Here is a 144,179-nt window from a genome sequence, read left to right as displayed (position 1 = left end):
AAATTAAGTTCTGCCACTTTAGCTAACACAAAATTAGATGGCGTTATAGCGTCTCACTTTGCAGGTCATTACCACCTATTTTACTATATCAGTCGAAACATCATTTTCAAGTTTTGATTCAATTAGAAATAGTCGATTAAACCTTTGTAATTTCAACGCTTGTATTTTTTTGGGGTGTTTAATAACTCAACGATAGTCGAAAGCGCTTAGGCTAATTCAAAACTAGTTATGCACTTTTCGTTGTCAGATATTTTTCATTTATCTTAACCACTCGCTGATACACGCTATCCCTTGTTGGATCAAGTTATATTGACACCAAAGTGGGAAAACGGCACTGTGTTTCGACCTAAAGCAAGGCGAGCATCAGAATACAAAAAGGAACACACACTGACCGTCAGTAAGAGGTGTGGACAGTAAGGGAATACACTCTCACAATCAATGACAAGTGTGGACACGTACTCACAATCAATGATAAGTGTAAAACTATGAGGGGAAAAATGAGAAAATAGCAACTGAAATTTAAATATCCCAAGTCGACCTAAGTAAGGCAAGCAACAGAATAAATAAAGTAACTACGCTCAGAATCAATGACAAATATGGACGATAAAGGAATACACACTCACATCAATGACTTGGGGACACTAAAGGAATACACGCTCACAAACAAGGTCAAAGTGAGGACAAAAAAGAACACACTTACAATGACAAGTGTATAACTATGAGGGACAAAACGTTTGTCCAATGAGAAAGTAGCAATTCAAATTTAAATATATCTAGAATTCCAACTGCACATGTTGAATCATATTGCTGATCTTCAAAGTTCTATTTGTTGAATTTTATATGTTGAATTAAACAGCAGTGGTTGAATGTTCCATTTTTTATATTGAACTTTTAAATTGAATCTATAAATTACAAAGCGGTGGTTGAAAGTCTAATATTGTGTATGGGGAGTTCTAGTTTCACATTTTGACTGTTTGCGTTGAACCTTCCATTCCATATGTCACGTTCTGTTGAATAACACAGCTGTGGTTGAACAATCCATTTTCTATGTCTAGGTTTTAAATTGTAACTTTTCAATTACACAGCGGTGGTTGGAATTTCATTGCTGTATATCGAAAATTAAAAATGTACATGTTGAATCAAATTATCTGTGCATAAAGTTTCATTTAATATGTCGAGATTTTTTTAAAAATCGTATATGTTGAATTACCCGCGGGAGTTGAATGTTCTGTCTTCTGTGTGGAGAATTCCATTTTCGCCTGACGAATCAAACTACGTGAGTTGATACTGTATGTCATCCGCACATATCTCGTTTAAAGACGTTTTATTTTTGTTTGTTTGTTCATAAATGGGTATTCTCGCGGGTCCGTGGTTCTTTCCGGGGTTTTCCCGGGTTCTTCCTCCACCATTAATACTGGCCGCCATGTAAAGCCTATCGTGTACTGAAAAATGGCGTTAAACCCCACATCAACAACAACAACAACATAAATGGGTATGTTATGAACACATGTAAATATTACAAGATGTCAGCTCACCTAATTACTACGAACTTCCTCAAATGTTTAAGCAAAGATAAGTTCTTTCATTTGATTACATAATATTTACATTTTGAACCTGCCGTTGTTTTAAAGTTTCTCCTTTTCTGCCATTGCAGAGTTAATTCTCATAACCAAAATATCAAAGAACCATGAAAAATGTTTCCGTAATGATAACGAGAGTGTCTTTAAGATTTTTACACCAGGATAACGAGAATGTCTCTAAGACATTTATACCAGAATAACAAAAGTGTATCTAAGTTATTTCAACCAGGATATAATTTTTTAGAATGTTAATAATCTTCTTTAAAAAGGCATTTTAAACACGTATATCACAATCAAAATAAACACTTTAAACAAATGACACTTCAAACGCGTATTTTACAATAAAAAAGGCACTTTAAACGCGTATCTCACAATAAAAAGGGCATTTGAAACGCGTATCTCACGGTTAAAAAGGACACTTTAAAAGAGTATCTTACAATCAAAAGGGCACTTTAAACGCGTATCTCACAATCCAGCAGGGCACATTATACGTGTATCTCACGATCAGAAAGGGGCACCATAAACGCGTATCTCACAATTAAAAAGGGCACTTTAAATGCGTATCTCACAATCAAAAATGGCACTTTAAATACGTATTTCGCAATGAGAAATGCACCTCATTGTATCACGAATTGCAGTCGCAGATCAGCTTGTAGTAGGTTCTGCGTTTAAAGCGTTTCCAGGGCATTATTTCAACCATCTCCCCATCCACCTTTAGTTGGTGATGTTCTTGCTTATTATTATTATTTTATATTATTACTATTATTATTATTATTATTATTATTATTATTGAATAAGATATTCTCCAAAGAATAGTCCAGTTGTAAAATTTAAAACATCCAATATATTGTACGGCGTTTATCTATTGCAAAGAATATTCACGTTAATGAGAAATGTAAGGCATTTGAAACTGAAAATAAATTATTTTGTTGGAAAAACTCCTGGCGTAATAAACAAAAAGGGTCTGCTGTAGGAAAAGTGTAAAGTAAAGTATGCCGCATCGCCATTTTAAAATGACTGTATTGTGGGGGAGGGGGAGCGTTACTCGAGTAAGACAGAAACATCCCATTCATTGCACACTTGTGTGTACACTTGTTTTGCACAACTCTAGTGCACTGATTTGTTTGTTACATCTTTGCTACTGCCGTGCATTAGAATGTTTATTTTTGATAATAGTGTTCTGTATTCACCAATAGTATGTTGTACTCACCAAGATCATATCTCATGTAACAAGAATATTTGGCCATTGTGTGTTGTACGCACCAAGACATATTTGTACGCACCAAGACATATTTGTACGCACCAAGACATATTTGTACGCACCAAGACATATTTGTACGCACCAAGACATATTTCATGTAACAAGTAGGACTTCCACAATAAGGCCAAACCCTAGCATGTGCGGGGACCAAGGCAGCATGTGGGGCCCAAGGCAGCAAGCGATGAGCGGGGCCCCAAGCAACAAAATGGCATAACGGTATTAATTTCCTGAAAGCGCGGGGCCGATGGTGGTTGCCTCGTACGCCTTGCCCTAGAGCCAGGCCTGCCCATAATCCCCGACAAACGGAAGTCCAGAGCCTGCAAGTTGTGACTACAACCATCGCAATGATGTAAAACGCATGACCCTGACCGAATCCCTAAAGGCGGACCGAGCTTGTTGGTGTATTAATAGTCCTACCTTTATAATAATTCATCCAATGTACCAACAAAATCGATGAACCTGATTAGGAAATTTAAGCTAATAAAAACAAAACAAGAACAAAGCATAATTTTACGAAGACATTATTGCCCATTTTCTATATGACTGTGACCCGAAAATCTAAGGGGCGCAATTTCGTGTCATGGAGCGTTCTTAACTTTATAATGATTCACCCAAATATGAAGCAAATTCATCCAGTGATCATGGAAGTATAAGCAAATGAAGAAAATAAAATAATGTTACAAAAAAAATTTTTAAAAAAATTAACGTAAATTTTCAATGATCGTGACCATGACCCTAAAGTCAAAGAACAAGTGTCAACGTCAATGAATAAATTGTATCAGCTTATCAATCGTTTCCAATATGAAAAAATTCATCAAAGAGTTTATGAAACTTAAGGAAATAAAAAAAAGTTAGCCAAAACCGTAAATTCATAAGACTGTGACGTTCAGAAATAAGTTGTTTTAGATTTCTGATGATGAATGCCAAATTTTATTAGAATATTTATCTAGGAGTTTTAGGAAATATTAGTAAATAAAAACACTAATGAAAACCTTTTATGTGACCTTGACCAAAGCTGAAAGTAGTTAACGAGCATGTTACTGAATTAATATTATTTGAGTCATAATAATTCATGTCAATGTGTTTAGTGAATGTATGCAAATTAAACATTGTAACAAGAAACCTTCGTTAACTTGACTGACATGTCTCGCTTCGCACTAACATGGGCTAGAAAATAAAAACTGAGTGAAGTATTGAAGTGTGTTATAACTATATGGCCGTAAACAAAGTAACAGGTAAGAGCAAGAACCAAAAAGTCCGAAAGTATTCCAAATGAATTCCAGTGGTATTCTGAATGAATTTCAATCTTGACTGTGCTGATGTACCAATAGCTTCGAATATTGTTGATGTGCTAACAGTTTTAGTGCATCCCAATGATAAAACCTAAGACACAATATGAACATTCTAAGTTATAAACAGGATGAGATCATATACTTAAATTTGAGTAAAGAACATGACCAATAGCAGGTACACCAGAATACCTAAGGAGAAGTCGATTTTCTGGACTTAGAACCAAATAAATATGTTGTCAGGGATTGGGATGAATTCCGTACTTGTTATTTGGTTTGGTTATCGTTATATTGGATAGATCGACCACGGTGTTATTGCACTGATCGAGTAAACAATGAAATAAAATATACAGCTAATGGATGGAATAACATAGATCTGAGCAGAGATATGGAATAGAACAAGACGAGCTCCCATTCGTAATAAATAGCATTTTAATCAATTACATAAACAAATTGATATTGAAGATGTCACTTGAATGATTTGCTTTCTCTTAGAAATAGAGTTACAAAATGTATGTGCAATTCGGACAGAAGTTGTTATACCGATACAACAAATTTCATCATATAATCGAGTGACTGATCGAACAGAGGTTGTCAGCATGTTATCATCACCTGGTTGCTTCAGGTCTCTTTCAAATCACTATTGGTGATAGGTCGGCATTGCCTTCTCTTTTTCTCTCTATCTCTGTTTCTGTCTGTATCTCTCTCTCTCTCTCTCTAGCCTTGTCGTTATATCTACTGTCTTGGTTGTAGACTTTGCTTTTCCCTACTGTTCCATACAGGTGTGAAGCTTTTTGTTCCATCAAAAATAAAAACAAAATGCATAACCTAAATACGTGTCAGGTTTTTCTTCTGCTGTTATAAAAATATTCCCACTATTTTACGACAAATTTCGCCTATCGTAATTCAACAGAACTAAGCTATGGTCAGTTTGCCAGTCGATAAACAATCTATTAACATGAATTAAATGTCTTTTCTAGCTGTTACTCGCTTCTTACTAGACTCATGACATAATTAAAACTATTTCATTACCATTGCGGCACCCCTATGCGCTGTAAATCATTTGGTGAACTATACCTATTGATACACATTCCTAATGCTAACACATCCGATTCTCGGCTGAAAGAATTCACAACTCAGTTACACAAATGAATTAACGGACTTCACTCCATGTCCTAACTACGTTACTTTGCTAATTAACGATCAATTGGCGTACATTTCCATACATAGAAAAATCAATTTTCAGCATAATGATGCAAATCATTGAAGACAAATAAATTAATTCTCACAATTTAAAACATGAAATTGATAGGATACGTGATTTAAATTACATACAAAAGATTTTAATTCCGAACTCATTCGTATAATGCATGAGTCATATAACATTTAAGACAAAATGCGTGCAAGGAATTACTTTTGAATTCAACGAAAATTTGATGTAAGAATTTAAAATGAATAAATTCATCAAATAATAACAAACTTGCATCATTGAACATATTGCAAGCAATTGAGACTAACCTTGTGCCTATTCGAGACCTTTCTGTGAAGTCGAATCCCTCTCCTTTTGTGTTTCTCACTTTCCGACACATGCCCCTTGGAAAATTTGCAAGAAACGTAACTTTTACTAATTCTCAAAGCTAGGTTATGGCATGAATTAGAAATTTCGACTTTTTTTGAAAGCCTGAATTCCGTCTGGGAACACACCCTCGTTTACCTTTACCAATCAGGATTACTTTCTTTAACCGCAAAAATATTGTGTCACTCCCATTGAAGTCAGAATAATCCCCTTATTAGTAACTGTTCTGTAAATTGTCATGTTATGACACATGTTTCAAATAGCATAAGGTTTCCTAAAAAAAATTCAGGTTTATCTCAAACTCTTGTCATTCAACTATTGACCTTGCCCTGACATAAATGTCAGAACGTCATCAAACGAACTCCATAATTAAAATTCAATTCATGCCCCAGTCAGAACAGATCGGATCCCTCACAGTCAACAATTTATTGCAAGCCTTGCACATACGTCAAACTTAAAGGTTAGTTGACACGCTGACTACGACAGAATGTACTGTTAAATTTTCTGAACACATTTTGCACTATTATACATGTTTACGTAAATAATAATCTAAAATTATAATCTTCAGTCATAGAAAATATTTTAATAAGTTGTTTATACAAGAGACATAAATCAGGTGGGCCAAAACTCCTACTCTCAATTACATAAAACGGTCGATCACAAAATACAAACTAAATGTGCATAACAAGAGTAGAAAAAAGATCACAGCGACCTGCTTTAGTTGATATTTGTGGTACTCAACTGGATGCATTTGCATACATATTTATATTAATCTGAGATTAATAATGCGATAAAAACTGTACCTCCCCCGAAAAAATCTAATTTGAAACCAGACAGTTATTTGAAGAATTTCAATCATAAATTGAAAAACAAAAACAATAAATATAATACAAGCCAGGTATTATAGAAAGGAGATGGCATTCATTTTACCTGATCATTGACAAAATTAAAAAATACATTTGATGTAATCAACATCACACAGAATTAAAAAGGTGCAAGAGTAAATACAGGAGTGAACATAAAACAATGCCTTCCATACTTGGGGGGGGGGGTCGATACATACAACGGAACTTTTATCACAAATAATTAAATTCAACGTTTGAAACATGAATGTCTGACAAATATTATTTAAATTCCATACCCCGCCATGTGATTCAAAAAATACAATTTGAAACCACAGCATATGAAATTGAACTTTCAAATCTATCAATTGGACTGAACATGTGTGATTGTTATTCTTGATATAAAACAATGAAAATTTCAACAACCGCTGTGTAATTCAAATGATAAAATCTAAAAGCTCTACACATGAAATGGAACTTTAACCAATGATGTTATTATTCAGCAAAAAAAAATGTTGCAAAACTCGAAATATGAAATGGAACTTTCAGCACCGACAATTTGATTGAAATTTCAACTCCAACATTCTATTTGTACTACGTCGACAGGTCACCTAGTATAAAACTATAAATATCTACATCATGATATACGATTATTGGACTTTATACTAAAACAAAATAATAAAAAATACATGGGTAAAAATAGCATCCAATATTGAAGTACTATAGCACTTACTGGCACATCCTGGATATCTACGTCTACTGTAGCAATAAACACACACCATCAATGCACACAAAGGTATTATATATATATATATATATATATATATATATATATATATATATATATATATATATATATATATATATATATATATATATATATATATATATATATATATATATATATATATATATATATATATGTGTGTGTGTGTGTGTGTGTGTGTGTGTGTGTGTGTAGAGATATTAAATAATCGTAGCAATATGATGTACAGTACCAGAGACAGATAATGAACTGTTTACACTAGCTTTCATTCACATAGCAAAAAGAATTTTCATTTTATAGTAAATCAGATATCAGCGATGTTCGTGCAGTGCAGAAGTTCGTGAACAGTTTACTTTAATTTTAATAGCTAAATCATTTATTTAATGTTGGAAACATACTTAGGCTGAATAGCTAAATCAGTTATTTAATGTTGGATACGTACTTAGGCTGAATAGCTAAATCAGTTATTTAATGTTGGATACGTACTTAGGCTGAATAGCTAAATCAGTTATTTAATGTTGGATACGTACTTAGGCTGAATAGCTAAATCAGTTATTTAATGTTGGATACGTACTTAGGCTGAATAGCTAAATCAGTTATTTAATGATGGATACGTACTTAGGCTGAATAGCTAAATCAGTTATTTAATGTTGGATACGTACTTAGGCTGAATAGCTAAATCAGTTATTTAATGGTGGATTTGTATGTCAGATTTTGCTTTCAAATGCAGGTATGAGATTTTATTCTGTAAAAATTAAAAAGCTGTGATTTTAAAATGTAGTGTCCTGACCAACAGTATTGTTATCTGTCTGCGTCCATATTAACTCAAATGGGGTGGAGGTTGTAAAATAGGTGGCCTCACTTTCAATATTACAAAAACATTTTAGAACCTAATATACTTCTAAGACCATCATTTCTATTTTCAGTTGTTTTATATAAGTCTTTTCTCAGTCTAAATACATGGCATAGTTTTTATGCGATGCTTTCTCGTTTAAGCTTGCTTCTACGAAGTATCGGAGAGATATTATCCTACACTGGCGCTATACACATTTCAACCATTCTTTCTTTATTTGAAATGGTATATGAGAATTATGGCACCGTCTCCGTATTGGCGTCATGGGCACAGAATTGCTGTACTTCAACCATTGTTTCTTCAAATGAAATGGTATAAGATAATTATGGTGTTCGAGTTAACGGTGTCACATATAAAATCAGCCTCATTGCATCTTAACCATTCTTTCTCAGTACTAGGCAACTATTTAGTGTGGGTTCCATAGCACCTACTTCCTGGCAAGGGATGATAATGTTTTACATGTACATTATTTGCATGTCACCGTTAAGATTTTTCGTTCGCTCAGGTCTTCGTACAAAATACACGTTCATTTATACTTAGAATCGTACAATGTACACGTACAGTTCTACCTTGAAATCGTACAATGCACACGTATTCTTGGTATCATGAAACTTGATTAGTATTATATTATTCCACAAAGTAGGTTACTTTTATCTATATTACACACTTTTGTTAAATTGTGTCGAAATATAATTTCTCAAGCTCTGTTATTGCTAGAATCATTAAGCTAAATATTAGTTTGCATCTCTATTAGTACCACACCCGTACCACAAAAGAGGCTACCGTAACCTACATTTTACAGTTTACTTGTTTTGACTAACATTTGGTTATGACCACATCATCGTATGCTATATACCAGTTATCTTATGTAAATTCGTGTAACTTGGTGAGGGAATTCATCTCGATGAACTATGTGCTCCCATGGTAAAAGTAGTTTCATTACGGCCATAATTTACGCTTAACCGTCTTGCGTTCATTTTTGTTTGATGTTTATTTCTCACGCAGTCTGTGTATCAAGATTGTGTCACTGACACACACACACACACACACACACACACACACACACACACACACACACACATTTTATGACGTGATATAATAACTTTCAACAGGTTTGCATGTGAATGAGAATGTACTAGAAGAGTGGACTGCATTCATTTTATGGAAGGCCACATATGCAGTGGCTAATCAATGTAATTACTGATGGATAAGCAGGTAGGCAGTCTGTCACCCCAAGATCACTCAAGGCTTGTGACTGCCACTCAGTTAATATGGATTCTAGGCGTGAACAATGACAAAAGTGTTTGAAGCAGATTTTATGAATGGTTATTTTTTACAGAACAGAGATACATTCATTGAACACTGATGCTTCACACTACGGTGTCTGAAATTACAGGAAGGCGAACATTAACCAGTGTGTGACGGAGGGACGGAGGGATAAAGAATACCACTGTACATACTTACTCTGTCCATGTTTGGTAATTTTTTAAAAAGAAACAAAATAATATATTGCTTTTATCAACGCATTATAGTACCTATATTGCAGTATCATACAGAAGAATTTTCTATTTTGTATTTTGTTGTTGGAAATCATTCATCGTCACAATAAACTAACAACAAACAGTGCGAAACTGGTATCTAGCTAGCGTGAGCGATATCGACTCTTTAATGAGAATTTGTCAAGGGCGAATACAAAACATAGACAAAATAAACAAATAAAACAGGAAAACGGTTATGTTTGCGAACCTTTACATGCCATTTTCTACAGGAATTCAACCTTTTAACTTAGTTATGTATCAACTAGATTATTTCAGCTTGTTGCTGATACTGGAAAATATTTGTATTGACCTAGAAATTGATGAGCCATAACGACATCTGTTCTTTTATGTAAATTTATGTAAGCGCAGATTATATCCCGGATATTCCATTGTTATAGTAGTCATAGGCTATTAAGCAAATTTAGAGAATTATTTAAAAGAAAATGTGTCGGCTGCAAAAGATAATTTTATTGTGCATGGTTGTCTTTTTCTAGTCTTCTTGGTTTAAACCGATTGGTTTCAATGTTCTAAGGCGGCGTATCCAATAAGATTCCTTTTCTTTCCTGGTTTGGGAAATCTAGTTCGGGTTGTGAGCAATTGCATTAAGTGTTATACATGTATAACTAAAAGTGTGGCCGGGTTAGGAGAAGTGTTCTGCTACCGGTCTTCTGTACAGTTTCTTTTTCATTCAATCAGATTTATGAAGGTTGATCCTTTTGTGTAGTTTTTTAGTTTCTCCGACATACTGGAGGCTACAGATATTGCATGTGATGAGATACATTACAGTCTCTGTCTTGCACGATTTGTTTGGAACATGTATGTTTACTTTTTCTTTCGTCACTGTGCTAGAAAATGTCTTGGTCTCTATCATATGTTGACAGGTTTTGCACCTTTTATCGCCACAGGGACCAGATTGACAGGGGTGGTCTTGATTACTGATTGGCGTTGGCGAAGTTATTAACTAGAGAAACATTGACTATACTACTATAACAATGAAATAACAATGTCAGTTTATTTCATTTATCTTAATCAATTCCTGACACATGTGATCCCTTGCTGGATCCAGTGCACTTGAAAGGATTGTTATTCGCCATATGATTTGTATTCTTTATATGTATAATCGTTGATGAAATTCTCATTAATGACTAATTCAATTACAGTGATCCGTATATTTTGAACCTCAAAAGCACATTAGTGACGTGTACATCTTATAAATCTCAAACAAATGTAAACCGAATGCAAATTTTACGAGAGCCGCAATGTTCATCTTACACCGGACCCTTTACAACAATAATTAATGCGTTTTGGGAAATCAAAGCTATTTTACCAGCTGTATGGAGAGTAACGCACCTCAAATTAGAAAACATCATTCGAAAAGCTTTGAAACAGATTTTGTTCTTATTGATTTTTTGGGGTATTAGTTTTAAGCATCCTGCCATCTGGTGCATGGAGGATTTCCTTCCGAAACAGATTGGAGGAAAACAGCAGTCATATTGAAGCCGCAAATGTATAGAGCATCGGGTTATATTAGGTTTAAGAAATCCAACTTAAATTCCAAATTCTTGCTATCATGTTCCGTTGATTTACTATCAACAACTAATCTCCGGAATGACAAATTGAAACAGATATTTGCTGTTTAATGTTATAACTGCCACAAGATTATTGACATCCCGAAACAGATTTATCTTCAAATGTGGAAAATGACCGATTTTTCTATAAATTTCGAATATGTCATACAAAAGTTTTTTGTATCAGCTGTATTAACAAGATTTATTGGTTTATAATAATCATTTTTATCAAAATATGAATCAATATACTGGCATATAGAAGACTAAGCATAAAGTAAAAGGTTTATATCAAGCTGTCTCCTTTCAAGGAAAATAAAATTACAAACAAAGATCTTTACCAATTGACCGGTATGAATAGTGTATACTTACCAACTGACTGGTATAAATATTGTATATTTACTAACTGACTGGTATGAATATTGTATAATTACCAATTGACCGGTATGAATATTGTATAATTACCAACTGACTGGTATAAATATTGTATATTTACTAACTGACTGGTATGAATATTGTATAATTACTAATTGGCTGGTATGAATAATGGATAACTACTAATTGACTGGTATGAATATTATATACTTACTAATTGACTAGTATGACTATTGTATAATTACTAATTGACTGGTATGATGATTAGAAAATAATCCAATTCTTCAACGTATTAGTTTATAATTACAGATGACAAAAGAAATATACTGGGACACAACTTTGCTTGCTGTCATATTTTGAAGGTGTAGTTGTTTGTACCTGACTGGACGGATTGTGTCCAAATTTGGTTCGCATTTTTGAATTGATACATAATATTAAGGATATAAAATATATATAGGAAAAATAAATAGGGATGGGAGAAATTAATTAAGAGACTATGTTCTTTGATATTGTACACTTTTGGACAGAACCTTATATTTCTACATTTATAACGAGAGAGAGAGAGAGAGAGATTTCCTACAAGTATCACACGCACTTTTGGCCATATACTTCTAATACCCACATGCATACATACATACATACATACATACATACATACATACATACATACATACATACATACATAAATACATACATATATACGCATGCAATTACATACACTGTTTAGTATTTGCATAGCATTTACATACACTGATATATATATATATATATATATATATATATATATATATATATATATATATATATATATATATATATATATATATATATATATATATATATATATGCCTACATACAGGGAACATTGCAAATTGATTTACAAGGGACAAAATATCTTTGAGTTTAGAGAACAGGATAAATATATGTGCTAGTTAAAGATTTCTCCTGAAGCGTTTGGATGCGCCTCTTCCATTATCATGATGAAGCCCACCGTGCGTGGCAAAACAAAACTCTGAGGGCTAGTTAGTACTGGCGTACCACTCCTTAATCTACGAGACCGACATAAACGTAAAAAGATATCTAACATATCTACCACTTGGAAATATATACAATTTTGGAACTGAAAGTGACTGATTTGGACCAAATAGTAGTATTACGATCTCCCAGACATCAATTATTTGCATTTTCGGAATTACTCAAATGACTTTTAACTCTAGTGTTGATATTATATCGCCTGAGATCTCGAAAAATGTATCTACATAAGACTCTGGTAATTCAGCGGCCGCAGCACGTCGAGTTTTCTTATTCATTCCCAAGCACATCATTTGCACTTATACGTATATTTGCATGAATATGTAAATTCCGTATAAATGAACGTGTTTGTTAATTTGTGCCATATCCATAGATAGCGGAAAAACAAAATTTGTAAACTGGATAATTTGAACTGCATACAACTATGACCATGTGGACTTAAAGATAATATACACACGTATCAATTTTAAGTAAGTTAGTAAAATAACCTATCTACATATATATTTTCGATTTTGATTATAATATTATATGGTGAAGGAGCAGTATGCCCTAAGAGAAAATGTCCAACAAAAAAAAAACAAACAAACAAGCAACTCATCTAAAAAAAATAAAAAATAAAAAAAAAAACGGAAAATCTTGTCTCATTATTCTTTTCACGTTCAAAATAAATTCTTTGAAAGTTTCTGATTTTACGCTACATGCGGACAGACATAGGTACATAGGCAGAATACTAATGGACTGTAAGTTTATGCTACATGTAGACAGACATAAGTACAAAGATTGAATATTATGGGACTCTGAGTGTATGCTACATATGGGCAGACATAAGTAAATATGTAAAATATTTAAGGGGCTCTGAGTGTACGCTACAAAGAGACATATATGTACATAGGGTACACTATTTCGGGGCACTGAGTGTACGCTACATACGGAAAGACATATGTACATAGAATGTTATGGGATTCTCTTTGCACGTTATAACGGACAGACATAGGTACATAGGTAAAATATTATGGTACGCTACTTACGGACAGACAAAGGTACAGATGTAAAAAGGTACTCTCGGTTTACCCCACACAAGGACTTACATATTGTAAATATATCGAATATTTCGGCACTCTGAGTGTACGCTACTTAAGGATAGACATTGATACCAATGTTGAATTTTACGGGACACACAAATCAAATTGCAAGTAAATTGAGCGAATAACTTCCAACCCCACATATTTTGCAAGCAAATAGAAAAAGATATTAAACGTTTTCAAATTTATGGTAAATATTTAGACCCTCTGTTTATGTCTATGCAAACATTTCAGGTGCCTAACTTTGCGCGCGCGCGCCTGTTTGTGTGTGTGTGTGTGTGTGTGTGTGACTTCTTATTTAGACACAAAGGAGATTAGTTTCTGCAACCTTTTGGAAATTACTGCGTGATTATGCTAGCGATACAATGTTTGTCCATTTGTGTACACGTATAGGTGCTAGCGATGCAATATCTGTCCATAAGTGTACATGTATTAGTGCTAGCGATACAGTATTTATCCATAAGTGTACATGTGTAGGTACTAGCGATACAATGTTTGTCCATACGTGTACACGTATAGGTGCTAGCGATGCAATATCTGTCCATAAGTGTACATGTATTGGTGCTAGCGATACAATATTTGTCCATACGTGTACACGTATAGGTGCTAGCGATGCAATATTTGTTCATAAGTGTATATGTATTGGTGCTAGCGATACAATATTTGTCCATACGTGTACACGTATAGGTGCTAGCGATACAATATTTGTTCATAAGTGTATACGTATTGGTGCTAGCGATACAATATTTGTCCATAAGTGTACATTTATAGGTGCTAGCAATACAATGTTTGTCCATACGTGTACTCGTATAGGTGCTAGCGATACAATGTTTGTCCATACGTGTACACGTATAGGTGCACAAGTACATATAATCAATAAGTGAGTACCAAATCGTATCTGAAAGGATTTTTCAACTCGCGGATGATGATAATGACGGCGATGATGATAATAATACACTTCTTTGAATCAGCATCAACGTTAATTTACGTACCACACACATCATCAATGTTGTTTTCATCGATATCATTTTTTTAAAAAAATCACATACCTTATATCCCTGCTAAGATTATAATTTGATACAAGGAAGAGAACTATTATGTTGTATAAAAAAAAATACCTAACTCGCATACCCCTCATGGCATCCTTTGAAAATTCTCTAATAAATACATTTATAAATTTCTAATACATACAAGTATAAATTTCTAATACACGTAAGTATAAATTTCTAACACACACATGTATAAATTCCTTATACACACACGTATAAATTTCCAATACTTACATGCATAAAATTCTAATACATACATTTATAAATTTCAAATAAATACATGTATACATTTCTAATACGTACATGTATAAAATTCTAATACATTCATGTATAAATTTTTAATACATACATTTATAATGTTCGAATGCTCACATGTATAAATTTCTAATACATACATGTATATATTTCTAATACATACATTTATAGTTTTGTCGCGTTAAAAATCAACGAAGAATTTCAAGTTTTTTCTCGCATACATGTGTCATGAACAAGTCTTATTGATATCACGTGACTCATTGCCGGTTTTTAATGGTTCTTCAAAAATGATGAATGACGGTGATATAACAACACGAAACGTCAATAGAAAACAAAGAAATAATCGCAAAAAGTCCACTGATACAATTCACATTGCGTTTTTTATGGAGATATAGTCGTTGTATACAAGATCGGTGTAATTTATAATGTGCACTAGATATAATTTGTTCAGTCTGACACATTCGGTATACTTAATTGGTAAATGGGTGAGATGAAACCTGTTCTGCTATTTGTCTAATTCCGTGAAATTGCGGAATCACATGAATCTTGCCCCTGGGGATTTGAAATAGAATGTACTAAAATCCTAGAATGGTTTGCATCCCTAAATGAGAAGAGAATTGATTTTTTTTAACAGGCAATGTATATTGATTCAGGGGAACTTGTATTGGATTAATACAAATTAGGCTACTATAATCTGTAGAATCTTGTATACAGACAGGATGGTGTTCTTCTTAATTACGAATCAGAAGTAAAAAAGTTAGGCAGATTGTGTCAGATTAACATGGACCAACTGATATATTCTACAGTGTTTGAAACGGCTGGGCGTTCTCCATTATCGTTCTGTTCTTGTCACGTTGAAATGCCTTACAGCTAGCTGATTTTTATACTTCTATGAAAATGTGTACTAGTAGATATGGTACATATTGGTTAAAAGCAAAGCATCAGGACGAAAATATATAGCATGGTGTTTTTATCGCAAAGCGTTCCTAGTTGCAAAGAGATTCGCGTTTTCACTTAAAGTTATCAATCATAATAATATGGATTTCATCCCCATATGGTAGAAGCCTGAACATTAAACAACAATTATATTGAAGGCTTGTCCTTTTCATCTTACACTTCACTCATCAGACAGATCTCTATAAGAATCATTTTTGGCCTAGCGGATTTTAACAGCTCCGAAGAAAACTGTAATATTTTAGTGTTTAACTTTTTGCCACAGCAAAGCAATACAACAGACTTTAAAATGGATTAGCCAAATGATAGGATAAAACAGCCCACGAAGAAGTGATATATGTTACCATTGTCATTCCGGAAACAAAGAATGTCTGCTGTATACACAATAAAGAAAAAAATACTCAACAGCCGGAACAAGCAAAAGAAATACACAATTAAGAAAACTTAGAGAGCGGGACAGCGCATTTTGTAAAGCACTTGTTTTGCTCCTTTTCAAGTACAGTTTCGAAACTTGGTGATGTCTTCTGTGAACGTAGTAGTCGATCTTGTCGCAATGGCGAAGATATTTCTACACAGTGTCATTGAGACAATGGTGAAGCAAGTGTCTTGAAGATGGTTCGTGATTGATTTATCTGTTGTATTCATATAAAGATTTTAATTCGGCTAGAGTTTGCCTCGAATGTCTACTAAATGCAGCTCTTGATCTTTGCTTCCGGTGGTAAGGAATATATTAGTGTAAAAATGACCACCAACTAAAAACGGTGCTGTTAAAGTTTGTCTTTCAAGAAATATTTTCCAAAGGCGAAGCATATATTACTAAGACGTCTTTCCGCCTGTCCGTCTGTTACTTTATCGTTTCCGCAAATTAACTTTACTTTTCCACCATCTGCCTTTTGCCAAATGTTGTGCATGGCTTGCATGTAGTATTATGGAAACCCTATTAATTTGGGGTCAAAAACCTAAGGTCAATGCTTCTGTAATTGAAAGAATTACATTTCTTTCTGCGTAACAACATTATTTGCAGATACGTTATGCTGATTTTGGGGTAAAAAATTCAAACATCAAGGTCACTCTGACTAAAGGGAAGGCTATTGCCGCACAATAACAATAGTTCTACATTCCAGCCTAAACTTTGTGCATGGTTTAATTTGACATAAGAAAGAAGCCCATTGATTTCGGGTTATCAAGTCACAGTTCAAGATCACTATGGCTGGAAAATGAAAAACGGTTTCAACCTAAAAGCTTCAGTTATCGATAAAGTACCTTCGCTCTTGTGGACGGATTCCACTTTTGGTAAGAAAGAGGCATATTGACATGTTTTCGTGTCGAAGGTTCAAAGGTCAAGGTCACGGGCACTGGAAGTTGAACAATATCATTTTTGCACAATAGCTCTAATTCTCTAATAATAATAATAATAATAATGAGACTCTCTGGTCTTAACAAAAGTAATAAAAAAGTGTAAGAGCCACCACATTTTGGTAAAATTCAACACACAATTCATTTCCCTAGAATACAAAATGATAATGTCAACTAAAATCGTACAGTGTTGAGTATTAAATTCCAAATGATCGTAGAGTTTCGAACGCAAGTCCTACTGATTACAGTCCTGAACAAACTTTAGTGGTATTCTAAAAAAAGGTCAACGCTGGAAGTGCTGATATGCATGTGGTGGGCTATGTCGTGCATACATGCCAACAGCGTTTTGTTGAATCAAAATATTATAATCCAAGAATATAAACCTTATTTGTATTTCGTTATAAATACAAGTCTTCATTTCCAATAATGTTAATTTTGAGCACTTGTATTTCCATAGACTAATCACTTGAATTAAATAATTCGAATAAATAAATTCCAGCCCCAAAGAAATACTGGACACAACTATAATACAACTGATCCAGATCAGATCGTACAGCATGAATGAACAATTTTAAGAAAAATATATAAAAAAAAAACAAGATTATACAGTGGTCTGCTTTACCTCTGAACAAAATTGCCAATTTCTAAAATAAAGTTATTGCTTAATGGAAAATTTCATTCTGGAAGGTTCCAAAGGTTTGCAAGATAAAATCTTATCCATAAATAGAAGTATATTACTAAAATTATAATATGAAATGTAGTAAACAATATGTAGACCAGATATTTCATGGGGAATTTACAATGATCTGCAGTCAGATTGAGATAAATAAGTTGACAAAGTCAAAATTAACTATTCGGGTCAGGTAGAAAATGAATTTGATTTTGACAGGGCAAAGTAAAAATATCCATTGCATATAATGAACAAAAACAATTACAAACAATGAAAATTAAATATACATAACAATACGCATCTTGACCAAACCGGGCATGAACTTGAGGTAAGGGTGTTATCTGTTGATGTTGAGGTCAAATATCAAAGATCATGGTTTATGTAGTTCAGAAAATGTTTTTGGCACAATTAGTGCTGTTGTAAAGTATGTTCTTTTACCAAACTTTGCAAATGGTTCTGATTTAGGATAAGAATGAAACTTACATATTTTGTGGATTTAATGTTAAAAGGTGAGATCCTGATAAGTCTGATTTGAAAATAATGGTTTTTGCACAATAGGTTCAGTTCATGCTTTAAGCTTGACGAAATGTCGAAGTCATTAAGACCAGCTGATTCATAATCAACACAGACGACTATTAAATACGTACCTGTCAAATAAACTGCTGTTCACGAAACACTTATTCGGTAATTATTTTGAGACCTGTGACCAATTTTAATACTTCTCGTAAGAGAACATGTGACTTAACATCATACAATCGGTTTTCCAATACAGAAAAAAGAGAATTAAACAGCTTTATGAACGTGACTTCACTTCAGCGCATATTAAACGACATTGTTAAAGCACAAATCCATCAATGCCGCCATTATGAATAAAATATCACTCTTTACTTTCCATTTCACTTTATTCTATCTGATGGTACAGATGTATGCCTACGCGATTTCAAAACGCTTATACAGTTTGGTCTGTTTATAGCGTAGCCTTATGGAGTTAACCATTATGGAGAGTACTGTTTATTACATAACTTTATGGAGTTAACTATTACGGAGAGTACTGTTTATAACATAGCCTTATGGAGTTAACTATTATGGAGAGAACTGTTTATAGCATAGCCTTATGGAGTTAAATATTATGGAGAATACTGTTTATATCATAGCCTTATGGAGTTAACTATTATTATGGAGAGAACTGTTTATAGCATAGCCTTATGGAGTTAAATATTATGGAGAGTACTGTTTATATCATAGCCTTATGGAGTTAACTATTATTATGGAGAGAACTGTTTATAGCATAGCCTTATAGAGTTAACTGTTATGGAGAGTACTGTTTATAGCATAGCCTTATGGAGTTAACTATTATGGAGAGTACTGTTTATAGCATAGCCTTATGGAGTTAACTATTATGGAGAGTTTACAGCATAGCCTTATGGAGTTAACTATTATGGAGAGTACTGTTTATAGCATAGCCTTATAGAATTAACTATTATGGAGAGAACTGTTTATAGCATAGCCTTATAGAGTTAACTATTATGGAGAGTACTGTTTATAGCATAGCCTTATGGAGTTAACTATTATGGAGCGTACTGTTTATAACATAGCCTTTTTATGGAGTTAACTATTATGAAGAGTACTGGTCAAAAGCTGACATTCGATGTGACTGTTGCCAGAAGCAGGATGGTTGCCTTCGTGTGAATGAAACAGCTACTACTAACCTCTTCTTGGTTCATGCACGCACGCACGCAATACAAACATACACACACACATATACATACATGCTTACATACATACATACATACATACCTACATACATACATACATGCATGCATATACACACACACACACCACAAACACAAATACACATACATACATACATACATACATACATACATACACATATACATACACACACACACCACACACAAATACACATATACATACACACATACATACATACATACATACATACATACATACATGCACGCACGCACGCACGCACGCACGCACGCACGCATACATACATACATACATACATACATGCGAATTTCAATAATATTTTTGCATGCGATTTTGCATATTATCACATTTATCCATTTTATGATACTTCATAGAAAAAATGTATTTTAATTTCAATAGGTAAATCTGATTTGCTTCTTGTTACTTTGTTTCGCGCATAAAACCACTGTGTGGTTCTTCTCTATAAATTAAAATGTCAGTAAACCTCTGGAATACATAAATATACAATCGTGAATTAGTAGGAGAAGGCAGGTTCTACAGGGTAATCTTTTTAAAGTACTCGTTAGTAAAATATATGTTTAATAATGTTGACGACATACAAGTTTACACCCTTCCTTTTTTTAAACTTTTTAAGCTACGTGTCATCACTGATGGACTTACTGGTAATCAGTTTGTTTATATGAACAAATCAATTGGTGTCTACCGCAGTCTGACTCACACAGGTCACCTACACTCGGTTTGCTCTTTGTATTTTACAATTTTGTGTCAATAATTTCTCTGTCGAACTGGTTGGTATTTTAAAGGCTCGTGGTTACAAAATGCCACTTTTTCCTACCCTATACTATTTATGTTTTAATTTAATAAATATCAGAACGCAACTTTTTCATACCCTAGACTATGTTTTAATATAATAAGTAACTTAAATAAAAAAGAACCAGACAATCGTCGGTGTCTACCATTACAATGCAGTAGCTGACATCCATTTTGGGCATATCATATCTGAATCATTATTCTGAGTGATTTTGACATTACCTCCGGTTACTAAAATTATCCATTAGCAAACCATCTTTCAGAACTATGCATTATTGTCTTAGTTCGCAATCCGTGTTACACGTGCTATAATTGTTAATCGAACAGCATCAATCATAATCACCGCGTTAATTACCGCCAACCCGACTAAAGATAACTTATTCAGGGCCCAAAATTAATAAGTTTCTTTTTTCTGCATGAACGCACTCTAAATAACTTTCTATTTGCAGAACTTGTGAAAATCATTCCACAAAGATTTCATAATGCTGCTGACATGTTTCCATTTTGCCGAGTGTACTTTGGCGTGTCTGAGTTATCCGCCATTTTCCTGCCGAAACCTAGAGTATGTGTATCAGAAAATACATTTAATTTTCTCTATTCATTTTGATTATTTCAACAAATTTAAGACTAAAATCACAAGTATGTATGACATCCACGTGTATAAATCGTGCCTGCATTATGTTTCCTATTAAAGATGCATGACGAGTTTCCCTAGTTTTGCTCTTACCGTACGATTTTCTCGCCAACATCAAACTTCCTGTGCATGCTTGTCTTTACCACTAGTGTCAAGAGAGTTATATATATATATATATATAGAGAGAGAGAGAGAGAGAGAGAGAGAGAGAGAGAACCTGACTTATTGTTATTGGAATTATTGGTCCGGGTCGTTAGCGTCTGCGAAGTGTATATTCATTAAATTAAAAATATCCTATGCATGAACATTTTAAACACCAAGTTCAGTATTTTGTGTATAATGGATCTTTTCTATTTCATCAGTAAATAGTTTCTGTCTATCATGAAAAATACTACATGTAAACTATGATTTTAATCAGGCGTCAAAGTTATGTAAAACAAACCCTCCAAAAGCAAACAAAAATCCAATTAAAACAAGGTACGTATTGTTTATTCAAAGTACACACATATGAGATCAAGTTTTTCCATTGACATTCAGTTCTGTAAACCGGTATCAGCTTATGCAATACAACGCAACAAAAATGTGACATAGTTAAGGATGAAAACTGTTGTTAACAGAGAATAAAGTCACTAAAAGCAATCAAGAGTGGTAAAGCAATCCTCTCGAGTGATCAAAACGTCGCGAGAATTTCAACGGATCAATCAATTGTGATAAAAAAACAACACAAACGCCGAAAATTCTGTGCAACTAGTTTCGCATTTAATGTATCAAACGGATCAATCAGGATTACGAGTTGACTCAGGAAATATCAGAAAAAGGTAATCGCCGATATTGGCACTTGTGAGAAGAAAAAAAAAAAACATACAACTAATTAAGGAAGAACGCAATACAATATACTTATATTCCGCGTTGCAGATCTCTCTCTCTCTCTCTCTCTCTCTCTCTCTCTCTCTCTCTCCGGATTAGGTCAACTGATGGAGAGGGGTGTTCCAAAATTTCAAAAGGGCTCTGACATTCTTCGAAAGGGTACCTAAGCAAATGTCCATGTGTCTATTTAGTCCAAGAGTGCATAATACACAAGAAACGTGCGCCAAATTAAACCAATGGACAGATTTCAAGTAATAAGTGAGTGGTTCATGTATGTACTTTTCTTTCCTTTTTTATTCAAACAGGGGACGGGGCGAAGCTTCTGGCATCTCTCTCTCTCTCTCTCTCTCTCTGAAACCACACCTAACACCTATTGCAGGAATCAAACACCATGACTGGAATGCTGGTGGATGAAGCCCAAAGTATGAGAAAATGGAGTTTCAAGAAAGGAAACGTTTCACAAACTATCTTCGCCAAAAGTGGGGTAAATGACTATTGTAAACCAAGCAAATCTTTCAAGAACTGTGCATGGAACGAAAATATTCAAGACGTTTCTAAAAGTTACAATGTACTTGTATTTAGTTGAAAAATGATGTTTGGTAATGAAATTTATCTTATGAAAATTTGACTAATACAAATAAAAATTTCTAGTTATGGTGTGTACTCACGGTGAGGAGTTTCTTCAGTATGTGGCCATACGTTTGTAAAATGATTTTTTTATATAATTTGTTTTTCATTCAGTTATAAGAGAATTCGTATGTTTTTCAGAGTGGAATTAATAGATTCTTTCGTATGCGTCAGTGTATGATTGGAAATTTCCACCCGAGTGTCAGAATTTTGCGAGACATACGGGGCTTTGCCGATGTCTTTCGCAAAATTTATCTCGGGGTGAAATTCGCCTATCCGACACCGAAGCACAAGGAAGAATCCTTTTCTCATATTTCTGAAAGAAAACTGAGGGTCGAAGTCAAAATGGCGGATTGTCAATACTGAGGTAACTTTCAAATAGCAAAAATCTATCCAAAATGTATCTTTTCATAAGGTAGTGCGTTAATAGTTAGATTTACACGAAAATATTCATTATCAATTTTAAATGACATTAAACACATTTTAGCTTTCAAAGAACAGTGGTTGAAACTGCAATGGTAATAGTAATGCACAGTCTAAATTGTGTACTGCAGAAAGCTTGCGCAATGACACAAATGTGAACAGGTACAAAAGAGTCCACTATAATCCATAAATTTAATTAAGGCAAACAAAAATAATGAAATAGTCCTCGATTAAACTTCAGTCTACAATTGATTCTCTCATCAGAAATAATAATGAGAATAAGAAGTTTAACAAATAGCTAATACGACAGCGGTTTTGTCGAGTCAAAATTGGACTAAAGACGCCGTACATGTAACTACGTCGATCAGTGCTATACTGTATGTTTCCTGGACACTTACATTTTCAAACACTGCTTGTTTTAGTTTGCACACATCTTGCAATTAATGTATATCTTGGTTATTGTGAAAGAATGCTAAGATGATATCCTTATCCGCAGTATACGGTCTAAATAGTCCACATGTCAGGATAAAGTGCGTGTGTGTTTGTGTGTGTGTGTGTGATTTGGTTTTTAATGTAGCTTTAAAAAAAATTCAGTCATATCGCTACGATATCTGAAGTGTGGCAGTGTATAGTGATGTCTAGTACTGGGGCATCATGCCGCTGACATGTAGCATGATGTCCCACCCAGTCAAATTATCCTGACACCAGGTCGACCATTCCTAACATTGACCTCTTAATGCTGAGCGCCTAGCGAGGCAGATGTTAGTACCACATTTATATGTTTTTGTTGTGATGAGTATGGGGTTCGAACCCATGACCTCCTGCATCCGAGGTGGACGCTCTAACCACTAGGCCACCGGAGCGGTCCCTGTCAGGATAAAGGTCATGCGTGATGCAGGATATAGCTTTCCTGGTGTTCCACACTGGAAAACAAGATCATACACTTATAGAAATGTGGCAAAATAGCATCTGCATTGGGGGAGACATCAAAAGTGAATTCTCTCTATTAATTAGCAAAACTCTTGAAAATCATTAACACACGAAAAATTCTTTGGGGTGAGGAGGGTTGAGGTGGTTTTTTTTAAAAATAGAGCCTCAAATATTGTAGACGGTCTTCTAGTAAAATGTTTATCCAAATGGAGACTATTATCGCGTTAGATTACTATGAACTTCAAAAGACAAAGTGTCATATCTTCGAAACGATAAAAGTATTGTGGTGTTCTAAATATAAATATAATTATTTATGCAACGAGTGGTATATCAATGGTACAGGACACTTAATACACATGCTATGCGTATAGTTTTCTTTATCTCGCATACAAATACACATGCTTGCATTTCCAAATCAGCTAAGACCGATTTCAAGCAATTGTGTATTGATTGAATGAGTGAACTTTGCACAGCCCTGTCCAGTGAGTTCGCTACAAAACGTAGCTCTTAAACTTTTGCAAATATAAATCTCCACTGCAAATTGATAAGTTGCTTCTTTTTGTTGTTGAACTTCCATTTGCATTAATATTGATTAAATAACACACACTTATGATTTAAATCAGAAAGCTGATTTAAATGAAGAAGGTAAAACACTACATGGTTAACTATAATCTAAGACATTATCATGATTTAATTAACATAGCTACCGACCACGCACCTTTTCTACCCCCCCCCCCTTACGTTGCTTCATGTGACTACATTTTTCTATCATTCATCGGTCCAGAATCATCGTTGCATGACACTAGCAAAAATACGCCACGCTCGTTTGTTAACGGATTTTCCGTAGATTCTTCCTACGAATATCGAAAGAGAGACTTACTATAATGGCATTTGTGCATTACCCATCCTTAGTGTATGCTTCCTTACCACCCCATGCATTGATAGTATTAGTATATAAAATTACTTTACACCAACACTTTAAAAGCCTATTTTTAATGTATGTGGCATAAATAAATAAATAACAAAAAGTTTAATAAAAGAATATATATATATATATATATATATATATATATATATATATATATATATATATATATATATATATATATATATATATATATACACACATTGTAATAAATTTGGAGTATGTGCATTTGATTATAGCGCCCCGTTTTAAGGAATTCTTAGATTTTTGCGCTTAATTGTTTGATTATTGGAACTCGGTCCAGTAGAAATATTCCTTAGCCCGAAATAATTAGCCAATTACTAGGAGCAAACATCACGGAATGAAGTGTTAGTGAGTTCCAAGATGCCATGGTTTACTTTTTGTGAATTCAGGTCAGAGCCGCATGAGTGTCCCTGTCGTTCCATAGTCCTATTAAGACCTAGTGATGTACTTGGGTTGTGTGACTGCAGGTTCAGTATTTATGACTGGAGATTGGTAAATTAGACAATGGAATAAACCAAAAGGGACTCGTCTGTCGTCGGCCAATACTGTCTCTGTCACCATGGTGACAAATGTGATGCAGTTTTACAGGCGATATGTGGCTCAAAACCATGACTTTACTGGCCTAAGGTGGCGTAGTAAAAATATAGTTCCCTGGGTTATGGGAAGTTTTATAGTTTTACGGCGTGAAATGCTGATTGTACGGAAAGATCATGAAGAGAAAACATACAGATGTGCGGTTGATAGATAATTGGAAAGTTATAGAATGGACATGTTCTATCACGCAAATTTAAAGAATTACTCAAGGAAAATGTGTCGGCTACAAAAGATAATTTTATTTTATTCTCTAAATTTGCTTGATAGCCTATGACTACTATAACAATGAAATATCCGGGATATAATCTGCGCTTACATAAATTTACATAAAATAACAGATGTCGTTAGGGCTCATCAATTTCTAGGTCAATACAAATATGTTCCTGTATCAGCAACAAGCTGAAATAAACTAGCTGACACAATATAATTAAAAGGTTGAATTCCTGTAGAAACAGCCATGTAAAGTTTCGCAAACATAACTGTGTTTCTGTTTTATTTGTTTGTCTTGTCTATGTTTTGTATTTGCCTTTGAAAAAGACTCACTGAAGGGTCGAAAGCACTCAGGCTAGCTAGATACTAGTTTCGCACTGTTCGTTGTCAGTTAATTGCATTTTATCTTAATCAATCCCTGATACAAGTGATCCCTTGCTGGATCCAGTGAACTTAAAAGGATTGTTATTCGCCATATGATTTGTATTATATATATATATATATATATATATATATATATATATATATATATATATATATATATATATATATATATATATATATATATATATATATATATAGTGCCAATTTAATGTTGCAATGTGTAACGCTGACTATAGAAATAAATGCTTGTTTAAATGCAATGTTGTTCATCGGAACATTTTTGTTTCATACGTATTGCAAAGATTATTTCAATTTACCTAATATTGCCCAAACCATTCAAAATTCCTCTGTTTCAATACGTTATGCATCCCTCACCTCCCTCTCCGTTTCGCTACACAGTTGGTTCCACATTTTACTATCGTTAAGTTTATTTTTCTGACAGACAAGCTTAAGATAAACAAATAAGAAATTGAAACTAAGTCTTGTCTTCGCACAGTGCTTGCCTTACGGAAACAGGATCTGCCCTCTGTTTTATTATTTATTTTGCTAATGCGGACTTTCTGTCATGAGCGCAATGCCCGAAGGGAATGTCTGTATGTTAAGGTAGCTTTGTACAATTAGTTAAAACTGTAATTACTGACACAAAACAAATTTTGAACAACTTTTCGTTTTGATGATGTAAGTGTTTAAGTCTTTAAGATGAACAAGGTCAGATGATTTTCGATTCAGTAAAAAATATACCATACAGTAAACTAATAAAAAATATATTATGGAAAATAGAATTGATACCAGATTTGTTGATATAATATATATATATATATATATATATATATATATATATATATATATATATATATATATATATATATATATATATATATATATATATATCGGTCATGTATTACCGTAATGCAACAGGTAAATGATAACTAGGTTAAAAGAATAGCATCGTGAAGCAAAAACAACTACTATCGAATCATCTTCGTGCCGATGCCCACGCAAACTAATATGATAGCCTTGTGTTGTGACATGTGCATTTCATGTAGGATTTTTCCTGTTGTTTTCAATCTGGAACAAGACATACAGAAGGATTTATTGTCTAGTTACTCGCTTTGTACACTGGTATCCTGGCAACATAAAGATGTCTACTCAATTCGTACTTGCTGCATATCCCTATCATAATCCTTCAATACAGATCTGGATTTTTCATTTTGACTTTTTTGTTATAAACGTAGATGAATAATAGTTTCTTTTGTGAGCATATAGAAATGTAGAAATCATTAAATTACTTTTTTTTTCTTCTTTTCATTTTCACAAATGAAATTCCGATTTTAGTCAATAAACCCTGTAAATTGGTGTAGTTGATGACTGACTTAAATACAGACTTTACACCTTCTCCCTAATACAATGACGTCAAGTGTGAAGCTTGGAAGTGTACCACAAATTTATGGTTTTGAAAAGCATTATAATGTCATAAGAATGTAAAATCCATGACTTCATGCATCAAAATGTACTTAACATGAAAATATTCAAAAATAGCAGTCTTCAGGGATGTATTACATATATTTTCGTCAAAACCTTCAATTTTAATGAGGCTTCACACTTTTCACGCTCGTGTTGTGATTTGTGTGTGTGTGTGTGTGTGTGTGTGTGTGTGTGTGTGTGTGCGCGCGTGTGATTTGGATTAGTAACGTAGGATTAACAATTTTTTTAGTCATATCGCTACGATGTCCTCAGTGTCATCGCACTGTGGCATGCTACCACAGACATGTAGCATCATATCCCACTCAGTTTCATTATCATGACACCAGGCCGACCAGTCCTAACACTAACCTCTTAATTTTGAGCGCCTAGTGATGCAGCTACTAGTATCATTTTTATAAGTTTTTAGTATGACTCAGCCGGGGTTCTAACCCGCGACTTCCCGTTTCCGCGTCGGGCGCTCTAACCTCCAAGGCCACAAGAGCAGTCACCCTTATTTGTCTTAATGCTTTTTGTTAAAAGACACACAGACAGACAGACAGACGGACAGACAGACATACAGACAGGTAGATAGATAGATTGATAGAAAAACAAACCGATGAATAGAACCCGGGACAAGTATAAAAGCTTTGAATACGAATACAGCTTGATATTTCAAGAGGTGAATACAAACATAGCGGATAATTTGGGAGGTATTGTGCCGCCAGTATTCCAGGGCCATCTGGCAGAATATAAAATCTATACGTTAGATAAATTCAATTTTACGATATGTATGATCAATGTCTACACTATTTCCTTCAAACCATGAATATCCATAGCGAACAGTGCTATATATCCCTTCACATCTGGTCTGCACTGCTCACATTTGGATGGGATTTTTATACGTGCAAATACGGTAGGTTTGATTGGCAATACAGCCTGTAGATTTGTTCATGAGAAAAGTATCAACTAACCAACTTAGCTCTGTTTACCAACCAACTTAGCTCTATTTACCAATCACGTGTTTCTTGAACCCTATTAATCTCAGTCATAGCTGTTTTCATTTCTAATGGTCTTACATTCATTATGGACTTAGAATCTAGTAATGCGCAGGGTTTAGACTCATAATCTGGTCATAAAGGTCTTGATTAAAAATTTAGTCATCAAAGAAAAAATCTGTGTTTTAATTTTTAAAGGTCTTAGACTTAGAATCTATGTTTTGTTTTTATTTATAAAGGTCTTAGACTCAGAATCAAGCATTAAAAGATAAAATCTAAATTATTTAAAAGCTAACATAACGAAAAATCATTTTTGGATTGGTACGTGTATTATTTACATTTTTGTAAATGCGTGATCTGAAGCTATATGATAACTGTGTATTGCAAAAACTGTGTATTGCATATTGCATATACGATAACTGTGTATTGAAAAAACTGTGTATTTCAAATCTACATCATATATCAAAGCACATTTGATGTGTAGGATCTTGGCAAAACACATACTGCTCTTTTAAGTAACTGAGATCGATACTTTGGATTTGATTGGAAGAATGTTGCTCTCTGATATTAATATGTATCACTTCTTTGTAAGGTGGAGTATCCTCCAAGTTAAATACAGAAACACGGCAGCCATACTTTTATCCTTGCATTTCTTTGGTACACAGCCATTCTGAAATTTGGATATGAAAGCACTTTGCACATTTAATAATATAGGAACATAAATATTAAATATGTTCAGAACTGCTTTATATATATTTTTTTCTTTTTACCCAGACTAATTTATTTGTTCAAATTTATTCTTCGTTTTGCATCTTAAACCGTACTGAATATATTAAGTAAATCATTATAATTGATATGACGTTAATGATATAGATTAAAGTATCAACATGAGAAAATAAAATCGTGATATATGTATATATATATATATATATATATATATATATATATATATATATATATATATATATATATATATATATATATATAGATAGATAGATAGATAGATGTATATATATATATATATATATATATATATATATATATATATATATATATATATATATATATATAAGGTTTTGTAGAAGCAGTTTTCTTCAAGTTCGTACGTCCGTCCGTGTTGCAAACTATGATCATCGTAAAAATCTTTGAGATGCAGTCGTTATTTTCATAGACGGTAAAAGGATGGGTCCTATGTGCTTTGTTCTAATTGCTGAGAATAACTAGGTATAGAAAGTAATGCTTTGCGGTGGAAATTACCTGCTGGTTTATAAACTCTAGGAATGGCATTTCGTATTTTTTCCTAAAGCTGATATAATTATCTTCTTCACATCCAGAAGAGCCAATAACTCTCCCAGCTTATTAATGGTTTTTTTTTTTATCACTCGAACAATCGACATTTTTTATGGTGTACATGTAAGCAACGTATCATAGGCAACAGAAGTGATGCGAGCTACAGGTATGCAGTAGTATTCACGATGAAGTTAAGTGCCTCTTTTCGAGATGTAAATGCTTTCTGGCAACAGCTGTCTTAACCATTATACAACACTTATTCTACTTCTTTGCTTCAAGGCAATGCCGATTACAGATACACAGCCAAACATTGATTAGCTGGATGCCAATGTCCCGGATTATTCACTAGTACGGACTACCACTGTGTCCACACAAGTTTTACTTATCCCAGTATACACATATCGTTAAACGAAACTCATTTGCCAACATAGAACAGAGTAACATAAATCGGAAACAAAGACGATCTAATATAGTGTGATGCAATTAGTAGTACAGCGGTATCACGATTAGCTAACTTATCTATTTAAGGTAAAACAAATGTAATTAAGGCAGAGATAATTCCACAAAAGATTCATAATGCTTTTGGCTTAGTTTCTTTTGCCAATCATACTTCAGTGTGTTAATGAATTCCTTGCCATGTTCAACCTTTTTTTGTTGTTGTTGTTTTGTTTTGTTTTTGCGCAGTATCAATCGAGAGAAGGAATTTTGCAGAGATGCCAGTAGTCTGGTGCCACTAGTCTCTCCAGTGGAGAGAGGTCAGGGAGCCAGACTTAGATGCCACTTGGTATTCGGATTGATAAAATGGAGTAGCATTACAGGGGAAGTAGTTTTCGTCATATAAAGGACAAGTCTGCAGCACTGACTTGTCTTAATTTCTTTATATACTTCAATGAATATTTGTAATTTTCTGCGTTTCTATTTTATTTTGAATGACAGTGAATGATGCAGTACATTGATTTTATCATAAATTATTACATTTTAAGACTGGTTTATTTTAACATTCCTCCCACAATTGCCAGCGAAATCAATACGCAAGATAACGTCCAAACTCCCAACAACGTAGACCCAGATGTTCCGTCACATAGTGTCCAGGCCAATTATGGTCTACACTGTTTTTATGTATTCATGATTGTATTTGGACTGTGTAGATCAAGTCGTTGAATTCATGATTTTCTGTGGACTGTGTAGATCCTATCTACCGGCTCACATGGCGGCAGTACATCTTGATCAGCACTTCTTGCAATTAGTGCGCGTTATACATTTGTACATTCGGTACTTGTTGGAATAGTTCAGCTTCCTTGACATGAATAAGTTCCCCATGATTAATAGAAAGTGTTGGCAGGGTCATAGTATGACCCATATCCCATCCAGCATCATTTATACTGCAGCTTCTTCAAGAAATGCCGATGTGTTCAATAACGTTGAAAATGTATCCCATAGTATGTGTGTTCGTGTGCAAATGAATTGGAATCGAGTGGGAAAAAACTGAGTTTTCTTCATATTGGCAAGGTCCAGACAATATTCTCTGTAACTGTTGTGCGATATTGCGAACCATGCGACACCTGTTGAATCAAAAGTAAGATGCAGGAAATAGAAATTAGACTTTTCTGTTATCGCTTTGAGGAACGATTAACTAGTTATTGATCGTATTCTATGGTAATATATCATTTCTACCGCCTTTAAAAATGTCATTTCAAACAGACAGACTTTAGTAGTTATCGTTTGAAATAAATAAAGACAATTGGAGTTCTGGAGAGTTAGGAATGTCTTCTAAATACAAAAATAATTATTTGTATTTTAATCTACTTAACCCGCATTTGGAACAGAAATTGAAGAGAGAAGGGGCAGTTTATTAAATAAAAACAGACAGCAATTCGTACAAAAGCAGAACACAAGTTTGTTTTCTCTTTACCAGGTAGAAATTCATAAAGTTTGTTTCTCTTTACCAGGTAGAAATTCATAAAGTTTGTTTTCTCTTTACCAGGTAGAAATTCATAAAACACAAGTGTACACGGTTGACTATAGTCTCATTTGCTTTGATGTTTCCAGGTACAATAATTAGAAATATACATTATCCTGCCGTGTCTTTGTGCACAATAATAACAACAGCACATACCAGATGCTAAAGACATGTTTTCAGTTCTTTATTGACAGTACATTTTACTTTACTAGCTTAACTCATACGGATGAGTTACCGTGTGTTTAGTTTGCAGAGTCGATTTACTTGATATCTTTTACCAATCCCTCCAGTCATTGATGGAATGATATTTTCTATTGAATTCGAGGAAGCCAGCTAGATGTGGAGGATAGTGGAAACGTGTAGTAACTATACTCAGTACAAATCTGAAACGTTCGGCTGGTTATTAAGCTGTGCACACAGCGGCAGTATGTTAGGACACAATACTCGATAACAGAATGATTCAAGTATGAGGCACAGTACTTTTTTGTAACAAAGAAGACGAAATGGTTGATCTGCAGGTCCATACGTGCTAACTATACTAAAGAATTAATGACTACTGTACTAAGGAATTAATGACGAATAGTCAATTTCACACCGAGGCTTGAAATCTTGTCTGTGCGTTTTGTATTATTATCATGTACGTAGCAGAATGGACACAAACGGTGCTGGAAGTAAAATTGTCCTGTTTAGTATTATTACCTGTTGTGTTCTATCTGTTGAGGAAGTGGAACAACCGATAGAGGCGAAATTACATAATTATTTGATGAAGAATTACAATTCTTTGGTTAGACCCTCTGGAAGCGGTGGAAATGGTTCAGGACTACTGACAGTCAAACTGGGCATGCGCCTGTCACAGCTTCTAGATGTGGTGAGTACTATTTAGAAATAAGTCTTAAATAAAATTGACGTGTATTGTTCAATAAAAATTATGGAAAATCTATGCTTTCTATAATTCAGATGACATTGAAGCTCATGATATTAGATAGGGACTTTGTACAGTTGAAATTCCAGAATTCTGAGTGTTGGTGTTATTGGTGGTGGTTGAAGTTAGATGGTCAAGAAGGTAGCAGTAATAATGAATTAGATGATGATAATGATGATGATGATGATGATGATGATGATGATTCTAGAAGAGTTGCTATTAATTGGACGATAACTTCTATGACAGAAAGAGTGTGCATTTCTTATTACTTTTAATTCAAGATCAAATATACTTTAAATATTATTTCATGATCAGACAGATTAATTCAAGATATTTCATCGGAGTAAAAGCTTAGAAATAAACGTTTCAATTTTCTTACACAATAGATAATATTTGACACCCACCCACCCACCCACCCATATATATATATATATATATATATATATATATATATATATATATATATATATATATATATATATATATATATATATATATATATATATATATATTCTTCCCATGCCAAGTTCACTTTCCTCCCCACTCTTCATTTTCTCGTCCATATAATTTCCCTATGACATATATGCATGTGCATATGTAGCCATTTGTATTAGTACTTATCTGCAAAAGAGTGATAAAAAGAAATCTGGTATAAATTCTGTTCTCCATAATTTAAAAAAAAATTAAACTTTCTGTTCCATAACAGGTCTTTCCGATCTTTCATCTTAAGGGGCATGAAACTTGAAAATTACACCTTACCATCCTTATATTACATTATAATTCATTACCGGACTTCTATATCACACCTTACCATCCCTTATATTACATTATAATTCATTACCGGACTTCTATATCACACTTTACCATCCCTTATATTACATTATAATTCATTACCGGACTTCTATATCACACGTTTCCATCCATTATATTGCAATATAATTTACTACTAGACTGTTAAATTGCACATTACCGTCCATTATATTACATTGCAATTTATGACCAAACATCTAAGAAAAATAGCAATTGTTACATACCATTTTACAGAAAAATTATTTGCATAGTTATCCATTTATTTTTAATGTTTCTGAGTTTGAAGGACCATGGGGGAGGTATTTCAAATATCGCTGATTGCACTTCTTGCAGTCAGTTTTATACATTGAAAGCATTGAATCACAAAATGTTGTACTTTAAAAATCAATTCTTTATATTGAAAGTACCGAGTCACAATGTTTTGTACTATACAGATAACAGTTCAATACATTTAAGGTACAGGGTCACTATGTGTTATACTGTATAAATCACAGTTCTGTAGGTTAATGGTATTGGGTCACCACGTATTGTACTGTAGAAATCACAGCTCTGTACGTTAATGGTTCTGGATCCCCATATGTTATACAGTAGAAATCACAATTCTGTACGTTAATGGCACTGGGTCACCACGTGTTGTACTGTAGAAATCACAGTTCTGTACGCTAATGGTACTAGGTCACCACGTGTTGTAATGTAGATATCAGAGTTCTATAAGTTAATGGAACTGGGTAGCACGTGTTGTATTGCAGAATTCACAGTTGTGTACGTTAATGGTACTGGGTCACCATGTGTTGTACTGTAGAAATCACAGTTCTGTGTTGTCCTGTCAAACGTAGCACTACCAGATCAGAGTCATCGAGATGCATACAAATATTCATCAATGATGAAGTGACATTCACGTGGCTTTAATTTTCAAAAGGTGCTGATATCAACAATTTAATATAATTAATCACTCATTAAACTCGTTGATGGATCAAGTTAGTAATCATGATCTTCATATAGAAAACATAGTTTTGTGCCCTAAATGTAAAACTTTACAATTGGCTTATGCCACCTTGTTTAGATATTTTTACAACTATGTAGGCACATATGGCTGTTAGTAAGTAAGTAGTATGAAACTAGGGATTTTGCCCCAATGGCCCTCGCTCTTGCCTTTCCACCCGTCCTCGTATCTGCCACCATGACAATTTATCCCCTACGTGAATGTTGTCTGTTGTTCACTTTTAATTTTGACCTCACACACGCAAACACAAAAGTGACGCAAGTAGTCCAGTCATTTTGGGGTAGAGTCTCGTCCAGATGACACAAAGAGCTCCATTGTTAACAAAATACCAGGCTTTCATGGTAGTCTAGTCTGTAGTGATCGTGGAAACGAAAATCCCGCACAGCGTATTTTCATGCAGTCAAGCCTATGGTAGTGATCAATGTACACACTGCTAGTCCAGTACAATGAATGAATGAATTATTGAATGAATGATTGTGACTATACTTGTATCTCTCTATTTTGCACTGATTTTCTTCACAGCAATTTTCTCCAAAGTATTTTATAATTTATATAACATGGCATATGAACATTAATTATTTTGTACTGGCAGAAATAAATGTAGAGTTGAGCTGAGTCGAGATGTGAATATTCTTGTGTTAAAGAAATATTTGTGTTTGGTTATATACGAATGTTGAGCAGCAGCGAAACTATTGACTCTCAAAGTACGCTGAAATAATTAATGGACGTTTCTAATAATGCCTAAAACTTGCCAAAATATTGGAATGTCAAACAAATGTGACGGATAAACTGAGATCGCTGTAGTTTGAATACATCATACAGGTTTGTTAAAGAAGCACAAAATATGTTACACGCATTCTCTGAAACAAAACAGAACGCATTGATAAGTTGGTGATTTAAAAATAGAACGAAAAATCTTGGGCGGAATTTTGAGGCAAATAAAACTAAAACGATTCTGCGGAACAGTATGCCTCGATAAATACACTCATAAAAGAAACATAACTCTCCCTTTGCGCCTGAGTGGAGTGACGTTTTTGATGAGGTCAGTGAGGAATTTCTTCAAGAGCAGGCTAATCAAACAAATGCTTTTGGGCCATAAGTATTAGAATGGTTTGCGAACTCAATTCTCTTCAGATGATATGTTAAACGTATTACACAGACGCAGAAGAGGAGAGACGCAAGCATCGACAACAATTTTTAGAAGCTGTTGCTGAGACCAGCGAAGCAAAAACGATGGAGTAAATGTGCCAGTTTTCCAGGAAATTCAATGTAATTTGATTCAAACGCGCAAAGTCTGGTCGTATACGACGGGTTTTTTGAGCCCCATGACCGGTCATTCGAGCTGATTTGGACTGATAAGACATTTGAATTTATCACCTTGTCTGCATTTGCAGATGATTTTGACGATGCCACTTATGGTAATAACGAGCTATTTTATTTGAGAAAACCTGATCTGAAATGAGGCTCGCTCTCCGCCTAGCCTAGAAATTCGTGTACCATCTGATGCAGAGGAAGAAATAATGGAAGAAATAATAAAGCGGTGACAGATCAACTAAACTATAGACGTCTTTCTGCCAATTAGATAAAACGCTTGCATGTTTGCATATGTCTCAGCGGTGACAGATCAACTAAACTATAGACGTCTTTCTGCCAATTAGATAAAACGCTTGCGTGTTTGCATATGTCTCCATGGCATTGGTACGCAACCAATGCAAAGCTGTCTGCTTTACAAAATATGAACACTGTGGCAGAATATGTCATTATGAGTACTGCAAAACATATGAGCAAATATTACGCAATGTTCTAGGGGCACGAAATGTGGAATCAAAGCGAAATCACCTAATCAGCTTTGTCAGCATTGTTGGTTGACCTGTTCGTGTGTACTATCAAGCGCTCAGAAATCATTCAAAAACCACAAACACCTATGGTTGCACAAGCACAAAGAGATATCATGAAAATAACAACAATAACAACAAAGTAAAATTAAAAAACAATTGAAATAAATATTAGCACTGAGGCGATTGCGGTTTGTGATCCTGACAAAATAACAAATATAAAACAAAATTTTTCACTTAAAAGACTCTTCACCCTCCCCTTAGAGTAAACTTGCCTATTGTGCCATAGCTAAAACAGCTCTCATGACAGCATGGAATATACATACCAGGTCCCTCGAGAAAAGCAGACATACTTGAGCTATTGAGACCCATACTTGTATACTTGTACTGAATCCACAAATATCACCACAACCTCCCCTGTTTGCCTGCTTCAGGAACAGCAGTAATCACTAACCAAACAACGGTCGAACAATTAAAACAAATTGCACGAGCCTAATATCCGAATACCAAGACGTGCAATAAAAGCTGAAATTCTTGCAGTAGTAAACGAGAATGAACAAAAAACAGTCGCCGTCTTGCAATTGATATCGCTATTGAAGCGGCTGAACATGTTAGTGCAAAAGACAGCAAACACAAGTACCAGAATTAGAATTTCAAAATTCTAGTGGCGAATTGGAAAATTACGTGGCCATTATTCAACCCACCTACACACAAATCAAAGACGTTGGGCAACTATTTACAAATATGATCACTGAAATCTTATCAGTGTTTCAAAACTTTTGTCAACTGTTCTGCTTCTTTGTATCTGCTGGCTAGATCGACAATGATGAGTGCGTAAATACAAGTACGTAATCGGCCTTGACGATCACGGACACAATCGTGTAGAAGAAATGACAACTCACCTTGATGGACCTCATATGGTATTTGGACATAGAATAACCCCGGGAAATCTTTCTTGATACTGGCAAATAAATTTCCCAAAGCGTTTTTTTTTTTTTGTGTGTGGCTAATCATGTTCAAGCAATTCAATGAGTGATCTTGGTTGCAGTGGATAACTGTTCCACGGCGGTTTACCCCTCCATTACCCACGCGGACTGAAGTATATTTTGGAAAATGTCCGGCTTTTTGTGTCCATTGTTTGTTTGTTTCTTTGCTTATATTGGTAAAAACAAACGGTACTTTTAGTGAGAGCCACGGGAGGCAGAGCCTTATTGCCTACGTTCACCGCCCAATGCAATCATGGCTTTCATTCCTTTTTTGACGACCCATCATGCTATTCGATTTTACTAGTGTGGGATTAATCTCATTTAAGTCATGTATAAGACTGATGTGAGCGGATATAATTGGATGCTTTATAAGCAAGGTCATGTCGGTGGCATTCAGCATCAAAGAGTTTGATATGTTCTTCACCATTCTTTAGTTAGTTATTAGTATCAAGCCATATATCCAACCGCTTACCATGCCCAGATTAGTTGTAGCCAGGAAGATGTTTTTCACCCGGATATTTACTCCATGGTATCCCTTGCAATTTTCTTGTTGAAAACTGTTTTAATGACTGTGAATTTCTTCGCTCCACATCGAACATAAGTTCTAGAAATCACACCTCGTCCATTACGTGTTTTAACTCGTTGGATTTCGCGGTACGTGTTTCACGCGACATGAAACACAATAAGGAGAAATGATTATTGTTAACGACTGACTATTATAAGATATATTCAATGTCATCATGACTTTTCCGTCATCAATTTTATCGCACAAGCAAGACCTAAACCGTCTAGGTATGGTGACAGAACTGTTTTCCCAAACTCAGTTCATGCATTAAGCATTGGCCCTTCTAGATCAGGTAAAACACAAGTGTTGGTAGAATGTGATGGTACTATTATCAATCTTGGATCGGCATTACATTATTGCGCCACCTTCCGATGATCAGTCGTGTTTCGATGTGTTAAAATTTGTTCAAAAGTGTTGAGTAAGAAGTGACAAGGGCGCCACTATCGATTTCTTTTCCACCATTGACGACGCACTTGCCATTGACGATTGGATAAAAACAAAAACAATCTTGTGGTGTACGACGATGTCAAGCGTGAAAATCGAGTTAATCCCGCACAAGTATTTTCACGACGCCGGCACAAAAGCACGGGCGTTATCTATTTGACTGAACAATACGTACATGTGCTAAACGTGATTCGTGACAACTGAAACGTGCTAATGATAGTACGTGGCATTGAAGCTCATAGTCTTGGAAAGATTCCTTGGACTTGGTACGCCGCCGACCAATCGTGGGATGAATTTCATGACATGTTTGCCCGGATCACATTGGAACCTTATAGTTTTGTTCACCATTGGTTTGATCAGAACTTGCGGCCGAAGGGCAAATATGGTACAAAGCTGGACGCAATCTTCTGATATGGACGTGTCTCATACGAACACGTCTCGTGTACCAATTTAACAATCATATAAAAATAAAAATGTCCGGCAGTGATACCATAGAATCGTACGAAAGATGACGTCGTGAAAGTGTTTTCCAATACCTAGAAATGATTCAAAATGTGATAGAATGCCCCAAAATGTCAAAGATGTGTTACCGTCGTGACAAACTGCATGCGAAGATCTCACAGCTTTGTTTGAACAAAACATTTGAACCGTTCATTATATCCACGAATTGCCGAAAGTGCCGAGGATATCAAAAAGACTACAAAGGCCGTTGCAGATCAAGTGGCAGTACTCTCGGGAACAAAAGAAGCACGCAAGATGGCAAACATACCAAGGCTATGAAAGAAAGAGCAACTGCACCTAAAGTCTTAAATGAAGCCACATCTATTTGTCAGCTATTGTTCGCTAATGATCTCCTGAATACAGATACATATACTGCGTTGATGCGCTGAAGATATTTATGATATATACAATATGATGACATTGTGAGGATTACCTCAAAGACTCAGGTTAATTTAACTTGTGATTTTCTTCAGTGGTAGTTATGAAATTAGGTCTGAAATGACAGGTATAGTTGTTCAGGGTTACATACGTTTTGCGTTTTTCACCAACTGTGGAACCAGGTGATTTGATATCGCTTACGGCCGCATCACTTGTGATCTTTGTTGCAATAACATTTTGCTGACCGATATTCATTTTCCCTTGTAGATCAAGTGGGGTACGTGATTGATTTACGTAAGGCAACATTTACAGTATAGCTGTGCATTAAAGATTGACCAGATATTTAACAATAATGCGTAGATTTATCAGACCTATCGCGTAGTTAATGCAAGAAAACCCATGTATATGACATAGTAATTAACTGGGCTTGGTAACGTTGTTTGTGTATTATTTACAGACGCGCCAAAATTACTTGCGGATTTTATCATGATGCGCTTCTTCCATTGCTGAAAGTTACAACGCGAGTGGTTGATAGTGCTAAAATTGTTACTGTGGATCGATGAAAATAACTAGGATCACGAGCATTTAAGTCACTTCGAGATCAATTATTGCGTTTAGTAACACGAGCACCATCAGAGGCGGTAACAATTATACGACGATCGACGAAAACAATACCTCCTGCAGTTAGTAAAGATATTATTGGAGCCGCTCAACATGATTGTCACATTCAGTGATTGCAAATCTAGCAAAGGGTAGTAGATTTGAACGACAATCTGTCACGCAGTGATGTTAATGAAAATCAATAATATATCATTTGCAATGGCTCAGCTCAAAGATGTATTTGATCCAGCGTTTGATATGGGCACGCCTGTCTTAGTGGATCTAAATAAAAGTGATTGTAAGTATTACTTATATTCGGCCTGGGATACCAATCACTTACAAATATAATTCCAAGTACAGGACACCTTTAGGGTCTTCCTTCCATGTGAAGCACTTTAGGAAATTGATGGAAAACTAGCACAAGCCGATGGTACTGATAATTCCGTCAATACCACTGTGTAATTCGTTAAAATGGCATCTTGGCTTTGTTTAACAGGGAAAGTTACTCCATCGATGGAAAGGAAATCAAATCCATTTCAAACAACGTTCACTTGGCCAAGGCGATTATTGGACTTGCCAGATACAGTGATGACTGCACGAGAACAGTTGGTCCAATAATAATCGTTATCAAGGATACATCTGATAATGCGTATTCTCAATAGTATCAAATCTTGCGACCTTGAAACGATTCAGGCAATGCTGATTAAGATACAACAGCTATAGTTGTGGGCTTTAACGGTACTTTTAATGGTGGCATTGAAGATGACTTTGTTATCCTTTCACTTTCTAAAGAAACATGTTTGTTATCATTTATGCAGTTGGGAACCACTTCAACGTTGTCAGTTGTCGCACATACCATAGTCGCACATAAATCAGCCGCTATTGCGGATCATTTTACTTGGCAAGTAAGTAACAACATGGTCTAACTGCACCAAATCATCTGTTTGTGGCGTTTCAACTTACAAATCAAAACAATAGTCAGACCCAAAGCAAAACTTGTATTTGACGACTTAGAAGTGTCTAAGGCTCAATTTCGTGTAAACGCTCATCATTAATCTTCTGAGGAAATTCGGTTTAACTTTGAAACTACTCATACTGCACATTTATATCACTGTCTGTGTTCGTATATGGACCGGCATCAAAACAATGCTACTGGTTTGCAGATCTTTGACATGACTTCAAGAAACTGTACCCAATTTATTACTTTTCACTTGAACACCTGGAGTTGTCCAGACAGTCCGTTGTCGACATGTATTTTCATGCAAGGGTAGGAGCGACTGGTGCTAAGAACGGATGCTTTGCCGTGAAACTTTCTGATAAGAAAGTTATTGGAGGGTGATGGTAGTCGAATGAGAATCTTCGATGCATCTTTGGAAAATTCGTATAAATTCACAAAAATTAAACCTGTTACCTAATTTGAATAATAATGGCTTATCAAGAACTGTGGGTCAGCCTTACTAAAAACCATCTGTCAAAAACAACAAGTAAACAATTGTGGGGGTAACACTAAAACTTTCTCTAGCACAATTAACTGAAAATTTTCCAGTGTGGTCGATGCAAACACAGCTTGCTCAGTTTAATGCGACCAAATACAAAACCCACTTCAGTGATATTAAGATTATTGAAGTCAGAGGTTGTAAAAATGCAAAAGCCGTTGGAATATTTCCATTCTTATACAACGATGTCAGTTAACATTTACGGACGTTACTCTGCTGGAAGACACATTGCCCAGTGCAAAGCAGATTCACTCATCTTTGTCAGACTGGAACAACAGATGCGAAATGAAATTACCAAGAGAACCGCGCTGATCGTGAAATACAAACCTGCGTGTTTGATCGTGGATGTTGTGTGCGGTCTTTTTGCGGCAGCAACTGTTGATCTTGGTGTGATAGGAATCGTGACCACTTCAACCGTCATAGCTGCACCAACCAGTATTATTGTCGGAGTTATATCGATAGTAACTGGTGTATCTGGTGATGCAAGCAAATTAATTTATATGCGACTGCACTCCCGAATACACGTCTATTCCGATTTACCACACAGTAGTCTCCATACCACCAGTAAACTGTATTCATTTGAAATCGAAGATAAAATAATCAGAGCGGCTGAGTTTTAGAATGTGCTGACGAAAATGGAAAATCACATACATTTACGAGCACAATCAAGAAACAACGAGGATTTACAGGAAGAGAAAGCCAAATAAAATAATCTTCATGCACAAAACTGGTTATCGATCGAAAACACCTCATCTCGCATTGTGGCATATTGATTACTACCATATACGTGCCTGTCTGAGCACATTCTGAAGGATTTACGCTACCACAATCACTGCAGACTAGAGTAACATAAAGGTTGGCGTTTTGTTCACGATATAGCTCTTTGTGGCTTTTCCATCCGGTCAAGACTCTACACATCACGAGTGGATCAATCCCGGCAAGTATATGTTGGCGTTTTTGTTGTCGAAATTAAAAGTGAACAACAGACAACGCTCACATAGGTGCTAAATTGTCGTGGTGGGTAGAGACGAAGATGGATGGAAAGGTCACAAAGAGGGCCACTAGGGCAAAAGCCCCAACTTCATACTGCTAGGTCGATAGATAGGACGAAAGGTTGGTAATGTGTATGTGTGTTTTACATACCATGCTCCTCCCATTAATGCCTAACAGTCGTGGCCGATAGTTAGTATGAAGAAAGAAAAAAGCAAAGAAATAATAAAGAAATTAATATTTCTATATAAACAAAATAATAAATAACATGGTTGGCATATTATCAATAACGGCTCAGAGCTACATCATGTTGAATACAAATGGGTTTAAAGAGATGATGCAATATTTCATGACTTGAATATAAAATGGCTGTATAATGAGATAATGCATATTTTTTTAAACATTAGGACGGGATAAACGTGCATTCAAGTCTAGTTGTGTTACAAAATGATATACATGGGAATATTTACCACGATCCCTAAACTCCAGGTGCTTACTAAATATATCAATCAGTTTTGTGAATAAACTAAACATGAAAAAGACATTATTTTTATTGCACAAGCACGAACGAATTCATTTATTTATCGGTTGGTTGATCGATTGTTTGCTTGGTTGAGAGCGAGCACATCAGCGCATGGACAACCATGTATTGGCAAGGCGGTTGGAGTAAATAGCTTTGCCAAATGCATCACGGAAGCTGATCCGGCAGGATTTGAACCTATATCTTATTATTGCACGTCGAACACTTTAGCTACTGTATATCCCACTAAGGCTAGATTAGCAGATTGCAAATTATGACAACAATATGAAATGGTATTAAGGAACTGTCATATAGATAAACAAAGAAATATGTTTCGAATATAATTGTTTAACATGAAAATATCAATATGAAATATAATGAAAACATTGAAAATTTGTAATGATAACAAGTGTCAAGAAAAATGCGACAGATAAAAAGATAAAAGATAATTAAAAATGAATAGTGTTGAAACATGCACGATATGTGAATTTTGTTTTGTTTCAAAACTTGTGGGATAAAATAAATGACAATCAAACAAATCATGAGTAATGAACAAAATGCTTTACGTGAAAAACTTTTAAAAAATCTTAAATCGCAAAAGGACACCAGCAAGTTTCCTAACAGTAGTTATGGTAAAAGTGTTTTACGCCATATTAATGAAGTAAATTCTAATACACTTTGACGATGTCGTTATGTATATTTAATTTAAATTTTGTATCCGTTAGGTTTAACTTTTTTATATTTCATTACATGTTTTTGTAATGTAACATTGTCTGCTGGACTCGACCTTGTCCAAAATTGAGAGTTAATTTCTGCTTGACCTGATTGACTTTTTTATTTTTTATTTTTTAAATTTCATTTATGTAAATAACTAATAATAGCTTCATTATTATCTATCTGTATGAGCGTATCATCAAGATTATTATTCAGATAAACAAAGAAGGGTAAATATATTGATCATGATCAGGGTTTAGGAGATTCCTAAGTGAATATTGTATGATATTTTGTTGTAAATAAATAAGGCTCATTAGATCATTCTAGAAGGTTGTTTTCCATTAGGTTCTAGTTGTTTTTAGAAATTGCAAATTTTGAGCTGAGGTCAAGCAGACAAGTATGTCATCTTGTAACTGAGCATTTTACCAGTCATGCTTTCACATCTGGCAATTTAAGTTGTATTATGTTGTGGCCAGTTTTAGCTGAATTTTATTTTCTTCCAATTATTGATTTCAAGTGATTATTTTCTCTGGAAATACAAAAGTACTCTGAAGAAATTCTTGGATAAATACATTTATTGGAATTTATAATGAATTAAAACCTGGAAGAAACATTTCTGTGATTGAACATGAGACTGTTGACACATCAGTACTTTGCAGGCCATAACAGAAACGTCATCACCTTCAATTTTGGATCTCTTCAGGACGTGAATTGAATTCGCAATACCATAAGTTCTTCTTTCTCATTTTTCACTTTGTATTTTACGCAGATAAGTTATTTGTTAAATTTTACAAAGCTGGTTGTCTTCACTCTTTTCTGTTACTTATTTGAAGAGCATAGACTCGTAACAATGTACAGATGTGAAAGATATAGTTTTGTACGAACTTTCAAATCTATCAGTAATTGAAATAAATCGAAAATAATGATTCGTATAATATCTGAAAATCATTTGGTTGTAACATTTCGCCAATTTAAAAGAGAAAAATTGATAGACAAAGTGGAAACACGAAATTCAAACTAGCAAAAATTTAGAGATTGTTTAAATCAATTAAATTATGATTACAGCGGAGAAAAAATATTAGAAAGAAAACATAAGAGAGTAGCAAAGACAAAAGAAAAGACAACTTTACATTATTTTTTTATATCTAAATAATGCACTTAGGATTTAAAAGAACATACGGATCCCAATCCTGATATTGCAAATTTATTTAATAAGATTAAAATATATTATACTGTAAAAGATTTGTTCACGTACATGTCATTAAATATAGTTAGGAATTACGCTTCACAATTTGATAACGAATAATCGATGAATAAATACGGAGCGTCAGACACTATAAAATTCAAGAGGATTCATTTAAGCTGAACACGGTTGCTGGTAACACCTGACTATTGCATATCTTAATGGTATCTAATAGATCAATGTTTTTGGGAGCTTTTTAAATCTGATTACACGTTTCATATTTCCCACCAAAGGAGAAAATCCCATCTTTGTGACTGTAACATAACTTTACGAAATGAAGATGTGATTAACCCCAGCGAAAGGAACATTGACTTGATGTTACAAGATGAAGCCAGGTTGGAATTAGATTTAGCGACTATACTGAAAGCAGTTTCGCGAATGAGAATATGATTTATAATGTAATCGAACTATACGTCTGTCTGAAACCATATTCGTATGCATGAAGTCCACCAATGGATTCAACAGGACGATGAGAACCGAATTCAATAACTGATATAAGGAAATGCTATCGTTCAAATATGGAACTGATCAAACCATGGAACTTCAGCGAGTACTCATTATGATGCATATAAACAAATATGATTGATAAATTGATATGTCACCACTGGTGATCAATGTATATAATTTGTACAAATATAAACAATGTATGATTCTATCCTCAAGGGTGATCAAAGTGTAGAATTTGCAAAAAAATATGAATAATAGACCAACGAGGTATTTCTGGCCCCATGGCTTTTTTCAAATGGTCAAGGGGTCGCCACGCATGGCAAGCCCCTACCCTTGTCCCGAGAGCATCCTTATTCCATGCAGATCCGTTGGTATCGAAGGTTTGGTCCATCATTGCGAATAAACTAATATCTCATCCAAGCCAACATCATATGGGTTGCACGAAACTCTACCGAGTTATATGCCTCCCCTTTATACAAAACAATTCCCAATATATTAATCGATCCAGACAGATTTTTTTCGTTTCGTTGATATAAAAGTGAAACAAAAACAAATCTAGATAACTATATAGACGGCTGACACAATTGTTTAATCTCTTGGTTTCCATCTGACAAGACACGTTGCGTAGCCACAAAGTGTTTTTTTTTTCTGAACAATAAAAGCAATAGAAACTTAGTTACAACATAATTGTCAATCCTTACACTGGCAACCGTTGTTTCTGGTTTGAAAAATCATTCAAAGACCTTCAATACTGCATCTTTGTGGTAAATGAGGACGATCAAGAACACTGGAATTCATTCTGAACATTTTATATCTATTACTTCCGATAGGACGTTAATGACTTTTTGTGATTTAATTCCCAATACTGTTTTTTTTTTAAAGTTATGTTTCGTATTGTAGATAAGAAAACTGCTTGTTGATTTTACTTAAATTGTTGCTTTCTCTTTCTTTTGTTTCACATGCTAGGGTCGTAACAGTACCGATTAACATATTCCGTTTTCCTTTTTAATGTGCACATACTATTTTGGTACAGTTGATTTTGTGCTCTCCTAATCGAGTATGAACATCAATTGGAACTTTTGTTCTATGGAGCCAACGAGTACTTTTAGAAACAGTCATACACGCGTAATGAAACCACACAATCCGCTTCCAATTTGCAGATAATTTATATGATAGTCATTTGGTATTTAAAAGAATTTATTTCTACCCACCTTATTTGTGTATACGTCGTACATTTTCTGGGTTATGGCCCAGGTACAGAGGTTTTTGTTATTTAGGTAAGCAATAAATACTATGAACTTTGTCATCACATTTTGTGTCTCCATCTGGTTTTAAGTCCTAATCAGCTTCTTCATATCTATACGTCATCGCGCTAGATCATCCCTAATTCATTAATAATCAGGAACATGTCCTACCCTGTTAAAATCTAAGTTGTACATCTGATATCTCCAAACACACACCATAAGCAGATTATTTGTTCACTATAGTTGTGAGCATGGTCTTGTTTGTACTTTTTAACACAGACATGCCTAAACCCTCATAACTGTCACAATGCAACAGCATATCTTTTTACATGCAATAGCGATGTAGATGTCCAAATTTTCTCATCTGAAACGTTCCATGACATTACCTGTAATCTTCATTGGATATTTTGAAGCCTTAAGTGATGAACAATAACTTCCTTACATATATGCTTAGTAAAAACCGATCAGTTTACTCATATAGGTAAATGTCTGTGCTCAAATATTGAAGTGTTATATGTCTTAATTTGGTATGACTGAAAAATTTAGAAGCATGTTCTACTAACTGTTCATGAACTAAAGATATCTCTTCCGTGAACATATCAACTTTGAAATCCAAGCAGAAATGGACTTACTTATTGTGTTCATTTTGTTATAACTTTTACCTCTTTATTTGGATCATTTCTAACCAGTGTCTAGATGAATGAGTGACTGCCATCATCAGACAAATTATGAATGATTTATAGCATAAATTTCTTTACATTTAAGGTTCAGCTGCCTTCATTGCGTGCTGGACCACTGTATTTACTTGTTACGTGATAATTATCTCGTACTTTGTTGTCAGTTATATATTTTGCACAAAGATGGCACGTATTATTAAAACATGCAATGACTTTTTTCTCTCTCGTAAAACCCTCATTACTTGATAATAAATCTTCGATTATTTGCAAATTATTTTAAAATATGATATTCCTCTGGAAATTAGGTGCTTATATTTCTTATGGCTTGCCTTGCAATACAAGAAACACTGAAAGAATTCATGTGGCTGTTTCGATTGTCTGATATATGACAGACCGCTGGGTACAAGTTTATTCCTGTGAAAGGATGACAGTTTCAAGATCATAAAGAACAAATCTGTAATTGATGTTGACAGTTTTTGTTTTAGTTCATTGTTATATTTTTCGGCTGAAACTATTTCAGGGGTTATATACATTGATTTCGTCAGTAGGTAAAAAGGTCTTTTAGGAGATTTGGTTAGGCCTATAGAACAAAATCCAATTGTTAGATATTTTGTGGTGGGAATTTATCTGTGAGGTCAGCAATTTTGAAACATCTTTTAATACGGATAGGATTGGCAGAATCATGCATGAGTAACATAGAACCTTTCGACATGACTATTTCATATTTCTCCACAATTAGATCAGATTTGGGTTTATTGGCCCAATAAATGTATTGCTTTCAATACAAGACGTGACCTTGACCTCTTAGAAATAAGAGCATTTGGAATAGGTCTGCCCTGATTCTGTTGCTTATATTTCAATTTGTATCAATCACAAATAGCATGCCCTTTCTTCTTGCAATAGGTGCATGTGGGAAGAGACAATGATTTCTAAGAAATCTTATCAGAAACTGAATTCCTAAAAGTTGTGCTATAGAAGGGGAATTAATAATATCACTAGCGGTGGTTTCTATGGAGAGAATAGTACTAATAGAGAAGCAGGTTTTGTTTCTATGGAGGAAGTAGTACTTGTAACGGTAATGTTGGTTTCTGAGGAGAGAGTATTTCAAATAGCAGTGATTGTGATTTCATTGGTTGGAATAGTACTGATATCATTTATGGTTTCCATGAACTGTGTAGCACAAGTAGAAGTAACAGTGGTTTCATGGAGGGAGTAGTACTAGACGAAGCGATTGTAGTTTGTTTTGAATAGACGGAGTAGTACTGGTATCTGTAATGGTGGTTTCTATGGACAGATTAATACTAGTAACAGTTTATGGTGGTTTCTTTGGACAGAGTAGTACTAATAACACTTACGGTGGTTTTTGTGGACATTGTAGTACTAATGACAGTTATGGTGATTTCTTTGAACAGAGCAGTACTAATAACAGTTATGGTGGTTTCTTTGGACATAGTATGACTAATAACAGTTATGGTGGTTTTTGTGGACAGACAAGTACTTATAAGAGTTATAGGGGTTTCTATGGACAGAGTAATACTAGTAACAGTTGTGGTTGTTTCTATGGACAGAGTAGTACTAATAACAGTTTATGGTGGTTTCTATGGACAGAGTAGTACTAATAACACTTACAGTGGTTTTTGTGGACATTGTAGTACTAATGACAGTTATGGTGGTTTCTTTGAACAGAGTAGTACTAATAACAGTTATGGTGGTTTTTGTGGACAGAGTATGACTAATAACAGTTATGGTAGTATCTTTGGACATAGTATGACTAATAACAGTTATGGTGGTTTTTGTGGACAGACAAGGACTTATAAGAGTTATAGGGGTTTCTATGGACAGAGTAGTACTAATAACAATTATGGTGGTTTCTGTGGACAGAGTAGTACTAATAACAGTTTTCGTGGTTTCTGTGGACAGAGAAGTACTAACAACAGTTATTGTGGTTTCTATTGACAGAGTAGTACTAGTAACAGTTATGATTGTTGCTATGGACAAAGTAGTACTAATAACAGTTATGGTGGTTTCTGTGCACAGAGAAGTACTAATAACAGTTATTGTGGTTTCTATTGACAAAGTAATAGTAACAAGAGTTATGGTGGTTTCTATGGACAGAGTTGTACTAATAACAGTTATGGTGGTTTCTATGGACAGAGGAGTACTAATAACAGTTAAGGCGGTTTCTGTGGACAGAGTAGTACTAATAACAGTTATGGTGGTTTCTGTGTACAGACTATTACTAATAAAGGTTATAGGGGTTTCTATTTACTGAGTAGTGCTAATAACAGCTATGGTGGTTTCTATTGACAGAGTAGTAATAATGACAGTTATGGTGCTTTCTATGGACAGAGTAGTACTAACAACAGTTATGGTGGTTTATGTGGACATAGTATTACTAATAACAGTTATTATGATTTCTATGGACAGAGTAGTACTAATACTAGTTATGGTGGTTGTTATGGACAAAGTAGTACAAATAACAGTCATGGTGGTTTCTGTGGACAGACAAGTACTAGTAACATTTATTGTGGTTTCTATGAACAGAGTAGTACTAATAATAGTTTTGGTGCTTTCTATGGACAGAGTAGTACTAATAACAGTTATGGTGGTTTCTGTGGACAGGCTAGTACTAATAACAGTTATAGGGGTTTCTATGGAGTGAGTAACACTATTAACAGTTATGGTGGTTTCTATGGACTGAGTAGTAGTAATAACAGTTATGGTGTTTTCCCTGGACAGAGTAATACTAATAACAGTTATGGTGGTTTCTAGGGACAAAGTAGTATTAATAACAGTTATGGTGGTTTCAATGGACAGAATAGTACTAATAAGAGTTATTTTGTGGTTTCTATGGACAAAGCAGTACTAACAACAGTTATGGTGGTTTATGTGGACATAGTATTACTAATAACAGTTATTGTGGCTTCTATGGACAGACTAGTACTAATACAAGTTATGGGTGTTTCTATGGACTAAGTAGTACTAAAACAGTTATGGTGGTTTCTGTGGACAGAGTAATACTAATAACAGTTATGGCGGTTTCTATGGACAGAGTAGTACTAATAACAATTATGGTGGTTTCTGAGGACAGAATAGTACTAATAACAGTTATGGTGGTTTCTTTGGACAGAGTAGTACTAACAACAATTATAGTGGATTTTATGGACAGAGTAGTACCAATAACAGTTATGGTGGGTTCTGTTGAGGGGGTAGTACTAATAACAGTTATGGTGGTTTCTATGCACAGTAGTATTAATAACAGTTATGGTGGTTTCTGTGGACAGAAAAGTACTTACAACAGGTTTATTTTTGGTTTCCATGGACAGGGTAGTACTAATAACAGTTATGGTGGTTTCTTTGAACAGAGTAGTACTAATAACAGTTAAGGCAGTTTCTGTGGACAGAGTAGTACTAATAACAGTTATGGTGGTGTATATGGTCAGAGTAGTACTAATAACAGTTATGGTGGTTTCTATGAACAGAGTAATACTAATAACAGTTAAGGCAGTTTCTGTGGACAGAGTAGTACTAATAACAGCTATGGTGGTGTCTATAGACAGAGTAGTACTAATAACAGTTATGGTGGTTTCTATGAACAGAGTAATACTAATAACAGTTAAGGCAGTTTCTGTGGACAGAGTAGTACTAATAACAGCTATGGTGGTGTCTATAGACAGAGTAATACTAATAACAGTTAAGGCAGTTTCTGTGGACAGAGTAGTACTAATAACAGTTATAGCGGTTTCTATGGACACAACAATACTGCTAACAGTTATGGTGGTTTCTATGGGCAGAGTAGTACTAATAACAGTTATGGTGGTTTCTATGGACAGAGCAATACTAATAATACTTATGGTGGTTGCTATGGACAATGTAGTACAAATAACAGTTATGGTGGTTTCTGAAGACAGAGAAGTACTAATAACAGTTATTGTAGTTTCTATGGACAGAGTAGTACTAATAACAGTTATGGTGGTTTCTATGGACAGAGTAATACTAATAATACTTATGGTGGCTGCTATGGACAATGTAGTACAAATAACAGTTATGGTGGTTTCTGAAGACAGAGAAGTACTAATAACTACTAATAACAGTTATTGTAGTTTCTATGGACAGAGTAGTACTAATAACAGTTATGGTGGTTTCTATGGACAGAGTAATACTAATAATACTTATGGTGGTTGCTATGGACAATGTAGTACAAATAACAGTTATGGTGGTTTCTGAAGACAGAGAAGTACTAATGACAGTTATGGTGGTTTCTATGTACAGAGTAGTACTAATAACAGTTATGGTGGTTTCTATGGACAGAGTAATACTAATAATACTTATGGTGGTTGCTATGGACAATGTAGTACAAATAACAGTTATGGTGGTTTCTGAAGACAGAGAAGTACTAATAACAGTTATTGTAGTTTCTATGGACAGAGTAGTACTAATAACAGTTATGGTGGTTTCTATGAACAGAGTAGTACTAATAACAGTTAAGTTGGTTTTTGTGGAGGGGGTAGTACTAATAATAGTTTTGTTGGTTTTTATGCGCAATAATATTAATGACAGAGTAGTACTAATAAAAATTATTGTGGTTGCTGTGGACAGAGTATTACTAAAACATGTATGGTGGTTTCTGTGGAGGGGCTAGTACTAATACGTCATGGTGGTTTCTGAGGACAGAGTAGTACTAATAACAGTTATGGTGGTTTCTGTGGAGGGGGTAGTACTAAGAGGTTATGTGGTTTCTGTCGACATAGTAGTACTAATAACAGTTGTGGTGGTTTCTGTGGAGTGGGTATTACTAATAACAGTTATGGTGGTTTTCTGTGGAGGGGGTAGTACTAATAGAAGTCATGGTGGTTTCTGTGGACAGAGTAATACTAATAACAGTTATGGTGGTTTCTATGGAGGGGTTATTACTAATAACAGTTATGGTGGTTTCTGTGGAGGGGGTGTTACTAATAACAGTGATGGTGGTTTCTGTGGACAGAATAGTACTAATAACAATTATGGTGGTTTCTTTGGACAGAGTAGTACTAATAACAGTTATGGTGGTTTCTGTGAACAGAGTCTTACTAATAACAGTTATGGTGGTTTCTTTGGACAGAGTAGTACTAATAACAGTTATGGTGGTTTTTGTGGACAAAGTGGTACTAATAACAGCTATGATGGTTTATGTGGACAGGGTATTACAATCACTTGTATGGTGGTTTCTATGGACCGAGTAGTACTAATACCAGTTACGGTGGTTTCTGTGGACGGGGTAGTACTAATACGTTATGGTGGTTTCTGTGGACAGAATAGTACTAATAACATTTATGGTGGTTTCTGTGGAGGTGGTAGTACTGATATCAGTTATGGTGGTTTCTGTGGAGGGGGTAGGGCTAATAACAGTTATGGTGGTTTCTGTGGAGGGGCTAGTACTGGTATCAGTTACGGAAATTTCTGTGGAGGGGGTAGGGCTAATAACAGTTATGGTGGTTTCTGTGGAGGGGGTAGGGCTAATAACAGTTATGGTGGTTTCTGTGGAGGGGGTAGTACTGATATCAGTTACGGAAATTTCGGTGGAGGGGGTAGCACTGATATCAGTTATTATCTTTTCTAAGTAGGAGAAGTACTGGCAGCATTTACAGTTGTTTGTCTTTTACCTTATTTTGCTATTATTACCGTCCTCCGTGTCCCAATGTTAGTCTATATGATCAAGAGGAACTAAATGCGACTGACATTTTCTATCTATCAATGAAATTTACACTTAGTGAAAGACAGGTTATAATGTTAGGCTTCTAGACATTTTGAGCAATACATTTAGAGGAACACTTCCGTCATTATTTATGCAGATATGCATTCACGTGATTACTATTTTGATAAATCCATAATGAAAATTTGTAATAGTTCAGGGTAGAGGAAAACGATGTCCTTCTGACAAAATACTTTACCTAGAATATTCGGTACGCAACACAAATTTGCTGTACAAAATTTTATTAGGAATACAGTTATGTTTCATTCATGGGTTGTACAATTTCATGACATTAACGCCGACACGAAATATAATCTTATCATCTTAGATGTTTAATCAAATCATTCTAAGAAAAACTTGTATCGCCCCGGAAATAGTCTCCAACGGATATAAACGATATTTTATATCCATTAATATTTATCGTTCTGCAAAATTATTTTGGGATAATAACTTAATATTCACAAACGTGGTTGCTATAGCAATTGTAATATCTTATTCAGGCAGAGACGGTTTGATCATAAGCATAAACTTTGCTGGCGTGAAGCCTGACTCATAGAAACTAACTTAATAAAAGTTGGAATTTTCAGCTAATACTCCATATTAAGATTTCTCATTACCAAAACGTATGTACTCTTTAGTTAAAAATTTATACTGTATATTCTAGTTTATGACTCTGCTTAAAATCCAGGTTAACAGAACTATTTGTCTAATATGATCTTTCTGAAATTTACATAGATTTTCTATTTTCAAAATTGTAACCAATTATTTTAATGACAGAATCAGCAATTATAATACAAACTATCGGCATGTGTATGACTAGAATGACATTAATTCTACAAGAAAATATGTATGCGTATGAACAGAAGGACAATATTGTAATAGCAATCAGTATGCATTTGAAACAAGAAGACGAAATAAATTAATACGGATATGCGTATGAACAGAAGAACAATAATTCGATTAACAACAGGTATACGTATGGACAGAAGGACAAGAATTATATTAACTTCAGGCATGTGTATGGGCAGAAAGACATTTTTTTAACAACATGTATGCGTAAGGACAGAAGGACAAGAATTCTAATAAGATCAGGTATGCGTATGGACAGAAGGACAAGAATTATATTAACAATAGGTATGCATATGGACAGAAGGACAAGAATTCTATTAACAATAGGTATGCATATGGACAGAAGGACAAGATATATATTAACAATAGGTATGCATATGGACAGAAGGACAAGAATTCTATTAACAATAGGTATGCGTATGGACAGAAGGACAAGAATTATATTAACAACAGGTATGCATATGGACAGAAGGACAAGAATTCTATTAACAACAGGTATGCATATGGACAGAAGGACAAGAATTATATTAACAATAGGTATGCATATGGACAGAAGGACAAGAATTATATTAACAACAGGAATGCATATGGACAGAAGGACAAGAATTATATTAACAATAGGTATGCATATGGACAGAAGGACAAGAATTATATTAACAACAGGTATGCGTATGGACAGAAGGTCAAGAATTATATTAACAACAGGTATGCGTATGGACAGAAGGACAAGAATTATATTAACATCAGGTATGCATATGGACAGAAGGACAAGACTTATATTAACAATAGGTATGCATATGGACCGAAGAATAAGAATTATATTAGCAACAAGTATGTGTATGGGCAGAAGGACAAGAATTATATTAACAATAGGTATGCATATGGACAGAAGGTCAACAATTATATTAACAACAGGTATGCGTATGGACAGAAGGACAAGAATTATATTAACAACATGCATGCGTATGGACAGAAGGACAGGAATTCTATTAACAACAGGTATGCATATGGACAGAAGGTCAACAATTATATTAACAACAGGTATGCGTATGGACAGAAGGACAAGAATTATATTAACAACATGCATGCGTATGGACAGAAGGACAAGAATTATATTAACAACAGGTATGCATATGGACAGAAGGTCAAGAATTCTATTAACAACATGTATGTGTATGGACAGAAGGACAAGAATTCTATTAACAACAGGTATGCATATGGACAGAAGGACAAGATATATATTAACAACAGGTATGCATATGGACAGAAGGACAAGAATTCTATTAAAAATAGGTATTCATATGGTATGGACAGAAGGACGAGAATTCGTTGATGGTTTTAAAATGAACCTTTGAACCCGTTTACAGAAATCTCGTTAGGATTTTAAAACTAGGAGTCCAGGATTCCCAGAATCAACACAGACGTGAGTGCGTCTATTCTTAGATGGAGAGGTTTTCGTAATGTAATCACTCAATATAATAAAGCTTCATTACCAACAGTCCATTGACAGGATCGCAAATGTATGGTTTATTTATTTGTATACGTACTTTTAGTAATTTTCGGCAAATAAATAGTATCTGATTTGCTGTTTTTTCCGTATTTTTGCAAATACCTGTCCAGTCAGAAAACAGCTTAGACCTTAAAGCGCATCTCGCGAATTCCACAGTATAGTATTGTCCAATACGTTTCTGACCTAAGTAATTTGCATTTTAAAGTTAAATCTTTAATAAAATAATACCTAGGCTTTGCTTTCAATGATTTGCATATTTTTTTCTGAATATATTTGCCTGATGATTTAAGAAAACAGACAATCTAATAAACTAGTACGTCTCAGATGTACCAAAGTCCGCCATTATTTCCCGTTAGGCCTACTGGTTCACTTACGGATTCAAACTAATTTTATGATGAAATAGTGAATAAGAGGCAGGTAATATATATCCAGAGCACCGATTCTAATCTTAAAACACAAGTTTATTTGTTTTATCATCAAAGGATAGCATGCAGGAAATTGATAGTTGCTACCTTACTCGGAAAGGGTTAATGGTCAATCAGCTATCAAAACATAATGCTTGTGAATGGGCAAGAGTTTGTCAACGTAATTGATATAAAAACTAGGCCTAGCTACTGATGCCTTGATGAATACATTTCGCTACAAAACTAGAACTAACCAAGCTAAGGCAAGGGACATTTAAAAAAAATATGATATGCTCAGTCATGTACATCTTAAATAATCACAGGGCGAAGTCGTTTTCGCTTTCCAAACAGAAGGCGAAGGCGAAGTTTACATTTTTAGGCGACTTGTCACCCACTTACGAATGGCATTTTGTCTAAGTCTCAACATGTCTTGATTCTGAGGTCACGTGCACTACTTATTCCGCTACATTCAGAAACGAACACATTAATGAAAGCTAAAGTTGTTTATTTTATGTTCTTTTATAAATGACCACATGTACATCTCTGGGTCCTTCTGCCTCTGAATTCAATCACTGTAAATATCAGTACATTTTCCCATCCGGTCGCCAGTCAAAGCCTTTGAACTTGCCGCCCAGCTATTGCATCATGTTCTTTTTTATGTGCTCTTATGAAATGGCAACATGTATGTACATCAAGGGGTCTTTCAGTCACTGAATTCTGTCATTGTAAATATCAGCACAGCTAACTGACCAACACATTTTCCCACAAAGCATGTGGCTGAAGCAGGACTGGCAAGTCTTTGAATTTTGCCGCACACCTATTACATCGTACGGAGGACTCCTGCCTCAGTGATTTTCTGCGTCCCAGATCAAAAATTGGCGTTCAAATACGCATAATTAAGCATTTCCGAGATCTCAGCCGTATAGCTGAACGTAAAATTATGGAAACTTTCTGTGGTCTTTATATTCGTAAAACCTATGTTGTTAATTTCTATATTGAATTAATGACGCCATTACCAATACAATCTAGAGAATACAAACGGAACAAAGATCGCCAATCCAATCAACTTTCGGACACTAAAACCTTTGACTATATCATCAAAAAATTTAACACACGATATAAAATGAGACGTTTTCAACTTTTCATTTATGCGATCGTATATTTTGGTTTGCAATAATAAAAAAAAAACATTTGAATAATCAAATGATGAAAATAATTTGAGAAAAAATATTTTGTTTCTACAAACGTATTTTGTGGTCTAAATAAGAAAGGAACTAGATATCATTTCCATGGACGTTTTCCAATTGTGTTTAAATTGATAAAGATATGTGATCTAGTAATTGCATATAAGTTCGGTGTCAGCTTGTTCACGTCAGACTAAGGTATGCACATCAGACATTGTAAATAAATAAATATATCTCTTGGAAAAACGTTTGCATTTTGTTCAATATAAATGACTAATAAAGTTCATCTTGTTATATCCTGTTTGGCTATGTCTTATTTGTAGAAGAAAAGGTTTGATTTCCGTTACAAACGTCCGGGTAATATTTCAGTCATGACCCACAAATAAATGTTGGCAGATGTTAATGAAAATATAGGCAAACAATACGTATTAATCAACCATAAGTGGCTGAAGGATAACTGTCATGCATTCTTTTATTCTATAGCATATTACTTAATTTCAATCAAAGATTATGACTTCGGACATTGCAGGAACTTTGCCTTAGGTCATTTCACTTTTACATAAATAACGTCAATGATAAATCTGAACGATGGTTTACATGGCTAACGTCAATGACAAAATCTAAACGATGGTTTACATGGCTAACGTCAATGATAAATCTAAACGATGGTTTACATGGCTAACGTCAATGATAAATCTGAACGATGATTTACATGGTTAACGTCAATGATAAAGTCTGAACGATGGTTTACATGGCTAACGTCAATGATAAAATCTGAACGATGGTTTACATGGCTAACGTCAGTGATAAATCTGAGCGATGGTTTACATGGCTAACGTCAATGATAAATCTGAACGATGGTTTACATGGCTAACGTCAATGATAAATCTGAACGATGGTTTACATGGATAACGTCAATGATAAAATCAAAACGATGGTTTACATGGCTAACGTCAGTGATAAAATCTAAACGATGGTTTACATGGCTAACGTCAATGATAAATCTAAACGATGGTTTACATGGCTAACGTCAATGATACAATCTGAACGATGGTTTACATGGCTAAAGTCAATGATACAATCTGTCGTTTGCTTTACATTACTAACGTCACAAATACGGTTTACATTGGATAGTATCGGATCATCTCAGTCAGTCTTGTGTGTTCAGAGACTGCACCCTGACCTTTTTAGGTATGTGACTTTAAAGATCAAGGATAGGACATAAAACTAAGGTTAGTTTCTTTCATAAAGTTTTCCAAAGGGTTGTAATGTTCTCCATGACGTGCAACTGCATCACAACGTAAATCCAAATATAATATTCCTCTGATTAAGGTAATACAATATAGCCTCACGGACAAAGCAGATTATTTGCTGACAAACACAATTCTCAACATTGTATGAAGAGGATTAATCTAATCATAACCACAGAAGCACCATTGGATGATTGAAGATTACACTAATGGAGTTAGAATGATACAATTGTCACGGAGGGTTTATTTATTTTCTGTTTTGGGGCATTTGTTTATTATCTTAACTCGTAGAAAAGAATGATGTTTTCCTTATGCTGGTTTGGTACATTCCAGAAAAGTATACTCTCACATGCTCTTTTCCTTTCTGGAATCAACTTTACCGTACTAACGGGAGGGGAGGACAAGGCACCAGAGGTCTTGGGGCGCCAAAACCCCATTAGGCCATCATCGTCACCCCCGGCACCATTTACCATTAGTACGCAACTGGGAATAAAAATTTTTAATGTATGAATTTGGCATTGTTAAAGACTGCATTTATGTCAGGTGACAACAGTCATACCTATGCATTAACGGTGATGTGGGATGCAAAGGCCATGGAAGTAGTGCAAAACAGTCATGTGATGATTTAGTTTGCAATATTATGGCTGTATTGCTTGTTGTCAATAAAGTAATAAAAATCCCATATTTTTCAATTTTTATTGCCTATTACATTAATAGACTTGGGAAAATATTCACTACTTGCTCTGGCGACATTTTTTTTAAAATTGGCAACAAAATATTATGGTTGGCGATTTTTTGGAGACAACTTTTTAAAAGCCATGACCATCCCTGATTCACAATCGATAATAAAAAGTATTTCAATAAATAATTACTTAATTTCATGCAAAGGCACATTTTTGGGTGGTTTATCTCCTCTTTCGAAATTCCGAATACACTGATATTTATTTAGTTATTAACCACGATTTAAAATAAAATTCTACAAAATAATTACGTGGAATATAACACCTTGTTTTCATACAAATGGTATATTTTGTGGAGTCTATCATCGACCTGAAAAGAATGTAGTGTTTACAGACTTGTTTCAAAATAATATTAGTGTATTTCCTATACTTTATTGTTTACTCAAGTAATAAATATACTTTTTTAATTTCTACTGAAAAATAGCAAACGGATATGATTATTAATATTCTGATGACTTGATATATTTTCAGTTTATATCTGTTCCATAAACGACCTGACAGAAAAGTAATAGACAGTATGATTCGAGTAAAATCTCATGAATCAAAACAAAACAGCCTTAATTCATATTGATCAGCACTTCCTTTGTCTAAATTAAATTGCCTACAAAAGTAGGTTATCAGTGGTGTCATTTTTGGTGTTTCGTTTTCTTGATAATCACTATAACATTATCAAAATTATGTGTGGTTCATCTATGTAGTGATATAAGGAAGGATGATGGAGGATGGCCCTTTAAAAGGACATGTCGAGTCGATATCGGAAACTAGTTCTTTATAGCCAATCTAATCTACCAAACACGCGTACCTCAAAAGAAAACTATGCGCACAGATACATGAAAAAGAACAGATTGGAACTTAAATCTTGGCCTGGATACTGATTGGTGTGTCCTGTATGAATCATAAAAATATGCCTCCCATTGTCTCTGTCTTGAAAATATTTATGAACTTTGCAGTCAAACAAAATGACCGTAATGCTTATCGTATGCATATATGTCAATTAAAATTAAATCCGTCTTAAATAAAATTAACTCCGTTCGTGCAGTGAATGAATATCTGGACATTTAATACTGAGATGCTTGACATATATTTCCGGTCAGTGCCATCAAAACAATTTGCTGATGATAGTTTGCTTATGGCACGAGCATTCTGGATTTTATGAAAGGCCTCGGAGTCTTCCAGACAGACGATGGTTAGCAAAACATGGTTAATGTACTCATCAATATTAGTTATCTTCAACTTATCTGATTAGTGGGAACATTATAGTTCACTCCCAGCCCATCTTTTCCCAAATGTAAGTACGGTTCTGCATATACACATCTGTACGCACATAACTTCGTAAATGAGAGACCCAAATTTGTTGTTGTTGAATGCAACGGTAAATCAATGTCTGTAGAATTCTTAGGCAAATAATTCACAGAACTACCAGCAGAGAACCCAGTTATTCTCGTGCATTATGCGACGGCTGATTTGGGTGATTGCTGTTTGCAGTCTTGCGCCCGTTTCACAAGAAGACATACGGTTAAAGTATGATAACAAGTTGAATTGCCATCAATGATTTTCGTGTTATTTCTAAATCATCTCGTGATATACGTTATGACCAATCTGTCGGTCTAACTACTCTATAATCTAATCGTTGTTCCATATGAATGCACACGCTTCCAAATCTGTAATGGCGTTAATTGCACATCCTGCGGTACCCCTTCTATCGATAATGACCAACACCACAAGTCATGCAAATGCTTGCGTGCTGGCTGAACTTAATCTGACGCGTTTGAAATTGGTACTGGACGCAGAAAGCATTAAATTAGATTTGCCCCATCATGAATCGAAGTAACATCATAGCAAACACGAAGGGACTGCACGACGATATTTTGCAAACCAGTGCAATACTGAATTGTTGTTTCATTTTACGTTTATTACTTAAAATGACCTTGTGGTTTGGGCAGGTTATTTATGCGTATTCCTGGATCACAATATAGTGGTTTTCAATACAAGTCACAATTCATAACCGTAACTGTCACTATTAAAAACACGAGTGCATCTACTCTGAGTTAGACTGGTCGTTAAACTGCAATCCAGATTTCAATAACCTTTCAAGTTTCAATTCCATCTAGACGGTACGCAGTAAGACTCCCGACCTTTGCCATGATCTCAGTCATCCAAATTAAGCGTGTACGTGATGTTAATTAACATGCTGACCTTCTGTGGATTAGACTGTACTTGAATTTATAGTCACAGTACCAAACGTTCAGTAAGAAATATTTGACAAAGGACAAGGAACGATTTAAATACACATAATAAAGCAGGACTTCCCATTTTTGTCCCAACTCCTATACAGCGATAACTAAATTACATTGTCGCAGTTTCAGAAAAGTGTCAGAAATCTTCTTTATACATTCCGTGTAAAATGTCTTTGATGGAAGAAACTATGGTCTTATATGGCAATCACTACCAGTCCAGACTCTCTCTCTCTCTCTCTCTCTCTCTCTCTCTCTCTCTCTCTCTCTCTCTCTCTCTCTGCTGCCCTACAATTAATACACCTCCAACATAACATTGCAGCTGCACGGTAAGATTACAATCACTGCTGTATTGTAACACCATTCAACAGTAGGATTGATACCAATGAGAAAGAGCAGCTGTTTCTGGGTAGATACTAAGTTGCCAGTTGTGTTTGGTTTTCTTGTTGTCATTTCTTTTGTTTTATTAGAAGAGAATATAATTGAAGCAGAGCTGTTTCTCAGCGTATATAGTGGTTGATTGCTTTAATCGTTAATTTGGTTGATAAATTCGACTATAACATTTTGACTTCAGAACTTTTCTTGTCATGATGTCTTTATTTATATGCATTGTAAAGTGAAACGTCTTGGCTATTGGGGTTAATTCAAATTTTAAAAAAAATGAAAAACTGCCATGTTACGATTTCTAAATAGATTTTGTTACACAATTAACATTCTCTGTGAAACATTGTTCAGAATGTACGTTTGGGATACTGTCTCAGTGGATTAAGTAATACGTAGAAAACACAGCGAAACATTTTGAACTTGTTTTTTCCTTCTGAAACCTGAATTAATCAATTTATATAACACTAATTTCTCTTCAATTGTAACTCTTATTAACAAAAATTACGAAATGTGACTGCTAGATATGCCTATTTAAAATTGTTGAGATCCGTTTCGTTCTTTTTGTCTCAGACAGTCAGGTCTCAAACAAAAGACCATATTGGTTTAGTAGCACTCAAGCGTTTGAATTCATGATAAAAGTTTTAAATAACTTTAAATAAATTATTATAGACAACGGAAAGCTTCGGAAAAAAAAATAAATAGAACTCGGTGGGAGAAATTGGAAAGTACACCTGAAACAAGGCTACACTATTCCGTATGCCGGAGAATGTATAAGTCAGTACAAGTCAACAAAAGATAATATGGCCCGCATTTATAAACGCAAACTTATGTCAACAAGTCTAGGTGACACAGCATAGTCCACATAAATACATGGCAGTTCAATATAGTGTAACAAAAGGGTCAAATTCGAGTTATATTCCTGAATCCCTGCCACAAGCGCACCTTTTGAATTCAGTAATTGCTTATTAAGCGCCTTATATCGGATCAGTCATAAAGGTTTATGTATGTCTATTGTTTACATTTTTCTTCTACTTAGTATTTTATATCTCTTGTATTTGTTCAGCAATAGAGAGATATATTAACTCGTATGATTATTTATTTCTACATACAAGATATACTTATGTATTATCCCCAAATCCAGGGGTGTCCTACCTGCCACAATCGCATTTATCAAGAACACAAGTCTAATTTTTCTCGTTTCCAATTTGGTCCTTAACAAATGAATATAATAAGCCTATTATTCATGTGCCGTGGGAAAATATGTTTCTAATGAGAAAAAATTCCATGATTATAATAAGATCTGAACATTTATAAAGAGTACACAGGTGAATTATGTCTTGATGAAACACGTTCGCACTTCAATGCAAAATGTTTGGTTTCATCGCACTTATCCATTGCGGGAATATATTTCCCAAGTTACTGAAGTCTTTGCAGTAAATGGTCTGAAAATTGAAGGAAAGTATTTGGTGTGCTAGAATATAATAAGGTGTGTGAGATAAGTAAACTGTACGACAGGCATATATTACAATATATACAAACCTTCAATATGTAGCTGAATATGTTTGATGTATAAGCTTTTGTCGATTGGACTATAATCCTTAAATCTTTTTAAAATAGAGCAGGCAAGAAAGAGTGGTACAACAACAAACGGAAGGAGGAATGAAAGAAGAGTTTATTTACATGTAACATATTTTAGCATGTAGTTTGATGTACCCAATGATACTGTTTTAGAAATTGAATGGTGAGCAATAAGGTGTCACATCTAAATGTATGAAGACTTGTAATGTATTGTAAAACTAAACTGCACGATACCATACTGTATCACATAAATACAAATGTTATAAAATAATAAAAACCAGTAGAAGTGCATGAAGCACACTATGTTCAATATCAAATCAATACAAGTTAAAATGGAATCTATGATTTTAGTTATAACTATACAGGTTAAACATGGAATATATGATTTTAGTTATAACTATACAGGTTAAACATAGAATCTATGATTTTAGTGACAACTATAAACGTTAAACATGGAATCCATGCTTTTAGTTACAACTATACAGGTTAAACATCGAATCTATGATTTTAGTTACAACTACCCAGGTTAAACATAGAATCTATGAATTTAGTCAGACCTATGCAAGTTAAACGTGAAATCTATGAATTTAGTCAGACCTATACAAGTTTAACGTAAAATCTATGAATTTAGTCAGACCTATACAAGTTAAACGTGAAATATATGAATTTAGTCAGACCTATACAAGTTTAACGTAAAATCTATGAATTTAGTCAGACCTATACAAGTAAACATGAAATCTATGAATTTAGACCTATACAAGTAAACATGAAATATATGAATTTAGCCAGACCTATACAAGTAAACATGAAATCTATGAATTTAGACCTATACAAGTGAACATGAAATCTATGAATTTAGCCAGACCTATACAAGTAAACATGAAATCTATGAATTTAGTCAGACCTATAGAAGATATAGCTGAATCTATGATTTTAGTCATTCATTTTGCAAGTTAAACAAAGAATGTATGAGTCTAGGTGACAACTTAGATCTATACTGTTTCACAAATAATGCATCAGCATGTAATTTCTTTCCCTTTTAGAGTCTTTATATCATGTGTCGCAATAGAAATTTACTTCTTTCAAACTTGGGTCATCTTTAGATAAAGTAAAATATGATACTAATAAAAATTTAAAAGTTTTCAAGCTTGTTATATGAGAAAATAAACTTCGGCCTAAAATTAGACCGTGCAAATTAATGATGATGAGCATTATTATTTATCATCGCATGTGAAGTCTACACCGGTTATATTCCTTTTCAGATTACTCTATCATGAAATTACCATGCTCTTCATTTTGGTTTGATATTTATATAAGGCCGGTTCTTGCAATGATCTATTCAAAATCGGCAATGCTGCTGTGGCTCGAAAATAAAAGCTACTACAGCAGCAAAACTGATGTCATTCACATACAATGCCTGAAAACAAAGTAGAGACAAAAGTACGTACAACCAACCAAATTAAAACGGTTCTTAACAAACTAATAACTTTGATTCTTAAAACGCGTTAACCTTATCTAAGTAATATGTAGGTTACCATTCTTTTCCGTTTTTTGTTTTTTTATATTATTTTGATCAATATTTTTTAATTAATAATGATGCTTTATGTCTGCTAACATTTCAAGGAATTGTACTACAAATATGTCTCCGATTTATCAGGGGACGATAACTGTAAAATTGTCCGCCACATCCCTCCATCCTCCAAAATATGAGCAACAAATTGGATACAGTTTCTAGAGTATTTTTTAGGAAGTTGAATTTATGCCTTTGAAAACCTTAAAATGCAAACGGTTCCGGAGGTTTAATCCACTGCAGCTTTCGTCCCACATACCCATCGTTCATTTGCTTACGTTCCCCAACCCAAACGATATTATGGGAAACGTCACTGTTTATTTTCAAACATATGCACGATTCCTACAATAACTAAAATCTGACCATATCTTATATTATGTACAATCGACTTTCCTTCTAGTGATTTATGAAAAGTTTTTCATTTTCTCTTTAGCTAAAGAACCTAATGCTAATATCGCTATTTATTTTAATAGCACTATTTATGTTGCTTTGACAAGAAGAGGTTTAAGGTTTGCTTTTTTGCATTGTAAACAAGTCACCTAGCGTACAAGTAGGTTCAGAACATAACACTCAAATAGATCCTATATCGTGAACGCGCTGATCTCTCTCTCTCTCTCTCTCTCTCTCTCTCTTTAAAAAAAGTAATAGAAAATAAACATCGGTCTCTCGGGCATCGACAATGATTTACAGAACTGCCAATTGGTTGACTTTGGTGTATCAGAAGAGCCCAGCATCGATTATCCGATCTACAGAACTCAGTAGATAATTTGTCTGGTCATGTTTGATGATAGAAGCGATCCTTGTTGTGTGTTCCACTGTTATCAATGTCAGCAAACCACAGCATATATGTGTCTAGATGACGGTGGTTAATGAATAGTGGAGAGGTCATGGTATATGCTACTTCTATTACTGACTGTCTACCAAATGGCGGGGGATTTGTAAATAGCTACTTATATCAGCCAATATGCTTACGCAGAAGCTCAGTTAGTAGAGGATCGGACTAGTCATGTTTGGTTGCAGTTTTGTTTCGATCCCTGCCCAAATTATAATACGAACGTCAATTGGAAGAGCAGAAACCAGTCAGAATAAAATCACTAGATATAAAATGATTTTATTCAGTCTACATATAAAATTTGTATTTGATATTGATTTCTCCGTGGTTATAGGTTATGTATAATTGTATTCAAAACTGGACCTTGTCCAAAATCAAGTTCACTGTGTACATGACTTGTGCCACTGATGTTTTTATTTTGTTAACAAATAATACATAGTTAATAGTTTTCTAGGAGTATGGGTTAAATATTATGATCATTATCAATAAAGGTAAATGCGTTTATATGGGTATAGCTCTAGGATATTAAACTTCCACCATGAAGAGCCTTTTGTACCTGGTGTTTCCCATGCTCTTTATTATAATTTTAGTAACAGATTTTATCTGTATTCAGCTTAGACTTTTCTAGAAATGAACTTTGGATCTATATCCTCACAATACATTTTGGTCTTAGTTTTTTTATTCATCTTGTTGACATGAAAAATTAATAATTCTTATGATAACTTCTGAAGCAGAATCATATATATAGTTTTGTTTAGGTACTGATTTTGGTAGAATTATTTATTCTAAGTATTATTCTCTGGAATTACAAAGTAACCAATGATATTCGTGGACAAAACATTAACTTGGAATTATAGTGAATTCAGAGAAGAATATCTTGGATTATATTATTGTAATTAGTTCGAAAACTGTTAGTACATCATCACACCTCAGGTCACGGTTACTGTTACATTTGTACATTCAATTCTTTATATCTAACAGAAGTTTTGTAAAATTCACAAAATAACTTATTTCCATAGAATATTAAGTGAAACATTAAAACAACTTAGAGCATTGGGAATAAATTTCAGATAGTCCGAAAACGTTGTATCACCAGCCTTAATGAATAAAGTTCCAATTAAATAACAGTGGTTTGGAAATAAGTTCGAGCTCTGATAGTGTTGATATGTGGGAAGTCTACAATATATTAATGTACCATTGGCCTGAAGTGTGATTATGTGCCAACAGTCTTCCAAGTAATCACAATAGTATAATCCACGATATTCTTGTCTGAAATCACTATAATTCCAAATTAATGTTTCTGTCCATGAATAGATATGCAATTCGTCGAGGATTTATGACCAGTTAATGCAAGTGAATACAAAGCATGAGAGAATTAACACGTAATATGCAAATTTAGTGTTCCAGCACACATGGAACACAAAAGAATTTAATTAGCAACAAATTTATGACATTATTTATTCATAATTTGTCCGATGATGGCAGTCACGCATTCATCGAGACACTGGCTAGAAATGAGTCAAATGAAGAGGTAAAATTTACACAAAATGAACACATGAAATATATTTCATACAGCTAGGTTTCCAAAGTTGATAGGTTTATGAACAGTCAGTAGAACAGGCTTCTAAATATTTCAGTGATGAAATTTTTTAAAGACATATGACAGTTCAATATTTGAGAAAAGACATTTACCTATATGAGTATACTAATCGGTTTAATTAAACATACATGCAAGGAAGTTATTATTCATCACTTAAGGCTTCAACGTATCCAATGACGATTACAAGTAATGTCATGGAACAATTCAAACGAGAAATTAGTACGTGTCTCTGTGTGTGTGTGTGTGTGTGTGTGTGTGTGTGTGTGTGTGTTTGTGTGTGTGTGTGATAATAGCCCGATGTCATGATCTAACATAGACCAATACCATGATCTAACATAGACCGATGTCATGACTCAACGTAGACCGATGTCATGACCTAAGACAGACCGGTCATAATTTAACACAGGTCTGTGTACTTATCTCACAAAGACCGATGTCCTGATTTCACACAGACAGATATCTTGATCTAACACAGACCGATGTCCTGATCTTACATAGACCGAAGTCATGACCTAACACATACCGAAGTCATGATCTAATACAGGACTAAGTAATGATATCACAAAGACCGATGTCATTATTCAACATACACCGATGTCATGACCCAACACAGACCGAAGTCATGATCTAATACAGGCCTGTGTAATGATGATCTCACAAAGACCGATGTTCTGATCTAACACAGACCGATGTCCTGATCTAACACAGACCGATGTCATGATCTCACAAAGACCGGTCTCATGATCTAACACAGACCGATGTCCTGATCTAACACAGACCGATGTCATGATCTCACAAAGACCGGTCTCATGATCTAACACAGACCGATGTCCTGATCTAACACAGACCGATGTCATAACCTAGCATAGACTGATGTCATCACCTAACATAGACCAATGTCACGGCCTAACATAGACTGATGTCATGATCTAACACAGACCGATGTCCTAATCTAACACAAACCATGTCATAACCTAGCGAAAACTGATGTCATGGCCTAACATAGACCGATGTCATGACCTAACACAGACCGATATCATGATCTCACAAAGACCGATGTCATGATCTAACACAGGCCGATGTCACGATGATTTCACAAAGACCGATGTCATGATCTAACACAGACCGATGTCACGATGATTTCACAAAGACCGATGTCATAATCTCACAAAGACCGATGCCATGATCTAACACAGACCGATGTCCTAATCTAACACAAACCATGTCATAACCTAGCATAAACTGATGTCATGACCTAACATAGACCGATGTCATGACCTAACACAGACCGATATAATGATCTAACATAACTCCATGTCATGATTTAAAATAGCCCGATGGCTCAGAGTCAGTTCCATAATCTTCATCATCTTTGTCATCAATGTTATAGAATTTGAAGGGATGGTTGTAAAATTCATCGGTCTATTACTGTTTTCCAATGGTTATCTAGGAAAAAGTCATTTCATTAATAGTGTCTGGCTTGCTGATTATAAGCTTTCGAAATAAATATCAAGCGCTGTGTCCACAGTGAATGTTATTATGAGAACGCATCTTTCAAATCATGGAGGCGATGTAGAAATTTTTTGTATAGTCAGACTACAAACTTTATGCTGCAGCTGATGTAAACCCCACCCCCATTAACAACGCCTCCCTAAAAATAACATTTATGTATCGATATTTGCTTATGTTTGTAATAGAAGGAGTTCCACTCTTACTTTACATCGTTGCGTAATAAGTATACGCTATAAGGGATGTTGCTGGAGGGAGAAAAATGTAATTCTTGTTCTTAGGTAAGCGTTCATTTAGTGTCTGAGTAAGATCTATATTTATACAATAATTATGTCATCCAAGTGACGCCTGTGCCTCTATTGTGAAAAAATGAAGATGCCGTAGCGTGTGCCATACAAAAATTCTACATGGTGAACTTAAAGTTTATAAAGACGTATCTTTTACATTCGTCCAATCTTCTACATAATGAACTTAAAATTTAAGAGGACGTATTTGTTTTGCAACATTTAAATATTCTACATGGCGAACTAGAATTTATAAGGACTTATTTTTGTAGAGATCAAACTCTAGCAATCCGATGGACTGTCTACAAACTTTCGGTCGAGAAATCTACTGTCATTCTGCATTTTTCACACCACAGAATTATGCAGTATACAATCCTATTTCACTGATGATGACAACTGATATTGTCATTCTTTACTGTTTTATTTTTTTTAAGAAACGTACCCAATTTCATTGTTGACATAAACATAAACAATAGCAACAAAAACAATAAAAGATTTTTTTAAAAACAGATATGTCTTTTGTCAAATAGTTGACTGACCAGAAAAGACAGCTTCAGAAAAAGGAAATGAAAATATAAAACAATGAAGGGAAAACAATAGACTGTGTCATTGAATAAAGAAGTCATAATGCTTATATCATTGTGTAAAGAAATCATTATACATGTATCGTTGTGTTAAGAAATAATCATACATGAATCATTGTGTTCATAAGTCATTATATGTGCATTAGTGAGTAAGAAATCGATATACAGGTATCACTGTGTTAAGAAATTATTGCGTTCCCAAAACTTTCTCCAAATTGAGTTGCATTTTGTGATCTGAAAATGTACCGGTACAATAAATGAATATCTTTTTTGCGATTTACACAGAAATGGCATTCTATACAAATCAGAGCAAATAAACGGCAGATTGTCTTACAAGGTGTACTGTAGCAACTCTGATGAGACATATTTCTAGATCTGTACCTTTCCTATTTGCAGGACGAGAAAAAGCAAGTTATGAAGACCAAGTTATGGCTGAGTCAGGTGCTGGAACATTTTTTCCTAACCTATCAATGAGACAGACGGACAAACAACCGGACTAACTGATTGATCCGCTAATAAACAGACAGAAAAACAGATAAGTAGACAGACGGATGCATGGGTGAATAGGTCAGTATAGGGAGCTATCTTCAAAAGTCTTCAGAAATTCTTGAAGATCTTAAGGTATTATTAGCTACACGGTTTGTTAGTGACTCGGTATGGAATAATAACGAGTTAGTCAGATGCGTGCTTCACCCGTGTTTAAACACATAGGGACTTTTATTTTACCTAATTCCATCTTGGATATACTTCCATGGAGTAATTCAGCGCAAGAAGAATAAAGGGTCGTTTGGTAAATCAGGTACATATATTATATGCAATCGCGGCTACTGTAGCATTTCCAAAGCGGTTATCCTATCATTGTCGGAAAACCCCAAGCGTGTTTAGACTGACTATCACTAACTACTTTCATTCATTTTTCTTTGGACCCAATGAGTCACACTAAGACCAGGTATTAGACTATTCCAGTTCAGTAAGACGTGACATCATGACGTCATTAAGTCATATTGTCGTTTTCTTTTTTTAGCAATGCTTCCGCAATAATTTGATAGGAGATAATGTGCAAAGAAATCGTTAAGGTCATCTGAGAGGTAAATTTGTCACATGGGTTAATAGTCACCCGATATGAAATGATAACGAGTATGTAAAAAACTGATCTCCGCACAAGTGTTTCCGTAATGAGTAACCAAGAAACCATGTATCTAATAGTGTGTGTGTGTGTGTGTGTGTGTGTGTGTGTGTGAATTGAAGGAGGGCGGAAGCAAATGGATTTTAAGGAAGATTAATCTTTCTTTCTTGCATGGCAAGCCATTGGCTTATTTTGTAAGTCTCTGTAATAATATTTGGACTAGTTAAAACTGTTATCACGTGACGCAGATTCTAACATCTCAAAGTTTAAAACACTAGACATTAATTGCTTATGTATTCATGCTCCCTTTTGGGTTTTAGCAATGTTTAAAATATATGTGTGCTATCTATGTTTTGATTATTTTTATAATTGTTTGTAACTGTAGAAAACGAACATCATATTTCGTACGGTTCATAAATTCACGAAGCTTGAAAACCGATTACACACTGTAGGAAAGGCCGTATCAAAGCAAAGTTAAAATTTTAAATCATTTCAGATACAAGAGAGATTGAGAAATATGCCTAATGTTAAATTATCGTATATGATGAAGGCAGGTATTACAACAACAACAACAACAACACCAATAATAATAATAAAGATAATAATAATAATAATAATAATAATAATAATAATAATAATAATAATAATTAATGCTTTGTTTATATTTCAACATATATTACGTTCTACGAATCATATTCTTGTTTCCTATTTGTAGGAATGGTTTGATGGCAGGTTGCGATGGGATCCGAAAGAGTTCGGAGGAATTGATATTACCCATATATCGTCAGAGGAGTTATGGCGGCCTGATATCGTCCTTTATAACAAGTTAGTAGCTTTTATGTTCTACATTACGGATGTAGATTATTTTTGTACAATTCTATGTTCACCTTATTTCTTTAATTTTACAATGATGAACAGAATATTTGTACTGGCTGGAACAGTGAAATCTGTCTATTAATGACTCCGATGAGACCAAAACATTTTCTTTTGCGAATAGATCCTCTCTTGTGTTGTAAGTTATACATACGATCGAAATAAAGAAAGGGAACCATATGGAAAGCTGCATAAGTGCATTGTTCCGAGTCGGTGATAAGAACTAGCCTGGTGCTGAATAGGGGCACGTCCAGGCCCTCAAACCAAAAGGTACACACAAGCCTTACCACATTATATGACTTCTTTACACTGACTCAGAACAATACTATATTTGTTTATTCATTATCTATCCCACCCTTGTACATTGCCCAAATATTTTAGCAACACAGTGGGAATGGGATTTAAAACACGTTAGGATACATAACAGTGTTCCATTCCGTGCATCTCAGGATATCGACGCTCGCAATACCTATAAAATAGTTCGAGTGCGGGTGTGCTATAAGGAAATACGAACTGAAAGATATTACATACCCATTTAATTTTACATGTTTAATCTGGTGTTCCATGTAGATGTTCAGTTCGTATTTTGGCATCACAAAATCAGATGCGAACTGCTATGGTGTCTTGTTTTGCTTAGTTTAGATGTAGTTAATGCTTTGGTATCTTCTTTTGCGTAGTTTAGACGTAGTGAGACGGACTGCGACTAGTTTTGGTGTCTTCTTTAGCGCAATTTAGACTTTGTGAATGCTTTGGTTTCTTCTTTTTGCGCGGTTTAGACGTAGTGAATCGAACTGAAAACTACTTTCGTGTCTTCGCTTGCGTAGTTTAGACGTAGTGAATTATATTCCCAGTTTAATTTCGTTTATGATAAAAAGCTAAATATTTTAGAAAGCATGAAATACCAAGTTTGTAATATACAGAAAACGTGTTTTGCTGTTAGTCTTAAACATTCTTTTGATAGTGCTTACGGGTACGAGACATCGAAGCCTGACATCCTCGACGTATCCCGACGCCGTATCAAACTCATTCTTTCTGTCTCGGCTTGACGGCCTGGACTTATCATTAGCTGTATCAAACTCATTCTTCCCGCCTCGGTCTGGTGCCTGTACGTACCCCTATGCAATCAAACACATTCCTTCCGCCGACACAGAACAACACACGTATGTAGTTTTGTCTGTTCATTATGAACGTGCAGAAAAATTAGAAGAATTGGAATTAAGACGGTGAAGCACATTGTATATTGCACATTGTTGCATACAGTGTTCTGCAACTTCTCGTACTTACGTACTCATATCTATTTAGTACAATGAAACCTGTTTTAGCAGTGTCACCTCCATGAGGAAACATGCATCATTCTGAGCAATTTACCTTCAGGCTGTTTAGTACAAACCCATTTGATCTTATATAGCTGAGGTGGTGTTCGATACCGACGGGAACAATTTGTCTTTTCCCTGACGTCCATCAGTCGATATTCTTAGAAGCACCGGCATGGTCCTTTCATAACCCTCGGCTTGTTTTGAGTTCCATTCATACTGCAAAGCTGAAGAATATCTCGAAAGCGTAAAAGAGGGGATATGTAATACATTCAGTATTACATTTTGCCTTGTGTTTTTTTTTCTACGTCGGGGAGAAGAACACGTTTGCAGTCCTCGACGTAACCATAAATCATATCAAACTCATTATTTTCACAGACTCAAAACCAAACACATAAAAGACAAATACATTTTTGTGCAAATATATAGCTATTTGCTATTGGGCGAGCTAATATATAAGTGTAAATATGTTAACTTTTTTAACTGAAGTGCTCCTCAGTTCAAACCATACTATTTTTGATTATATTTTTATTTTTCATCCTAATCGTCACATCTTGCTGAATGCCCCTATTAACGACATATAATATGAACTTCTACAACTTGTAAACCACCTTCGATTAATTTATTAAGACTTTTCTTATCAAGATGAAAAGCTATATTATTTGATTTTCGGTCGACTAACCCTGGGCTTGAAAAACTCTATGTTGGCAATTTTCGGCAGTAGTAGCCATACTTATGACTATACCATATGCTGACGATGCTAAGAAAGACGATGACGAATGTCACTGTCAGTCTCGCCATTTAATGGCTAACAGTGATGGTAACAATCCAATGAGTACACGCAGTTACCGGCAACTTTGATTCTGCTATAAGTATAATTGAAATAAGACATAAACAAACGCTAATAGCCAGCATATAAGCCGAAAAGACTCTTTAAAATGTTTAGAAGACCCATGCCGAGGTGGATAGCCGGTACGTGATGCCTTATAGCTGATAGCCGGTACGTGATGCCTGAAATTTTATAGCCGATGCCTGATACCAGATGGCTAATAGTCGGTACGTGATGCCTGAAGGCTGATAGCTGGTACGTGATACCTGAAGGCTGATAGCTGATACTTGATACCTGAAGGTTGATAGCTGGTACATGATGCCTGTAGGCTGATAGCTGGTACGCCATTCCTGGAGGTTGATAGTTGGTACATGATGACCAAACAAAACCAACATAATTTATTATTCCAGGGCGTGAATTTGTAATGACAACTTTTAATTGTATGTGTCCAAAGGCAACGTTCCGTTTAAATGTATTGATATAATTTGTTGTTGAAAGTGTCACCGCACCTTGACCTTTGTTTACACAACTCAGCAAAGTTCTTCCTTTCTGCCAGTCATCATGTCAGGCTGTAGCAAGCAATCTGATGCAGTTATGTAACCTCTTAATATATACATCTTTAGTTCTATACTGTACTCTTAGTCTGAATATACGAAAAAAGCACAGAGCTTTATTTGGCCTTATTTGCGTGACTTATCACCTTCTTAGGCAGTGATCAATGTATCGCGGAGAGTGGGCTATGATGGTTTGAGCACTGAGAAATTGTATTGTAAAGCTTTTATCGAAAACGTGGTGTAGCTTATTAATATAGTTTTATGATAGTGTTTGATATTCTGTATTTGGAACCGAAATTTTATGCAGTATTATTACTAACTACAACACCCCCGCAGGAAACATTTGCTTTCCGGTGTTTAAAGTGTGAATATGTTTATTTTTTCATTCAGGTTACCATGTGCATTTTGTTTTCAGTGCTGATGGTGACTTTGTCGTGACCTTGATGACGAAGGTAACAGTCACCTATGATGGGAACATTCTCTGGGAACCACCCGTCATCTACAAGAGTTACTGTCCAATCAACGTTGAGTTCTTTCCTTTTGACCAACAGGAATGCTTTATGAAGTTCGGATCCTGGACGTATGACGGCCATGAAGTGGATCTCCAACACAAGTGCGCTTACAAAACTGACGTCATCACGAAAGAGACCGGGGAAATGGTTATAACGCAAGGAATCGATCTAAGAGAATATTACCGGAACGTCGAATGGGACATTATAAATGTCACTGCCAGAAGAAACGAAAAATTTTACCCGTGTTGCAACTTGCCATATCCAGACATAATGTTTAATGTAACTTTGAGAAGAAGAACGCTGTTTTATACAATTAATCTCATTATGCCATGCATTGCAATATCCGCATTAACCGTTCTCGTTTTTTATTTACCATCAGACAGTGGGGAGAAGATTACTTTGTCCATTTCCATTTTGCTCGCTCTCACGGTGTTCTTCCTGTTGTTGTCTGACATCAATCCCCCAACATCAATTGTAATACCGCTAATTGGTAAATACTTGCTGTTCACAATGATTGTTGTGACGCTGTCTATATTTTTGACAGTTTATACGCTCAGTGTTCACTTCCGGAGCCCAACAACACACAGAATGTCCCCTTGGGTAAGGAGAGTGTTCACGGAAATTTTACCCAGAATTCTCTGCATGCAAAGACCAGAATTCGATAGGATAAAGAGTAAATCAGTAGCTCAAACAGGAAAGGGTAAAGAACTTAGGGAAGTAAAACCGGATATACCTGTCGGCACACAGAATTGGGATATCGCCGCCAATTATGAACATCTGCGCCAACGCATTGCATCTGAGACCCAACAAAGAAAGACCATATACCCGGACAATATAACTGAGTCTCTTCGAGGAGTGAAGTATATATCAGAGCATATGAAAAAAGAGGACAGTGATAAAGCGGTATGTCTAGGGTTTTTCTTCTGTAATGCACGTTATTGCTAGTATTATTATTATTATTATCATTATTAGTAGTAGTAGTAGTGGTGGTAGTAGTAGTAGTAGTAGTAGTAGTAGTAGCAGAAATAGTAGTAATAGTAATAGTTGCAGTAGTAGTAGTAGTAGTAGTAGTATCCTTCATGTTGATAATATTAGCTATATACTAGTGTTCGTTATGGACCTGAATGAAAAAAGTATTTAATCTTATTGGTCCAAAATATAATTTTTACACATTTAATCTCATTGGTTCAAATATGCTTTTTACATGTTTAATCTTATTGGTTCAAATATAATTTTTACACATTTAATCTCATTGGTTCAAATATACTTTTTACATATTTAATCTTATTGGTCCCAAATATACTTTTTACATATTTAATCTTATTGGTTCAAATATACTTTTTACATATTTAATCTTATTGGTTCAAATATGCTTTTTACATGTTTAATCTTATTGGTTCAAATATAATTTTTACACATTTAATCTCATTGGTTCAAATATACTTTTTACATGTTTAATCTTATTGGTCCCAAATATACTTTTTACATATTTAATCTTATTGGTTCAAATATACTTTTTACATATTTAATCTTATTGGTCCCAAATATACTTTTTACATATTTAATCTTATTGGTTCAAATATAATTTTTACACATTTAATCTCATTGGTTCAAATATACTTTTTACATATTTAATCTTATTGGTTCAAATATACTTTTTACATATTTAATCTTATTGTTTCAAATATACTTTTTACATATTTAATCTTATTGGTCCCAAATATACTTTTTACATATTTAATCTTATTGGTTCAAATATACTTTTTACATATTTAATCAACATTTTAGCAATAAAACAAAAGTCTATTGCTCAGTAATGCAAGCACGGAGTTATATCATGCGAAATTACATTAAACAATATCACAGTAGATTTATAGATGAGACGTTGTTCATTGAATATCCCTCAAAATATTTCGAAGCCGAAATCCTAATTGAAATGTCGACATTCGAGGCCTGTAACAAACCCTTTGAACCATATAATTACATAAAACGGTGCAAGCATAAACCAAATATTGGGATATTCAGACCTTGCCATCAGTAAACACAAGCTAGTTAACTTAACACTTTGAACATCCATGCGTTGCCTTCGGTAAACACAACCTTGTTAACTTGAAAAGTTGGATATTCAGGCTTGCATCAGTAAGCGAAAACTTCTGAACTTGTAAACATCAGTCTTACATTGCCATGTTTAATTAATGTTTCAAAAAACTAGATATTGAAAACTGACAGCACTATAACAGCATTGAAAAATAAGGACGGCGTTCTTAAAACAAAATATTTTATTTTATCTATTTAGAATTCTAAAATAATGGATGACTGTGCTAAATTTCATTACTGTTCAACAATACCCTTTCTTCACTTATTCCAACGTGAAAAGTAGACTCTAAAAACTGATTTTCTTAGCTCTTTTTATAGTGAGACAGTGTATAAAATACTTATGATAGTGCGACACTGTGTAAAATGAATTAAGCGAGAAACTGGGTAAATGTACTTATGATAGTGAAATAGTGTAAAAGTGCGTATGATATGAGACTGTTTTAAAATACTTATTAGTAAGAGAGATAAAGTTTAAAATACTTATTATAGTGAGCCTGTAAGATTCTTATGATAGTGAGACAGTATAAAATACATATGATAGTGAGACTGTTTTAAAACATTTATTAGTGAGAGAGATACAGTTTAAAATACTTTTTATAGTGAGACAGTGTAACATACTGATTATTCTGAGACAGTGTTAAATACATATTATCGTGAGACAGTGTAAAATATTTATGATGGTGAGACACTGTGTAAAATACTTATGATAGTGGGACAGTGTAAATACTTATGATAGCGAGAAAGTGTAAAATACTTACGATAGAAAGACGGTGTAAAATACTTGTTATAGTGAGATAGTGTCAAATACTTATGATAGTGAGACCGTGTAATATACTTATTGCAGTGAGACAGTGCAAAATACTTATGACAGTGAGACACTGTGTAAAATATTAATAGTAAGACAGTGTAAAATCCTTATGATAGAGAGACAGTGTAAAGTACTTATAATTGTGAGACAGTGTAAAATGCTTATTACAGTGAGACAGTGTAAAATACTTATTACAGTGAGACAGTGTAAAATACTTATTAAAGTGAGACAGTGTACAATACTTATTAAAGTGAGACAGTGCAAAATACTTATGATAGTGAGACACTGTGTAAAATATTAATAGTAAGACAGTGTAAAATCCTTATGATAGAGAGACAGTGTAAAGTACTTATAATTGTGAGACAGTGTAAAACACTTATTACAGTGAGACAGTGTAAAATACTTATTAAAGTGAGACAGTGTAAAATACTTATAATTGTGAGACAGTGTAAAATGCTTATTACAGTGAGACAGTGTAAAATACTTATTACAGTGAGACAGTGTAAAATACTTATTAAAGTGAGACAGTGTACAATACTTATTACAGTGAGACAGTGTAAAGTACTTATAATTGTGAGACAGTGTAAAATACTTCTGATGGTGATACACTGCGTCAAATATTTAACAGTATGTAAAATAAAGGAATGTAATAGTATTATATATTAATGTTTGATATTAAATGGTGCAACAAATTGTTTCTTGCTCTCCTTTGATAAACACAATGCCATATAGTCCGTACATAAACAGTAAAAATAATGTTTTCTTGGGTTGGTTGGTTGGATTTAACAGTGTTTTAACATGTTATTGGCTATACCATCTTGAGGAAATGGGAGCTAAGTGACTTTCCAAGGACACACGGAGGTAGCCGACTGGGACTATTCCGGGCGGGTATCTGGATGTGCCTTTAGGAAGGCCATCAACTTCTCATTTTCTCGGCTTCATATTGCAAACAATGTGTTAAAAGTGTCAATCATAAAAGAAAAACAAAATTTAAAAATAGTTAAACTATTCTTTTTCTTCACGTGGGGACTACGTAAAGTCATTTTATCAAACAGATGCAGTCTTATTAAATACTTAATGTGCTCGATAAAATATATCTTCTAACATACATATGCTTAACAGTAATTAATATCATTTTTTTTTCTCGATATACACAACTTCTAGGAGGTACTTGACTGGAAATACGTTGCTATGGTAATGGATCGGTTGTTCCTCTATATCTTCACTACTGCCTGCGTGTGTGGAACTTTGGGAATTTTCTTGAATGCGCCGTCGCTGTATGATCCAAGACAGGCCCTAGACATTTCCAATTTCCATTTCAACTGCTGAAAAATAACACATATCAACAATGTCACAAAGAGGAAATTTTACACGTTATATAGACTATGTATCAAAGATTTCGATTCAATTTTCATTGCCAAAGTAACAAGCTTTTATGTTTGTTAAATGAATTTTGGAATAATAGCCAGTAAGTGTTGGTGGCAAACAGAACTATAATAAATGGCAATGTCCAAAGAATGATGAAGTAAATTAGAATTAAGCCAGATATGTAAACAGATTTTGTTGTTTCCAATGAAATAGGATTTATTATATACTCATTTTTTTTTCTTCTCTCCGTTATCTTTATATTGTCAGAATCGTTCGGTATTTTGCGATTTTGCTATACTGAACACCTTAATAATGGACGACACTTGCGTCTAAGATACTACAGTTTATTAGGAACTACTTGGTAAACAAAACGTGTACACTCGTGTAGCAGACTCTTTAGGTCTTAATTTATTAGATTTGCTTGTCGATGAACAAAAGAAGCTGTTTCGTCTGTTTGAAAGTAGAGAGTATAAAGTGAACAATGTGGACGAGTTTACTGAGTCACAAATGAAACTTTAAAAAGAAGCAAACGAATGAGCATGGTATTCGCAATGTCCACAACAATCGTGAGAGACGCAGTCTTGAAAATACTATTCTGATCATTTTAAGTTATTTAGGAGAAATGTTCGTAACTTTTCGTAAATGGAATGGCTCAGACCATGACCAGAGCTCACTGGACTATATAAATATACCTCAGAAAAGCATATTGAGGCCAAGGGCTATCGCATATTTATCAGAGATGTACCATTTTGTGCAAGGCAAAGTACAGAATTAAAAAAGAAAGGCAACTGAAGGTTTCAGTAACAAGAGTAAGGGCCTCAGAGCCAATAAGCCAAGACGACGAAGAATTCTTTTTTTCTTTGCTGGCTGAATGGGCTGTCACACACCAGCTGCTTTATATTTCTCCACGTTAACCTTTTTGATACAATGTGTCAGATTTATGCAAGCGATAGACGCCAAACAGATCATAACATGTTTGGGTCCCTAAAAAGAACATGCAAGTGACAATGCATAAACACGTCTTCTTTAGCTGGTAAAAAGAATGACAAAAAATATATTTACACTTTTGTATTTTAAATTTCCTCAAAATGTAGTTTCTTAGTTCTCCAAATCCGAATTGGATGAGCTATGTCGTGGGTTCTAGAACTTTATTACACACCTTTAAATTGTACTGTATTATGGAGTACATTTCCAACTGCAATAACATTCTCCTTATGCACTCAACATGAAATGAATGGGATACTCCATAGCGTCTTTTCGATAGTTTCAATTAAAAGAGTTCATATTTTTCCCACATTATGATTCCAAACATTCAATGACAGAACAGAAACACACATGCAGATAAGTCAAGACACCTCCCTCACTGCTCAAAGCACACGTACTTCGTGTGGGATTGACACAGCTAATAAATCCAGTCTATATCCAGCAGAAATGAGTAGAATAGACAGAACAGAAAACAAAATCCATCCATTCCAGACCATATGGAAAAGTTGTGACAATGCGCATTCGTTCACAACATGAATCAAAATTTCAATTTTAAGTAGACCGAAACGACAATTCCTTTTTAAACAAACGAAGTTGAAAGGTCTCAGGGCTGTGCTATGCGCGCATTAATATTTTATTTTGTTCTGATGAATCTACGGTTGTGTTTTTAATTTGGAACACAGTATAAATTCAGTTACTTTGTTTCTTATAGTGCATTTTCATAACTAAGCTTTGGTAGAACAAGAAAATGAGTATATAATAACAAGTGTCAATGCATTTCAATGGGAAAATATGAACTCGTTTTCTCGGATTAGTACTCCACACCCAAAGGTTTTGCAGTATTAATCTGAGAAAAAACCTCGTTCATACATTGCCATACAAATGCAGTAGCCTATACATACTACTGTATGACAAAAAATTCAGAGTTGTTACAGTTTTATAAGCTTCAAAGAGTATCAGATGTGTAAATTCACATATCATATGTGTATGTAATAGCCAATGTATGTTGTACTTGAGAATCAAAGAGAATTTGATGGAAAGTTTGTGGCCATAACCTTAAACATTTCATTTCATCAAGGCGAAAATCAGACACTGCTGGCAAAAGAATTGCGAAACTTGGTATTATTTTAATTGATGTAATTCTGCTGTTTAAGAATCTAATAGTGATATAAATTTATTTGTACAATATTTACTACTTGACTAAGAACTCTCGATGTAAATCTCATGCATTTATTTAAATAAACACTCTATTTTAGCTTTGGACTTTGTATATATTTTGTGTATGGAGCAACACTGAGGTACAGAAAAATTTGTTCAGTTCCAACTTTGCCTATATGTCTGTCTCTATATTATATATATATATATATATATATATATATATATATATATATATATATATATATATATATATATATATATATATATATATATATATATATATATATATATATATATATGTGTGTGTGTGTGTGTGTATGAATCAAACTTCTTATATTTCATAGGTCTTGAAAATCGATTACACACTACATTCATGTTTATATATGGTATATACTGTATAGAGTATACTGTATAGTGTATATTGTATTTTGTATATTGTATAGTGTATACTGTATATAGTGTGTACAGTATATTGTATTTAGTATACAGTCGAGTGTATACTGTATAGTTTATACTATATAGTGTATACTGTATGTTGTATACTGTATTGTATATACTGTATACTGTATAGTGTATATTATATTTTGTATACTGTATAGTGTATAATGTATAGTGTATATTGTATTTTGTATACTGTATAGTGTATACTCGATGTTCAAGCTTCATGTCTTCAGGAGTCCTTTGAAATACGAAATTCAATTCTTACAGCGTATTTAAATTATTTTTTGAACCGTTGCTTACAATTATTGTCAAAGCACACAAGACAGGCCCATAAGTATACATGTATATCCTTTCTGGTATTACGGAGAAAAAAACTTCTAGCTTTCTGCGTCACTTGTAAAGACTTTTTAAATCTGAAAGCTTGTTATTTAATGTTGTTGTTGTTGTTGTTGTCTTGGGGCTTAACGCCATTTTTCAGCACACGATAGGCTATACATGGCGGCCAGTATTAATGGTGGAGGAAGAACCCGGGAAAACCCCGGAAAGAACCACCGACCCACGAGAAGCTACTGGCAAGCTTTCTCACATACCCACATTGGCTGAATCCTAGACTTGAACCGCCGCAGACAGAGGTGAGATGGCAGTGATCCGTAACGGAGAGCGCTTTAGACCACTCGGCCATTCGGGGCCCCTTGTTATTTAATGATTTTGTAAAACTTTTATGCAGTGTTATATGGTAATGATATTAACTTCCGGATCCACATTGCACAAAGCCCAAAATGATCAAGCTTAGACTTGTTTCCGTGTTCAAAATTCATTGAAAATGATCCTTTTGGAGAGAAAAAGCTAATTTCATACAGCAAAAAAGTTTCCAAAACACGACAAGAAACAACACAATTATCTGTCTGTCTATCTCTGCCTCTAACTCTCTCTCTCTCTCTCTCTCTCTCTTATCTATCTATCTATCTATCTATATATATATATATATATATATATATATATATATATATATATATATATATATATATATATATATATATATATATATATATATATATATATATATATATATATAAACGTTTCATTCCAGACTTTGAAACTTATTTAACTTAGGGCTTTCTATCATGTGCGTCAAGATATTTAAATTAATATGTACATTTTCTGAATGATGTGAAGAAAAAGAAATATGCCATTGCTTGGCAGTTGTTTATATCGATCCCCATATGTCTTTACCGGGAAGGCTAACCTTTCAAGACAGGTTTGACGTTCAATGTCCCTTAATTATTGCTAATCCTCCAGAAAAGAGCATGCCCGTGACAGATTGATGGAAGGATGATTAAAATGTCAAACCGCATCACATTGTTCGTGCTCTGAAATAACTACTGCTTCTTAAAAAGAATAATTTCAAATCCTATGCAGCGATCGCATCTATTATAGGGTCTTCAGCAATGACGCCATCTTATAACTCGGGTTGCCAGCCAGAGCAAACGACGCCTTCCCTACAATCTACGTCTTCCCTACAACAAACGATGTCATCCCTACAACAAACGACGCCTTCACTAGATTCCAGTACTTTAGACAGCACGTTTATAACTTTGACCAAGCCGCACTGGTTAGGATGTACATCTAAAGAAATTAACGGATAATTTATGCCACACATGAAATTAAAACCGTTTTCATTGTTGAAGAGAGACGGGTTTACAAAAGATATGAGAATATAATAACACAATCATTATGTAATCTAGCTTGGAGGCAGTATACAAACTTTCACTCTATGAAAGCTCAAAGTTCATTATGTAGAGATCACCTTCAATAAGATCAAACTAATTTAAACTGTATCTAAAACATCGAAGTTTTAAATATACGGCTTTACGTCCACAAGGCCGAACTAACCTACGGGGTATGGATGTCATGATGTATATTTTTTCTTTCGGTTGTCCTCGTTTCGTCATCCGGAATAAGTGATGTAAGAAGACAGGAACTATACTTCAGAGAAATTGTAACTACATGAAAATAAACTTGCAAAAAAACATTTAGAATAGATACAACGAAAATTAATGGAAAAACCGGTAGAGAATCATCTGATCGCAAAGACAGAACATGTTCATCTAACGTCCATAGAGTCGGAAAATGTTCAGTGCAAATCATCAAAATCTGGGAATCTAGTTGCATTGGCAAAATTATCACACACACACACACACACTTTTACGACTCCATGGTCATAAGCTAAATAACAGAACGAATCAAGCCAAACAAGTTTTATAAGACTCAATAAATAATTTAATTATGAAGATTATAAAATGGAAATTTAAGAGGAACTTACAGTATTATGAATTAAATTTAACATAACACAAGTCCTAAAGAATCTAATGTTCCGAATTATTTCCAGATCTTTGAATGCACTGGTCTGTCAACAGTGTCACTGAATAAAACAAGAAAATAATTTAGTATGCCTTAAGAACAATTCGGTAAATTAACTTCGTAGACGCATACAGCGCTACCTAGGGTGGTTCATTTGTTTGTTTTGTGTGACATAACAATAATTCATGCATCTCGTCTTTGGTCGCTCGCGGCCTGATACTCATATAACACGGTGTGCACGGGTACATTATCCCTGGTCGTGTGCATTGTTTATCTCCTGTAATTATGGGAGGATTATTGTTCTATGCGACCCAGTGATCTCTTGGATCTTGTCAACGCTCCTACTTCCAACTACAGCCATAGGGGTAAGTGTTAAATTTTGTACAAATCCAGTTTGTAAGCGTATTTTTACAGTTTAAATGCCTTTCTTCAATTTGCTGCGTTTATTTGTCATTCTGCGGGTTTAATACAGTAGACAAACTGTCGGTGTGTTACAATTTATCGCTAAGGGCTTTATTTGACATAAAACTATTTAGTATGATATATTTATGGATTTCTCCTCTGTATTTTGCTTAATCCTTGTTATGACCAGCTTGATTTATGTATAGCTGTCTGAATGTATGGATGGATAGAGAGACGGATATATCAGCTAGAAGAACCAGGATGGTGATGCTATTATCCGTAGTGCTGCATTGAAGCCATTTCAACCGACAGTGCAGACTCGAGGTTGTTCGGATCTTACCTTTCGGTCAATGGTGAAATCCAAGACTATTCCGAGTGCAATTGGCACTGCCGTGGACAGTAATTGTCCGGACGTCAAAATCGGCGAACAATTATTACATTTGCTCCAATATGTCACAAACTGAACGAAGCGTGCCGAGCTGTTTTGCATATTGAACTATTCTTGATTACGACTGGCTTAAGTTGGAAATTAGCAGACGCAATTAGGATAAATTAACATGGTTGGAACTTCCGAGGGTGCGGACTCGTGTCTTCCCTTGTTATATTGTTACAGGTTAGACTCCCAATTTTCGTTGTAACGAACCCCTGTGCATAGTTGTGTGAACCATACTTATATTTTCATTATCATATGGTTTGTTTGAAGCATACTTATTTTTCACAGTATCATATGGTTGTTAAAATTACTTTTATTTTGCATCATACGACTCTGTGAATCGTACTTGTTTTTATTAATTTGTGCGTATGATTCTATAAATCATATTCTTTTAATTGTGCATATCGTGGGTGTGACAGCCATACTCATATTTTTGTTACATATGTGGATCTGTAAAATGTTTTTATTCTCATATAGTAGTAGTGTATTGTATGTAGTGGGCGGGTCTGCAAGTCAATTTGCGTATGTGTGGTAGTGAACATTTTTATTTTTTATTTTTTTCATAAACTTTCATACACTCACATTGTGTTGCGTTATCATTCAATCCAAGCATCCATTCGGTTTCAATCTTTCAATCTTTTTACAAAGAGTTCTGATATATCGCAATGGCATTGTCCATAACTACTCTGATAAATTTCACAATAGTCCCAGAATAATGTTAGACCAACGAACACTTTGTAACTCCAACGAATAACCCAAACAAACGTATCCTCTCAAATATTGAAACCCACCTTGACCCAATGTGAAACACCTGATCACCTATCCAATGGGAAATAACCACAAGCATTTTTTATTGTTGGAAACTTGACCAGCTGTTAATAGATCCTATTCAATCTAGTCACTCTTAATATCTTAAAATAGAATTTACACCCATGTACAAAAGTTAACTATAGGTAATCACTACAATTTACAGCCAGTCATAAACAAAGATTATAAAAATATACATAACACAAAAAACGAAACAAATATATAAATTATAAACGTACACATTATATTGAGACCACAGAACAATAAACGCATGTGGACATGTTGAGCAAGTTCCAAGACAGTTGCTCAAAAGCTGAGGGACAATTTGCACATACAAGAATTCATATTAATTATATAGTATTTACTTTTAGCACTACATGGGGCATATGTATGAAAAATACATCAAAGCTTAACCATAACACGATATACGTATGTTAAAATCACGCCAATAGTTTAGAGTTTAAGGACAAATTGTCAAAAACTATAGAAATATCTGCACAAATATTGTACTTCATATCCCGTGGCTGCCTCGCTTGGCGCTCAGCATTAAGAGGTTAGTGTTAGGACTGGTCGGCCTGGTGTTAGAATAATGTGACTGGGTGGGACAACGTGCTACGTGTCTGCGGCATGATGCCCCAGTGCTAGACACCACTATAAACTGCCACACAGCAAACATCGTAGCGATATGACTAAAAAATTGTTAAAGCTACATTAAAAATCCAAATTACACACACGCACACACACTGTGTAAATATTTGCACCAGAAAAGGGACACAACTATGCAAAAAGCAGGCAATATAATGATATGCGCATTATGAGCTCATGCGTTCACGTTTGCCATGTTTATTGAGCTCATGTCATTCACGTTTGCCAGGGCGATTTCTCAAAGGGTGTTTGACTAGCTGTAGACACAAGAATACATAGGCACTATTCATGTGTTTGTTGACGTGTGCAATACCAAAGAGACCGCAGTCTGAAGAAAAAAGAAGACAAGAACGATAAGCACATTTCGACCCCATACTTGTAATAACTGCCATGCTTTCATAACAGTCCGCAGAAATTTGCAAACCTGGTTTTCATATGAAGAACACTTAATGTATATAATCCAACACACACACACACACACACACACACACATACATACATACATACATACATACATACATACATATATATATATATAACATATATATATATATATATATATATATATATATATATATATATATATATATATATATATATATATATATATATATATATATATATATATATATATATATATATATCTGCGAGAGAGATCAAGGGATCAAACTGAAGGGGCAGAAGTTACCTTGTTTGTAATCGGATACAAGCTCGCGGAGGGTTTTTGCAGGAGACGGCATAACACGTATTTTTATCAATAAAAATCCATGTCACTGAATGGAACCTGTCCTATGAGCGAATGTCAATCTGTCGTATGCAGCAAACCTAAATCTATCAAAGGCACTTGCTCCTTTGTGATATTTGACAGGGTCACTGGAAAGTCTTATAAAGTATTTGCTTTTAATTAACTGCTTTATTCTAACTCTTCATTTTCCGAGACGAAATAGCAAAATTTGAAGCAAATCAACTCTCGTTTTAAACAAAGGTGGACGAATGTCTGGAAAGAGAAACTAAATAAGTAGGCTTCTGAAAAGATAATTGATTTCGTCTATCCTGATATTTGAATATATTTTTTCCGTCTGTCTAGTTTGGCAATTTGTCTAGGCTATTGTCAAGAATATTTAACCAAGGCTTACGAAATGTCCATAACAAAGCCATGAGAGTTTATCTATAATGATTGATGAGGATACATCGACTTCATTTCTTTCCTGCAGAATAGCGCAAATCAGACATAACTGAGCTGTCTAAATTTACAAGAAAAATTATATATACTAATTTTACTTTTTAATAATCGAAAGTAGCACAACAACTCGGCCATATGTGGCAAAGTGTTTGTTACTGATGTGATTTTCTACCAGCCCCACCCCTACGACCTAGCTTTCCTAGAGATGGATCCAAACTTTAGAAACAATTGTTCAGACCAACAAGTTCAAGGTTTTGAATGTGACATCCGTCATCTGTCGAAACAGACCAATTCAGTATCTATGGAAGTATATGTTCCATTCAACGTCATAACTACAATGACAGCATATGCATCTTTTTTTGTATCCTACACTCTCTTGGACAAAACAGTCCAAATCCTCTCTCAGGCTTTAACAATGATATATTTAATCAAAAATGTGTTGTGTCACAGCATGAAGATATGTATATAGAATCATACACGAGATTTCACTTGGTCTCCAACCTTTTTTCGGAAACGGGAGAAACAAGGATATATAATTCTCATAGGATTCTTTATTTAATAGCTTGCAAAAAGTTTTATTAAAATTCAAGTTTCGTGGTAATAGTAGTTTTGCGTTAACTTTATAAGATTTAAGAACCTTTAAGCTTTGGCTTTGCTAGACGGATATTCCACGCTACCTTTTCTCATAGCATCCGCCATACTGGCATCATTTACCCGTTTGAAAATCCTTTATTTCATATGCATATTGTGCTTGTTTTATGATTCTTCCGGGATGAAATTAACGACATAACGCAGTACCATTTTAGATCTTTCACCGCACTTTAGCAAAGAAATAATCAGTTTTTCAATGATCAGCATCAAAAATTAAACCAGAAACTAAATTTAAATTAAATTTCAAAGTAAGCAAATGTACATTTAGTATGACAGTGTTACAGTTGTTATACAACATTGAGAATGACAAAGAATTTGGAAAATTTATCCATTGATATCCAACTTATTGTAGTTTTGGTTTCGAATGCACCTGTTTTCAATAGGTAGAAGCGAGAAACCAGTACAATAACACAGATGTACTGTAAGCATTACTCTTTTATAGTACTAAGGTCCACATTTTACGATGAAATATGTGATATTAGCGATACAAACTTAATAACGTCTTGGTTTTAAAATTGACATATTTGAAAGGATACTATCAAAATTGCTTTACCATGTACTTAATAAAACTTGATCGTTCTTTTTGTGTAGGGTAGAGGGTGGGTGTCATACTTCACCGAACTTAAAAACAGTATAAACTAATCAATCCTTATAATTAATGTTCACACCTATAAACGACAGAATAAATGAAAACAAATTAAAAATATATTAAATTTATTCATTAAGACCGCTTTAAAGGAAAAGGAAACAGAAATCCCTGGCATAAATACATTCTAAATAGAAATCAATGTTCCTAATTTGCATACAGCAAGTCAGAAGTCGTACTTTCCCTTTAACACTGCAAACACTGACCACATGTTAGTCATACGTACAGCAATTCGTGGACGTACAGCAGCTCGCGAAACCGAAATAAAACCTAAATAAAATCCATAGTGAATAAAAACACACAAAATTATATTAAAAATCATTTCCTATTTTTTTTAATTTATGTGTCCACTCTTTTCGATGTCGAAATTAGGCAGAATTTCTAATAAAACAGAACTTTTGTTTAATTTTGTAACATATATTGATCATGAAAAAGCTTTTTACTTAGCCTGAAGACTTTTACCACTGAGACAAACACAAACACACACACACACACACATGCACACGCAGTCTGGGTCGTAATTTTTTCCGCATTAAATAAAGTGAGAAACGTACATGGTGTACAATTTACCAATTTTGAGAGACAAATCTCAAGCCTCTGAAAGGCAAAAGAGGGAAGTGACTGTAATTGCTATGTCGCAGAACTGAACCATTGTTTATTTTCAAAGTTAATTAAAATTGTTAAAGATTAGTGATCTGATGAAATTGCGGCAAATCACCATATGCAATTAATATTCGATATGAGAGAGACAGACAGACAGACAGAGAGTCATAAATAGCACTGCCAAAGTTACTATCGGTAAGAAAGAAGGTACTGGAATAGACTCCCACATTGACTAAAGTTTTATTTTTTGTGTTATCGAGGATTATTGACCGAAACGTACTTTAACAAAAGACGCTCAGCAATTCTCTTTGAATAACAAAACAGGGTTTGCTTCGATTTGTTGTGCTCCATTTAAAGCACTTACAACTGATAAATCTTCCGTCAAGCAACAAATTCTTGCAAAATATGAAAACTGCAAACTGTCTTACACGGTGCAAAAACAACCTGATGGTGGGCGTGCTTTAAACACGTTCAAAAATGTACTTGTACATGTTATATTGCAACTTGGAGAACATAATGGAATGTCATCTCTCTCTGTCTCCCTCTCTCTCTCTCTCTCTCTCTCTCTCTCTCGGATTATATACAGATCGAGATTTCAGCACTGCATTTTCGAAATATTTCCTGTTAAATTATTTATTGCTAATCACGTAATCTTTGTTATTCTGCCCATAAATTCTTGAGTTAACAGGAGCTGCAGTTACCGATACATCGCCCTCATTGTTGATGCAAACACGACGACATTTTGTTTTGTAATTTCTTTTACTAATGATTCTATGCTAATAGTCCCAAAATCATAGCCAGGAAGAACAGCCTAATGGTTTTATTACTTATTCTATTCATACGGGTGTGAGATAAAGAAATTTGATGGGGTCTTGCCCATAGCAAAAATCGGATAGCTGGATATAATAACAAACATAAAGACCTATATTATTATAAGAAGTGGACACAATATACAAACAGAAAAAAAAACAACTTTCGTATTGCTAGTTGTAATGGAGTATCAAGACACAAGCTGGCAAGTCGGATTCGTGTGCTCGGTTTTTTCTTTTCTTCGTTTTTGTTCGTTTGAACGTAATTGTAACCGAGTGTCAGTCTGTTCTAAAGATACTTAAATTTCGAGTTTTAATACTGATTGATTCAATTGGGATGCATATTAAATGTATTTTCATCTTATTGTAATTCCCAGTTCTCAAAATTTACCGTGGGAAAGCGAGTTAGATGTGTGTATTCATATTTATGGAATTTGTTATTGGTATACTGTGCAACTGTTAAAGATGCGCACACCGTGGTAATGACTTTCGGTCGTGTGCTATTCCAATGTATTTCGTTTTGAGGCTGTCAAGCAAAGTTGTTGAGCCACTTTATTTACTAAAGTGATCTAAATTAACTATTTGCGAAATGAATCCACAACAAACATAAAATTACGTCAAAAGGAGTAGAAAGCTTGCTGTCAAATAAAGGTACGCCTTTCACCAAAACTATGTTGTCGCAAAACGATTTAGAGAAATTCAGAAGTGTATTCAACACGTGTTCCAGTGAAAGGAACTCAGAGGATACGGAAACTAGATTGAGAATCTTTCATCCAATGATCAGTCCCAAACCACGTTTTCTGTCTGGAACAACTCGCAGTTTGATAAAAGGCTTCATTTTAAGACCAGTTGATTGATCGTAGCAAGAAAGGCAACCTGAAACCATTTGGGAAATCAGCAATTGATTATCAGACTATCTCCTCTACAGGACCGTTTTTCATTTGCTTCTTAACAAGAAATACAAATCTAATCAACCTTGTAAATATTTGTACTGTAACTCCCAAGCGTGATAATAAAACACGATCGCAACTCCAAGCTGCCATTTTAAGTGTACTCAAATTACGAAAAGGCAAGAATATACAATAAACTTGAATCTATTCAATGCCTTCCGTTGTAAATCGAACAATGGTAATGGTGTATTGTGCCTAAAGCTCGGTGCCCTTCATATACGTAGCTGACACATGTCAAGAATGAACACTTTTGAGTGTTTCTTTGCACTATGCAAAAAGAAAAGCAACAAGGGCGAAATGACACAACTATCTTAATTACATCTAAATTGTATCCATTTGCTACAGCAAATTCAATGTGCTTTCCTCACCTACAAAGCATACCTGCGCAGCATATAAGCTTGCTGAAATGGACGCTTTACAATTTTGCGTTACTTAGACCCATTTGAGTCAGTTGAAATCATTTGGTGTTTGCTCCTTCATGAAAAGTAATCCCCGTAATGCTAAGGTGATTTCCAAATCTCAGATTATGGAAGACGTAAACATTATTCAAGTATATAATCTAACAGAATTTTTAACTTTTGAATTTCCTGACCAAACCATCAGCTGATAGTTGTGACGTATAATTTATATACATTTTATGTTTGTTCAAATTAGGGTTTATGGAGATAAATAATGTATATCCAGCTAATTTATGCTTACCGGTTTGAATTCCTGAATAATCAAATGAGAATCATACCTAATAAGAGATTAATGCAGAATACTTGCAAGACCTAGCAACTTAGCACGACTAACATGGAAAGATTAGCCAGCAAAAGCAATGATAGGTGTAATGCATGTTAATGCCAATAATAAAGAAAGGACATGTACTAATAACTTTCAATATAGATGCTTGAATAGGCAAACACTTGTACATGTAAATATATATATAATGTAGGTATACTTAAATATGTAAAAAGTACATTTAATTAAAAACCAGAGGGAAAAGTAAAAGTAAGAAGAACTCAGTGAAAGAAGTATAAACAAAGGCAATTTTCAAGTAATAGATGTTTTTTACAATCATTGATTTAATTACCTTAAACATGCCTTTTTAATGGTTACATGGTTTGTTAGTAACTTTTTATGAAATGATAAGGGCTATATAGGAAACTTATTGGTTCATGCAAAATCCGTGTACGTTTTGTGCTCACTCGGTGTCATTCATACCGAAGTGCCATTTAATCATGCAATGAACCCCGTTCATAGTCTTAATTACATCTTTTCAGATATGTTTCTTAGTATTGTCCCGCGCTGGCAAGACAAAATAACTTGCCTAGCGACAGCTTAAGATATTTTTAAGAGGCCTGGTGATATCCCATCTTGCTTTGACGGTATTTTTAAGAGGCCTGGTAATATCCCATCTTACTTTGACGGCAGCTGGCATTCTTGGATGAAATGTTGTAATGTTTGTTTGTATCATATTATCTTAACGACATAAACACATATAATCAAACGATCTTTTTTAAAATGCTAGAAAATAGGGCAAAGATATTTGGCTATATTCCTTCTCGTGTCAGATTAATTGTGCATCTTTCTCCTTCAGGTTCAAATTAGTACCAACTAACATCGTAACTGTATCCATTGGAGTACAAACCCACGGAACATTCCCAAAAATTATAAGATTCGTGGAAAATGTGGATTATTGTAACTATTACTAGAAAGACGACCCAGTAAACATTAAAAATGAATCTGTCTTTAATCTGTATGAAATGACCACATCAGACTGAGGGACCAAATTGTCCTTTCGCCTTTACAGATCATTGACATTTCACACCTTTGTGTTTAATTCTCGGCTTGGGTCAAGTGGACATGTAAAGAAGCTACCAGTAGCTACATGTGGGTCGATGGTTCTTCATGAGTTTTCCCAGGTTCTCCATCCCCCAAATTTATTGACGGCTATGTATAGTCTAACATGTGCTGCAAAATGCGTTACAGCCACAAAACGAATAAACGCAAAAAGCCGTAGGACTGTGTGACATATGCCAAATACCATTACTTTTCATTTGGTTCTTTACGAATTTATTCAACTTGCGTTTTATAAGGGTTAGAATAAGATTCATGTGAACGTTCAAAGTGGCAAAATTCATCCTAAACAGACGAAAAGTCATTTTTCTTTCACTTAGGATAAGAGGTATTTAGCCAAACGTAGATTTAATCAAGGACATATGCATATCTACATGTTTTGTAGCTCCTGGTACATGATTTTGTCTACTTTTGTGATTTTTATTCATGACTGCAAATTGTGGCGATTATCTATAGTGGATTTCGTATATGCATAGGGTCTATTTTAACATATTTGAGAGTTAAAATTGCATAGGATCTATAAATGTAAGCTTATGCATGTGTTGACAGACATTATTAATAAACTTATTAGTAAATATCTTTACGGGGTCTAGCCTTTTTCTCATTGGACAGATATGTCAGGTGGTATCGTAGAAGAATAAGTTATTAGCTGTTGGAGTTAGGTCACCTGAATAGTTATTTTGAAATATTATACTGAGTATTAAGATCTGTTATGTGCGGTTTGTTGCGATATACAATCGTGATAGACTCTTGAAGGTGCATATAAGGAGAGAACTGAGCAATCAGATACATTTCTAATTTCGAGTCATTCTTATTTAGTATGCGCCTGTCGTAACATCAAGTCTACATGACTACATATCCACAAGAACACATGACTACATGACAACATGACCACATGACTATATGACAATATGACCACATGACTATATGACTACATGACAATATGACCACATGACTATATGACCACATGGCTATACATCACTACATGATGACATGACCACACGACCATATGACTATATGACCTCATGAATACATGACTACACGATCACATGACAAGACTATACAAGATTACATGACTACAAGACCACATGACTATCCATGACTACATTACTATATATAACTATACACACCTGACATTAAGTGATACACAATGTTGCTGCTTTGTTTAGATTACAATTTACTTTCAAAAGATGTGTTGTTTAAGGTGGACAATTAAATTTCGAGTGTAACATACAAACCGAAACATTCTCTCAGGAAGGAAACGGTTTGGTTATCAAGAGTGAAAAATTTGTGGGATTATATTTTCCTCAAAGAATATGAAATACAATTAGCTAAGATAAAATTAACAATCATAAATCAATAATCACACCTAATCTTTTTAGGCGTCTGGTAAATTAGGGCTGGTAAATTTTTACAATCCTTTCCCACACAATAAGTCAATGAAAGCAGTCATGCAATCATCCTCTTTATTTCATATGCAGTTAAAGTTTACTTTGTGTCATATGCAGTTAAAATTTACTTTGTGTCATATGCAGGTAAAATTTACTTTTCTGTCATATGCAGTTAAAATTTACTTTGTGATTAAGTCTGACTTATTGGATATCGGATGCAAAACAACTATGAGAAATGGAAATCGATAAGACGTTAATATGTTACATGTACTCTCCCACGCGTTTGACCAAATAGTTTTGCCACTTTTCTATAAATGTCACTTGTCAGCTACATCATCTCCTAGAGTTGGATGTATCATATGATTCACTCTAACTAATTAGAGGAAGGATGCTAAACTACAAAAAACGATGATCACGGATATGATAACATATTCATGTAGTTTTCGCCTCATTCTGTATCTGCCACCTCTAAAATATCTTAAATCCAATATCCTTCCCTGTCAGATTAATACATTCTCCAAAATAAACCCAAATCTTAGTCAAGTTTGAATGACAATGGTTTGCACCCAACAATTATTTAACTAATCATAAAACCTACCATGGAACGCAATTGAATATATTCCATATGTACAGCAACAACACTCTGACAAATGAAGTTTAAAGTGACTAAGAAAAATGGTAACCAAGCAACGACAACAAATCATATCAATAACGTGTCATCTTTTCTATAAAGTGGTTACAAACAGAAGCACTCCTACAGAATTATGGATTGATAAATAGTCATATGAGAAATGTCAAACTTCATAAATATGCAGATTAAATCTGCTTGATATTCTTTTACTATTGTCGGAGATTGATTGCATTAGATGTTTTGCTGGATCGCAATGGACTATGTGTCGCTATGAACTGGGAATCCTGAAATAATCTAATAATCTGTAATAGTAGATACCGAAACAAATCTCTCTCTCTCTCTCTCTCTCTCTCTCTCTCTCAGAAATAAGTGTCTTGAAATTATTATTCACCAAATCATCAATCAATCTTTTCTATCTGTTTTTTCAAACTTTAGTTATCCATTTATCTATATGGCTGTCTCTCCGTCTAAACATATAACCAAGGGTTTATGGCGCACTAGGTGAACGATAACTATAGCTCAACGCCCCACTCAACCCCACCCCCAGACACACATTGGGAAAAAAATTAATTCCGTCTAAGCTGACGTCCCTTAAAGACTCGAGCCCAAGGCGACCGCCTAGTTCGTTTCAATGGTGGGGCCTACCATGGATCTATTACAACTTGCCTAAGCAAATGTATGCTGTACTCCAAGCGTTTGAATTTTATGGTCATGCAGTATTTATAGACAATATTAGGTGAACATAAGTACTGTATATGCCTAGTTTGTGGTACAGATACATACACGCATACGCATATGTAGTGTAAATCTGCGGCTTTTAGCACACTTTTCAGCTGAACGAAAATGCGACAAAGGACTGATGTTATGAAAATTTGATTTAATTTATATCTGATTTAGTTCTTTGTAATTTTTAAAATCTTTCTATTTTTTAGTTTCATTATATGTCAAAATAATGTAGTTCTTTTTAATAGGAACTCATATTTTTTCTAGAAAACAGTTTGACCTTGACTGTTAATTTTTGTAAACATAAGGTTGAGCTAGTTCCCGACCTTAATTCAAAATTAGTAACAGCCACGTGAACAAGTTATATTTAATTTATTTTTATTGTGGCAATAATAACACTAAGATCGAGGCTGTGTTGGGTACATGACCCTCGACTTGTAAATAGTTTTTAGTGACGTAAACAACTTTTATTCTCGGAGTAAAATGATTGGTTCTTATCAAGGACATACGGAGGCTACATGATTTGGTATATGTAAATATGATCACGTGATCCTCTATTTCGCAATTAGGCATTTCCAAAATTGTGCATTACTTAGTTTTAATAATGATACTTAGAGAGAGATCTCACAGTCTGGGCGTATAGCACTTGATGTCAAGGTGTTCTTTTGTTGTGTCAGTTTGGAGTTATTTCGAATTATTTTGATTCTAAAAGATTAATTCGTTTCTCTGGAAATATTTTGAGTGCTCATACAGAATTCTTGAACAAGGACATTTCTTAAAATTTTATTTGGACTTCCAAAACCTTTGGATTATTTATTGTGTTTCTACAAGGAACTGGAGACAACAACATTGAACAGGATACAGCATACGTCATCGCCTTCCATCTTGGATTTTTTCGCCGGGACTCGAACTTGAATTCATTAGAACATTTTAATATTAGGACTTCTAAAATTGTATTCTTGGAATTATTCTTGGATTATTTTTGGATTTGATTCTTGAAGCCGTAATTTCATATTTTTTTTTCCATTTTTACAGTATTTTTTCAGGGAAATAAATTATTTGTTAAATTTTTCAAAGCTTGTTGTTTTCACTCTTTCTTGTGTTACTCTGTATTCGAGCCTAAACACGTAACATAAGATCGAGCACACAAAATTCACACAAGTTTAAAAATCAATAATAAGGTACTTGTAGAATCTATATTATCCGACTTATACGTGAGCCCAAACAAGATCATACAGTATCGTATGGTGGCACGCTTTCTAATAAAAATCAAGACTCTATGATCTGTACGCTATATGGTACATTATAATATCATTATTTTGCATTATTTTATAGTATGCTGCAATACGTATTAGATAAAGAAGTAACATAGAGAACGAGCTTTGCAAAAGTAACTAGTTTGTATTAACCTAGAAAGATAATCGTAGAATAGCTTGAGGATAAAAAATATCAAGATCAAATTTTAAAAGACGAAAAAGGGACGAAGAAGATATCTAGCAGTAACAAGACATTACTATTCGCACATTAAGAGAGGAAATAGAGAAGCAAGGATAAAGGAAAATAATCAGAAAATTAGTGTACAACAGAGTACTCTAAACAAAGAGACACTTATCAGTTTAAGGGTTTTCGTCACTGTTTTTTTTTTTTTGTTAGAAAGATTACCACAATTGACCAAGTTAACAAATGAGACATGCAAAGAAATAAATACATCCGGATAACTAAATACGGTGACAATTAGTTCTCTGAACTTATTCCTCGTGTTAGAGAAAACTATCCCAAAGACAAATTCTATAACCATCGTAAAAATAATGGGAACCAACCACAAATTAGGACTCCGTGAAGTACTAAACTGATGCGGAAAAAAATCATAAACAAGAAGGAACAAAAACACTTACGGTTGGGCAGGGGAGACGAATTTTAAAACAGAACATTGAAACAATTTTTTTGTATTATAGCAACATAGGGATGTATCAAAGTTACAACGAAACTAAAACTGTGGTTGTTTACAGATTTAATCTAAGATGAAAACATATTATATAGAAATACTGTACAGCAAACAGTGCAAATACAAATTTAGATACATATTAGATAGATATCATAATACAAAACACAACAGTACTAAAGTTACATCATTAGAGACAGACAAGCAAGAAAATGAAAAATTGGTTATTTGAATCTATATGAAATTTCTTTTCTGAAAGAGGAAAAGCAAAGTATAAAATCGATATGGTAATAATTTCACAACATGTAGAAAAGAGGATACACTCAATGGGAACGAGGAATTATTTCAAATAACGAGAATTACATGTTCTAACAAAACTGTGGATGAAATTGCAGCTTGAAATGACAATATAATTATGGAACCTTCTACTAACTCGACATATAAAGCGTAAGCCATATTGGTTTAAGAGTTAAAAAATATTGAAACGAGATGATAAAAAATAAGCCTTTTTAAATTGAAGGAATATGGCCACAATTTATTTCCTGAAAATCGCGGACAGATATCCGACCTATGACTATCTAATTGTGATGTCTTCTTGTGACCAAACCAATATTGTTCTTGTTCTTTTTTCTTTTCAGCATTTCTAATTTTGTTTTCAAAATGAATTTAGTCTAATGCACATCTTTGGCGCCTCGTCCACATATTTCGTCGTCTGTTCTTTTCACCGTCTGTTCTTTTCAAAAGTTTATTTCCTAGTGTCCTTGTTGTTTATTATTGATTTCATTTCAAAATTCGCTCTTTATGAGTCGCAGCAGTAAATATTTTCCTTATTTTGTCATTTGATAAACACATTGAGCTTGCCAACAAATTTTGATCATTTCTTCTATATAAATAGTATATATTTATCTCTACATCATCTTCTACATATCGTCTCACCTGCTGGCAATTTTCCTTTTGCTTCTGAATCAACAGAGATGTTGACAATTAAACTTGAGCTTGTCTTACATTCTTTTGATAAACATATCGTACAAACTTTTCACTAAGTAGTTGTTTGTGTTTTGCAGGTTTGACATCTTTTTTTCCTCACGTACTGGTTGACCTTTTCAAATTGTTTTGAATGAGAACATTTATATGAATTATTATTGGTATGAGATAATTCCAGTATATGAATTGTTATTGGTATGAGATAATCCCATTATATGAATTATTATTGGTATGATATAATTCCATTATATGAATTATTATTGGTATGAGATAATCCCAGTATATGAATTATTACTGGTATGATATAATTCCAGTATATGAATTATTATTGGTATGAGATAATTCCAGTATATGAATTATTATTGGTATGAGATAATCCCATTATATTAATTATTACTGGTATGATATAATTCCAGTATATGAATTATTACTGGTATGATATAATCCCATTATATTAATTATTATTGGTATGATATAATTTCATTGTTGCAGGTAGGAGCAACATAATTGGAGAATATCGAAACTAGACATAGTCCTGTTTTAACAATCCTCATTCGACATGCATGTTCAAATGTCATATATTTGTTATGTTGATCTGGCAATTGCCATATAACAGTTTTGCTGTATCAATATATATACATTCACAGGTAATCCCTTCATCATATAAAGTATTATTATCTAAATTTACATTTGTGTCAGTTTCATCACGATAAAAACAAATACCTCATCGTCAATAGCATGATGGTTCCCATTCCAGTATGAATACAGACATCTGACTACATCCGAATGTCCTTGACTTCAATTCCGTCGGAATGAATGACTATAGCGTATGTGCAAGTTGACAGTGAATACAACCATTCGGCACCATCTAAATGTACATTGCTGACACACAGTGAATGTAGACATTTGGCACCATCTAAATGTATATTGTTGCAGCTAATCCGCTAGAATGTTGATGTTTAATGGCTGGTGGAGTTATTTGGCAATATCCAAATGCCTGTTTTCTCAAATAACACCCAAACATTTTGCAGGCAAAACGACGAACATAGATCTTTACCAGAGATTCCAAATATGTTGCCACATGTTTATGTCTGTTTTGGAAACGAGTGTACGTGCTCTTTCCACCATGAAAATGAATGTACACGTATTCTAATGAACAGGCCTATATGGCATCATCTAAATATCCATTTACGAATGCTCGTGCGTTAATGATGTTAACACCCATAATTGAATAGACTCATTTTGCGACATCAAAATGTCTATCTGAAATGCCATGATAAAAACACAACATTTTTGTGTGTTTATTTTCCTTATTTAAAATTTGATTAACTCAAAGTTTACTGAAGAACACAATTTCTTGAAATCATGGAACAGCAGTTCATACATAACTACAATTTTATTTATTTAAGCCGTTACAATTCAATGCAGAAATATTAAATAATGGAAATATTAAATTTTGATGTCGAACACAGTTAAATTGAAATACATAAGCGTAAGATTTTGCATACCATGATCTCATCCTATAATTGCTGTAAGCATGGACCACAGAAAACAAATACATTATTAATTTAATACTGAGATAAGTTATAAATGACGAAGTTTCATTGCTTACATCAATGAAGTTCAAACAAAATACATTATATTGAGTGGATTATTCGGTATAACACATCATGACACTAATGATAATATTTGTCTAAACTTGACTTAGACAAAGTGTTTGATTCGGAAGAACTTGAAAACGATACACTTAAAACAAATATTAATCTACGAAATCAGAATCGACTTCAATAATATGAACAAACAAAAGAAATACATCTGCTTGTCACGTGACAAGATCTTTACTGTATCTGCTAAACTCAATCTCATTACAGTGTCGCAAAATAAATAGATATAATTAGAAAATATTTATTTTTGCTTAATGGTCTTGACAACAATAATATACGACAAACTATACATACGTACATACATACATACATACATACATACATACGTACATACGTACATACATACATACATACATGAATACATACATACATACATACGTACATACGTACGTACATACGTACGTACCTACCTACCTGTCTACCTACACACACACACACATACATACATACATACATACATACATACATACATGAATACATACATACATACATACATACATACATACATACATACGTACGTACATACGTACATACGTACGTACATACGTACGTACCTACCTACCTGTCTACCTACACACACACATACATACATACATACATACATACATACATACATGAATACATACATACGTACATACATACATACATACATACATACATACATACATACATACATACATACGTACATACGTACGTACATACGTACCTACCTACCTACCTGCCTACCTACACACACACATACATACATACATACGTACGTACGTACGTACATACATACGTACGTACATGCTTACATACATACATACATACATACGTACATACGAACATACCTACCTACCTACCTACCTACCTGCCTACCTACCTGCCTACCTACCTGCCTACCTACACACACACACACACACACACACATACATACATACATACATACATACATACACACATACACACACACATACACACACATACATACATACATGCATACATACATACATACATACATACATACATACATACATACATACATACATACATACATACATACATACACACATACATACACACATACACACACATATATACATACACACATACATGTTGAAACCGGTGTAATATGTCATCATGTACGTCCATATTCATGTTCAATAATTTAAGTTGTTCATTCAGTCTACACTTAGAAATCTATATGCCATGTTAGTGCAGATCTGTAATAGATTTGTCTAAGCCATCTTCACCTGTGTAACATTTTCAACTAACGGTCTACAGATGTGCATATTTCCTTGTACTGGCTTTCATGCAGGTTTAATTTGATCTGCTGGATTTACATTTTTCAACAACATTGATACTTTTTTCAAATGGCACTTTGCAATTTGGCATTTAAAGACAGGTACCTACTTAATTAAATTAAGATATTTCGCAGATGTTCATAGCGAGATAGACAATAATGGTATGTTTGCTCCTTCACGAAGGAACCTAAACAACATGGTCCAGGATATTCTGTGAACAATCTTACAGTTGCAAATTGCAAGATCGGCTGGTATGCATGTTTTGAATTTATTGCTACAGCGAAGAATTATATCTGAAAGGAGCATAGGTAAGGAAATACTTACCCTGCCGTCCAGTACTCATGGTATGGACCACTCTGCCGGGTCGATCAGAATCAAATTTATCTTTTTCCAGTTTGATTAAATGTTCAGCGTACACAAAATCGACATTTAGTGGGTACTAAATGAAAGAGTTACCCATGTCAAAAAATATTTTGTCATGGTATATATCGCATTACTTTACTCAAACAAAACAACCTCGCAAGAAAGTCTGTGAATTTGCAATGCTGGGTCTGTGAATGTGCAATGCTAGGTCTGTAAATATGCAATGCTAGGTCTGTGAATATGCAATGCTGGGTCTATGAATATATAACCCTGGATGTGTGAATATGCAATGTTAGGTCTGTGAATATGCAATGCTAGGTCTGTGAATATGCAATGCTGTTTTTATGAATATCTAATCCTGGATGTGTGAATATGCAATACTAGGTCTGTGAATATGCGATGCTAGGTCTGTGAATGTGTAATGCTGGGTCTGTGAATGTGTAATGTTCGATGTGTGAATATGCAACGCTAGGTCTGTACATATACAATGGTGGGTCTATGAATATGTAATCCAGGATGTGTGAATACGCAATTCTAGGTCTGTAAATATGCGATGCTAGGTCTGTGAATATGCAATGCTAGGTCTGTGAATATGCAATGCTTGGTCTATTAATATGTAATTCTGGGTGTGCGAATATGCAATGCTACGTCTGTGAATATGCAATGCTGGGTATATGAATATGTATTCCTGGATATGTGAATATGCAAGGCTAGGTCTGTGAGTAACCAATGCTGGGTATGTGAATATACAATGCTGGGTCTATGAATATGTAATGCTGGATGTGTGAATATGCAATGCTGGGTCTGTGAATATGCAATGCTGGATCTGCGAATATGCAATGCTATGTCTGTGAATATGCACTGCTGGGTCTGCGAATATGCAATGTTAGGTCTGTGAATATGCAATGTTAGGTCTGTGAATATGCAATGCTAGGTCTGTGAATATGCAATGCTGGGTCTGCGAATATGCAATGCTGGGTCTGTGAATATGCAATGCTAGGTCTGTGAATATGCAATGCTGGGTCTGTGAATATGCAATGCTGGGTCTGCGAATATGCAATGCTAGGTCTGTGAATATGCAATGCTGGGTCTGTGAATATGCAATGCTGGGTCTGCGAATATGCAATGCTAGGTCTGTGAATATGCAATGCTGGGTCTGCGAATATGCAATGCTGGGTCTGCGAATATGCAATGCTAGGTCTGCGAATATGCAATGCTGGGTCTGTGAATATATAATGCTAGGTCTATGCATCTTGCAGTTATATTCGACTCATATGTTCTAGTAGAGTGAGAAATATTTCCCTTGGCTTCAAAGATAAATGCTTGTGTTTACACTGAAATCTGGTTTTATTCTGGATAATATATGAATAGATATGATGTATGATATAGTAAGGATGCTAGTGTCGAAATATAATGATTAGCAATAGAGGATTTCAGATTATACCGAATAAAGTAAACCATCATTGAAGGAAAATGTTGATGTCACACTTTGCCGTTAAGATTTTTTTTAAAAAAAATTCATGCAATAGTTGCCCTTAAAATTACAAGAGAGAGAATACATTTTGTCTTAGTAAAATGTGATCCCCTTTTAATTCACAAAATATATACGAAGACTTCTAAGTATTTCAGACAACAATTTAATAAAAACAAAAGTTGTCAAAAAATTCAAGTTGACTTATTTAAAGAAACAATAGAACTTGTAGTTTATACGTCACGAGTAAAGTATGCGAAATGCATTTCCTCAGTTACTGGAAATAACTGGTTTATATTTTAGGTGTATGCCGCACCTAATCTCCTATCATGGATTCCCGGCATCAGTCATCCCTTCTTGTGCTGATCTAGGAAACGTGTGCTACTTACCAAACATAATGAGAGCAAGTATAGATTAGGGAGGATGTATTTGCCAATTAGCAAACAAAGCAAATTTTGTTCTGACCAACAACAATATAACGAGTGTTATTATTGCGATTTATGACATTTGGCTGGTTGTAGGATGTCAACGTGACATGTCTCGGTAGTAATTCTGGGCCAGTTTAGATAGTCCTGATCCTGATTCGGAATCGGTTATCACCAGACAGAATGGTTCAAAATGGGCTCCTTCTGATATCCATTTTTCATTCTGATAAGCAATGAAAGCAATAGCTTTCTCTCCCTGCGTTGGAATTTTGATGATACCAATGCTTTCAATTGTCAACATGAATGTGTTTTTAATGGAATTCCGTATTCTGAATAAGATTGCTTTCACTCTCAACAAATGGTTTCCGAGTTTTGTGTTCTTTCGGGTCATATTCGTGCAGAAAGAATATAGTTTTCTTGGTCTAGATCCCACAGAACAAAACGTTACTTTAGACCACATTTAGTCGTCACGGTCTCCGGACAGAGTGCAGAAAAGAAAATACATAGTGTGTATATAACCTTTGATGGTTCATACGATGTAACGATTTGATGAGATAAGAGTATATATCTATGTGTTTGTGTTTTCATTTAAGAAGAATTTTATCGGCAACTTCTACGATGCTAAATTACTTTCTTTTCCGAAGAAAGATATTGATATATCTGGAAAGACGTGAAATAATTTCCGTTATCGGATATTTTTGTGTGCTCGATTCCAAACGTGTTCACATAATTTCTTGCACAATTGTGTATATTACGAAGATAGCAAGTTAAGTTATTAGTTATTAGCTAGGCTGGTGAATTGCAGAGTGTAATGGACAAGATAATAATCAGCACAAATAACTACTGATAGACGCCAAGAAATCGACGTAATGAAGCGCCTACCTCCTTACACCAGTTTGGTACCATATTAGCACTATCAAGGATGTCTGTAGGATGGGTGGGATGGGGTGTTCAAAACATATCTAATATAAACTAAATGGCAGACATTAGTATTGTGTAAAATATTTATATAAACAAACCACATACACAAACACACAAAAGAAAAATACTAATACTAAGTGAAATGTACTCTAATTATTTATATTTACTTGTTATGTGGTGGTGTTGGTTATCGTTACCTAGAGGTTGACCGACAACGGTGTTAATGCTAGTAGAGAGCAAATGATAAAAACTATGAAATTTAATTTACGGCATAAGCAGAGAGATAAACAACAGGAGACCCCTTATTTATAATATAACAATTTAATCAAATATATAAACAAAATGAAATTGAACATGATACTTAAAGGATACACTTCTCAGAAATAATTAAAAGGTTTATTGAAAATGCAATTAAGCGTTCTCTTTAAACCGGAAAGACAGATGAAATCGAGTGAGCGATCGAACTCAATTATCCAGCATGCCTGTATAACCTGCTTGCGTGACAGTCACTCAAAATTCAACGTTGGTGACAGGTGAGAGTTGTCGTATTCCTTTCATTCTTCTTCCTCCTTCCATCCTCTTTTGGGTCCTCAAGCGTAATTTGGTTGTTTCCTCTATTTGTGCATATATGTAGCCATCTCCCTATTTATAGAAATAAATATGCAACCAAAATATGTGTCAGGTGTTTCTTCTGAGATCGAATATTACCCCTTCTCTCGTTGTATCGTAACTCAGCAGAACTAATATGGGTCATTTCGCTCCCTGACTGCTGATACACAAACCCTTGTACAGAAAATTAATGTCCCTCCCTAACGGGCTATTTATTATCTCTAACTGTACTATAACATAACCTAGACCTCTTAATAAACCATTACGCCCTGTTGTGGCCTATAAATCACTAACTATACTAAATGTTGACCGGCAGCCACTCGATTTCGCGGTTTAAAGAATTCAACTCTTAATTATGCAAATGAATCAATTCAGTTCACTTCATGTCTTAATTTCAATATTTGCTAACCAGCAATCATTTTGTATAACTACTCATATAGCATTCAAGACAAACAAATTCACACAACGATCTTTCGAACACATATCGAAATAAAATTGATGGATGAATTTAAAACAAATGAATTAAAAATATATTTACCTATTCATTTCAAACGACAAATTGCATGAGACTGAAACAAATGCATTGTGCTTTCGAAACTCGCTATCTTTTATCGTAGCATAATCTCTCTACCATTAAGTACCGCGTCCCTCAAACTTAACGACATCCGTCCCTTGGAAAATTTTAAGGAGAATATAAATTGCTACTCTCCCAGACCAAAAATAGTTTTACCTTCACTCAGAAGGTTAGACCGACTAATGTTTTTTTTTTTTTTTTTTTGGGAGGGGGGGGGAGGATGCTTAAAACATTGACTTTTGACTGGAGCACATACATCTTATTTAACTTACCTAATCAGGATAAAATTTATATGAGCTCCTAAAATTAACACACGCCTATCCAGGTTTGAGTAATTCCTCATGGTTCATGCTTTCTTAATAAATCAATTTCTGGAATGTTTCATCTTATGACACATTTTTAACTGGTATAAAAATTGTCTCTGCGTCTTTTCAACGCTGTAATTTTTCCGGTACTTAGCCCCACATTTACCTTATTTTGTCTATCTGTCTTACCGTTATCGAACGGCCCATAATTAAAAATAAACGAAGCCCCGAACAGGGATATTAAAACTACCGCAGTGTAGCTATTTAACAAAATACCTAGAACCATTCGTCAAATTTAATTTCTTACCCGCCACACTGGCCGCGGCAGATGCTCAGGTGTGTATTGCCATAACATTTTACAGAAATCACACTGTGTCATAACGACATTTCGTATTACTTCCGTATCTCTTCAGTTGCAATGTCATGCACAGTGTGGTCTGTCTTGTCGCATATACTCTCTGGTGTCACTTTATATTCCTGTAGTTGTCTCGTACAACAAATAAAGTTTAACATCCTACAAATGAAGTTCATCTGCGCATGTAATTACAACACAGATACGGAAAGCGAGTGGTTCGATGTCTGAATTGTCCAGCATCATGGTGAAGGGGTTAATGGTCGCATATCAAGAGTTCCTGACACATATTAACATCTCGCTCTACATACTCGGATATCTTCATCAACACACGCTGACATAATCCTTAACATATATGCTATCTACGATAACAAGAATGAGACATATTAAAGTATCATAGTTTTACATTAAGCAGTCCCATGACACCTTCAACTTATTTACAGCTGAAAAATAAACATTTGAATTATGTGGAAGAGGTGGTTATCCAGGTACCATCAGCTAAATAGTGTTTGCTTACATGTCTCTATAACATGGTCTCAAGCGTGAGGTTGTAATATGTTCCACGAACTAATATAATTTGATTTTGTGCCAAACCCGCAACTTTTGAACAAACGAGGATATTTTATGAATCTCTCTCTGGTTATATATCATAGATAAATTATGGTGTATAACATTCGGGTCCTTAGCTAAAAGGTCAATGTCAAATCAAGTCAAATATAAAACGGGATAATTACTTGTCCGATGTGTAATCTTTCACAGCTGTGGTTATTATTATTTACGTTAACATTGTGGTGCAACATATGCAGATCTGTGCCATTATAAAAAGTATCGCTTTACCGATTAATATGGAGAGGGTTATATAAGGCCACAATTTACAACAAAAGCATCAGACACAGCACCATTCATGCCATGGTTCTAAGCTTTAACTACAGCGGAAAGTTATTCCAAGTAGAAATCGTGACCAGCATACCGGAATCCGATCCTAGTCTAATTGTTAAGGTCACAGAAGTATCCTCTTCGTAGCTTTGAAGTACCCTGGATGCTTTTGTTCAACTTCACAAACACATGTATTTTCCCCTCAAGGTCGGTCTCGTACAAGATTAAAATTTCTGAGTTCAGTGCCAGTGTCATGACGAGGTGAAATGAACTGAGAGAGAATGTATTTGCAAAGCGTATTATGTAATCGTTTGTCTACTGATTTATCTAGCACCACCCTCCACGAGCAAAGTTCATGGAACGGGCTCATTGCCTAGGATCGAGTCTAATTGATAGAACGCAAGATTAACTTGTTGTTGCTGGTGTCACTGTTGTTATCTTTGTATGGGTTTACCGGCTGTTTCATGTTCATATGTGCTATACACGACAACCAGTATATCTGGTGGAGAAAGGACCCGGAAAACTCCGGGATAAACCACCTACACAACAGAAGCTACTGGCAAGCTTTCTCACGTAGCCACGTTGTCCGAGTATGAGACTCAAACCCACGCAAAGAGAGGTAAAGGCCAGTGCCTTACACTACTGGGCCACTTGGGGTCCGTAACTTTACTAGTACCAAAAATCATTGATAAGGGTTTCCCAGTATCCTAATGAAAAATCTGTCAAAAGGACAGTAGTCCGCTCCGAACTGGCATAACTGCAGTATAATTTCCTGATGCCTGACGATGAATGCATCAAACAATGCAAAGACACTGGCGACACGAAACCGCAGCAACCGATGGATTTCACAATACACACGGTCCGAGACGCAGATACAACTGCAGGTTTAGAATGTGGGCAACAGTTGAATTCTGGAGCACGGTTTCTCTTGTACAAGCGCGTAACGGTATCGCAAACTATCTCAACGATATCTGCAAGCACCAGCACACTGGTGCGTAAATGCAAGTCACGGTAGTAACCGAGAATTCGTCAACTAGATATTGTTTGCCTGCTCCGAATCGTTGACGGAAATGCTTTTGTGAGATAGCGAAGAACAGAAGACCTTAATCCGTGACAAAAGAATTGCAGAAAACTTGTCTTAGCTGCTCATGTACTAGTTGGGTAAATTCCTTTGCATCTTACCAACTTGAAGGTTTCATCTTTTTCCACCAATTCGACTAGTAATTGTAAAACGGTCATCGATTCCTTTCATAAAGTTGTTAACAGATTTGTCGAGATTAGAATTCAAGAAATGCAACGAGTCTTTGCACTATAGATGACCCTGTTGGAACGTCATGCTGTTTCCTTATTGTTGGGAGTGACACAACTTAACCCGCTTGCAGTAAAAGTCAGTCTCGAACCATGACTGTGATATTCATCAACACTGATCGCCCGTTGCACTGCTAGTAATTTTAGAATATTATTACCTGGTTCCGGCAAAATCGTAAACTGCCTGTTCTGGATGACCCCTCCGCACTAATGTTGTCTTCGTCACCCAATTATATGCACACGTGATCAGGGACAACAGCAATACGTTTATCATATTTCGTGGGGTTGACGCGCTTGATCTCGCAAAGACTTAATGGACCTGATTGCTTGTGTGATATGTTTTGGGATATGTTTGCAGAAATCACCGGGGAACATTCATAGTATCATTACGATTGACCTAAATGATGGGCCGCGTAGGTATAGCGCGGGTTTGAAGAAATCAGTTAACACAAATAAGATACACAATACATACAACACTTCTAGTACCCACATTGTTTCATGACACACTCATCTGAGAAGGAACGATTCCTTCTTCTGAAATATTTTAGACAGACGGACGGAGAATGCAATATATATATATATATATATATATATATATATATATATATATATATATATATATATATATATATATATATATATATATATATAGAGAGAGAGAGAGAGAGAGAGAGAGAGAGAGAGAGAGAGAGAGACCTTAGAATACAAACAATGTATCTGCGGTGGTTTAATCGTTGATTAAATTTAATTATCAAAAAAGGAGGTAATACTTGTGTGTGAAATTTTGCTCTGTTTAAACACTGTCATCGTCAACTAGGGTTGACATGTTTGAACACCCCTCATTTCATTTTAAATATTAAATCGCATTTTTCTGCTTTATGCCATTTCCAATACAAATGAACACACCTTATGTCCAACTGATAATTAAAGTATCTTGCAAAATTCTGTCACAGCTACAACATATATTTACAAGACCCAGTACAATAGTAAAGGTAAGTACAAGACTCGGTATAAATAATTAAATACAAACACTATATTTAAATAAATTAGAAATTAAATCTGACACTTATATTCCTTTGTGTATATTTAGACAGCAGATAGTATTAGATTCTCCCTTGAAGTTGTGCATTCAACGAGTTTAAGTTATGTGGCGTCGTGTAAATATAGCACCAGGTGGTAATCAAACACCTAGTCATATCTTGCTGTTCTTTTGTATTTATTTCAATCAGAATTTGCTATTAGATTCTACCTTTGCAGTTGTGTACTCTACGAGTTTACTCTCTTTGCGGTCATATGATTGTTGCGTTAGGTTTTAATTACATACCTAAATATGTTCTGCTGTTCAAATTCTCCGATTAATAACAACTTGTATTTAAATTTGAGACACAATTGTAAATGATCAGAATATTTATACTGAGTTACAGTTGTAAACCTTTAAAGGTTCTTTGCGATGCTATAGCTTTATTCAATAATATATTTCGTATGCTTAGATTTTGGTTCACTTCACTTAATCTTTGCATTCTTAGATCATATTTGCACAGGCAAACATTTTCTTAGCCCATTTTAGTTGCTTCTGCCGCGAAAACCAATTCAAGAAATAAGATCCGTGGCCTGAGATGAGTAGATGAAACCATTCTATATGATGAGTAGATGTAACCATGCTGTACGATGAGTAGCTCTAACCATACTGTACAATGAGTAGATGTAACCATACTGTACGATGAGTAGATGTAAACATACTGTACGATGAGTAGATGTAACCATGCTGTACGATGAGTAGATGTAAACATACTGTACGATGAGTAGATGTAACCATGCTGTACGATGAGTAGCTCTAACCATACTGTACAATGAGTAGATGTAACCATACTGTACGATGAGTCGATGTAAACATACTGTACGATGAGTAGATGTAAACATACTGTACAATGAGTAGATGTAACCATACTGTACGATGAGTAGCTCTAACCATACTGTACAATGAGTAGATGTAACCATACTGTACGATGAGTCGATGTAAACATACTGTACGATGAGTAGATGTAAACATACTGTACAATGAGTAGATGTAACCATACTGTACGATGAGTAGATGTAAACATACTGTACGATGAGTAGATGTAACCATACTGTACGATGAGTAGATGTAAACATACTGTACGATGAGTAGATGTAAACATACTGTACAATGAGTAGATGTAACCATACTGTACGATGAGTAGATGTAAACATACTGTACGATGAGTAGATGTAAACATACTGTACAATGAGTAGATGTAACCATACTGTACGATGAGTAGATGTAAACATACTGTACGATGAGTAGATGTAAACATACTGTACGATGAGTAGATCTAACCATAATGTACGATGGATAGATCTAACCATACTGTACGATGAGTAGATCTAACCATACTGTACGAAGAGCAGATCTAACCGTTCTGTACGGTGAATACATCTAACCATACTGTACGATGAATAGATCTATTAAGTTAACACTCCCCAATTTGCCTTCCCACTGTCAATATTAATCTGTAATGCTACATTATCTTTAATTTTGCTGGCAACACTGTTCCGAATAATTTGTAGCATAAATACATATCAACGTTGTAAAATGTCACGTGAAAAATGCCTTTTATTTATTTTCAAGAAAGGCAGGGTTGCTTCCCTCTCTTACTATGATCGTAAAGCTTCTGTTTGACAATATTTCCAGTAGCTCTTTAAATAAAGCTTAGATTTATCGAAATGTTATTTACGAATTACATTTGACGTAACTAATAAGTTTCATTCCTTGTGGGTGGGACTGTACATAGGAGTATGTGGGATGTGGAAAGCACTATAGCTAACAGAGGGAAGCACAAAAACATGGGGATTTGCTCAGTTTAAAACCGTAGTATGTCTGCTTAAAGTGTAAATTCTGCAATGACTGGACAATAACTGTGAAGGTGTAAATTATCTTGGAGTAAAAGATTAATCATTTCTTAAAAACTAATTGTTATGTCTTTTGTTGAAAAAATCGGATGGACATTATTGCGCCGAAAACTGAGTTTTGGTCAAAGTCGAATTCAGGCCTATTACATTTGCGCTGAGCAATGGGTCCGTTTCGTCAAAGTGTGGGCAATGAGTATGTATGTACTCTAAATGCATTTGTATGTTTTAATTTTTTTCCGTTGTATATGAAATGCTCGTTTTTACTTCTTACTACTTATAATTCATCTAAATCCGATTACTAACTGGATTTTATTTCCATATTAAGACTGATAAATCACAACTTTTGTCAACCTGTATTTACATCTTTCCTAACGAAACAAAAGCTGCGTTTGGTAAAATAAATAATTCATGAAACAACCAGACCAAAATTTACGCCAAAGTATGACTGGTTACGGGTTGTATTTAGATCATTGTTAGTCGCATTTTAACAAGAACATCTGATATTGTCGTTCAGACTCTGGATATTTCTTTCCAATTTCACCCTTATTAATGTTCACTTTGGCTAATCGTTTACAGCATTTCATGACAAGACAATGCCTGATCTTTGGGACGTGTTCAGAAATTTGACAAATAAACAATCAATCCTTGAGGAAATGAAGGCTTAGATCTGAAAAATATTTGAAGTGAAACATACTTTAAGTTAACCAAATTGATGTGGATGATGACATAAATATCCGTCAAATAATGAGTTTGTGTTGTACATGGAACTGTCAAGTAATGAATTTGTGTTATATATGGAACTGTCAAATAATGAATTTGTGCTGTGTATGGAACTGACAAATAATGACTTTGTGTTGTATATGGAACTGTCAAATAATGACTTTGTGTTGTATATGGAACTGTCAAATGGAACTGTCAAATAATGACTTTGTGTTGAATATGGAACTGTCAAATAATGAGTCTGTATTATATATGGAACTGTCAAATAATGAATTTGTGTTGTATATGGAACTGACAAATAATGAATTTGTATTATATATGGAACTGTCAAATAACGAGTTTGTGTTGTTTATGGAACTGTCAAGTAATGAATTTGTGTTATATATGGAACTATCAAATAATGAATTTGTGCTGTGTATGGAACTGACAAATAATGACTTTGTGTTGCATATGGAACTGTCAAATAATGACTGTGTTGTATATGGAACTGTCAAATGGAACTGTCAAATAATGACTTTGTGTTGTATAAGGAACTGTCAAATAATGAGTTTGTATTATATATGGAACTGTCAAATAATGAATTTGTGTTGTATATGGAACTGTCAAATAATGAATTTGTATTATATTATGGAACTGTCAAATAATGAATTTGTGTTGTATATGGAACTGTCAAATAATGAATTTGTGCTGTGTATGGAACTGTCAAATAATGACTTTGTGTTGTATATGGAACTGTCAAATGGAACTGTCAAATAATGACTTTGTGTTGTATATGGAACTGTCAAATAATGAATTTGAAAATATATATGGAACTGTGAAATAATGAATTTGTGTTGTATATGGAACTGTCAAATAATGAATTTGTATTATATATGGAACTGTCAAATAATGAATTTGTGTTGTATATGGAACTGTCAAATAATGAATTTGTGTTATTTATGGAACTGCACGCAAAGGTTAACATCCATCATAGGTCTCTCAAAAGCTACCTAGTCTCATTTTCATTTTATCTCGCTTGTTAAGCTGGGGCTTTTACAGGATGTGCAGATGAGTTTAGCAGAATCTACATCTGTCAAAAAATAGGATAGTCTTTATGTTTGAATGTCCTTTTGTGTAGTAGCCAGTAGATTATTTCACTTGATGACAGAGACAACAACTAGGTGCTGAAAAACTTCCTAATTAAATACGTCCTTATCAATCTGCATGCAGTCGTATCATGAACAATTTTGTATTCAAGGTTTTAAAAAATATATACATTCAAGCCAAGAAACATATAATAGCCATATAATTAGGTACATAATTTGAAATTCTATGAAATAAAACCACTTTTTAAAATTCTTTTTCACAATATTTATTACAAACTAATAAAGCCAATTTGTATTAATGGCCAGCATTTTGTGAGCCTGACCTGGAATGTTTTTACATGTTGGTCAATTATTATAGGTACTTTTGGTTCCCAAGTCGGCTTTTAATGTACTTTTGGCCAAGCTTTAATTGTGTCAACTCCTACCCTCCACCCCAACTGGCTCAAAATGGTACAATCACTAATTAATCACATTCCTTTACTCCAACAGTCAACTGTATAACAAACGGTGGTGCATGCTTTGCTAGCACTTTCATCCATATAAATTACAACATTCCTTTAACATTAAATCTGCCAAATCGATCTTCGAACTTTATTTACTTTATGTTTTATTGCGTACAATTTACACTTCAATAACTAACCAGTTATGATCATTTAACCCATAATATTTCCTCAGAGACATTTCTTATATATAAAGTTTGTTCCGGCCTTTATGAAAGGTCAGATATAGATTCTAAAACAAATTATAATGCCATAATTGTAGGAATAGTTAGACCACCATGTACTGCTAATTCTTTTTCCTTATTGAGTTTTGATTGACCCAACGATAAGTCCTGTTAAACAATATCAATAGACAAGCAGTCACCGGACAGTACATAAATATTGAGAGATATTGTTGACGCCTGCGATCAATAAAATAAATCTCATTCCCTTAAACCTTCGCATTGGTTATATGGCGATTAATCTGTTCTATGAATATCAACGAATGACACTGATAAGGCAAAAGCTGAAGCTAGCAAATGTATTTTTAAATACGTGGGGAAAAAAGACAAAATATGACTCGTAGGAAACAACAGCTGTGAAAAACTATGGTCGGTTTCTTCAGCCATATGAGGCAAACAATAGTTCTGTCGCACGATGCATACAGAGTTTGAAAATCAAGAAATCAAATAAGAATTTTGTGTCCGTCAAAGCTTTATAAATTACTTGAGAAACTAAATACTCACGTAATTGTTTTCCACCTAATTTAAAGTAGATTTGTTTTAATAAAAAGATTTTTAAACAAATAAAATCCGTTTGGGTCTCCGGACTTGAACTTGTAAAATATTCTACGAATCGGCAGCCTTTTCCATTAAAATAAAAGTTAGATTTATTCAATTCCAGGATCTCAAATGAATATCTACTTGTTCATGCTACTGGTTGCGATTCGAGTAACTTTTTGTTTGGTACGAAACGAAAACATGTAGGGAAAAACAAAGATGCCTTTTTATCCAAAAACGACTAATGCAAATATTTCGGTAACCCCATGTTGTCTGGAACATAATTACAATAATTGGTACCATGCTGGCGTGGCTATGCTTTTTACTCACACATATTGTATAAAATTTAATTTTGCAAAATGTCTCCAGTTGCAGTGCTTTAGTTATTACAAAGTAAAATTCGTGAACAGAAGGTGTAGGTTCCATCCCCTCAATCCGATCACATTGTGTCTGCTGTCGTGATGTGCTCAAGGGTAAGACACATTGTATCGGCTGTCGTGGTGTGCTCATGGGTAAGGCACATTGTATCGGCTGTCGTGGTGTGCTCAAGGGTAAGGCACATTGTATCGGCTGTCTTGGTATGCTCATGGGTAAGGCACATTGTATCGGCTGTCGCGTGTTTCCATAGAAAAGGCACATTATGTGGGTTGTCGTACTGTGCCCCATAGGTAAGGCGCATTGTGTCGGCTGTCTATGTCTGCTCATTGGTAAGGCACATGATGGCGGCTGTCGTGGTGTGCTCAGGAGTAAGGCATATTATGGCGGCTGTCGTGGTGTGCTCAGGAGTAAGGCACATTATGGCGGCTGTCGTGGTGTGATCATGGGTAAGATACATTGCATCGGCTGTCGTGTGTTTCCATAGAGAAAGCACATTGTGTGGGCTGTCGTGGTGTGCCCCATGGGTAAGACACATTGTATCGGCTGTCGCGTGTTATCATAGGGAAGACACATTGTGTGGGTTGTCGTGATGTGCCCCATGAGTAAAGCGCATTGTATCGGCTGTCGTGTGTGTTCATAGGTAAGGCACATTTTGTGGGTTGTCGTGATGTGCACCATAGGTAAGGTGCATTGTATAGGCTATAGTTTGTCTATAGGTAAGGCACATTTTGTGGGTTGTTGTGACCTTGGGTAAGTCACATTACTTATTCTGCCTCCTGACGATATTACCTTGAAACGCATTGATTATGCCGTATATCATCAAAACCAAATCAAACAAAGACTATGTAATTTATACAGTTTAAAGGTACTAGAATTGACAACTAGACATGTATTTGTTATATCTACTTAAACTCCCTATAGCTGAAGGTTTCACAAGAGAGAACGAGAGAGAGAGAGAGAGAGAGAGAGAGAGAGAGAGAGAGAGAATGGGGGGAGGGAGGGAAGGAGGGAGAGAGAATATAATCGCGTGGCATTAACATTTCTGTATTGTTAACACTATATAGCAAAATTTGTGTTACTGGGTAGTAAGTGTTATTTCGTAATTACTTATGCCTAAAAAGTATATAAAATGGCTATGATTCCCAAAAACTTTGCTTTTGTGACCAGGACAGTGATATTTTGAAATTTACCTATTTCCAATATGAAAACAGGCGAAATTGTGTCTTTTCCTTCACAGAAAGTCAGAGAAAACAACATATGAATCAAAATTAACATGTATTTATACTAAAGTAATACAAAACATACCACACAAGATTTAGAAGTGAGTAGTTTTTCGAGATTTACGATAACACTGTAAAACACTTTTACGAATCAGCCCCCAAATTTAATCCCTCATCATGTTCTCGTCCTTGGAAGCGGCGTTCGAAGTCCAGTATATCCTGGTGGAAGAGCTCGCCTTGCTCCCCCTTAGTACGCACTCCCATGTTCTTTTTGAATTTAGCAAGATGAGCATCAATGATATGGACTTTGAGGTTACATCCTGCAGCACATTGTGTCCTAGTTCTTCACCAGAGTCGCAACCAGCTCCACATAGGTTTCAGCCTGATTGCCCAGGATGCCCCGAACCACTGCGAAAAAGCTGTTCAAACCGCATTTTCCTTAGTAGTGAGCTTTTTGTGGAATTCATTGAACTCCAGGATCTTCTTTATCTGTGGTCCGACGAAGACTCCGGCTTTGACCTTTGCCTCAGACAGCTTAGAGAAGAAGTCTTGAAGGTACTTGAAGACTGCCGACTACTTATCTAGAGCTCTGACAAATTGTTTCATAAGGCCCAGTTTGATGTGCAGTGGTGGCATCAGCACCTTCCGTGGATCCACCAGTGGCTCCCACTTGACGTTGTTCCTCCCCACAGAGAACACTGTGACCAATCCCACCTGTTGTAGTGCGCCTTGGTGTCACTGCTGTCCCAAAGAAAAAGATAGCAGGGAAACTTGGTAGAAACCGCCTTCGAGACCCATCAGGAATGCCACCATTTTGAATTCTCCGATGACCTCCTAGCTGCACTCATCAAACTTCAAAGCGTCCAGCAAGGTTTTGATGCCGTTGTAATCCTCTTTGAGGTGCACCGAGTGAGCCAAGGGAAGAGACGGGTACTTATTCCCATTATGGAGCAGCACGGCTTTGAGGCTCCTGGATGAGCTGTCAATGAAGAGGCAATATTCATTCTGTTTACAGACGATTCCGATTGCCTCGAACAGACTCGTCACATTGTGGCAGAAGCACAGCCCATCTTGACAGGTGATGAAGTTGGAATGAGCTTAGTGACGCTTCCTCTGATCTGCGACTTATATACTTTCATGCAAAAAGTTCCATTGTTTGAGCCTAGATATCAAAAGTACGACATTATGCTTGGTGAGACCACGATCTCTGATTAAGTCGTTGAGGTCTTTTTGGTTGGAGTAGTATGGGTTTCTTTCCTCAGCTCCACCTCTGAAATTGTCATCTGGATCTACAACGTCTTCCTCGGTCTCTGACTTGCTGCTCTCTTCTAAAGATGGCTGCTCTCTCTCTCCAGAGGAGTGGGTACGGGGAGCTCAGTTTGGCACCGGGGCAATGGATAAAGAATGGTCTGGATACGTGATAGCAGGTGCATTCCTGCCAGTCCGACATTTGGAAGGTTCCTTCATGCGGTTGTAGCAGTTGCTTGACTGGTCAGTGGTTTACCTCTCTTTTCTCCTCTTTACCATCCTACAAAAATACATTTTTTTTTCGTCCATGACTAATGTGTAAGAGATTCTCGCAACATTGGTCATATACGATTAAAAAAAATTCAATTACATTGGAAATTGTATAACGTTTTCAAATTAAAAACATTTACAATTTTAAATTTTTTAAAATTTTATAACATAAAATTCCGAGCATCAATTGTCAATCTTGCCTTCGGGAGTTTTAGTGAATTGCTCGCATGTGAAATGAGGTGCCCATGGTTTGTCTTGATCCCCGAAAGGCCTGCCGAAGTATGCCTTGTAGACCTCACACATCTTAGCAGATGCTTCCACGGAGTACTTTTTCGCTCTTGTCTTGATAACATTGCCGCAGACATAGCAAAATGTGTCTGCCGGATGCTTGCATCCTCTTGATGACATCTCGGAAAAATGCTGATAAGTATCCACTTAGACAGCTGGAACTAAGCTGAACTGGTGGGCATCAGGCCTGTGTATTTATACTACTATTTATATTAGTGGGAAGTTCTAGAAAGTTCTAGAAGTTACTCCAAGTATACTCAGTACTGAATCTATCTGGAAGGTTCTACAAACTAGGTGAATTTCAAAATATCACTGTCCCGGTTACAAAAGCAAAGCTTATTAGGAATAATATCCAATTTCTATACCATTTAGGCATAAGCAATTAGGAAATAACACTTACTATCCAGGACAACAACAATGTGTTACACGCTGTAATCTATTAAACTGACAGAAAATATTAAACGCAACTTTAGTTCCTGATATTATTGTCATGTTTCTAAATTTGTGAAACTTTATGTATATACGTCAATGCATCTCTATAATTATAAACAAACAGTTAATTGAAAATGCATCTTATCATCACACAATTGTTATACATCACCTTATACACGAAACTTACACAAATATTATATTTCAAAATATGTTTTAAGCATATGATAAATGATACATTTCTCAAACAGTTAATCCATATATAATCTGTTCTACAAAAAGTTAAAACCGACACCAAAATTGTTTACAAAATAAATCTTTTCGACCTCACTAATACAGAAATCCCCCTTCCTCTCTCTCTCTCTCTCTCTCTCTCTCTCTCTCTCTCTCTCTCTCTCTTTATGAGCTCAAAGCCAATTTTGAGGAACTTATTTCGCAGTCAGTATGTTGTGACTAATTCTAAACTGTAGCCATCATTGTTTCGTATTATAAACAATTGTATAAGAAATTGAATATACAGTATCAAAGCAGTCTCTGCCTCATGGAATGTTGAATTTGATTTTTAAAACAAACGGGTTTCTTGAGCCTTGGGACACTGAGAAAATCGTTTAACTAAGCTATTAATAGCTTGTATTGCATCCTTGTCGATTCCTGATTAGAACTTCGATATTGTTGAGGAAAAAAGGGCGCAAATTTTTTGTCATGCTGCAAATGTGATATTTTTAAATATAGTCGAATTGCACTTATTACTATACAACCGTGCAATCTGAAAAATAATACAACTTGCATAAAACCGTGTTATCTGAAAAATAATACAACCCTCATAAAATTGTGTAGTATGTGGCACAAAAAAAAAACGATATAACTCACACAAAACCGTGTGATATGGAGTGAAAGATGATACAAATCGCAAAGCCTTTTATATGAGAAATGTTCACCTTTATGGGGTAATAAAAATAACCAAAACTTTAAAAGTCATTATGGGAGTATTACAAATTATTCCTTGATACGTGTTAATTAAACGCAAATTAGGGAAATATGTGCATATTCCAAAACTCTTACTTAATTTGGAGTAGAATCGTTAAAGCATGTTGTCAGTCATTATTTTGCGTTAATTTGTTTACTTCAAATGTTTCTTGAGTGTGACTACTTCACATCTTTTGCTTATAAAGATAATTTGTATGGATACATAATGTAAGAAAGAAGATACAAGACGAAATGTTTAAGAAATTATTAAATTACAAGCATAAATACACGGTTAAGACAAATACCAATACAGTTTCATTTATTAACTGCACACGATATTGGATTGAAATTGATACCTAAATGGCCGTGCGAACAGATGAGATTAATAACTCAAAGTATTTGAACTTTATTTTGAACTGTATTGTTTTTTCTTGTCATTTGAACTGTATTGTTGTGTCTAGTCATTTGAACTGCATTGTTTTGTCTTGTCATTTGAACTGTACTGTTGTGTCTTGTAATTTGAACTGTATTGTTTTGTCTTGTTATTTGAACTGTATTGTTGTGTCTTGTCATTTAAACTGTATTTTTGTGTCTTGTCATTTAAACTGTATTTTTGTGTCTAATCATTTGAACTGTATTGTTTTGTCTTGTCATTTGAACTGTATTGCTGTGTCTAGTCATTTGAACTGTATAATTTTGTCTAGTCATTTGAACTGTATTGTTTTGCATAGCCATTTGAACTGTATTGGTGTTTCTAGTCATTTGAACAGTGTTGTTTTGTATAGTCATTTTAACTCTATTATTTTATATAGTCATTTGAACTGTATTGTTTGTCTAGTCATTTGCCATGTATTTGCACAGGGTGAACGCTAATTTAATGTAGCGCCACAGATACATGAAGGATCATCAAGTTAAACCATTTAGAAGACATACAATCGGCTTGTTTTTTTAAAACAAGTTTGTGATTCATTGTAAAGTAGGTTCTAGACTCTGGAGTGTATTCCTTGTTACCCACTCTTTGAGAGCAAAACAGATTTGTACTTGAGAGAACAATGAATTTGCTATAAAATATAGGCATTGTCTGAGCAAAGACTTACATAAAACCGCTCTGAGGTCTTACAAGATTCTGTAGCAGCTTCCGAAACACACGCCTCTTTTTCACTCCATATTTTGCGTATAATTAGATTTTCTAAATCGTGTTACCTGTAGTAATACGCATTACATGAATATTCTGTAGGAAAGTAAATAAATAAGAGATTCTGTGTGATACCATCTAGTCTGGTGTGACTTATAGGCTAATTTAGTTTTCAGCAGGTGACTTTGATTATTTCAATAAAAACCATCTAGGCAAATATTTTCATGCATTACCTTCTGGCAGAACATCCCAGTAATCGTATTGGACTTCCCACGACGAAAATGTCATTATCTTATAAATGTCTAGCTTTCTTAAGACTGAGTTATACAAAAACTTCCTTGCTTAAGTTCCGACAGCAAAATTCATGAGCTAAATATAAATTCCTGACATTCATTTATGTATCAGTGTCTTCTATTATTAGAATCCTTTGCACGTTATGTGTGTGACTACATACAAACAAAGAAAACTTGTAAAAGGTCAATATTTATGGTTCCTATTTTAAAGCCGTTTTGCACTAAACATATTTAAAAAAATCCATCACCTCTAAAATATACAAATTTGAAAGGAAAATCATCATCGTTATTGTTATATCTATATCCCATTATAATATCAAGTTTGATCGTTATTGTTAGATTTATATTTCGTGATATTATCAAGTTTGATCGTTATTGTTAGCTTTATATCCCATGATATTATCAAGCTTGATCGCTATTGTTAGATTTATATCCAATGATATTATCAAGTTTGATCGTTATTGTTAGATTTATATCCCATGATATTATCAAGCTTGATCGTTATTGTTAGATTTGTATCCCATGATATTATCAAGCTTGATCGTTATTGTTGGATTTATATCCCATGATATTATCAAGCTTGATTGTTATTGTTATATTTATATCCCATGATATTATCAAGCTTGATCGTTATTGTTGGATTTTTATCCCATGCTATTATCAAGCTTGATCGTTATTGTTATATTTATATCACATGATATTATCAAGCTTGATCGTAATTGTTAGTTTTGTGTCACATGATATTATCAAGCTTGATCGTTATTGTTGGATTTAAATCCCATGCTATTATCAAGCTTGATCGTTATTGTTAGATTTATATCCCATGATATTATCAAGCTTGATCGTTATTGTTAGTTTTGTGTCACATGATATTATCAAGCTTGATCGTTATTGTCAGAGTTATATCCCATGCTATTATCAAGCTTGATCGTTATTGTTAGCTTTGTGTCACATGATATTATCAAGCTTGATCGTTATTGTTAGTTTTATATCCCGTGATATTATCAAGCTTGATCGTTATTGTTAGATTTATATCCAGTGATATTATCAAGCTTGATCGTTATTGTTAGATTTATATCCCATGATATTATCAAGCTTGATCGTTATTGTTAGATTTATATCCCATGATATTATCAAGCTTGATAGTCATTGTTATATTTATATCCCATGATATTATCAAGCTTGATCGTTATTGTTGGATTTATATCCCATGCTATTGTCAAGCTTGATCGTTATTGTTAGACTTATATCCCATGATATTATCAAGCTTGATCGTTATTGTTAGTTTTGTGTCCCATGATATTATCAAGCTTGATTGTTATTGTTATATTTATATCCCATGATATTATCAAGCTTGAACGTTATTGTTATATTATACCCCATGATATTATCAAGCTTGATCGTTATTGTTATATTTATATCCCATGATATTATCAAGCTTAATCGTTATTGTTAGTTTTGTGCCCCATGATATTATCAAGCTTGATCGTTATTGTTAGTTTTATATGCCGTGATATTATCAAGCTTGATCGTTATTGTTATATTTATATCCCATGATATTATCAAGCTTAATCGTTATTGTTAGTTTTGTGCCCCATGATATTATCAAGCTTGATCGTTATTGTTAGTTTTATATGCCGTGATATTATCAACCTTGATCGTTATTGTTATATTTATATCCCATGATATTATCAAGCTTGATCGTTATTGTCAGATTTATATCCCATGATATTATCAAGCTTGATCGTTATTGTTATATTTATATCCTATGATATTATCAAGCTTGATCGTTATTGCTATATTTATATCCCATGATATTATCAAGCTTGAACGTTATTGTTATATTATATCCCATGATATTATCAAGCTTGATCGTCATTGTTATATTTATATCCCATGATAGTATCAAGCTTGATCGTTATTGTTATATTTGTATCTCATGATAGTATCAAACTTGATCGTTATTGTCAGATTTATATCCCATGATATTATCAAGCTTGATCGTTATTGTTATATTTATATCCCATGATATTATCAAGCTTGAACGTTATTGTTATATTTGTATCCCATGATAGTATCAAACTTGATCGTTATTGTCAGATTTATATCCCATAATATTATCAAGCTTGATCGTTATTGTTATATTTGTATCCCATGATATTATCAAGCTTGGTCGTTATTGTTATATTTATATCCCATGCTATTATCAAGCTTGTTATATTTATATCCCATGATATTATCAAGCTTGGTCGTTATTGTCATATTTATATCCCATGCTATTATCAAGCTTGATCGTTATTGTTATATTTATATCCCATGATATTATCAAGCTTGGTCGTTATTGTTATATTTATATCCCATGATATTATCAAGCTTGATCGTTATTGTTATATTTATATCCCATGATATTATCAAGCTTGATCGTTATTGTTATATTTATATCCCATGATATTATCAAGCTTGATCGTTATTGTTATATTTATATCCCATGATATTATCAAGCTTGGTCGTTATTGTCATATTTATATCCCATGCTATTATCAAGCTTGATCGTTATTGTCATATTTATATCCCATGATATTATCAAGCTTGATCGTTATTGTTATATTTATATCCCATGATATTATCAAGCTTGATCGTTATTGTTATATTTATATCCCATGATATTATCAAGCTTGATCGTTATTGTTATATTTATATCCCATGATATTATCAAGCTTGATCGTTATTGTTATATTTGTATCCCATGATATTATCAAGCTTCAGACTCATCTTTACAAACTTTTTGCGTTCTATAGAAGAGTCATAATCCCTGAGGCAAATATGGTATATTGTTCTTGAGATAATAAAAACTTATGTCTGATTTTGAATTATTTCACAGCCAATGAAAATTGCTTTACAAAGGTCAAGTCTTTTACAATCAATGAAGGAAAGCATTTTAATTTTGTCACTTTGATTATCAAGAACATATAGTTTAGACTGGTTAATAGGACTAAAACCTTTACAAATGGTCTCTTAAACTTCTAAAATGGTTTTATTAATGATATATGTCTGGGAATATTTATATCTCATCTTATCGATGATGCATTTCTGGGAATAGTTATACCCCATGTTCTTAATGATATATGTACTGGAATAGTTATATCCCATGTTCTTAATGATATATGGCTGGGAATAGTTATATCCCATGTTATTGATTATATATGTCTGGCAATATGTATGTCCCATGTTATTAATTACAGATATCTAGGAATAGTTATATCCCATATTATTAATGTGATATGTTTGGAATAGTTTTATCCCATGTTATTCATGATAAATGTCTGGGAATAGTTATATCCCATGTTAGTGATGATATATGTCTGGAAATAGTTATATCCCATGTTAAAAAGACTTGACAGCTATAAATAAATTTTACACCGAGTTATTCTGGACTTAAAACTCTGAGAAAATGTGGCCGCATTGCATGAGGTGCGGTTTTCTTGGTAAACATCAAGGGTCCTTTAAGCATTATGCGATAGTGTTTATCTTATCAGTTTACTTTGATAGGCTCTTTGTTGCATTTGCATTGTTGTGGTTCGATTTATTTCATTCTGATGGATGATTTGATCATTATCTGGACAAGATGAGGTTTAAATTGGCCCATTTAATGCAGCCAGTCTGAGAATATCGCAGCGTATCGGTCACCTGTCACGCACAGTCCAGACGTCCATAAAATGATAACCAGGAAAAATCCGAAGAGACTGTCAGTGTAGAATATTTATTGCTACATTTCCAACTAAATTGCTATTTTCCTTCCTAGTTCCTTGATTATTTGTATACGTCTAATTAAGAGCAAATTATCACACGTTGTCTACTTCTACTCAATGTAAACAAGACTTTGTGCTCGATCTATCGGTTATCGTCTCGTCTAAATACTAAAGTCTGGTTTAAACAACCAAAAACAACTGGCGTCGATGTTTATGGTTCTTTTGTAAATACTACTGCTACTACAACTAATACTACTACTAATTCTACTGCTACTACTACTACTACTACTACTACTAATAATAATAATAATAATAATAATAATAATAATAAAAATGATAATAATAATAATTATTATTATTATTATTATTATTATTATTATTATTATTACTATTATTATTATTATTATTATTATTATTATTATTATTATTATTAAACTAATGTAAATATCGAAAGGCAAAATGTTGCCAAGATTACATCATGTATATGCGAAACAACCTTACATTTAACTAAAATAGTACTTTAGTAAAACAACGTTTATTTACAAAATCTATGAATCCTTACTGATGTGGATTTGATCATAAGCCGAACTAAGCACTCTCATATTGCCTATGGTAGTAAACTAATTAAGCATAGTTCCACTTATAACAAGATTTACGACAAACTTTTCAGCCGGGCTGCCATGGGCGACCGCATAAAGGGGCAAAGGGGGTGGGGGGCGCATGCCTCTCCGCGGACTTCACATCTAAACATGTTTTGACCCACATCCTTGCAAACCTAAACGTTGACCGCTATATGTTTGCCCCCCCCCCCCCCATGTTTAAATGTTCGATTTAAAACCTCAGATACCCAATATCTGTAATGCAGAAACACGTACCATTCACATTTCATCACAGGCGCCATTTCTAAGTGTTAATTTCCTTCAATCTTCTAGCCATACAAGCTCAGTTTGATGAGTTCTTACTAAAAAAAATGGCCATTTGTAACTCCATTTATTTCAGCTTGATGATTCGAATAAACATTGTTGGGACAAGATAATGCGTTAATGGGCCTTCAAGAGCTAGCGGAAGTAAATTCATCAGTATATATCAGCTGACAATTGGATAGTTACACGCAAGACTGATGATCATTACGGACCGAATTCCAGACACGTGGATCCACCATGCAAACAAATTGACCACAATCGATGACTAGAAGAGATGTTTGTGGTGGAAAAGTGATGATTAAAATCAATACTTGAGTCCCAGAGTATTTTATCGCTAGAAAAGTCATTCAAAATATATTTAGAAGGGTAGATTATTCCTTGAGTGAGTCCTTACAATTGTCGAAACTCTGGGTTTGAGTGTTCCAGCTTGCAAAACCAATAGATTTATTTATTTTCCGTTTTACCTGCTGAACTTTGAGCTATAGGCGATTCCAGTTAGGGCTACATCAATGGAAATATGGCCGTGGAAAGAGAGTTGTTCCGCCACTGGCTACTTTCCACCTTATTGGTTTGCCAGTATGATTTGAAAAGATTCATTCTAATAGTGGATATCTGCCATTCTCCAATATATTGTCCGCTATCAAACCCATGGTTTTCACTACCGTTCTTCTGTAATATATATATATATATATATATATATATATATATATATATATATATATATATATATATATATATATATATATATATATATATATGAGGGACTGGATGGTGTTGATGGGGTTGATTGGTGGATTGTACCTTCTTACAAGGTGTCCGCTTTATTTGGTTATCATTATCTAGCAGGTGATCGCCCTCGGTGTTGTTGCCCGGATAGAGTAAATATTAATATAAAGCGTGAAACTTAGATGGAATAAATAGATATCTGAGCAAATATATAGAACAGAATGACAAGAGAGCCCGCATATGAAATACAACAATTTAATCAATTATGTAAACAACTATGATAATACGTGACATTAGAAAGATACACTTCTCTTTTAAATAAATCATGCACCGAATTTCAAACACAAATATACTTATATAAATAGCCGATCTAAGATAGAATTGGTTCATCATAGAATCGAGTGTACAATCGAAGTCACTGCCCTGTACAACTTCATAACCTGCTTATTTCCGGTTCACTCCAACTTCACTGTGGTTGTTCTTCTTGGTCCTTTAGCTTTTTGTCTCCAACTCTCTATTGTCTCGACTCTTTCGGCCCTCAATCTTTGTGTGAGTAGGTGGATACATAAATACGTAGATACTTGGATACGTAGGTACGTGGAAACGTCAGTGGAGTTATTTCCCCTGTCAAAATAAACAAAGAAGCAACCTAAATCTTCTGTCAGATATCCTACTGGGAATAGATCATTACTACCATCTCGTTATGGCAGATATCGTCCTATCGGAATTCAAACAGATACCAAAGACTATCTGGTCAAGCCAAACATGGCAGACCATAAACAAACATAGTTTAGTAAGATTAATGTACTTCCTAACGGCTATATCATCACTGATCCACATTAATATCACACACGACATAACAGTTCCGTTCTCGCCTCAATTACACCAATGAATGAATGAAATTCATTACATGCCTTAACTACGTTATTTTCAGAGACTACACACATTCAAGTCTTTAGCATATATGAAATCTCACTGCATGGCTTAGCATAGTTAATTTCAGTCAATACTCACTCAAGTCTTTATCATACGTGAAATCATCTAAGATCGGAGAATTCACACGGATTCTCGTAACTCATATAAACTAAAGTAATGCATGAAATTCTTAGAACACCTGGTTTATTATAACAATCAAGACGACAAATTCAAACAATTCGCTAGAATTGTGTCCGTCGACTTTCCAGACATCCGGCCCATCATATAAATGTTTTGCGAGAGAATTTCTTCTAAATTTAATCTCTGAGTCTCGTTTCTTTGTGTTTTTTTTTTCTTGCAGGAAACCGTAGACTGGCTTAATATTTTCGATGGGGCATATTAAAACCAATAAAATTTCGTGTGGTAAACACGCTTCTTATTTAGCGTAACCAAACAGGATTACATATATCTACCGTCTTTTATAACTAGACGCCAAAACTTGGATCAGCCTGGCTTCTAGATTTCCAAATAACTGATCCTGGACAATTTCAACTCTGACATGTTCGATACAAAGATCGAAGTTAACGTTTTTCCTTCGAGTCTGTCTGACAGTTAAATAAAGGAATGTTTAGTTAAGAATCACTTCCACTCACGACACAGACATTAAAAATCATTGCAGTACATCAATTTAACACGCACCTGTCCCCACAAATCTAATTAATTGTGCTATGCCCAAATTAATGTGCTCTTTATGGATCGACAGAAATTAGCACCCGTACTATATATATATATATATATATATATATATATATATATATATATATATATATATATATATATATATATATATATATATATATATATATATATATATATATATATAAGTGAAAAATGCAAATTTATTATCTTTCAATTTTATTTTAGCTACATGATTAGTATTAACTCAGTTATGTAATACTACTTAGAATTTAACTTCTAAACGTTTTAAGGAACAGTTAGTCAAAACAATACTAGATCTGTGGAAATTAAAGTAACTGGATAAATTGTAGATGGCGCAAAAAGTTAATTGCTGACCTATTTGCTTACATCACCAATTGCAGTCCCTTGTTATCGCCATTTCTGCCGTACGAGCTTTTTACTTGGATGCATTTTACAAAGTATCGACATTCAACCCCGATAAAGTTTTGCTCGTTTTATTTATTATTTCTTTACATGTTTTATGTAAATATCTGCAGAAACATTATGTACAATTTTGTACAGCAATTATGATTTTTGAGCTTTGTTCTTCTTTCGTTTGTTTCTTTTTCATTTTTATGCCCTTGAAAAATGACTACGTGGATATCTAGTATACAGATAACATTCATGACAAAATATGGTGCAGCAAGTTGGATAAGCTGGCAATGTACTTTCAGGATCTACCGAACCCTTTCTTCGTGTGAATGACAGCAACGTAGAACAATTACAAGCACAAACACGTAAGCCAAAATATGAATTTAACATACTGTATTGTCATGGTTGAACAAAGCGCCGAATCTGATACTAATCTATTCTGTATAAAAAGAAAAATCAAACAACTGTGTACTTTGAACTAAGTATACGTGACAGATCAAGTGTTCTAATTTGGCAAAGGGATTATACAACTTTCTGTTTGTTTATTTCCCGGTTCTATTAGATTCTGCGAGTTTGGGTTTCACAATAACAAAGCATATGTACGTGTACCATCTGTTTAAGAATTTGTGTTCATAATTGTTTTTCGTGTGTGTGTGTGTGTGTGTGTGTGTGTGTGTGTGTGTGTGCGCGTACGTACGTGTGTGTGGTAATATAACATTTCTAAGAGATTATTACAATTTCTTGACACGTAATATTTAGACCTTATTTTCTTGAAAGAAAGAAGCAAAACCAATACGTTTTGTAAAAGCAACAAATAATGCATTTCCCAGGGATACGAAGTGAAAATTCAAGAGGAACGTACAGTATTGAGAACTATATCCCAAATAATCCTAAAGGTCACATCAAAAGTCCAAACGTATAGAATGTTTTTAATAAATTCCAATCGTCTTGAATGCCTTGACGTAATATATAATGATATAATCCAGAATGTGTTTGGATGAGTCCTCAATATTCCCAGAGTAGTGTTTTAGTCCTAAACGTCAATGACCATTTGGTAACAACAATGAATAAATAAAATAAATGTTTCATCTCAAATAATATCTGAACACAACTGACAATGATTTCACAGACACTGATCGTACTGCAGGAAGGAAAAAAAAACGTAATATAGATGGATGGATGGATGGATGGATGGATGGATGGATGGATGGATCGATAGATAGATAGATAGATAGATAGATAGATAGATAGATAGATAGATAGATAGATAGATAGATAGATAGATAGATAGATAGATAGATAGATAGATAGATAGATAGATAGATAGATAGATAGATAGATAGATAGATACGCCACAATGGAATTTCCCAGGGAATGACGCAGCCATTGAACAAATCCAAAATAGACATCTTGTTTACTACTTATAATCATGACAAATGACAAAACCAGGTACACAAAACATGAAATTAGTCAGGTAGACAAACACTCTGAAATCCAAGCAATGACAATGAAACAATATAAATTAAATGTACATAACACCTTCATATGCATTATTGTAGAATTATAAAATTTCACCTTCCGGATCATAATATAGTTAGATGCAAATCAAAGTGTCTGACTCAAAGTTCTGATCTAGGGAGTGGAATTCTTCTACCCAATATAAATTCATATATGGTCAATTATTTTGCACATATTCCTACAACGTCTGCAAGTTTTAGAATGTACATGTGGTCCAATTAATGTTATCTTAATTATTGTGAAAGAGTGTTGCACTGATGAATAAATTCGGGGAGTTATGGCATGATTTTGCTCTTTGATCGCATTTAAAGTTTATGTAAAGATCGATCACGTGATAAAAGACATATCCTATCGTAGTTCTACACACCTTACACGATTAAGAAAACATGTAGGAATGTATAAAAAAAAATGACGTCCTTTATGAATATGTGACTTGGATATCAAAAGGGATTTAATAAATGAAATGTACTGTGTCACCAAATAGAAAATGTATTTTATAGGCAACGGCCTTCTTCAAAAGGTTTATTTCAGTGTACCCTACATTTTGAACACTAACAATTGCAGCACCATGTTTTGTAATTATCAACGCTTCATACTAGTACACAGCAAATTACAGTGCTTATATAAGAACTGAAAGGTCTGGATTACAGGCGATGTAGCAGCAGAGGGGGCGAACAGACCGAAACTATTTTCATGACAAACCCCTCCAGGAAACTATTCCTCGATAGAGGGCTTATTTCGACGAAATAAACCCTTCTATTCAGAATACAGGACAAAAAAAAAATTCCCCCGATCCCTCGAAGAGTTTCCAGGGACAACCCGTGTTGAGTTTGCACTGCCCAACTTGGGTTACTTTAAATAAATCTGAAATTGGAAACGCTAGCGTTTCTCTGGCGATGCTAGCATCGCTCGCGGGGTCGTCATTGAAAAATCCATGGGTCGGGTCCAGCCCCCCCTCTGCTGCTCTACGAAATGAGTTTCCAAGTTGAGCGCGTTAACGCGCCAGGAAAAACATTTTTATGTTGCAAATAGTGTATCAAGTCCAATACGGTATCGTGTCCGCGGGTCGTGTAAATTTATTGTTACAAATCCGTGCGGGGTTCTTTGAGCGCGACTAAAGAAATTTTTAAATTTATTTAAATCCATATCGCCACCACACCAGGTTTGATGAATATTTCTCAGCGTATGAACATCAACTCCATTGAATATCGCAAGAAGATTACAGTTATCCCTGATTACTTTTGGTATTTGTGTGTAACGTTGAGTAACATAAATGACATCAGTGTTTTTATGACGACCCCGGGAGAATATCCTTGCAGGATTTTTTTGTTTATCCAGCATCACATCATCATACACTACTAGGTTATTTTTTTCCCCGTCGAGGTCCTCAACGCTGGGAGCTTCTTCGATATCAGTGATAAATTCAACTACTTCCTCACCGTCTTCACTCAGCGCTTTTGCACTCTCATTAAAATCTTTTATAACATTATAGCATCGCTGATCGTCTACAGATGGTGCTACCAAATACAGCTTATCCCACTTCATCCACTTCATAATCAGGTTCAGCAACAACTGCGTTTTACCCGATCCTGACGGTCCAATGATAATCATTCTGATAGAATTTGGCAACACCGAATTATGCTTGATTGGCTCCCTTCGCCGCGTCGCAGAAAAGTCTGTAATTTCCATTTGTATACAAAGAATAATAATTATGGATCTATATTGTGTGAAGTGTCGGGCACGAACCCCTACGAATGATCTAACAACGGTTACAACAAAAAATAACAGACTAGCACTTTCTGGTACGTGTACGCGATGTGGCACAAAAAAATTTAAATTTCAAAAAAAAAACGAGGTGGTGACATTGCAGCCGCCCTCGGACGACTTCCAGGTACCCCTTGGGGAAAGTATCCCGGAGAAAAACATCTCCCAGGATACAATTACTGCGGTCCGGGAACACGACTAGATATCAGGCTTGACAGCAACGATCAGCCCAAACCCGGCGAGTATCCGATAAACGCTATCGACGCAGCCTGTCACATACATGATATTGCTTATCGAAGTAAAGATCTACAAGACAGGCATATCGCGGATGTGAAATTAATTCATGCACTAAGCGCCATAAAAAATAAATCATTTAGGGAGTCACTCGCTAATTGGTTAGTAAGATCAGCGATGAAATCTAAATTAGCATTAGGCGCTGGATAATTAATAACGATGCAGACAAGTCCAAGGACTTCCAACGCTAGTGTTTCCATGCAAGCGATTTATTATTCCCCAATCGGATACTGGAGAGGTAACTCAGCAATTAATAAACTCGCCAACGCGGCATCAGTAACACGCGAGGTTGCCAAAAATTGGCTATCAAAACAAGCAATATGGCAAATCTACTTACCACCACCTCGACAAATCAACTTTGCACATTTTGATGTTAGTACCCCCAATGAAGTTCATCAGGCTGACATACTATTCCTGCCTCATGATACTGTCCGTAGAAAAACATACAAATACGCGCTAACAGTAGTTGATGTTGCTAGTAGATACAAAGAAGCAGAACCGTTAGCGACTAAAACAGCCGCTGAAGTCGCCTCTGCGTTTAAACGAATTTATCAACGAGGACCTCTAAACTGGCCACGATTATTACAAGTTGATCCTGGCAAGGAATTTCAGGGTGCGGTGTCATCGTTGACAAAGCAGCATAACGTTGTTATACGACGAGGGCATACTGAAATTCATCGGGATCAGGCAATTGTTGAGCGATTTAATAGAACACTCGCTGAGAGATTATTCGGATACCAGTACGCGAGGGAATTCATTTACGATACGAGATCTCGTGAATGGGTTACAAGACTGCCAAACGTGATAGCCGCGCTGAATAATGAAATTACCAGAACAACAAACATGAGGCCAATAAATGCAATCACAAAAAAATATATACCCGGCGTCGGACATGTTTCAACTCAGCCAGGGACGCTAGCGGGTAATGTCACCGTTAGGTATTTATACGAACCAGGCGAACTCGAAGGAGGAAAAAAAAGAGCAACCGATCCCACATGGAGTGTTACTACACATAAGATATCCAGCATAACCAGATCAACCGGCAGACCTCCCATCTACAGATTAGATTCGACTGCTCCTCAACGCGGATTTAAACGCGAGCAACTTCAGGTGATTCCCACGGATACACAATTACCACCCCGATCACTAAAGTGATTCGCACTAAAGTGATCCGCACTTCGGTAGGCAGCACCCTCTGCGTCGGTTACACTCAAGACAGGTCAACATCACATTTTCACGTGTATGACCGCGACTGCTATCTATTCTATCGACGGTAAATTGTCTTGGGTCGTTTTTCGAATACTGCCACAGCAATAAACAATTACAACTCGCACAGTGATTATTCTGCTGTTGTTGTAATTGTATTACAAATTCAACATCCAAACTTGGATCAAACTCTCTGCCATTTTTTTTGTCGCTCTGTTTGTAACCGGCTAATTTCTTTCTTATTGTATCATCAGCGATTGAGCTGTTGATGCTGTCGTTGATAACATCATCTAATACAATTCTTCGTAACTGACCTATCCTTCTTACTCTTGACACGGCTAAATAAACTAAATTTGACCACTCGATGCGATCATCAACAATCCAAACTGTTGTATCTGAAATAGTTAGTCCCTGCGAACTGTGGATGGTCATAGCGTATCCTAGCGTCCACGGGGATTTGCTCATTTTTAGTGCCTGTTCAACAACATCAATATCAACTGTGACAATATCATTTAATACTAAATTCTGTTTTTCCGATCTCCCAGGTATATCAACGTCGGTATTCTGCAATCGCGTATCAGCTGGTCTATAACACAATGGCACTACCAGCATTGGAAATTTCTTCTGATGTAACTGAAATAACCGCTGCTGAAGTGTGTCCCTGACTATCTTTCTACTTGCCACTATAAGATCACTTGGTTTCCACGTTTCCCAAAAGTCGCTCAGCGAAGTCTCTGGAATTATTTCACGCATTATCTCACATTGGACTTTATCAGGTTGTAGCCTGATCAACGCCTTAAACTCTTTCAGCGTTTCATCGAGTGATCTAACATCATTAGTTATTTCCTCATAATAATCTACAAAAGTTTTCAGCCACGTGTGTGGAGATTCACCTGTAAATGGCGGTGGTTGACCATGATCGCCGCACATCACCACTGCGGTATTTTTCTTTAGCAACCAATCCAGAAACTGTTTTAATGTATCCAACGGCACAGTGTCTATCTCATCCCAGATGATTTTCTCGGGGATATACTTCGTTCCCATTCGTTCAGGTGTCCACGTGCCGCCGCTGTATTTGAAAAAACTGTGATACGTACACGCGTTAACATCCCGTTGTCTCATCTCCCTGGCAAGTCTATGTGTGGGTGTTAGCACAATCATGTCAGAGTTTCTAAATAATTCTATCGCTCGAGTTGTCTTACCGGAACCACCAGGACCGTTCAGATAAACTGTTTTGTGTCTCACAACAGGATCGTGCACCGGCGGCAGCGAAGTTGTCGTAGAAATTGAAAATTTCCCAGATATTTCCGCGCCGCGATATTCATCCTCGATTTCAACATCAGCCGATTCACAATATCCATGCAACATTTCATTTTTTATTCTCCATGAACCCCACGATGGATCATTCGGTATAACCTTATTTAACGCCGCTAAGTGTTTTTTATCGATATAGAATGAATCCGTTGCAACTCTCACTGCGTCAACGGGAAACCTATTAATCATCGACAATAGGTTTATTGATACATAAGCTAGCATCGAAGATCTCAAATGTGTGTACTGAGATGATTCTCCGTCGATATAACTAAAAACAGTTCCTAGTTTTTCCCCGTTTGACAGAAACACATCTTCGCGGGTACAAAACGTATTATTCGTGGCGGCATCAGCGACAATAAGATCCAATTCGGCCTCGTCCATGATTAATCGACTATGATGTAATTTATGATCATACGCTCCACCTTGAGTAAATTTTCCTATTATTCTTCGTCCTAGATCTTTTGCGGTGCTTTCATCAGTTCGGGGAGCTCTTTCGATGATAGTGTCGATAAACGATTCTGGATATTCTCGGAAATTTTCAATTTCTACGGTGACTTGCGGAGTTGGCAACCAAACTTCGGTTTGACGACAATAACATATAATCGCTTCACTGACCGTCAGCGACAGCAGTATTCGACTGTCAAGCATGTATCGCAATAACACTATTGGGGCCCATCGCTTCTCAACGAAATGTCTGCCAAACCAAGCATAACACACAGGATGTAAACCCGTAGCGAATTTAAACGACGACACACAAGCAACCCCGGTCAGGTCAAAATCAGGCAATGGTCCGTCAACAGCTACTCTTGTCATCGAGTTTGTAATGTGACCAAACCGTTTAAAATACTCACTACATTCTCCGCGCCCAAGGAAACTTCCTGGATAACACGCCGTCATGTCGACGGATATCATATCGCGGTGATCATACTGGGTATTCCACAAACCACCGTGTCCGTATTCGACACAGCTCTGCTGAATATCCTCGAGAAAACTCTTCGGGGTTGGTCTCCATGAATTTCGTTCTCGGGCTATATGCGTGACAACACCCGGGACAGTAAAACACTGTGTCAGTAATGTATCAGTGTTCGTGCTGGAAATGCCAGCATTTCTCACATACTTCTCTGCGAGTTTTTTCATTTCGTGATGTAATGCCGCAGTTCTGTATACCTCCCCGTTGGGTTTCACAAACTGATCAAACTCTCCCTCGAGGTCACTTCGGAATAACCACACCGACACTGGATCGGTTTTACTTATCTGATAAATAAAATCAAACATGGAAACTCTTCGAGTTTCACCACTAGTGGTTCCCCCGCTAGCATTTTCCAATTCCGGATAATACTTTACAACACGGTCTCGAGGAAATATCCTAACCGAGTCAGTCCAGGCGTGACTGTTATGATCGATAATAGTTATTGGTGCTCCACGGGAATCATATTTACTCTTGTACAATACCTCACCGGTCAACGATGAAACCGTTATAGGAAATTTTAGTAATCGTTCGAGCTCGGCAACATCATTTATTGACGCTCCTTCATCCACTACTTTTGCCGCCCACGCTGTTATTTTAGTCTGTCTTAGCGGTGTTAGGCCGTTTCCTCGCGCGGCATTTTTAAAATGTTCCATTACTCGCTCGGCTACACAATTCAACCCTGGGGATTTTATCCCTGTTGACTCTGTCAATGATGACGTCAACGACTCCGACATCTTCATCGGTTTGAGTTTATCAACGCGTGGTTTCTTCATCGGATAAATTCCATAAATGACTGCGGTCACAGGATACGCTCTGGCATAATACGGTGTATCAATCCCAACAAGTACTCCCGGGTTTGAGTCTTTGGTTACGACGACGGTTTTTCCCCGTCGGGCATCAAGAACAGGGTCTAGTTTGTCTCTGATAATCCATGTTGTTTCACCTGTTTCCGTGTCGTCGACGCCAACGATAAATTTTATCTGAATGAAATATTTTTTATCATCGAGATACCTAATTATGTTACGCGCGATTGTATCGTTGATGGTACCATCAATGATGGCATTGGAAGTCTCTGACTTAGAAACGCTCGCGTGAGAAACTCTTTGAGTTTCGGGGATGATTTTATACGAAGACCACACATGTGCGGCACCATCACGACGAAACTCTTCTTTGGCGTTCTTGATAACACCAATTACCGCTGCGAGTTCTCGTCGTCGTCGATCAGGGGTTAATCGGTCAAGATCAAATCGACCTCGGGGAAATTGGAGATTTCCAGGTTTTATTCTGGATAGTCTTGAGAAACTCATTATTATAATTAAGACAAGTATTTAAATAGACAAATATATTATATATAATGAACGAAAACTCAAAGAGTTTCTCTGGAAATGCAAAGCATTTCTCTGGTGCGCAAGCGCACTCATGCAAGTGGATCAAACTAAATTCATCAGCGCCGTGTAGCAAACCATGCAGACACGAATACTGTGGACAACATGCTCAACAGGTCCGCGGCGGTAGTTTAGGACCGATACCGTGTATCAGATGCGGCATTGGAGTACGAGGAAAAACGCAATTATGTTCAGCGTGTGGTGGAAAACGCTATCGAGAACTAAAACGGTATTATGATAAAAAATATCCAGCCTCGAACACTCTCTCGGAGCGTGATTACATAAATAAGTTTTCAGACAAATTATGAATTAGACAAATGATTTGCTTATAGTATAATGAATCAAGAATTCGTCCCCGAACAAGAATTTGTTTCCGAACAAGAATTTGTTTCCGAACAAGAATTTGTTTCCGAACAAGAATTTGTTCCACATCCAACTATTCCAAATTATGAGGCAAACCGAGATGGCATAGTACGACACTGCACGCGAAGACGACCAGTTGGTGTAGTTGATAATGCTGGTTATTCACGATTTACTGCCATGGGTGGAAAAAGATATTTATGCCATCGTTTCGTCTATGAATGTCATCATGGACTGATCAAGAAAGGTTTTGTTGTTGATCACATTAACGGTAATATACTTGATAACTCTATAAACAATCTTCGCGTGGTCACTCAGAGTAAGAACTGCCGGTCGGGTAAAACAGGACGTGGTAAAAAAACTGTAAGAGCTATCAAATCCATGAACGTAACTACCGGCGACGAAATAGTATTTCCATCAATAAACGCCGCCAGTAGGTATTTCGATATTTGTCCACCTTCTGTACAGAATGTCGCAGCTGGGATCCGCAAAACAGCATTTTCAAAACGACTAAAACAAAAAATCTCATTTTGTTACGTCGACAACTTGGAAGTCAAAGACGCTAGCGTTTCCAAAGACGCAGAAATGCAAACATGAGAAATGTTTCACATTTCTGAGCAATCGTGGAAATCTCTGATTTCTGAGATTGCCATGGAAGTCAATGACTTCTCAGTTAGATAAAAAAAAATGGTTATAATATATGAATTACGAAAATATAAATATCGTAATTGATGAAATTCAAAAATTGAAGCAGCGGGGTTTTAATATTTTAACAGACGCTGAAACAATTATGTCAGATTTTGAATCCTTGAATGAGCTATCAGGGAAGAAAAATACTCTTCCTGCGAGATACAGGTTCATTAAAATGCTGCAAAATTGCATTTATAGATCACTTGCCACAGTTACCCACGAACAGGTATCTGAATTTATTCCGTTGACGCGTGCAGTTGAAAGTATTCGTCTTACACTATCACACGAGTATGAGACTCGAAAATTAATTAACTCCCGAGTGAGATTGTTAAAAAGTCAAATAAAGAATTCCGACGCAGAAGTCAAAGGGGCTTCTCTGGAAGTCTCTGACTTCTCATCCACGCTAGCGTTGGAAGTCCAAGAGACTTCTCAGGAAATGCAAAGCATTTCTCAAGTCTAACGTAAAAACGCTAGCGTTGGAAGTCTTTGACTTGAGAAATGCTTTGATCCCCCATTGTGAGTTTCCAAGGGTAAAAAAAAAGTATTATTTTTTTTTGTCTTTGAAATTCTACTGTGGAAATGTGAAACATTTCTGAGCAATCGTGGAAATCTCTGATTTCTGAGATTGCCATGGAAGTCCAAGGGACTTCTCTGGAAGTCCAAGGGACTTCTCTGGAAGTCCAAGGGACTTCTCTGGAAGTCCTTAGATTTCTCAGAACTCTTTGAGTTCCAGGATTTGCTTGAGTGTTTCAGCATCAATACACGAATGAGAATAGTTCATGATGTGTTCTTGGTCACCAAAAACTGTGATCGTGTGATACTTCTGTAACTGTTCTTGTTGTGGCCGTGTCAACAAGAAGTCTTCGTTGCCGTACTCGTCAACGACTATTCCGACGGGGAACTCGACAGTGTCAAGTTCCGAATACTGTCCCGAGAAACTCTTTGAGTTTCCAGAAACGCCAGCGGTTCCAAATGCGGTCCTGATTGCCGCGTTGAGAATTTGTTTGTCATGTACGCGAACTCGGACATGGATATACTCGTGCATTATACACAACTGTAATTTTTTAAATGTGGAAATGCTAGCGTGAGAAATGCTTTGCATGAGCGATGCTAGCATCGCCACAGAGAAGTCCTAAGACTTCACCAACAGGTTTATACTCACAGTCTCGCCACGCAGGTCCAACAAATTTCCTCGTTGGTCGGCAAGTTTAAAATTTATCGTTGACAACCACTGATTATTACACCGCAGATAGACCGGATTGATTGGTTCTTGCACAATCAAAAAACCCGGTGGATCTTTTGGCGTAAACGTATACAGGATAAATCCCTGCGTTGCTGTGTTAGCGTCAGAAACGTTTCCAGCGCTGTAGCTACCGTCGATGACGTCACATACAAGATTGACCGCAATAACATCTGTGATATTTACGATCCCGACGGAGATGTGTCTGCCATCGGATGCTGTACTGTTGTCGTGCTTGAGAATAACCGGCTGCGGTTTTGTTCGCGTGTACGCGGCGGAAATATCTTCGAAAGATTCATCGATGAGATCCTGGACTGATTTTCGTAGCGTGCGCGCGTTATATCCGGGAAGTGTAAATTCTGAAATCTTCTCCACGGGAATACCAAATTGGGATGCAAAATTCGATCTTTTTTCGTTTCCGTAATCGCCCTTGAGATTCAGTAGATGCTGAATTATTTTTTGATTTATAATTTCCATCGCGGATGCGAGTTTGTTTAGTTTTTCTATGACGGTGATAATTTTATCGCGAGAATGCAAAGCATTCCGAGAACTGCTTGTAGAAACGCTAGCGTTTCCAGTTCCCGAACTGCTTGCAGTTCCACTTGTTATATCAGAAATATAATCTTGAAAATATACTCGCAACAGTTCTAACTGTTGTTTATGTGCTTGTTTGATCGGATTAAAAAAATGAGCTTCTATATCTTCTGGTTGGTAATCCCGGGATCCATACCCATCAAAAAAAGCTGACCGTAACACATTTACGGGAACTTTAGGTGATGTTGCAAACCAGGCCTCGCCGGATATTAATTTATCTGCAAATAATAAATGATCCCCGACGAGGTCGTGTAGTACTTCTTTGTTGGTCTCGAAATCTGATTTCGCGGGTGGTGGTGGACCCGGTTCAACCTCGGGTCGTTCTCGTGGCCATCCTAATACTGTTCGGATTGAGCTGCTTTAAATATCCACGGCGTATCCCGGTGTTGAGATTTCAATGACCGCAGACAGCGTTGGTTCGTGCGCGGTCACAGATATTTTGGCTTCCTTGCCGGTGATTCGTTTTATTTGGCGTTGTATCTCATTGTTGATTTCTTCGATCTGATAACTCCCAGTGGGTAGCGTAATTGTATCCCATTCAAGTTCACGTTGTTGTGGGTCCGCGCTGGGTTTCCCGAACACAAACGAATTATTCGGCTGCAAACCACCAAATGATGCCGACCTGATATTGGGCCAGCTGTGATACACACTGAGCTTCGACAACGCGATTTCGTTCACCCGAATTGGAGTTGGAAAATTAATGCTGAATTCTGGTGTCGTCGAGGACACTGAGATCATTGTGGTCCTTACCGGTGTTGTGTTTGTGACTATTTGCTGAAGCAGTTCTTGTGGCGTTGCCATCAGTGACATTATTTATTTGTTTAGTTTTCAAATAGTCATTGTACGCATCTGACATTAGTTTGAATTCAGAATCTGATATTGACGCAGCGTCGCTGGATTGCACGTCTAACGATGATGATATCAGCGATGATAATTTCTGATATGCGGTCGTGGCTGTATTTAATTTTGTCGTGTAATCGTGTAATTTTGTGTTAGCACACGAGGATATTTTTTTTGCTATGATGCCGAAAACTCCTGCCGCGGTAGTGGTCGTACAAACACAGATCGTGGCAGCGACTACTGCTGTTACCGGAGTGACCGCTGATAGTATTACTCCCGCGGATGCAACAACGGCGGATACTGAATAAACCATAACGTCTAACACTGTTATGCGTCTGCGGTATTTTTTTACTTTTTGACTGGTTACTTCGATGACAGTTTTTAACTCAGATTGCCACTCACGGACTTGATTGTATCGATATTGTTGAGCATCTGGCGTCGTTGACATTTATTTAAAAATCGCTGCCGATTTTCAATTACGCGGTAACCAATTGAGGCGTTGCAGCGACGAATTCCAAACAAAACCAGTAAGATGTTGCTGTTAAACTATCGTCCTCGGCTTCAAGCATAAATGTTTCCTCGGTTCCGCTGTTTAGTATTACAGTGCAAACCCCGGAATACTTATCGGTGGAATGTCTCCAAGGATATGTTGTGAAGATTTCAAATTTAGCGGCTGAAAACACAGACAACCTGTAAACACCGGTGGCTGTTGCTGTATATTTGATAGTGTTATTTTGTCGTGACCATGTTGCGAATCCCGATGATACCGTGAATACGATGTTGGTGATATGCCCGGGAGTAACTCCAGTGGGAACTTTAATCAGACTGGTTTTGTTAACGATCTCAGGAATTCCCGCTACGATATTCTGCTGTGTTTGTTTGATCGTGTTAATGTTATTTTCTATTATCTGAACTTGATCTGAAAAACTTTTTTCCGTTCTGACTACACCTAACCGGGTATTAATTTTGTTGATATCGTTGGCGTTATTAGTAAGATTTGGTATGATTTCAGAAAGTTTCGTGTCGACGACTGGAGGAGTCCCAAAGAACTTATCCACGACCTCATCAGTTTTTACGAAGTTTCTTTGGAGTCTTTTAAACCCGTTCACGTGAACATCATACTCTGACCGCAGCGTATTTAGTTTACCGTTGACGATGTCCACGTATTGTTTGTTTGACGCATCCTGGTCGGATTCGGGATTCGCTAACGCGGTTATTTTGTTGCCGTTCATGCTGAGTTCTCCGGTCATTACGTCGCCGGATTTTGTTACTTTATCGCTGACTAGGCCAGCAACGAGTTGGTACTGCGCGTCGACGTATTGTTTATTTGCGGCATCTTCGAGACCTTCCGGATTTTTTAGAACGGTTATTTTGTTGCCGCTCATGCTGAGTTCGGCGGTCATTGTGTCACCGGTTTTTTTCACACAATTTTTAATTTCATCGTTGATGTCTTTGATGATTTTGTTCGATATACTTGAATCCCTGATGCTACCACGGTCAGTAAAAACAGGAAAGTTACCAGGGACAGCTGTACGAACATTACGGATTAAATCATTCCACTTGATGTTGCTAGTTTTTAGTTTTCCTTGTTTGTCCTGAAAAACAGCAACCTCATCTGGGTCAACTCCGGCTAGATTCAAAAGATTATCGACTTCATCTCGGGTCGCATATTTTGAGAGATCAACATCTGTGCCAGGTTTGACTTTTCTTGTGAAAGGTCTTCCGTAAATATCTACCATTATTCTTATTGCTGTTTTTTAAATGCGAGCATGAAAATGCCTAGCATTGGAAACGCTAGCGTTTCTCGATGCGGTATATTCATACACTACTTTATGAGGAGGAGTTGCTGGATTTCTTGAGATTGCATCAAGAACGTTCAATACTTCGCGACCACAAATGGGCGGATCAATTAATGTTTGTGTTGGTAGCGTCGACTGCCACACTGGAACATTATAAAATCTGCTGTTGAGAGTGCGAGGCACTCCGCGGACATACCTGAGAAACTCAACTGGCGGTGCTAAACCGTACGAATCAAAATAGATAATTCCACGTGGATCGATCGCGTAAGCAACCCAGTGAGTTCCAGGACCGTCTTTGTTGTCGAGATTGATAATGCCAGTTTCTGGATTATTTGGTCGTTGCGGTAATTGATCTCGCATAAATACTCCTCTGAAATGTTTTATACGCAATTTTTTAACAGCATCTAATAAATCAAAATTGCTCATTGGAGACTGACGAAGCGTTTTTAAACCCGTTTTGGGTACCATGATGCCGGAGTTCCTGGTAGTCTTAGACCGCGTCCCTTTTTTTTGTATCCATTTCCGGTTGCTTTCTTTAGTGCCATTCCAGCTGCGGTTCCAACTGCACCTAACGCTGCAGCTTTTGCCGCTGCGCCAAGTAATCCTGGAATTGCGGCAGCTAGTATTGGGATGAGCGGAAATATTCCACCGGTTTTGGTCATATCTTTGATAGCTGCAGCAGAAAAATCAAGTCGGACACCGGTTTTTGCTGTTAACGCCTTATTAAAATGTTTAAGCTGAGTATTAGTCAACGACAGCTTGTTTGAACCACCAACAAGTTGATCTCGTTTTAACGTTATTGATGTCCCGCACACGCTTGCGTTCTTCGATTGCAATTTCTTTGTCTGACCGGAAGTCAAGGTGACATTAACGTGACTGTATGACATTATATTTCAGAAACTAATCTAATTGTTACATATTTTCTACTGGAGCGTCAATAACTCTCATTCGACCACCAACACCTTCAAGCAGCATGGCTTTATCGGAGAGTATAACCGCGACAGCTCTAAAACCAGCAGGCGGGCCGGCGGGAAAATCACCAACGTTAGCCTTGAAGTGTATATCAACGACAGATTGTTTGGTTAGATCCAAATGTTCCAGCGAAAAGTAATAAATCGGATACAGCGTTGTAAAATCCAGTTGTGATATCTGCAACCCGGTATCAATATTTTGATCACGCCCCATAAATGTCATCAAACGATGATACGCACACGCAACTTGATTATTTTCAAAATTTATCACTATATCCTCGGATGGTTCTTGATGTCCGTTTATTCGCAGCGAAACTTCAGAGACATTAAGTTTGTCAAATATCATATGCGAACGTATTTGACTATTTACTCTCGCGTTAGCCTGGAGTGCTATGAAAATATGTCGTGGTGCTGACACCCCCTGCTGTGATGATATGTGCCACGTAAACTGTCCAATACCGGCGCCTTGAATAGAATCTGTTGTTGTTGTCAACCATGATATCAGTGATTTACCACCTGTGTCCATAAAAGAGAGTAACCGTTGCTCTTCAGCGAGTGATGGAGACATTACTGGCATCCACAACGCAAGCTTGAATAATATTACTTTACCGGCAGCGACACCAGCATCATCGTCTCGCCAGATAGCGTCAACGTCATCACTTTTTCGGTTAAGTACAACCGTATGATTGGCTCCAAAAATAACCTTTCGGACATTTCTGCAGAACCCAAAGATGTGAGACAGTGGAATTGCGCATGAAAATTTCCTACGTACACCTAATAACATTAATTTACGTGCAGCAAAACCTAAATTGTAATTAGGGTTGGGAAATGGTAAATTCTCTATTGT

At 35.2% G+C, this 144,179-nt stretch overlaps 3 protein-coding genes across 3 annotated transcripts in view; 2 read left to right on the top strand and 1 right to left on the bottom strand.

Moving 5' to 3' along the window:
- Positions 1–1,618, top strand: part of LOC149772969 (acetylcholine receptor subunit alpha-like) — a 3,914-nt gene extending 2,296 nt beyond the window's left edge. Inside the window, exon 2 of the mRNA XM_089947020.1 lies at positions 1–1,618. This exon is cut by the window's left edge and continues 453 nt beyond it. The gene's annotated coding sequence lies outside the window, so the exon portion shown is untranslated.
- A 30,444-nt stretch (positions 1,619–32,062) lies between these two features.
- Positions 32,063–81,248, top strand: LOC149772967 (acetylcholine receptor subunit alpha-like). The gene is made up of 5 exons (XM_089947021.1): positions 32,063–32,779; positions 69,926–69,970; positions 71,371–71,480; positions 74,640–75,639; positions 78,806–81,248. The coding sequence occupies exons 1-5, from the start codon at positions 32,561–32,563 to the stop codon at positions 78,968–78,970; spliced, it is 1,539 nt and encodes a 512-aa protein (XP_089803147.1). The 5' UTR covers positions 32,063–32,560; the 3' UTR covers positions 78,971–81,248.
- LOC149772968 (uncharacterized) lies at positions 47,129–51,942 on the bottom strand. The gene is made up of 5 exons (XM_089947022.1): positions 51,938–51,942; positions 51,615–51,721; positions 51,128–51,265; positions 49,332–49,469; positions 47,129–47,142 (listed from the first exon to the last, which is right to left on the bottom strand). Exons 1-5 carry the CDS (start codon positions 51,940–51,942, stop codon positions 47,129–47,131), a joined length of 402 nt encoding a protein of 133 aa, XP_089803148.1.
- Positions 81,249–144,179: the final 62,931 nt, after the last annotated feature.

This window comes from Sinohyriopsis cumingii, unplaced genomic scaffold, assembly GCF_028554795.1.
Source record: "Sinohyriopsis cumingii isolate HCF-2022 unplaced genomic scaffold, ASM2855479v2 utg000946l, whole genome shotgun sequence".
Classification (NCBI taxonomy): Eukaryota; Metazoa; Mollusca; class Bivalvia; order Unionida; family Unionidae; genus Sinohyriopsis; species Sinohyriopsis cumingii.
The sequence above is the reverse complement of the archived record's forward strand: the minus strand, read 5'-3'. Positions and strand labels throughout refer to the sequence as shown.

Coding starts and splice junctions, on each gene's coding strand:
- LOC149772967 (XM_089947021.1), top strand. CDS start 32,561: ATGGACACAAACGGTGCTGGAAGTAAAATTGTCCTGTTTAGTATTATT. Junction 71,481..74,639: donor GATATCGTCCTTTATAACAA/GTTAGTAGCTTT, acceptor TTTTGTTTTCAG/TGCTGATGGTGACTTTGTCG. Junction 75,640..78,805: donor AAGAGGACAGTGATAAAGCG/GTATGTCTAGGG, acceptor CACAACTTCTAG/GAGGTACTTGACTGGAAATA.
- LOC149772968 (XM_089947022.1), bottom strand. Junction 51,266..51,614: donor GTCCATAGCAACCACCATAA/GTATTATTAGTA, acceptor CTCTGTCCATAG/AAACCACCATAACTGTTATT. Junction 49,470..51,127: donor AACCACCATAAGTATTATTA/GTATTGCTCTGT, acceptor CTCTGTCCACAG/AAACCGCCTTAACTGTTATT.